The following is a 144,179-nucleotide window of genomic DNA, read 5'->3' on the forward strand; positions in this document are numbered from 1 at the left end:
TATAATTTTCTGTTTTATTTTGGTGTGTGCAACATTCCCAGCTGATGTGTGCTTGTGCTATTTAACTCATGTCATGCATCCTACACGACAGTAGAAAGATACAATAAGAACACTAAAATAAAGTGTATATTTTTATATGTTTCTAACCCCTGCCAGTTATTTTCAGTTTCAGCAACAGATCACACCACACTCCCCCCTCCCTCTCCCCAACAGTGCTTTCAATAAACGGACATTTGATTTGATTGGAATTCACGTGTCTGCCTTTTTGTATTTGAACCTGTGCATATTGATGACTAAACTGGGTTCAGGATACCTGGTGTATTGTTCTAGAGTCCCTGGGCATTAGGTCCAGGGTGGCGTAGTCGACACAAACAATCTCCACTATTGATCCGGTCACATTTGGCGTAGATTCGGCAGGATTACATGATCAAGGTTTAGACGTGAATTCCATTCTGTTTGTCCTTTGTATTGTTTTTTTATTTTTTTTATTGTTGTAGGACATTGCAATTTGTGAATGTTTTGTGAGTGTTGTACAATAGACTAGAAAAAGCGGACAAGACAGCAGCTGACCTGAAGACCTCAGACCAGGATCCTCCTGATCTTCTGGACTTGTAGGGGTGCCTTTTCGTCAGCTGAACGAACTACTTTATTCAGCATTTCAACAACATTGCGTAATTGCTCAAATATGGAGGAGGAAATGCAACAACTGAGAGAACTGATTAATCAGCTTAAGACTGAGAATACACAGCTCCGCCAAGAGCGGGCTGCAGCAAATGCTAATATCTCTGTTTCTCCTTCTAGACAACCTGAGCAGGACGACTCTGATCCATCACAAGCGCCTACAGATCCCACACCAGCAGCTCGGGGTTCATCCATCGAAAGGCTGGTATTTGTTCCCCGTGATCGTAAATGTCCATCATTTAGGGGTGGGTCCGGTATGCTAATTGATGAGTGGGAAGAAGAAGTACGTGCATGTATGAGGGCCCGTCATCTTTCCGTAGCAGACCAAGCCTTCTTTATTTATGATCATTTGGAGGGGGAAGCACGGGAAGAGATTAAATATCGCCCTGTGGCAGAGCAGGAAGACCCAGAAAAGATTTTGAAAATATTGCATGAACTGTATGGGTGTTCCAAATCCTATGTGTCCCTACAGGAAGCGTTTTTCTCAAGAAAACAGCAAGAGGGAGAGAGTCTACTCGAGTTTTCCCTAGCATTGATGCACCTTATGGGGAAGGTCAAACAAGCTGCACCACGTGAGGTTCTTAATGTTGAGGTAATGTTGCGCGATCAGTTCATTGAACATGTATGTGATGGTTCCCTCCGTAGAGAGCTAAAGCAACTAGCACGGCGGCAACCCGCAGCAACTCTACTAGAAGTCCATAGTGAGGCTTTACGGTGGGAGCAGGAGGGCATGCCAGGGGGTACCCGGGGACGTAGCCACTGTCATCAGCTCATGGTTATCAGTGTAAGGTGTCTGGCGAATCCCACTATGCGGGTGGGCCCCAGGTATCTGAAATGGCTGAGCTTAAAGAGATTTTGAAGCGGCAGCAAGAGCAACTTAACCAGTTAACAGAGAGCATGGCTGTTCTTCAGGCAGGCCAGAGGCAGGCTAGACCCCCTCGAGACAACACGTTAATATGCAATAGGTGCCTGAAGCCTGGTCACTTTGCAAGGGAATGTGATTATGAACGAGTCCCTTCCCGCCCTCGATCCATGTCTTTAGCTTCTGTACGGAAGCCCTCCAATCCCAACCAAGAGTCGGGAAACTAATGCCCACTGAATTGCAGAGCCACAGTTCAGGTGGGGCAGCTCTTGGCTCTAATGTTAATCTGAGAGGGATGGGTGCTGTGGCTAAGCTCATGTCATCATGCCCACACTTAGAGGTTAATATTGGGGGGGTTAATGTTGCTTGTTTGATGGATACTGGGTCAATGGTGTCCACTTTAGTTGAGAGTTTTTTTCTTGGAGCATTTTAAACCTTGGGGCCAGGACCGATTACAGTCCTGTCATTGGCTGCAACTCAGGGCGGCAAATGGATTAGCGATCCCTTATGTCGGTTACCTTGAACTTGAGGTCTCCCTATGCGGAAAGGCGTTCCCTGGATGTGGTATTTTGGTTGTCCAAGACCCTCCTGGGGGCTCTAGGGTTCCCGGTGTACTGGGAATGAACGTTATCAGCAAGTGCTATGAGGTCCTTTTTGTGCAACACGGAGCATCCTTGTTTGATCTACCTCCTGTCTCCCAGGCCCCGAGCACCCTTGTCCATGCCCTGCAGCAGTGCCACCAGTCTGCTCTGGTTTCTCCTAGCCTAGTGGGTAAAGCGAAGTTGCGTGGACGACAGTCTGCCCGCATTCCAGGGGGGGCAACTAAATTCGTCGCTGCTACCTGCTCTGATAGGTTGGCTGGAGTCCCTGTCCTGTTCGAACCCCCTGATTCCGGTTTGCCTGATGGATTGCTGTCCTCTCCGGCACTAGTACAAGTCTCTAGGGGGACGGTTTACGTACCTATTGTAAATGTTGGGACTACTGATATGTTGTACCCACACACGGTACTAGGGACCTTGAGTTGTGTGGATGTTACTAGTCTCCCCAAGGATATTGCTGAAGTCCAGTCAGTAGGAGCCATCATGGTAGCGCAGCCCCAATCTAGTCCTATGCAGACTCAGATCGAATCACTTGATCTATCCTCCCTTGATGACTCCGATCAGACATTGGTTAGGTCTCTGCTGCTTAAATACCATGATGTGTTTTCAACCCACGATGGGGATTTAGGCTGCACTAATTTGATCGAGCACGAGATTCCGGTGCTGGATGAGATTCCTGTTCGGCAGCGCTATAGGCAGTTGCCACCCTCCGAGTATGATGTCGTAAAGGCACATATTAACCAGTTGCTTGAGGCACAGGTCATTAGAGAAAGTTGTAGCCCCTATGCCTCCCCTATTGTCCTTGTTCGCAAGAAAGATGGGACTCCACGGCTGTGTGTAGACTATCGACAACTAAACACCAAGACCCGCAAGGACGCCTTTCCCCTCCCTCGTATTGAGGAGACGCTGGATGCGCTTTCTGGGGCTTGCCTCTTTTCGACCATGGACTTGGCTAGTGGTTATAACCAGGTTCCTGTGTTGGAGAGGGATAAACCAAAAACTGCATTTTGCACACCCTTTGGCCTTTTCGAATACAACAGAATGCCCTTTGGGTTGTGCAACGCCCCTAGCACTTTCCAGCGCCTCATGCAGCAGATCTTTGGCGACCAGAATTTCCAGTCATTGCTGTTATACCTGGATGATGTGGTGATCTTTTCATCTACAGTCTCACAGCACGTGGAACGACTCGAGGTGGTCCTGCAGCGGCTGCAGAAGGAAGGACTGAAGGCTAAGCTTGGAAAGTGTGCCTTTTGCAGACCAGAAGTGGCGTACTTGGGTCATGTTATCTCCGGGGCTGGCGTTTCCACTGACCCGAAAAAGATTGAAGCCGTAGCCAATTGGTGTCGTCCACGCCAGGTGTCGGAGCTTCGTTCATTCTTGGGCTTCGCCAGCTACTACCGGCGTTTCGTGGAGGGCTTTGCAAAATTGGCGGCACCCCTGCACAGGCTGGTGGCAGAGCTGGTTGGGACCAAGAAGAGGAGGGGCACCGGACGAGACTTTATTGAGGCATGGACAGAAGACTGTGAGCATAGTTTTGAGAGTTTGAAGACCAAACTTACCACTGCCCCGGTGCTGGCCTATGCCAATTTCACTTTACCATTCATCCTGGAGATTGACGCCAGCTATGGGGGTTTGGGGGCAGTCCTCTCTCAGGAGCAGGAAGGCAAAGTTAGGCCCATTGCTTTTGCTAGCCGGGGTTTGCGGCCTCCTGAACGAAACAAGAGCAATTATAGTTCCATGAAGCTTGAGTTTTTAGCCCTGAAATGGGCAGTCACAGAAAAATTCCGTGAATACTTACTGGGACACAAATGTATTATCTACACGGATAATAATCCCTTTGCGCCACCTTGGAACTGCAAAGCTGGGTGCAACAGAGCAGCGGTGGCAGGCTCAACTTGCCCTGTTTGATTACGAGCTCAGATATCGGCCTGGCAAAAGCAATGGCAATGCGGATGCCTTGTCACGACAACATCTGGACTCTGATTCTGGCCTTCAAATTGCTGAAGTCCTTGGGACCCCTCTCCCCATACACTTACAGCAGGTAGTAGCTCCATCACAATCCGTTCAGTGTAGCCAAACTGGCACCCCTGTCTTTCCCTCTCCGGCTGCCTTTGATCTGCGTGCTTTGCAGGCAGAAGATCCTGATATAAGGGTTGTCCTGAACTTGTGGAGGCAGGACAAACGACCGACCTTCAGGGAACGCCAACATCTATCTGCCTCTTCCATAGCACTACTCCGGCAGTGGCAGAGGTTGACTGACCTGGGGGGTGTGCTGCATCGGCGGACCTACCGCTCTAATGGTGGGGAGGAGGTTCTCCAATTTGTCTTGCCGGCTGCTATGAAGTCAACAGTGCTCACCCAGCTTCACCAAGACCATGGCCACCAGGGGGCAGAGAGAACTTTGGAGTTGGTCCGTCGACGTTGCTTTTGGCCCGGCATGGCGGCAGAGGTAAAGCAGTGGTGTATGGAGTGTGAAAGGTGTCAGGTGTCCAAGGATTCTACTGTGGGGCCCCAGAGTTACATGGGCCACCTTTTAGCTTCGCGGCCAAATGAGATTCTGGCAGTGGATTTCATGGTTCTAGAGCCATGCCGTAGTGGGGTGGAAAATGTTTTGGTCCTTACAGATGTGTTTACCAAATACACTCTGGCCATCCCCACTCGTGATCAGCGTGCAACCACTGTGGCACAAGTCCTGGCAAACGAGTGGTTTTTCAAATTCGTAATACCAGCTCGTCTCCATTCTGACCAGGGACGTTGTTTTGAAGGATCAGTCATTCAACAACTCGTTGAGTGACTGATCCTTCACTGAACAATGGCGTCACAAAGTCCCGGACCACGCCCTACCATCCAGCTGGCAACGGACAATGCGAGCGGTTCAATAGAACTATGCATAATCTGCTGCGCACATTGCCTAACACAAGGAAAAGGGAGTGGGCCACTTACCTTCCGCAACTCGTCTTCTGCTACAACAGCACTCCGCATCAGTCAACGGGTGAGTCCCCCTACCTTATGTTTGGGCAGGAGCCCCGACTGCCAACCGACTTCTTGTTGGGTAGAGTTCAAGAGCCAGACATGGGCACAGTACATGACTGGGTCCATGAACACCGTGCTCGTCTCCAGGTGGCGTTCACAAGGGCCCAGGAGCGTCTGAATGCTGCCGCCGTGTGTCGCAAGGAACATCATGATCGTGGCGTGAAAGAGGCCAGATTGATCGTGGGCCAACAAGTTTTTCTGAGAGAGCACGGAATAAGAGGGCGCCAGAAGATCCAAGACCTTTGGAGCCCCACGGTCTACCAAGTTCTGAGGGCCCCAGTAGGAGAAGGAGCAGTTTACACAATTGCACCTGTGGACGACTTGACCAAGAGTAAAACGGTGCATCGCACCATGATCAAAGCTAGACTAGGAACCTCGGTCCAAGCCACACCTGTACCCTCATTCCCTCAAGCTTCACAGGTGCCCTCACTCCTACCAGATGAGGACCCTGAACCAGATTTATGGATACAGGTGACCAACCCAGACCTTGTCTCCAGGGAGCCTCTACCTACAGTGGAAGCCGCTGAACTTTCCCCAACGAATCTGCTGGCCCAGACCACTGAGTGCGCTGTGCCCACACCTGCATCCGCATCCCCCATCGTGCAAGAGGACTCTCCATGCAGTGCTGCTGATCGTCCCCTTCGACGAACATCCCGGGCCACAGCTGGGCACCACTCCAATGTGCATCACCTGCCCCAGACTGCATGTCCATCTAGTAGTGGGGGTGCAACTTCTGCTGTTGTAGCTTTTGGTGTGGCATTTGAGACACTGATACACTCTAAGTGTTGACTATTTATGTTACAGGTAGCATGGCTTCGTCAAGTTTGCTTGTTTAGTGTGGTCACGCTGCTGTCTTGTCCATAGCATTAGTTTTCATTTATTTTTATGTTTACGTCATCACAGCTCCTCCGTGTCGCGGTAGCTGACCTGTTTGTGTTGCTCTTTGCTTGATTGGGATTTCCCAGGTGGGTTTGTTTGTTTTTGTTTGCTGGTCTGTTGTGCTTTTGCCTTAGTGTGTGTGTAATCGTGTTTTCTGAGTTTGTAGTGTGTCTGCATGCCTAGCTTTTATCCCAGCGAGGATTATTTCCCTGGCTCAAGCTTTACATCTCTAATTGGTATAACCTACATGCTGGTGTTTGTGGTTGCTGTGCTCCTTTTTTTTGATCAGTTTATGTGTTGGCAGGCCTGTGGGTTATCTTTGGCGGGGGGTAGCTAGTCACCTGGTGGCGGGCTTGTGAACTTCACTTTGGAGTGTACTATGGAATATCGGTTGTGGCTTGCTGTGACAATGGTGTAACACTTTTCTGCAGTGAGAGTGCACGTGTGGACGTTTGATTTGATTGGAATTCACGTGTCTGCCTTTTTGTATTTGAACCTGTGCATATTGATGACTAAACTGGGTTCAGGCCCTGGCTTCTTTTAAGGCTTCTGTTACAGACAACAGAGCCGTTTCGGTAGAGTGGCCGCTTTTGAACCCAGACTGACTTGGATCCAGAAGGTTGTTCTGTGAAAGGAAGTCAGAGACCTGTTTGGAGACTGCTCGTTCAATGCCTTTGGATAGGAAAGGCAGGAGTGAGACAGGGCGGTAGTTTTCGACTTGAGCAGGGTTGAGAGAAGCTTTCTTAAGTAGCATCAACTTCTAACTATACATTGATGCAAACAGCATACCTTATTCAGAGTGTCTATTAGGCCTACACAGCTGAGCTATTCACACCCTGTTACTTAACAACAAAAAAACATGTTGCTTGTTTTTTTTTTTAGTATTATTACATTGTGTGATCAATATGCCAGAATAAATCACAGGGGTGCAAATAGCATACACTGATATTTGTACCAGACGGGGTATTACTAGAACACATTGCTGTGTGCACCGGGGTACGAATAGCATACATTGATATTTGTACCAGACTGGGTACTAATAGGACACATTACTGTGTGCACCGGGGTACGAATAGCATACATTGATATTTGTACCAGACCGGGTACTAATAGGACACATTGCTGTGTGCACCAGGGTACGAATAGAATTCACTTCTAATTGCACCAGGGTATGAATAGCATACACTGCTAATTGTACCAGCGGTGCAAATAGCCTTACCCAATATTTTTTCATATTGAGGTGTGTCTCATAAGTACCCCATAGCAGAACAGTTTTGTATTGATTTGTGTTTTCTAGGACCCCTTATATGGCAGCTATTGAGCAAAAAGCTGTTTTCCATAGGAAATGAATGTGATTCTTTAAAAAAAAATGAAATACAGTAGTTCATGCAAAATATTATTTCACATTGACGTGTGTCTGATTAGTATCACAAAGCAGAACAGTTCTATGTTGATCTGTGATGTCTAGGACCCAGTATATTGAAGGTATTGAGCACAAAGCAGCTTCCATAGGAAACAAATTGGTTTTCTTTAAGAAATTAATATAAAATAGTATGTGCCAAAATCATATTAATTTGAGGTGTGTCTGATTAGTCCCATATAGGATAACTATTCTGCATTGGTTTGGAATCATAGGATAACTATTCTATATTCGTTTGGAGTCCCTATAAGAAGAGGTGTGTCTGAGTCCCATATAGGGTAACTATTCTTCTTTGGTTTGGAGTCACTAGGTCTCATGGCTTGGGAGGTATTAAAAAAAGGAGACCGTTTCTTATAGGAAATCATGTATTTTCTTAATATTTATATAAAATACAGTGTGCACACAGTGGTTATAAGAAGAGGTGTGTCTTATTAGTCCCATATAGGATAACTATTCTGCATTGGTTTGGAGTCCCTAGGTCACATGGCTTGGGAGGTATTGAAAAAAAGGAGACAGTTTTTTTATAGGAAATAATGTATTTTCTTTAAAATATTAGTATAAAATACAGTGTGCATACAGTGACTATAAGAAGAGGTGTGTCTCATTAGTCCCATATAGGCAGGCGCGCGGGAACCTATTTTTGACCAGGGGTGTTGAATAACAAAAATAATGGATGTCCGACGATGGAATCATATCAACAAATCAGGATATAGGCTATGAATCTGATTGAATTTAGTATTGGCCATCCCCAAAATGCACCAGAATACTAGCCTAGAAATCTAGACGCGGCCCTAGCGGCAGTAAATTAGATTTGCTGCCAGGGCTAGTCTAGCAACTCTCCATTGGCTTGTGAGCTCCAGAAATCGAAACTTAATCAGGCCAATGAAATCGTGTATAGAGTGTATAGAGGTGGGCTTAACATAATGATTGATGGATTGATGGGAGTTGCAACGGTTTGGCTTGAATTCCCTGCTACTTGAAAACAAATAAGATGGATGTTGCTGTTGGCGAACAGTGTGACATGAGTTAAGCTTTTATTAAGTTGACAAACGTTTGAACTAGCCAACTAGCTACGCTGGTGGAAAACACATGGGACTCATAGCGCTGCCGCTGTCCTATTGCGTGCAGAGGGAATTTAAAAGACAACTGATTATCCCGCCCCTCGGACTGAGCACTGCTAACGGTGAGTGCCCAGACCCTACATTTTAATGTGGGTCTGTCTCGTCAGGCTACCAGAATACAGGAAATCACATCAAACGAATAAAAAAAATTCTGGGGGAGGACCCCCAAACCCCCCCTCCCACATATGCGACAATTAGTGGGGGGCCCTTAATACATCTGGGCCCAGGGGCCTGAAAGTTCATAATCCGCCCATGGCAAGTATGTGTCCTAATAATTTCTATCTTAGCGACTAGGATAGTGAAATAATTTCACTAGCTATGCATTTATTATTTTTGCAAAACTGTAAAACACAATTAAAGTTTCTTTCAGCTTATCCATGGTTTTTTTGAATCGCATAGAATATGTAGGCCTATATCAACCGTAGGCCTACACACTTGATCGCTATCACATAGCTGAAACCACGCTACGGTTCTTACAGTAACTGACTGACGTTCACGTTGATCTCTATAACTGTTAATTTTTAGTAGCCTATATTCGAACCTATCCATAACCCTTTTTTGCTATTTGACTCATCATTTCACATACAAAAATATAAATAATGTCAGACAGCGAATTAGTAATTATTTAAAAATATATATAATATTTTTTAAAAATCTATCTCCTGCCAGCAGGGGGTGCAGCACCCTCAGCACCCCCTTCCTGCGCCCTTGTCATTGGGTGACATACACCAGTATACCCGTAGGTCTAATTTTTGCAAATGTGATATCTCCAACATATCTCAGGGCTAGAAACAGTCACTTGGACTCAAATAATAACTTGTAAGATTTTGATAGTCAAAGGTCAAGGTCACTGTGACCTTATGTACATCTGATTGTGGTGAATAAACCTCTAAAAATCCCTGACATATTTGCAAATGTGATACAAACATTCACACTGGCCCTTTCTGAAACCAATCCCTACCAACTCCCCTAAGTTACGATGTGCACTCAGGTGGGAATCACCCTTACAGCTAAATCAAGTTCTCCATGTAAATGGGAAAATGTTGGAGTTCTTTTATCACTTTTGGGTGCTATAGGCTAGTTGGAACTGCTCACCTCAATGAACTATGATAAGCTATGCTAACAGTGGGTGCTTCAGACTGAGGTACTGCACACACACAGATGAGAAGGGTATGTATCATCTTATCTAACTCTGGCAGAGTGTAGCTAGTTTCGGAAAGGGCCTTTCACTCACAGATAACAAATTAGCAAAATTTGAATTTGATGGTCAAAGGTCATAGGTCAGGGTCATTGTGACCTCACATTCTTGTGAGGAATGCCTATAGGAAGTTTTTTTTTTCTTTCAAATTCGGCACACACAGTCACTTACACTCAAAGATGAACTGATTAGATTTGAGTGGTCAATGTTACTGTGACCTCTCAAAAAAACAACATGGGCCTACTGTATTTTTACACCTTGGACACAATATCCTGGAAACACCTTGAGGGCGTTATTTCAAATTTAGCACAACTTAGGTCCTGTACACACATAACCAGATATTTTATGTTTGGGTCTTTCATCTACACATAAACAGTGTTTTAGCCCACACAGATATTTTTTTTAAAACCTTCTAAAGAGAATGCTGGTTTACTTGGATCTGTGGACATCCAAAATGGAGATTTTTTCAAACAAGTATATAAGTATATATACTCTTTTGATCCCGTGAGGGAAATTTGCATTTATCCCAATCCGTGAATTAGTGAAACGCACACACTAATCCTGGTGCAGTGAGCTACCTGCTACAGCGGCGCTCGGGGAGCAGTGAGGGGTTAGGTGTCTTGCTCAAGGGCACTTCAGCCGTTCCTACTGGTCGGGGTTCGAACCGGCAACCCTTCGGTTACAAGGCCGAAGCACTAACCAGTAGGCCACGGCTGCCCCCGTTGACAAGGACATGATGGTTACTCCGTGGACAAGGACATGATGATTACTATGGATGGGTATTGGGTGTTCGTATATAGCAAGTCAGTCAGTACTCTCCTGGGCTTTACTTGTTTTGTAGCCTACTGTACCTCGATGTCCATCCATCGTAAAAACATGTCTGTAGACCCTGCTTATTAGTATAAGTTGTTTTAAAGCAGAGACTCTGATATGGTATAACCACCTAGCTTCATGTTAGGGTCCCACAAGGAAATCTGTCTGAAACATTGAAAACATGATAATGTACATTACTTGTGTACGCATGCCACATGACCAGTGGTTAAAGTGGGATTTGGCAGGTGGGGGAACCCTAAAATCCAGTGTCGGTGCAACTGGGGAAAAATGACTCACCGTTCGACAACATATTTAGTATCGTGGTGTAGCAATACTTTTTGGACAAGAATTGATAGCTTCTTGGTCACCTCTGTACACACGAAAATTAACTCCCCAATTATTTTAACAATATAATCACGCTGTATCGTTGGTATGAAAGAATATATTTATTATTAAATTATCTGAGGTGGCGGAACTGCGTTCCTCCCACTTTAATTCCTGCAAATGACTGCTGTGTTGGGCTAATGGAATAGTGCTAATGGAGTAATACCAAGCTAGATTAACATTTTCCAATGTTAAAACCATTTATCACATAAAAATAACAATGTTATTATCATGTAATAATAACAATACTCTGTGTTTCCAGGATATCATGTTCAAGTTGTAAAAATATTTTTTAGTGAATAGTGAAATAGTTCACAAATATAATCAGCCACAAAACTTCTGTTAGACTTTTTTTGAGGACGATCACTGAAAGGAGCTGTAACAAATATCGGAGGCTGCTGAAAAGGCAAGCCAATGGCTATGGCACTCAAATGCTATTTGGGGTCATGTTGTAACCTGAATTGACTCTGAGACGCTGCTGTGTTTCTGGTGGTAGTTGTTGGTGCCTACATCAAGGGCTTGAGTGTCGGCTGTGTATGTTGTTGATCAGATCATAAGTGCCCACAGTAATGAAGAGGAATGACTGGAGAATTTATGATATTGCTTGGTATGTTGCTGATCGGATCATAAATGGCCATAGCAACAAACAGGAATGACTGAAGAATTTGTGACAATGGTTGGTAGTTGGTATCTAAATATTTTTTGGTATTTGTTGGTGTCTGCATCAAACTGGGTATGTTAATGATCAGATAATAAACCACCAAAGCAATGAAGAGGATTGACTGAAGAATGTGTAGGTATTCGTGGGTGCCCACATCAAGGGCTTACAGTTGGTCTGGTTATGTTGCTGATTGGATCAGAAACTGTGGGAGCAAAGAAGAGGAATTACCAAAGACTTTAGTGCTACTTCTTGGTGCCCTCATCAAGGGTTGGTGTTTTGTTTGTTGTATAGTTGCTGATGGGATCATAAATGGCCACAGCAAAAAAGATGATTAACTGAAGAATTTGTTGGTATTTGTGGGTGCCCACATCAAGGGACTGCAGTTTGCTTGGCTGTGTTGCTGATCGGATCATAAACGGCCACAGCAAAGAAGACAAATTACCAAAAAATGTGTCGGTATTGGTTGGTAGAAACCACCAGATTCAAAACTTTGTTATCTGTGAGTCAAAGTGAATATTTGTATCACATATGAAATTATGTCAGGGATTTTTTGAGATTTATCCACCACAAAGGGATATACATAAGGTCACAGTGACCTTGACCTTTGGCTACCAAAATGTTACAAGTTATTATTTGAATCCAAGTGACTGTTTCCAGCCCTGAGATATGTTGGAAATATCACATTTGCAAATATTGGACCTACGGGTATACTGGTGTATGTCACCCAATGATGTAATTTTGAGCTACCTTAAGGAATATATTGCACTTAGGACATTAAATCTAGCTTGGATTTGATCATGACATGATTGATGATAATATATCTCCATTTATCCACCATAAATGACCTAAACATTATGTTTCAACCATGTATTTGAAATCACTGGCTGGATCACACTATTTAGGCGGTTACAGCGACAAAAATAATAAAAAGGCTGAGCATTTTTCTTTTGAAAATGGCCCTTTCATGTGCAGAAAGAATTTTGAAAAAAGGAGGTTGCTCATCGGAGATATTCAGGTCTGAATATTGCTATTTTTTGGGTATTCGCCAAAAGGCATGTGACATAGTGGATACGTGCAGTCCTGGACTGACACCAGAAACACCTTACGCCTTGTAACTCCAGTTTTAAACTAATCTTGGATGGACCTTTGATGGCATTGATTGTTACTTTGCTGTGTTTAAATCTGGCAATTTTGGGCCTTTTTTTGAGGTTTTTTGGCCTAAAACAAGGACGGGGGCCTAACTCCCCCTGGGTTGTTTCAAATGTTGTACTATTTTGGCTTTTTGAGTTTTTAGGTGGACCCTTCAAACTGTCCAAGTTTCATCAAAATCGGTGACGTAGCATGTGTCCTCTCATGAACACACTCTTAAATTTTATTATTCCCGTCTCCCTAATTTTTTGTCAGCTCTAGCGCCTAGGCCCTTTGAGACACAGACACCGTTCCAACTTTAAAACGTCCGGTCAGTACCGGTGTAAGTTGCTCGCGAAGATGACGTCAGGTGGGTGTGTCGTTCGTCCACCATATTGGATTGAACAGAAAGCGAAGCTAAATTTTCACAGGTCACACATTTGGTCCGAACGCCACGAAACTTGACATACATTATCCTTGGACCAAGCCTCACAAAAGTTACTAGAAGGATTTTTGATTTTCAGAAGCGTTTGCCCGTCACAGCCAAACGAAATAGGCGGCAAAGCTCCGAAACAGGAACACTGTTACATATCGATACCAAATTTTGTATATGAACTTGGGACTCCAATGTGAGGGTGCATAAGCTAAAAAAAAAGAAAGCGAAGCACTTTAGCCCTTAGCACCTAAGTCTGTGACCGCTTAAAAGAAGTCGCAAGGACTCCTAACGCTATGTTTTGAAATGCGTCTACTATGGTCTACAGGAGCTTCCAATCGCAAGGGAACAATTTTGCATTGTAGGCATAACTAAGGGATGCAATAACACCACCAACAACCAAAACTAGCCTACTCATTGTCAACATGAACATTAAATGTAACGTTATTGTGAATCAAATTAAAATGTTTTCTTTGCAAACGTAGGCATAGGCATATGGTGACAGATTCATTTAATAATGTTGCTGTGTGAATCACGGTAAGCGCGAATGAAGTGGCCACTTCTTAATGCGACCCACTGTATGGAAGTGGGCTAAGTAAAATAGATGTGTTTCAAATAAGATAAGGTTAATCGGAATTCTACGATATGCCCGCTTGACAACGGCAGAGATAGAACTGACCTTTGGCCATAGCAACCATCCATTTAGAACGACTGGCCTTCATAGCAACCAAAGATCTGAGCTGTGTTGCATACATGCAATACAAGGATACAAGGATACAAGGAAGTTTATTGTCACATGCATATAGTTACTGGAAGTAAGAAATGCAGTGAAATTATGTCTGGTGTCAGCCTATTTGTGCATTTATGGGGGGGGACAGAGACAGGTCAAGAAATATAGTGCAATGTAGACAGTAGTATACAGTTGATTTACAGACGGTGGTTTAGAGTAATATGAAGTATTCCTTTATTCTGAGATACATCTGAGATAGGCTACATCAATAGGCTCTCAAAACAACCCCAGGCTTACAAAACAATCCCAAACAGACATAAGGTCTTTATAGAGCAAATCCATATAGATTATTTGTCAAACAAACCAGTAAAACATAATTTGTGGGATGGAATATATAACATTCACACTCAGCTCATATTTTTTTAAATCAATGAGAAAGTATCCTGACAAACAAGCAGCTTTTTAATGCCTTGGTCATATTTCATAATTTCAATTCCTCTGTAGGTTACCTGATAGCCCAGTTTAAGAGGCGCAAGACGCGTGACATTATTTATTTTTGCAGCCAATCACTGCTGTCATTTTATTTTATTGATTTGATCTCAGTCATAGAAGCTAAATTCGAAGGCAGGCCACAGGTAAAATCCAACGAACCGCATTCAACCCGCAAGCTAATAGTTGAATAGCCCTCTCCTAGAGCTTTTGAGATATTGCCACTGCTCCAACACTGAAAGGCACTGTTACAATGCCTGGATCAAGCCAGGTTCAGCATAGCGTATGCCACTGTGTGCTCACGTTGGTGACCAGACCAGGGCAAGCACACCTTCGCAGTTCCCGCCGGAAATGCAGTCTAGTCTTATCTTGTAGACTACTTTTTTGGATTATTCTACATTCAACTGCTGCCATTAGAGCTGCAACCAGCCAGAACCAGATTGGCTCCACCTATTAAGTCAGGTTCTGCTCAAGGTTTCTTCCTGGAATATGGGAGTTTTCACTTGCCACTGTTGCCATATGGCGTGCTTTTAGGGGGTTAAAGGGTTAAGGCCGCCAGTCTCCCAGACATTGTGTTCCTTAAACGTCTCTATATAGAGTCATATAATCACAACACATACTAAGAACATACTAAAGCTAACCGCTTATATATATATACAGTATATACTAAGTATTTCTGATATGTTGCTGATTGGATCATAAACGGCCACAGCAACGAAGAGGAATGACTGATTCTTTTCTATAATTGTGTTACATGTTCTTTTCTATATTTCTGATATGTTGCAGCAACGAAGAGGAATGACTGATTCTTCTTTATTATTACAGTGCATGAAAATGCACTGTTCTGTTATCCGAAGTCTTCTTCTTATTACAGTGCATGAAAATGCACTGTTCTGTTATCCAAAGTCTTCTTCTTATGCACTGTTCTGTTATCCAAAGTCTTATTATTATTATTATTACAGTGCATTCTGTTATCACTGGGCTTCTTATTATAGTGCATGAAAATGCACTATACTGTTCTTCCGAGGCTTCTTATTACAGTGCATGAAAATGCACTGTACTGTTCTTCCTAGGCTTCTTATTCTTCTTCTTCCGCTGACTGCTTTTTCTGTGCGCAATTTCCCTTGAACCGTTTAACTTAGAGGGCTCTATTTTAATGGTCTAAAACGGATGTGTCTTTGCGCAAAACGCAAGTCGCTTTGTGGGCGGATCTTGGGCGCTGTTGCTATTTTACCGGCGGGATATATGACTGTTGCGCCCAATGCAAATCTAAAATGGGGTGGTCTGAAGTAGCTACATTAATCATGGGTGTGGTTTGAGCGTAACGTGCAATAAACCAATCAGAGCGTCATCTCACATTCCCTTTAACAACAGGCACGCTTGTTCCGTAGCTGATTGCTATTATGGTGGCATATTTGCCAGGAGCAGCCAGGAGCGTTCACAGCACTATAAGCACTGTTCAGTTGGGAACAGCTATTGATTTTTCCTCTTGACAAAATGTAATACAGAATTGTCACAAAGACATACTTTCCGATGTTTTTGGATCACTCTCACTGAATCACAAGTTTATGAATGCATGGTGATATTTTTACAATGTACAATGTAATCTAACATTACCTCTCTATAGACAATGCATATCTTCTGTCAGATAACCTCTTCTCTCCCGTGCTGCCGCTGGGGCATTTGGGTTAAATGGCATCGGCGTGCAGTTCAACATCACGTCCTCTAATATTTCCTAATTTATGTCATCAACACATCCGTGATTTGTGGAAATGTGTACAGATTTATGCCTATTTTTTCACATCTTAATGGACACCACACTGATTTCCCTCGTGTGGTAATATTTTTCCTTGTAATTTGTATGGTTTGCAGAAATGGGAACTGCGTTGTATAGATGAGAGGAGCGTGTGTGCGTTGCGCAGCACAGGCGGCCAAGCAAGGGCTCCTTACCATCAGGCAACTCAACAATGAGAAACAGTTTCCAAGTTGACCAAATTTTCCAACTTTTCACAGTATCCCATTAACTGCATGACAGTAGGCTATTTACAATATTTTCTGTAGAGTTTGTAAACACGTTATCATCAACTTAATGCACACACAACATTTGTTTGAGCAGGAGAGAGAATAACAATGAATGGATGCAGCAACTACAGAAATTGTAGCCATACTTGCTGCTTTCTTTTACTATCTATGGTTGTTGGTTAACAGCACATGATAAGCTAATTCACTGACTCAAGACTTCAAGGCCATCATGGATATAAAATGTTTTTTTGACAACAACGAAAGGATGGAGGGAACATAGCAAAGCTTGGAGTTATTTCAGATGGGCTACAACAAGGTAGGCAAAATTGTGGTGCTTGTCAAAACCTTAGCGCAGCTGGAATAATGCTTAGGCTGATGTTAAAGCGTACGTGATGTTTAAAGCCATACACAACGGTAAATTGGAACAAAACTAAAGGTAACTTTAGCCTTTATAGGGCTGTATAAAGTTTTCCAAATTAATAGGTCGTAATTAGGCATTGTTGTTGTATTGCATGTAGATGTTGTACTATATAGGCTACTAAATTTTTAGGTGACCGATGCACCGGGAAATGGACAAATATTATCAAGGCTTTGAATGTTTCTGTGGGGGTGTCTGTAGATTGGTGTGCAACGCATTCATTCATGCAGGCCTGTGGCCATGCATGCGCCCTTAAAATAGCATCTGATTTTGCGCCACAGACTTTCCTGGTCTGTGGCGGAATTGTTTTCTGAAACTGCAAAATATCAAAAGGGGGCGTTTGCGCCGGAACACTTTTTGCTGAAACGCCCCCGTGGGCGCAATCGGATTCCCTAATTTACAGACATGTACCTGTGGAGGGAAAATTCCAATGCACTGACTGCAAAATAGGAAAGACAAAAGCGTGAGTATACAAAGTCAATTGCGCTGGAGTGCAAGACAATTTTGCCTCAGGCTTTAAGCATACCTAGAGTGAATAATCTGAATATTCAAAACATATCTTGTTCCATATCCTGTTCAGCTGTTTCCTCTGCCCAAATGTAACCCACAGTTCAAATAGAACCGTAAATAACATTAGTGATATAAATAATATAAATATTTATACAAATAAATAGCAATACATACTCAAATAGAACCATAAATAAACTTAGTGATATAAATATAATATAAATATTTATATGAATAAAGAGCAATAAATATATGAATAAGACATTAAGTTATTTATGTATACATTTATTAGAACCCACACTATGTGTTAAAGTATTGTTTTTGTAAAAGTTTCAATGCTTTCAATGATGTTTGAACCATCCCTTTAATTTAGTATCACTGCCCCTTTAAGACACTGTCCCAGCTAGACTATGCACGAGCTAGTTTTGAACACAAACGGCCGACGCTAACGGAAAATTAATATGATAGACACGAAATCCAGACACCTTGAATTAAGCTCCAAATAAATCTCTAATAAATCTCTAATATTGTTCATCAAGAATCAACTCAGTAACATCTTAGCGGTGGTTTTGATGAAGGTGTTTTGAAGACGGTTTTGGCCAGGTTTTTTTTTTTTGCTTGACGAGCTTGACGACGGATCGAACCCTTGATGATTCAGCGTATTGCGAGACAGCATACGAACTGAGAGATATTTGAAGTGGACACTAGATGGCGAGCCTACTCGAGGAAATCTAACGGCAAGGACTGAAACACCGCATTCGGAAACGGTTTGACCTGAACAAATTGTGAACAACTGAGCTATTCTTTGAATCACATTGGATATTGACTGAACTTTTGAACAAATCAAATTGGACGGATCCTCTGAACTGAAATTATTTAAAGTGTCAACACAGTTATTTAACAGTTATTGAATAGAGAAACTTGTGAATGGGTGAATGTATAAATGTGAATTGGTTAATGTGTTGTATTTTTTTCTTTTATGTTTTCCTGTTAAAGTGAGACTGAAAAGTAAAGCGATTGCACAAACAAAAGAAACATTTAAAATATTTCCATTATACCTGTAAAGAAAGAGTTAGATTCTGTAAAGTGAAACAATCACACTAATTTAAGGACACTAAAAAAACTTGCCTGTTACCCTAAAGAAAGAAGAGTTATAACTCGAAAGAAAACTAGAAATAAATAGAAACAAATAGCTCAAAAATAGCTAAAGCAACTAAAAAGCTATTTAGAATTGAAAAGACCGGTCTAAAAAGAAAAACTAACCAGAATAAACCCATATTTAAACCCATTTAAACTTATTTAAACAAGAAAAGATTAAACTTAAAGGATTTGAAAGTATTTATTACACATCTTGTACTGTAAATATGTATTGATCTATTTGTTGACCTACATCTCGTGCTGTAAATATTTATTGATCTAAGCTTATTTATTGACCTACTGTACATCTCGTAGTGTAAATATTGATTGATCTATTTATTGACCTACATCTTGTACTGTAATTATTTATTGATCTATTTATTGACCTACATCTTGTACTGTAAATATTTATTGATATATTCATTGATAAGCTGATATTCATTGAACCATTTATATTGATATTATTGAATTCTATCTAATCTACTAACTGACCTATTTAATTTTATTCTTGTTCAGTAAACTGCAGACTTATTTATATAAACGTTCATGTCTCATGTCTCTTCTCTATAATATACACCACTCAACGAACCTAGAACTGGTCCAGTAGCAATAATTATTATGGTCACAGTGACACAAGTGCTACACAAAACTGTTTCAAAATAAAAGTCCTCACTACATAATTCCCTGTTAAATAATTTAACCATTTAAAATATCAACCTATTTAACTATTCAGCCATTCCAACTATATTTAAACCACCAACTAGCAACCAACATAGCAACCATCTCAAGTACCCTAGCAACAGCCTAGCAACCATGTCAAATACCCTAGCAACAGCCTAGCAACCACTTCCACAGTTACAACCTAGCAACCAATATAGCAAACAATGAGATTAACCTAGCAACCAGCATAGCAACGGCCACAACTAAGTTAGCAACAGCCTAGCAACCACCTCAAATACCCTAGCAACAGCCTAGCAACCATGTCAAATACCCTAGCAACAGCCTAGCAACCACTTCCACAGTTACAACCTAGTAACCAATAAGGCAACCAATGAGTTTAACCTAGCAACCAGCATAGCAACTACCACAACTAGCCTAGCAAAAGCCTAGCAACCACCTAAAGTACCCTAGCAACAGCATAGTTACAATGTTAAATATCATAGCAACAGCCTAGCAACCACTTTTACCATGACAACTTAGCAACCAACATGATTACCCTAGCAACCAGCATAGTAACGACCATAACTACCCTAGCAACAGCCTAGCAACCAGCATAGCAACCACCCTAGCAACAGCCTAGCAACCATGTCATATACCCTAGCAACAGCCTAGCAACAGCCTAGCAACCACCTCAAGTACCCTAGCAACAGCATAGCAACCATGTTAAATACCCTAGCAACAGCCTAGCAACCACTCCCACAATTACAACCTAGCAGCCAATATGGCAACCAATGAGATTTACCTAGCAACCAGCATAGCAACCACCACAACTAACCTAGCAACAGCCTAGCAACCACCTCAAGTACCTAGCAACAGCATAGCAACTATGATATATACCCAAGCAACAGCCTAGCAACCACTTTTACGATGACAACCTAGCAACCAACATGATCACCCTAGCAACCAGCATAGCAACCAGCATTACTACCCTAGCAACCATATGATTTACCTATGGAGGTATTATATATAACTGGAGAGAGTGACTAAGTCCCGCCCCCATTCATTTCAATGGCCCATGCTAGGCTAGCTACTTCAGCCAAAAAAGTTTGAAATTGACCACAACCATCTTTAAGAAAATGGCGTTTCATGGGTATTCGTTTTCGGCACCAGCTAGAATTAGCCTATTAGATTCCACGTTACAGACAGAGACAACGTAAGGTACAACGGTATGTCGTTGGTGAAGATTGGACATTCCCTCAGAGGAAAAGAAGTTGTTCGGGAATGCGCTTCACCTCGTTATAAGCGCAAATTTATTTAATTGGTTGGGATAACTTTTTGGGAATGGTGGTAGAAGTTTGCCCTGTTTCTGAAGTCCTAATGTGATGTTCATATGTGATAATAAACAATGCGAATCAATATTGAGTCATTTTAGGCTACACAAATAATGATCCCTAAATGCTATATTTGGACAGGTTGTATCGCAATAGGCTATCCAACGAAAATGACTATTAATTAAGTAGACATGGGATGTAAGAAACTTGTGGATAGCTGAGATTTTTGCTGCACCCAGTGTGAATTTTCAGCTTGTTAAACCTAGGCTACATTTGCAGGCAGACGAAATGAAGCCAACGCATGCTAAACTTACCGATAGAAGAAGCGCACATCCCTCGGGTATTGTGGTTCGAGCAGGCATAGAGTCTGCAACTGTTGTTGGATATTTGGCTTTTGCCTCGACTGGCAGCCTGGCCATTCAAATCAAATGCATAGCCTAATCATGTCAATGTTGCAAGAAAGCAACCTAAATAAGTCATTGACATTTGTTTTCAGTGCATCTTTTAATGCTGTTCTTCCTAGGCTTCTTCTTATTATTATTACAGTGCATGGAAATGCACTGTACTGTTCTTCCTAGGCTTCTTATCATTACAGTGCATGAAAATGCACTGTACTGTTCTTCCTATGCTTTTTATTACAGTGCATAAAAATACATTGTACTGTTCTTCCTAGGCCTCTTATTATTCTTCCGCTGACTGCTTTTTCTGCGCGCAATTCAGCTTGAATTGAACCATTTAACTTAGAAACTTCATTCGAACTTTGTAACGTAGGTCTTTTAAAGGACACAGCTGCTATGTACTTTTCATCTTTGTAACTTTTATACTTTTTATACTATTAAATAAAAACTATTAAAAATATCCCCATAGACTTAACATTGGTGATTATGACATCACAATAGGGCAATTTGAATCCTATACCAGGTGTTCCGGCCACCTGTAGCAACTGTCTGTCTCAGGCTTTAAGCATACAATCTGTCTCTCTGTCCCATCCTGTTCAACTGTTTCCTCTGCCCACAACTGTTTCAAAATAAAAGTCCCCACTATAATAATTCCCTATTAAATAATTTAACCATTTAAACGGTCCAACTATTTAACTGTCAGTTATCATCAACTATGCCTCCAGACTACTATATTTAACCACCACCTACCTAGCAACCAGCATAGCAACCATTGAAATTAAGCATCTATGTCAGTTTCCGTAGCAACCAACATGATTATACCAGCAAACCACTGTAGTCACTCCTTTATTTCTGACAGCAGCCACCATGTAGCCTGACGAGCCAGACCCACATTAAAATGTAGGGTCTGGGCACTCACCGTTCGCAGTGCTCAGTCTGAGGGGCGGGATAATCGGTTGTCTTTCAAATTCCCTCTGCACGCAATAGGACAGCGCTGTGAGTCCCATGCGTTTTCCCACCAGCGGAGCTAGTTGGCTAGTTCAAACTTTTGCCAACTTAAAAAAAGCTTAACTCGTGTCACACTGTTCGCCAACAGCAACATCCATCTTCTTTGTTTTCAAGTAGCAGGGAATTCAAGCCAAAACGTTGCAACTCTGCCATCAATCATTATGTTAAGCCCACCTAATGACTCTATACACGATTTGATTGACCTGGTAGAAGTTTAATTTTTTCGAGCTCACCAGCCAACGGAGAGTTGCTAGACTAGCCCTGGCAGCAAATATAATTTGCTGCCGCTAGGGTGCGTCCAGATTTCTAGGCTAGCCACCATGGACACCCAAGAAACAACCTAGCAACGACCTCAAGTACCCTAGCAACAGCCTAGCAGCCACATTCACAGTTAAAACCTAGCAACCAACATAGCAACTAACATCATTAACCTAGCAACCAACATAGCAACCACCATATCTACTCTAGCAACAGTCAGTTGTCATCAACTTTGACTCCCGCCAACTGTTTCCTCTGCCCACAACTGTTTCAAAATAAAAGTCCTCGCTACAATAATTCTATATTAAATAATGTAACCATTTTAACTATCCAACTACTTAACTGTTCAGCCATTCCAACTGTCAGTGGTCATCAACTATGACTCCCGCCAACTGTTTCCTCTGCCCACAACCGTTTTAAAATAAAAGTTCTCACTACAATAATTTACTATTAACTAATTTAACTATTTAAACTATCCAACTATTTAACTGTTCAGCCATTCCAACTGTCAGTTGTCATCAACTATGACTCCTGCCAACAGTTTCCTCTTCCCACAACTGTTTCAAAATAAAAATCCTCACTACAATAATTCACTATTAAATAATTTAACTATTTAAATTACTCAACTATTTAACTGTTCCGCTATTCCAACTGTCAGTTACCACCCGCTATGCCTCCAGCCAACTATATTAAACCACCACCTACCTAGCAACCATTGAAATAAAGCATCTATGTCCGTTTCCATTGCAACCAACATGATTACCCTAGCAACCGTCAAAGAAACAGCTTTATTTAGCATTGCAACAACCATGTCTACCTAAGCAAAACCATTGTAACTATCTCTACATAATCTGTTTTAACATCGTATATTTTACATCATAGTGCTGGGCGGTATGACCAAAAATGTATATCACGGTATTTTTCAAAATTCTTACGGTTTCACGGTATATGACGGTATTTTTTCCCCCATGCATAATCAGATGTTCACAGCATTTTCTACAGGTTGAGAGAGGAATTGCTGCAGTAGCCTACATTGACTAAGGATGGTCTATTTTACTGTCATGATGTAGAATAACTCCACACTAGTGGTAATGCAGTTTTGCATGGCCCCAGAAAATGATGCTGTTTACAAAGAGCCACTCATGATTGTAATGAAGAATCTAATCAGAATGCAAAGACAATTGCAGTCAAAATACAGAACTTTTACTGTGCAAATTTCACAAACATCTTGTATAAAACCAATACAAAAAGTAGTGCAACTTGCAATAATTATACTTTTTTGAAAATTATACAATTTAAAATAAAACCTCTCTGCTAATACTTACTCTGTCAAATAGGCCTATCAGAAACATGCCTTATTGTTATTGTGTGGTTTACATGACGTTAGTGGTAGGCTAACGTTAACTTCATATGGATGTGGATGTCTTGTTAGCCTGCCATGAGCTTCGGTTCGGTTCGCTAGGCAAAACATTAACAAAAAAGTTTGTTTTGGTGCACTGATGACAGTCTGGATCATTTCTAACTAGCCAGCTAGTATTGCTCAGTGCATGTCTATAACCATAGACAACATGCTTTACTTGCTACCTGGATAATTTCAGTGAATATTCTTAAGGTGAGATGAACATTAAACGTCACTGTGTTCGGTGGGTTGCTAACTAACGACATCACTTACTGGCCAGCTAGTTACAGCTGTTGAACAATCTCAATAGAATTTTCGTGACGGTAATCCTTTTCAATGGAGTATCCCTTAACGTTTTTCCTTAACTAAAGAAACAATTTAAGGTATTCTGTGCAACACCCTTAAATAAACCCCTTAAGGAGAAATTAAGCCTTAAGGGTCATACTTCATGAGGAAAACTTATGGTGTTTTGTGTTTACCCTCACTATGCCTCGCAGTGGCACCATGCGTGCGTGTGAAAAAAGTCCCGTCTGAAACACTGTCGCGCGGCGCAGCGTTCCAAACGTTGTGTAATCAAATACACCGGTATGGCGGTATATAAAAAAATCATATCATAACGAAAATATACACCGGTATACGGTGTGAACCGGTATACCGCCCAGCACTATTACATCATATGTTCTGCATTTTTATGCACTGGTAATTTCCTCGAAATTACATTTTCTAGTTGTGTCACATGTTACAAATAGGGCTGGGATAAACGATTATTTTTTAAACGATTAATCTAGCGATTATTTTTTCAATGCATCGATTAATCTAACGATTCATTTTTTCAGTCCGATTCGATTTCCATTCGATTATCTCCCCATTAATTGACTAATAGCAACTTATACATGTTGATTTACATATCTGAATGAAAAAAACATGAATTCCTTAACATTGGAATATATATTTATTGCTCTTAAGATTCCAAAATAAAAGAATATACAAGTGCAAAGTAATGCATTCTTAGTCAGAGGTAGCATTCAGTTCAGTTCAGTAGTGTATACACGGGTTTCCCGTTTACCAACAAAACTAGATGCGCGCGCAGCCGTGAGGCAGAAGACGCTTGGTGGCCGTCCACAACGTTATAAACTTAACCTAAATAGTCGGCTGCTGTAAGCTACAATCGGATTTTTTGTATACCCCTGTTGTCTCAATGATATTAACATCTCATTTCAGACTATATTTCAAAGTTTGACGTTCATTTGGATTATTAATATAACATCGTATTTTGTCATTTTTGGCAAAGACATGCATTCCGTTCCAGGATATTGAACATATTTAACATTCTCTAACCATCGTGATTTCGAATTGGTGCAGTTTTCAGCACAAAAACTAATTTTATTCTTTTGGTCTTTTGCAAAAACATCACTTAGAAATCACCATTCCACTCTATTATATAATACCAGCTCTATGCTGTTCTATAGTGCTTTCTGCCTCTTGGTTGCGCACGCATGTTTTCGTGACGTTCCATAGAAATCCATGTATAGGTCTAATTGAGTGCCTGTCACCAGAGCCCGTCTACGGCATTCTGCGGCAAGTGACATTCTCTGCTGTCACTTTAAGACGACGTTCGTGAGGGAATCCCTGCAATTAATGTGTGGATGCAATTCAAAACGTAGTTAGTTCAAATAACGGTTCGTAGCCTACTTCTCCTTGGGACAAGCACTTTTGAGTCTTGGAAAACACTTTTCCATTTACATTGGGATTTTGCAAACATTCAGAGTGAAAAGCACAGCTCAATGATTTCGTGGCCCCCAGCCACAGATTAGTCAACGTATGGGAAACACTGAAGGTGTAAAATTCAAAATATTTAGCGGCACACATTATGCTTAATGAATCGACGCGCATATTTTGCGTTGACGTATTTTTTGCGTCGACGTCATCGATTACGTCGACGCGTTGTCCCAGCCCTAGTTACAAATGTAAAGCACTTTAAGCTGCATTCTGTGTATGAAAGGTGCTATAAAAATAAAGCTTATTATTAGGGGTCCGAGCAGCGTAGCTGCAGGACCCCTATTGTTTCTGTACCGTTCATTTTTGGCCAAAATTCTGTAAAAGTCATACTGCTGCCTAAACCGTAACTCCAAAACTCTTCAAATTTTCAGGTATGGTTACCAGTACCCCCCTCTGCCCATAACCCACAATTTGGGGTACTGCACCCAAAGGTGGCGCTGTTGGGAAAAAAAGTTAATTATGCTAATTTCTCCTTACCAGATTGACCTAGACTCAAAATTCTTTCATAATATTAATCTCTAAACTCAGATGCATCTTTTTGGCCCTGGTCTTATGGTCTAAAAATGTTTATTTTTGACACAATTTCATGGAAAAGCCAAACATTATAAAAAGTTTCACACTCTTCAAAAATAATCAAATCTTCACCAAAATTCTCACAGACAATGTTTAGACCAAGCCTCACAAAAGTTATGGATCAGAATTTTGATATTTTGTTCCATTTCAGAGATATAGGCTAATAAAGTTAGACCACTTAGGCCATTTTTCCTAGATCACCTATATTCCTATAAACCGTAAGTCCTAGAAACTAAACATTTTCAAGTATTGTTACCAGTACCCCCCACTACCCATAACCCAAAATTTGGGGTACTGCACCCAAAGGTGGCGCTCTTGTCAAAAATGCTTATTTCTCCTTACCAGATTGACCTAGACTCAAAATTCTTTCATGATATTAATCTCTACATTCAGATGCATCTTTTTCACCCTGGTCTTATGCTCTAAAAATTTTTACTTTTGCCACAATTTCAGAGAAAAGCCAAACATCATAAAAAGTTTCACATACTTCAAAAATTATCAAATCTTCACCAAAATTCTCACAGACAATGTTTAGACAAAGCCTCACAAAAGTTATCAAAAGAATTTGGATATGTTTTTCCATTTCAGAGATATAGACCAATAAAGTTCGACCACTCAGCCCATTTCTCCTATATCACCTATATTCCTATATGAGTATTTTTTTTCCCTTGGTGAACAACCATACAACCATCATTATGTGGATACCATTAACAGTGCACATTTTCAGATCTGTACTCTTTTTTATAAAGCCCTTAATTCTATTGTCAAATGTATGCTAGGAATTTTCTTGATGTTGTGTGTTTGCCAACACACCTTTTCACCATGTGAATGTGACTGCCAAATATGTAGGATTGTCAGTGGCTCAGTGGGATAATGCCTAGTGCTGATGTTTGTTAGGTTGAGAGTTCGAATCCCTGGTAGTGCTTTAGGCTCTAGCTCGAATACTATTGGTTATTGAAGATTCACACCATTGAACAGCACCTGAATGACATCAGGCAATCAACATACACAGTCATTAGTTGCCAAGAATCAGAATGCCGAGACACTCTGACATTTAGGGGAACTTCTTTGTTCACTATTTTTCCTTCATCATTAAGTCTATCATATTTATATTTCATCCATTAGTGTTCTTCTCTACAAATGTCTAATTGCCCCAGAATTTCAAAAAGATTTCAGGTGTACTGTTTTAGGAAAGCCCTTCATTTTATTGTCAAATGTATGCTTGGAGTTTTTCTTGTGTTTACCAACACACATTTTCACATGTGAATGTGACTGCCCAATGTGTATGATTGTTAGTGGCTCAGTGGGATAATGCCTTGTACTGGTGTTTCTTAGGTTGAGTGTTCGAATCCCCATTAGAACTTCAGGATCAAGCTGCACATGATATTGGTTACTGAAGATTCACACCATTGAACAGCACCTGAATGACATCAGGCAATCAACATACACAGTCATTAGTTGCCGAGACACTCTGACATTTAGGGGAACTTCTTTGTTCATTATTTTTCCTTCATCATTAAGTCTATCATATTTATATTTCATCCATTAGTGTTCTTCTCTACAAATGTCTAATTGCCCCAGAATTTCAAAAAGATTTCAGGTGTACTCTTTTAGGAAAGCCCTTCATTTTATTGTCAAATGTATGCTTGGAGTTTTTCTTGTGTGTTTACCAACACACATTTTCACATGTGAATGTGACTGCCCAATGTGTATGATTGTTAGTGGCTCAGTGCGATAATGCCTTGTACTGGTGTTTCTTAGGTTGAGTGTTCGAATCCCCATTAGAACTTCAGGATCAAGCTGCACATGCTATTGGTTACTGAAGATTCACACCATTGAACAGCACCTGAATTACATCAGGCAATCAACATACACAGTCATTAGTTGCCAAGAATCAGAACGCCGAGACACTCTGACATTTAGGGGAACTTCTTTGTTCATTATTTTTCCTTCATCATTAAGTCTATCATATTTATATTTCATCCATTAGTGTTCTTCTCTACAAATGTCTAATTGCCCCAGAATTTCAAAAAGATTTCAGGTGTACTCTTTTAGGAAAGCCCTTCATTTTATTGTCAAATGTATGCTTGGAGTTTTTCTTGTGTGTTTACCAACACACATTTTCACCATTTGAATGTGACTGCCCAATGTGTATGATTGTTAGTGGCTCAGTGGGATAATGCCTTGTACTGGTGTTTCTTAGGTTGAGTGTTCGAATCCCCATTAGAACTTCAGGATCAAGCTGCACATGCTATTGGTTATTGAAGATTCACACCATTGAACAGCACCTGAATGACATCAGCCAATCAACATTCACACTCATCAGTTGTCAAGAATCACAATGCCGAGACACTCTATGACATTCAGGGGAACTTCTTTGTTTACTATTTTTCCTTCATCATAAAGTCTATCATATTTATATTTCATCCATTAGTATTCTTCTCTACAAATGTCTTATTGCCCCAGAATTTCAAAAAGTTTTCAGGTGTACTCTTTTAGGAAAGCCCTTCATTTTATTGTCAAATGTATGCTTAGAGTTTTTCTTGTTGTGTGTTTACCAATACACATTTTCACCATGTGAATGTGACTGGCCAACATGTAGGATTGACAGTGGCTCAGTGAGATAATACCTTGTACTGGTGATCCTTAGGTTGAGAGTTCAAATCCCGCTTGAAGCATTAATGTTAGAATACTGTTGGGTTGTGGATGTTAGCATACTACAATAGAATGCTGTTGGGTTGTGGAGGTTAACACACTATTACATTACAGCTACTTGTCAATATGGACTTGTAGTGTAACTGTATAATTATAGGCTGTTTTTCTTATTGACTCCGACACAGCTGTAGCCTATAATTATTTGTTATTCTTATAATATTTGTCATTTCTTATACATATTTAGTCGGCTCTTCCACTTGACAGAACAACTCTGTATCGGTTAAGGATGTCACGCATGAAACAATGCTGCAGAAACACGAAAATACGACTTTGAGTTTAGTAGGCTATAATTTTTCAGTTCCTGTTTATCTATTGCACGATGGGTAATAATTTAAAGGAATCGTGTTGCAGTCTTGTAAATAGTGACCCTGCAAGATCCCTAGTCATTGCAAAATCATAGTCTGTGACTTAAAACTCTACTACTTGTCTTTAGATGTGAGAGGGTCTGAGACTGTAGTCTTTCAAAAATCTTTTCCAAATCTTTGCAAATCTTTCCAAAGTCTGTCAGTGTAAGGAGGTGCTGTGGAGAAATTGCTGGATTGTTTGGCTCTGTCACCAAACCACACCCAGTTTACCTGCTGGGAAACCCTGTAGCTCCGGAGCAGGGGCTCAGACCAGGATAAATTGTTTGCTCGCCCTCAGTTCACTCTTTTGTTCATCTCAACCCAGCACTCCAGTGTGTCCTGCTTTGTGTGCGTCTTTGAGTTAACGTAAGTCATCACTTTAATGACCCTCACTATGACTTTTGTTATGTTTATCAGTTTGTAGAGTAGCTCTGCCATCATGTGTATAGTTAAGGTCTTTGTTTGTTGGTTTGGTGTGTTGGAGTCCCATGTGAGAGATGATTAGGTGATGTTGGTTGACTTGGGATGTCAAGTATTGTTTAGTTGTACCTTATATAGCCATATGATTTCAGTTTATTGTTCAAATGTCAATTGGTTTGTTTGTGAGTTGGAATCTGTACTGATTTACCCCATTTCACTGATTACTCCATTTTCTGTTTGTTTCCTCTTTGATGCAGCACACATACAAGTAAAGAACAAAAGAACAGATGAATTGAAACTCAAATAAAGTTCACTTGTGTTGCACCGAAACCTGCCATCTCCGTGTCATCACTTCATACCATTGAGCCTTCTGACCGAGGCTCTGCCTGCTCGCCACACACTCACTCTACCTCGACCCACATCGCCCCCTACAGTTCCTTCAGCTGGGTTGTGGAGGTTAGCATACTAGAATAGAATACTGTTAAGAATACTGTTGGGTTGTGGAGGTTAGCACACTATAATGTTACAGCTACTTGTCAGGACTTGTCGTGCAAGGCAAGTATAACTGCATAATTATAGGCTGTTCATCTTATTGACTCCAACACAGAACCCACCCCCACCCCCCTTCACCTACCACCACAAATACAATTCCATTCTGTGGGAAACACTGCCTTCCATTAACAGATAGCATAGTCCTGTAGAATAGAGTATTGTTAGAATACTATTGAGTTGTGGAGATTAGCGCACTAGAATACTACTGTTAGAATACTGTTGGGTTGTGGAGGTTAGCACACTAGAATAGGGTATTGTTAGAATACTATTAGGTTGTGGAGGTTAGCACACTATAACGTTACAGCACAGGGTAATCCTAATTTTATGCATCAAATTTATTCCAATCCAACTCAAAAGTTTTGAACAACACAAAGTGAAGGTTTTATCCAGATCAAAATCAAGAATAGATTATGTGATCTAATCCAATTTCAGGATCCTTGTTTCCCTTTGAACAAGCCATTTTCAAGATTTGATCCAATCCGATAGCCGAAATCCGGTAACTGAAATCCGATAACCGAAATCCAATCGCGTTTCTCTTGAACAATTGGGCCCAAACAATCAAAGCATATGTAAAACTAAAAAGCTATGCTACCTCATGTTCGTTTTGCTCGGACCCCGTAAATCACCGCTTGCGGTTATATTTATTATTATTATTATTATTTAATTGAACATTCATTCAGTAATCTTCATAATGCAGAAAAACACTATTAGATTTATTGTCACCTTTTATTTAGCCAAACAAAGCTAAACATTAATAGCATTCTCTAGTTGGTTAATATTCATATTTATCTTCTGTATCTCATCAAATTGTTTGTTTGCCCTCTAGACCTCTAGTTCCACCAGAAAGGGTAAACAGTGTTCCCTCTAAGTCAAATGTAAAATTCCATGACTTTTCCCTGACTATTTTTGTCATTTTCATGACCTACTGCTAATGGTATATTGAAATTACTTCACCGACCAAAGATTTCAGAGCAGCTGTGTAGCGTTCTATAATCTTTGACTTTTTTTAGAGCGGGAAATTAATAACTGGGCATCGAAAAAACAGAGTAGGGCAACAACAACCACTCAAGCAGGCAGTAACCCAAGGCTATATAACCCAATAAACACAAATGCTGCCTTGAGATATATTTGTGTTAATATATACTGCTCACCTTAATACACTGGATTGGTACTCTGACACTGTTTGGTTCTGAGCACAAGTAAAACCTTTGAGGCAAGTGTTTTATTTTGCAAGAATTGTCAGACATTCTGTGAATGTAATTTGAGAATGGATAAAATTATGGAAAACTGTAAGTGTTCCCTTAATTTTTTGAGCAGTGTATTTTGGCAAGTAGACGTTAAACTGCTACAACAGAATTTCCTGATATGGGAGAACCTTTTACTCCCATTTCTAATGTTCTTAAAATCCAGGCAACAATCACAACCATTGAGAAGGGCTGATGACATCGAAGCAGTTTTTGCTTGTTTGTTGATTTTTTTTCCATTGCTCTGCATGTCATCTCCTTCATTGCACTGATTGGTTTAGGTCTATCCAATTGTGTTTTGATCGGAGTCCATAACACCCCTAGGAAATGAGAGGTGAATGAACCAGACCTAGTCTCAATTTCAATTCTCAATTTCTGGTGCTAACTATGACTTTCCATGTCTGGATGATATTCCAGAAATTCCATGACCCGTGGGAACTCTGGGTAAAGGTTGAGGTAGTATAATAAACCTAATTTCCTCCACTCTGACCCTGAACACTGCTGCACCACATGGCTGTGTGCTCAGCCCATTCCTCTATATTTAAAGTAGGCAAACTGGTTTCATTATGTCATATGAGTTTATCTTACCCAATTATAAAGAATTTTATATCAAATTATAAACATACCAGTAAATGTTCTCAGAATGAATCAGAATCTTCAACTCAACATAAAAGTTACAGGGTTTCATTTCTATGCTGAATGTACACCTTAGTCCTTGATATTGCTTGATAGAGTTTCCATTTTAGATTTAATTATACCAGTTTCAGATAAGGCCCTTGTTGTAGTTAGACTGGAACTACTTGTTGAAAGAGAAACTGTGAATGTTAATGTTATAAAGTTGCTCAAACAGGGCAATATGCAATACATTGACAATACTACTGCATTAGACATAGTCATCAGACTTATCAACATAATTGTTTAAATGAAATTATTGATTGAATTGCAAAGAACAAAACCTTGTTTCTTATAACTGTTGTTATAGGAGAATTAGGACAAAGTTCCTCCTTTGTGGAAATAATTATCGCAAGTCTCTGTAATGGCTCTGGTCAACCATTGAAGGTCAGAGTGGAGAATAAAACCTTGGAAGATATCTCTGTGATAAACATCAGACAGTTGCACATTCTCATCTGCAGTAATTTAGACTAGTCCTCACAAAGTGTACGGTCCCAGCATCAATATATGGTGATAACTAATGCGTAAGATGCCCACAGAATACTTTTTGGAAATAGAGTATCAGGAAAATATGTGCAGTTTAGATACATATCATTATATTTAAAGGATTTAACTCATTTTATGGAATGGCTTCATCAGGACTTCATGACCTCTGCAAGAAATTGCATGTCTGAGTAAAAGACATTTGATCGTAATCTGAGTGAACAAAAGAGATGTTTTAAAGGAAAACAAAATGGGGTTGTCAGAAGCTTTTCTATTATTGTTATACTGAGTGCAGCATGATTCAAGTATAAATGATAACCTAATACCAAACATTCATTCATTCAAGTGTAGGCTAATGAGCACCAATATAAATAACAGATGATTGTGTAAGATAACGGCTAGGATACATACATAAATAAATAAATAAATAAATATATACTTCCTTTCATTTAAACACATTTACAGTGTCAATACCAGACAAAATGGCTCACTTTGTTTATAAATAACAAGCAAGTATGCATACAAATACACAATGACTGTATACCTCAACCTCAAAACTGTTGGTCTTCATACACGTCTCACCTCTGGCACTTAATTTTGATCTAGCTAGTTAATTTTGATCTAACTAAAAGAAGAGTTTTAAAGAATATAAAAAGATAGTAATCAATACAAATAGGAATACATTTTATTTTCCATGTGTGTACATGCACAGCTCCCACAGTCCACTTGAGCTGTTTATTTATTGGCTACACACATTTGAGCTTAGCTGCAAAAGAGATAGTCAATGGTTCAGACAGAAGGTCAGTGAGTCAGACAGGACCAGTGTAAATAACCGAAAGTGACATTGCAACTATACAACTTCACTCTCTGAAAAGTTCACTGACATTTTCCATGGTGAAGCAGAGAGCTGGTGCTGGAGGTGGAGCTTTGGCCTGGAGGCCAAACATGAACTTAACACCTACCACTGACACACATACACACACACACCTACAAAATACCAATGGACAAAATGAGCCTTCTCACAAGGTGGTCACAATTGGCTACACTGAATATTTAGTTTACCTAGTATTTATAGATAAAAAATAAATGTTTTTAACAGACATATGACAAAAAGTCAAACTCTCCTAGACTCTGCCGGCTTATCCCTCCACATTGCCTAAAATGCTTGATTGCATTGCATTCTCCACATTTTTAGCTAAATTTGCATGTACCACATGAGCCCCCCACTCTTGAAACTTTTGCGTATGCTTGTATGCGCATGCCTGTGTGTGTGTGCGCACATGTGCCTGTGTGCATGCGTGCGTGCCTGTGTGCTTATTTGTGTATGTGTGTGTGTGTATGCAATTTGTCTCCATCTCCTTATAGAGCTTGACCAATGTGAGATTTTGAGGGCCGATACTGATTTCGACGTTTGACTTTTTTAAAAACTGGTCACTGATATATTGGCCGATAGTCATTTTTAACAAACACAATGTAAAATGTTTTCCCATAACAAGGTTCTAATCAAGATGGGGCATTATGTATTTCAATAGGCCTAACTATCGAGTTTAATGAAAGGCTCTTCATATACAGTAATTAGTTTTGTTGTATAGAATAGAAAGAATAGTAAGAATAAAAGAGGTCTTTATTCTGTGATAACTACATTGCCACAAACTACATTGCGAGCAGTTTATGCTTAACGACTCCCCCTTTATGCAAGCAAAACATTTTACAAATATGATCAGTTACTTTACTTTTAGCCTTTGAAGCCTAAATCATGCTCTTCCTTACTTAAAACACCTTTGTTGAAATGCAAGAAATGGAAGACTGAAACTAGGGTGTAGTGGGTGTCAGAGGCATATCAAAGTGGGGGGATAGGGAAGTATTTACTGAGAGGGAGTGCGGACGATATTGGTGGGTGTCTGGGATTTCTCCCCTGGGAACATTTTTAAATTCTGGTTGCTAAACACAAAATTTTAATGGTGTTTGGGAGGGACAGAACAGAGCAAGCAGCGCCCCTCTTATGTGTTGCTCATGTGACATAGGCCTACATTATCTACCTGCTATGACTTCACTACTGACACTAGTGATGGCAGTCTGACACTGAAGCTTCCATACGTGCTTCAAACCATTAACTACAATTCCATTTGAACCACTGCTCCGAAGGTTGCTTTGGTACGGAAAAATCATGTGACATATGACGTCCGAAGTAGAAACTGCTTCATTCTCTGAATGAATCACCTGAGTGGTTTGCAGCGCCACCACCTCGCGAACCTATATCGTGCTGCCACTGCAACTGGCACGGCCTTGTTTCTAGTCTGAATTGTAGTGTGCTCAAAGCATAAACACTTTATTTTACTACATTCGGATGGCTCCTGATCAATATTTGTAAAAAGAATGATATCCCATTCTTATTCATGTGCACTACGTATGTGTGGGGGTGGGGTGGTTATAGGTGCGTGCACTAGATTTATTTCACTGCTTCCTGTCCACTATAGCCGGGATAATTTAGATGCAGTCTTGGCTTTTCACCAGGAGAGGTCGCTGTTACTGAAGCTTCGAGTAATGAACCCATTTTCGAATCAACTGTTCAAAGTGGTGTGCTTCACCAAAGCTTCATTTGCCCATCACTACTTGACACTGCCCTACATGGAGACATACCTCATGTTATCAATAAAGAAAACATTTCAGAAATTATGTTTTGTGCAAATGGGTTAGCACAACCATAGCTTTAGGTGAATGGAGATGCAGATCATCTCACTAATTAATTTATTTGTGTAACAATAAGTTGCCTAACAGACAACAACTTAATTTCAAGGTATCACTGGGCTATTAGGCTAATGCATAGGCCTAACTATAATATCTATTAAGTAAATGTAAGACACGGAATAATGACAGAACTGTAAGATCAAATTCAAAAATGTTTGAAGTCTACCCAAAGCATGTTTTCAAACATACAGTAAAGGGAATATACATAAATTGTGTTGCATACCATCTTAATTAATGTCAATTCAAAGACTAAGATTAGGCTATGCAGTTTCTATACATGGATTTCTATGCAACGTCACGAAAACATGCGTGCGCAACCAAGAGGCATAAAGCACCATAGAACATCTTAGAACAATGCAAAAGAGCAAAAGAATAAAATGAGTTTTTGTGCTGAAAACTGCACCAATTTGAAATCAAGATGGTTAGAGAATGTTAAATATGTTCAATATCCCAAAAATGACAAAATACGATGTTATATTAATAATGCAAATGAACGGCAAACTTTGAAATATAGTCTGAAATGAGATGTTATTATCATTGAGACAGCAGGGGTATACAAAAAAATCAGATTGTAGCTTACAGCAGCCGACTATTTAGGTTAAGTTTATAACGTTGTGGACGGCCACCAAGCGTCTTCTGCCCCATGGCTGCGTGCACATCTAGTTTTGTTGGTAAACGGGAAACCCGTGTATGCTGTTTCCATGGATAATTGCCATAGACAGTAAAAGATAGATAAATATAGCTGCAAGCAGCAATGTGGGGCCTAGCAGTGTGCTATGGCAGGAATGGTGTAGCCATGGCATGAGCAAGCACTCACAGCAAGTTTGATTGCAATTGGATAAAGAATGGTGAGAAATAAGCTCATTTACTTTGTTACAGTGCCCCTATGAAGGCCAAATTACACCAATGTCCTTATGCATTCTCACAATCAGCTACCATGTCCCTGGACTTCATACACCAAAGAGTTGCTGAGATGTGAGCTCACTTTCTTTATTACAGCACCCCTAGAGGCCAAATGAGACCACTTTCCTTGCATGTCCTCACAATCAGCTACTTTGTCTCTGTAGTAAGTTCGGACGTCATACATCAAAGCGTTGCTGAGATACAAGTTCACTTCCCGTATTGCAGCGCCCCCTATAGAGGCCAAATGATGCCAATTTCGTATTGCGTCATCACAATCAGATACCAAGTCCCTGTACCAAGTTTGGACTTCATACATCAAAGCATTGCTGAGAGACAAGCTCACTTCCTGTATTGCAGCGCCCCCTGTAGAGGCCAAATAATGCCAATTTCCTAGTGCGTCATCATAATCAGGTAACAGGTCCTTATACCAAGTTTGGACTTTGTACATCAAAGCGTTGCTGAGATACAAGCTCACTTCCTGTATTGCAGCGCCCCCTATAGAGGCCAAATGATGCCAATTTCCTAGTGCGTCCTCACAATCAGAAACCAAGTCCCTGTACCAATTTTTGGACTTCATACATTAAAGCGTAGCCGAGATGTTAGCCCACTTCCTGTTAGGCGGCATCGTCGCCATGTGTGATTGGCTGTCATGGGCAAACAAACTTGAAAATAAAAAATCTGACAAGTATCGTTTGTGCGGCTCGGTCTGAAGATCATCTCCGCCAAGTTCTGTGAAAATCAGATGAAATTTATAACCGCTGAATTTTTTTCTTTGGACTAAATCCAATATGGCGGAGGTCCAATATGGCGGAAAGTGACGGGATAGGGGTCGATGAACTCGAGATTGTTCAAGGATTCAGACGCTACCTCAATTGTGAAAATCAGACAAAAGAGTCAAGGATCACGCACCTGATCACATGTCCAGCGTTGAACTGGTGGTGGCGCTAGAGTGTTCGATGTATATGCATAAAAATTGCTGTGAGTGATTGGGACAGTGTCCTGACTAATGGTATCGAGTTTTGTTATGTTAACTCAAAGCGTCACCTAGATGTTTGTCCACTTCCTGTTTGGCGGCTTCATCGCCATATTTGATTGGCTGTCACGGGCAAACAAAAATGAAATTGAAAAATCTGACAAATCTGTTCAACATGCGTGAATGCAATCCAGGTTCGACCCATTGGTGGCGCTAGAGTGTTGGGCATAGAGTTCTGGAAATTGGTGAGAGTGATCATGGGACAGTGCTGAATCAGTGTGCCAAATTTCATAACTTTAGACCCAGCGGTCAATTTTCGGCCAGATTTGGACCTGTTGGTGGCGCTAGATTCTGTAACCCTTCCTGTGTAGTTTTTTCAGAGAGGGAGGAATTTACAGGGTCTTTCAATTTAATTGAATTATAAACAAATAAATTGGATAGTATATCGGGTTTCAAGGTGTAAAAAAATATAGAATTTATTAAGAAAAGAGAGAGAGAGAGAGAGAGAGAGAGAGAGATGTATATAGGTAATATTAAAATATAATTTATCCAGGTAGATAAGGAAAATAATGAATAGATTAATAAGAATAAATAAAAGAACATATAAATATGGCCATTAAAATAAATAAACAAATTATATAAAACAAAACATATACAGCTTATTTAAACTACATGTGAATATAATTAAATTAAATCAGTGTATGTGAGAATGGAATTATTTCGTCCAGCTGACCAGCTGGAATTTCAACAGCGATCTGCCACTGAGTAGATCCGTCTTTCAACAAAGTTCTGGGCGAACAGTTATAGTGGATTTTGGAGCCTTCCAGGACAAGCGGTTGAGAGGCAGATGCTCGAGTCGCAGCCACAGACTCAAACCGTTGGCGATGTCCAGGACAAGCGGTTGAGAGGTAGAAGCTCGAGCTGCTGACACAAGCTGTTGGTGATATCTGACGTTCCAGTACAGGCGGTTGAGAGGTAGACGCTTGAGCCGCAGACACAAGCCGTTGGATTCCCCACAGGCACAGGTGTAAAAACAGGACGGTCGTATAGGCTAATTTCACTGCATCTCTTACTTCCAGTAACTATATGCATGTGACAATAAACTTCCTTGTATCCTTGTATCCTTGTAGATGGCTGGGTTTAGAGATCTGTAAATGAGTGTGAGTGGTCAGTGGAGTGTCCCGAAACGTTCTGCCAAAAAAACTGCACTTTCCAGCTAGGCGTTCTATGGGCTGCCATAGACTCCAATGACGGAAGTATAATAATAATAGGAAAAGCTAGTAACTCAATAGGTGCCTTCGCAGCTTCGCAGCTTTCCCCAATTACAGGTATCCGATATTCTCCGCTAAATGAAGTGCATACACATTTTACCCAGGACCTCTACTAGCACCCCTGTTCTTGAGCCAACGTGGTACAAGCCTACTTGATCAGATGACGTTCGTGGTAGAAGACTGGGCGGGGAGAAGTCATAGGGAGAAGTACATTTTCAGAGAGCGAATCAGGATGAAGATAAATAGACACTAAAGATGGCGACGAAGGGAGGTTTAACAGAGAAAATCAAGTCAGAAACCACATAGAAGCGAATGCGGCTAACATATATTTTTTAGAGTTATTATCTGAAATGCTGCTTCGTTTTTCACCGAGGCTAAAACTAGCTAGGGCTAGCTAGTGCTGGCTCGCTAACGTTTGTTTTTAAGTGCAGCTTGTGGGACTTAGCGTTTAAGTTAGCTGTAAGCACTGCTATCCCACAATCTATAGATGCTAGTTGTAAATTAACATCGCTGCCGAGGTTCTGTGGATTAACGTCAAACTAAAAAAGTTACAAGATATCAATGCGTAACGTTTTTGAGTTCAGTTTCAGTTCATGTCCCTGAATATTGTATCTAAAGTTAACTTGACTGCATAACGTTAGCCTCCACGGGACGCTGAAGAGTGTGTTAACGTTAGCTGAAATAGATACCGTCATGTATTTTTTAACTGGTTGGCCTCGAAGGCTTCTGTGCCCTCTCAAAAGTGCGGAGGAACCGTTTCACATTCAGCCCAGCAACCAGAGGCTTTTATTCGCGGTTTTGTCTGAAACTCAGCTGAGTATTTGGTTCAGCCGGGTGAGTGTCTTTGTGAAAATAATGATGCACTGCATATGCTCACATTCTAGTAACCTCCAGTGAACCATAACACAATGAATTCATGTCGATGGTGTGTGTGTATGTTATGTCCCAGTGCCGCGTCACCGAGAATACTCGTCAAGTACTACATGTACGAGTGAGCTAGCGAAGTTAACGTCACACTTGGTGGCTTTTTTGTAGGCTACTCTTCGGAAGGTCCGTATTTCGATGTGTTTCTTAGAGCGTTTTAACAATACGGCCATTGCTATTTCTAGTGTCTACGAGACGATGAAGAGCAAATTAAATAAATCAAATGAACCATGGCTATTTAAAACACAACCTAGGCCTATGTTACATTATTTCTCATAAATAACAGCCTATTTGAAAAAAAAAAACAAAAAAAAAAACCGTTGTCTATGGACGGGATGTGGATTAGCAGCTTGCAAGTGACAACATAATTGCGGAGTTAACATTAAAAACACAAAATTCCATTTGAACTACAAAGTGACATCAAAGCCCCCAAATCGGAACTCGGAGAAATGCTGCGTTCCAGTTGTCTCAGTAAACAACTAGTAATTTGATGGTAAGCGAACTTGTAATAGGGGAATCATTCACATAGCAAAGCCATAATGCAGGGCTGTTCAACTTCAGTACCAAGTGGACCAGACATGAAAACCACTGGGTCTTTGAGGGCCTCCCAAAATATGGTGTTGCTAAAATGATTATTGTGGCTATAAGAGACATGCGTTCATATCCAGCTATCCAGAGTATCCAGCTACATTAAAGTTAATAAGTTAAGTTAAATATATTCAAACACTGGATGTGGTGGACCTTCCTTTATTCTGAGATCAGTAGGCTCTCAAAACAATTCCAAACAGACAAGGTGCTAATAGAGCAGGTCCATATAGATTATTTGTCAAACAAACCAGTAAAACAGTATCACGGGATGGAATATATAACATTCCTACCCAACTTCTGTCATAGCTTGTATTTTTAAAAGAAACCATGGAAACAGTAGGCTATCCTGACAAACAATAAGCAGCATTTAATGGCTCAATCAAGTCATAGTATTTTTTTACATTGCCGTCAACATCAAATACTTGTCAGTCCATTCTGAGTGGAACTGCCTGTTTTCATCATCAATTTTGCTTTTCTTTTTGGACAGAAACATGGTTAATATTAGGCTACTGCTGCCAATGTGTGAATTCCTGTGTTATAGGTGCTTTCGTAAATTGCTGTTCCGAGCACAGTCTGAAACTTTGCTATTTTCAGAGTGTCAGATTGAATTTACGAATGCACCCATCTGACAGCCCAGTGTGACAGACGAGAGCTGTGCGACATTGTTGACTTTTGCAGCCAATCACTGCTGTCGTAATCATGAAAGCCAGATTTGAAGGCCGTTTGCGGGTGGGCCGCAGCTACAATCCAACGGGCTGCATCTGGCCCACAGACTGCTAGTTGAATAGCCCTGCCGTAGCGGGTCCATACCAAGAGAACCAGGAATACAACTTCAAAAATTGCCGACCCGAAGACATTTCGTGAGAATCGCGAAACATTACCTTGTCAGTAGATAGCTCGTTGGAGGTGGTTTTTGCCTGTTAATCCTTTGCCCTCACAACAAAATCATATCCATTGTGTACAGCGGGAACAAGCCATGAGCAGTAGGCAATTTTCTGCAGTAAAATATAATGTTTAATGAATGAATGATTTCCCTTTGGGCATCAATAAAGTATCTATCTATCTCTATCTATCTATCTACTCTATGGAGAGCTCTAGAGTTGCCAAAAATACCCAAGACTGGATAATATACCTTTAAGAAGTTGCAACAAGTCAGGATGCGGTATCAGGGGGCATTTGGGTCATTCCGTGTCAAATCAGATAAGGGTCATTCCATGTGAAAACAGCCAATGTCGGGGTATCATGTACATGGTACCTCTCAGGTTTTGCTGAAAAGCTGTGAAAATAAGCCTTATCTTACCAAACGAGGGAATCTGAAGTTTGAGGTCAATATCTCAAACGGTTTGCCCGTGGCGTCCATTTGAATTTCGGGTGCCACGGCCCTAATTGACACATTGGAATTTCATTTTTTGGGATTTTTGGAAGCCCATAACTTCTGTTCTAATAGTGGTAGAAGGCTGTAAACTGGTGTGGTAGTTCATTCTGGAGGCAGAATCAACATTCCTTACTGCCCGTCATCAAACTTTTAAAGAACTAAATAACAAGAATGTTACATAGTGTAAGAACACTACAAATAGAAGGGAGTTTTTCCTTGCCCCTGTCACTCTAAATAAAATTTAATTGAAAATTAAATTGAATAGTGTCTAACTATTATCCAAGAAATTGTGGAAGCAGTGACATCATTTTGTCATGGTCCTTTTGGTCAAGTTTGTATTGGCGGGCACTGCGTCCATAGATGTCTGGAACACTGACACAACAAATGATATATTGGAATGGCACCCAACAGGGGATCTGTCTTTGGTCCGATGGCCATGTGAGGAAGTAACGTCGACGCAGTGGTAGATCGTAGCAGAGAGTAGAATCCATCAGGCAAGTGTTAAACTCCTGGTGTACTTACAAACTTTTCAATGCCTCGTTTTATGAGTAAAGAACATAGTTGTACTACTGTAGAAGTTTCGTACCATTCAGGGCATTATTAGTGGGGTAATTTGCGAGATACTCTATAGGTTCCATAAGCGCCTGCAGAAAGTCATTAGTTTCTGACAGCGCTACTCGACCAGGGTTTGACCAAGGGAAAACAGGTTCTGGGAGGGTGTTTGGCTCGGGGTCATGGTGCAAAGGACCCTAGGGTGAAATTACTCCGAACCATCGCTTTAAATTTCAAAGATATTGGCCATGGTAGCCTAAGTTCGTTGATGGGGATGGAGTTGGCTAAATAATTTCGAAAGCATACGCGTCCCAGCCGTGGCGCGGTTGGCTGGGGCACCTGCACTGTACACCGGCGACCCGGGTTCGATTCCCGCCCTGTGGTCCTTTCCGGATCCCACCCCGACTCTCTCTCCCACTCGCTTCCTGTCATTCTCTACTGTCCTGTAAATTAAAGGCATAAAAGGCCAAAAAATATATTTAAAAAAAAAAAAAAGAAAGCATACGCGTAGCCACGGGCGGGCCTGGCCGTCATTTTTTATTTGTCAGTCTTGCCCGTCCGATTAGAGGGCTTTCCTTCGTTTACGCTCACCATCTTAAAAAGACGCGTAAGTCAACACTGCGCTTTGCTCAAGTGGCTGTTTAGGCTACTCGGCCGCTTCTCCACTCAAATTCGCGTCAGGCCGCTCCACTCAATTTCGCTCCCTGCCACACTTAAAAATCATCCCATTGCAGTGAAATCACTCCATGCTCGCTCCAATTTAAAAGAGGGAGAGATAATCTACAAGCCGAATTGTCACCTTAAACAGAAAACTTAAATCCCAAAGAACTAAGAGCAACGGCAATATATTTCACTCAGAACATTTATTTTAATAGATAGTGCAACACTGATAGTGCAACAACAAACACGCTTGGCAACGTTAATAGGCTACACATAAGCCTAAAACTAAAGGAATCCGTGGGATTAATTGCCTAAAGAATACAGGCTTAGCATCCAAGTTTTACTTTAGCCTTTTACTTGATATGAAGCGAATTCAAATTGCTCACATTTTTCTTTGCTCTCCGTAGCACACTCTGTTTTGTTTCCGCGAAATGTGTCCTCTTAGATTCCAAAATGAATCTTTACTCACTGAAACTGTCACCACATGGTTATTCTTGCTCTACCTTGTTAGTATCTAGTTGATTTGTAGGAATAGTACACTTGTATGACTTTATCAGTTTCCTTTCTAAGAGTAGTGTAGCCAGAAATGTTCAAATGGGTGGACACAGAAAAAACGGGTGGGCAAAGCTAATTTGATTTAACATAAGAGAGGCCAAGATTAGATGGCCTACACCATACAAGCATTAGCATAGGCATGTTATTATGACATCAAATGCGCTCAATAAATTCCTATTTTATCACAGCTGACAAATTACGCAGAAACATTTTCAACTGGAGCAACAGAATGCATGAATGTAGCTTTTGCGCGTCACATGAAACACAATTGAGACACTAGATTGACCATATTGGACAGTTGCAAAGCCTTATCATAGGCATGTTACATTCATGACATGAGAAGTGGAACTTATAAAACGAAAATGACAAATTACGCAGTCGGCTAAACATTTTAAACTTGCGCAAAACTGATGAACCCAGTATCGGTGCTCGCGATTTGACTGATTCTTGAGAGCGAGGAGCGGGATATTTGCACCGCTCAGCTCCGTTCACTAGCTCTGATTCGGAGGCATATCACATAGGCTATGTAAAGATTATAAAAACTGATTATTTTTCGATTCATGGCACGTTTCTTATTCTTTTTTTTAATGCGTTCTGCGGAGAAGGGAGAGTGGCGTTGGTCACGGTTTGGAATGAAAGGGAGAAAACAGGACAGAGTGGACTAGGCTACTTTTTTTTGACGATGTATGTTAAGGCGGCAGGCGTGTTTTTCCAAGGTGGCCGCCTTGACTGCAAAGTGCTGCGGGAAACCCTGAATGTGAGGAGGTTGCTATTAACTTTAAAAAGTGCATCTACAATTGAAACAGCCTATCTATCTACAGCCTATGACGGAAGTTTTAAACTGACAAGCAACTGTTAAAAACAGCACTCACCGACGCACTTATTCTTACTGTACTCTAATGTTTTTTTAAACTGTCCTAAAATTGTGAGAATTGTTCTAAAACTTACTGTTTACCATGTTGTTAGTCGCTTTGGTTAAAAAAGCGTCAGCCAAATGTAATGTAATGTAAATTGAATAGCCATGTCCGGTATACGGATGTCTGCTTTCGTCGGCTAGATTTTAATCAGTCAAGTTGAAGAGCTGATGTCCATTAATGTTTGTGTAAAAAGGCTGATTCATGAGGTCCATGGCAGACGCCCCGCAGAAAAGTTTTCATTTTGCGAGTGAGATGTCCAGGCTGTCCCCTGTGCGACGTGTTCGCCCCCAAGTTTCAGAGCTATTCTAAATGCAAAATTGCACAGATGGCCGTGACTGTGGTAAACAAACTATATCCTAATAGAAAACTGATAGCTTTCCTGGCTAAATTGTATAAGTTAGGCCTATTAGACAACATAAATTGTGCTGATGACCCAAATAAAATCTCCTGCGACAGTGTTGGGAAACACTGAGCTACAGTACTAATCTCTGGGGGAATGAATATGAGTGCTCATGAACATGCCCTCAGAGTGTAGCACCTTAGCTGCCTGGAAGGTCTTAGTGTTGGCTGTAGCAACTCGAGTTAGGTAAGCCGATTGTTTTCGTGTTTTTTTACCAACAGTACTCTGTGACCTCGAGAAATGGAGATCTACTGTGTGTGAAATCACCGGATTTCTCTTTTAAATCAATCCAGGAGTCCATGTACTGATGCATTCGCATCTTGAAAGTTCAAAATAATTACTGATTGGTGAATCTTTACACCCCTAACATGTCAGTATTGCACCTTTTTACTGTATGATGGTTTTTCTATACTTTTTCTTAACTTTTATTAGTAGGCGATGTAGGTACCTCAGTTAACCCATGCACACCAGTTGATCCAAACATTCTCTTCATATTGTTACACACACTTCAGATAACCCATTTCCCAACTTCCACAGTAGTGGAGGTTATATGATGACCATGTGTTTGGTCGTCATAGCGACTACTTTGTCATGTTCTCAACCAGGATATTCTATAATTCCTTACGCATGGAATGACCCTGCTATGGCCTATATCTTTCATCATTAAAACAGCTGAATGCCTCCCTTTTAAAGATTTGTATTGATTTAGGATGATTCAAAAAGTCACTCGCTGTCTTCCACCCTCACTGTCTTCCACAGCCTAGTGTCCTAATAGTGAGCTACATTGAGTCAGTGAAGGCAGCCACCCGGTTTGGATTTTATCAGCAGTCTGAATGGAAGCCAGACGATTCCATGATAGCTGTAGTGGTGAGTAAAGTTGAGACCTTTTTCTCTGGCCTTTTTGTCCGTCTTACTGTTGCTCTCTGGATCTGTGTGTGTGTGTGTATATATATATATATATATATATATATATATATATATATATATATATATATGAATGATAGTACTTTGGATTTTTGGTATATCAAACTATGGAGAAGAACAAAGCGGTAGGCTATGCAAACTGCAATCGAGTTCTACGTAGGCGAAATTTGTTTGACATTTCTAATCGTAAACACAGACACGGCTACGTTGAAGCCTGCAGTCATGTTTGTCACTGATGTAATGGCAGTCCACTCGGCTTATTGTTTTTCGAGAATTTTGCACTCCTGTTTGTCATTGTGCACGAAACTTCACGCCAATAAATCATCAGAAATATTGCTGGCTTGCGTCTATAAGCGCCCTCTACGTTTGTCCTAATGCCTAAACGCAATGTTAGTTGTTTGTGGATTGGCCTATATTTGCCGTTGAAAATGGAAACGTCTTTAGACATAAAAAATCTATATTACAATCGATTCAATGAACACTTATGTCTCAAAAATCAATTTAATTCAAGTTCAAGTTAATTCATAATAACTGACATGAGCCCTTCATGAAACATCACCGTCTACAGCTGCCGGCCGGCCAATTTCCCAACCCAATGTGGCCCTTGAGCCAAAAAGTTTGCCCACCCCTGGTTTATGAACTAGTATATTATGGTCAACAGTGTGAAATGCTTTGGACAGATCAATGAATAGAGACACATGTGGCCCTTGAGTCAAAAAGTTGCCCCTGTTCTATATTCATGTCACCCTCTTTGTGTGACAACATATAGCGAAGTTTGGAATATTGAACTGAAGCTTTCCAAAATTATATTGCAATTTTTCTGACTGGTATCGCGGTTGTGATTTGATTTGCGATAAGATGTTTTCCCCCCATTTGTGCAGCCCTGAAACACACACATTATTTCACTTTAATAACAAATAATAATACATTTATTATAAAGCGCCAAGGTTGTTTCACAAATGATATTTGAAATTAAAGAATTCACAAAATAATTCACAAAACACAAAAAAAATCATGGGCATTGGTGACTCCTGGCAATTTTTGTTGGGCAGAGTAGACACCGGTGTGCCAGTTTGGCTGGTGATCATGTTTGATCAACTGGTGATATTTGCATAACATTAGTGAATATTCTACAAGGCCCTGCCTACTTCTTAAGAGCGCTCTGCTCTGCCACTGCCCCTGGAGTGCCGGAGGTTCACATTTTCATGACAGTGAGTGAAAGAATATGAAGAAAGATCTTCCGGAAAACACATGGACATCACTGGTTCATGTCTAATGCATGTCCACTTAAGCATTATCCACACAAAATACTGTGTGAACAGGAAAGTCTCAAAGTAAAACAACAAAGGTTTTGCCGGGTTTCGAACATGAGTCTCGCAGAAATAACAAAATATTCTACTTAATCAGCACTGGAAAGCCAGCCAGCAGATCATCAGTTTGGTGAACCTTGAAAAGTGAGACATCCTTCGTTGCTAGTGTGACCTTCCTACACACAAGTCAAACGCTTGTTAAGGCAGCTAGCATGACAGTTCAGCAACGGCTCGGTAGACATCAGTAACAAGTTCCCACAGAGTCAAAACATCACCCGTGTCTCCAAATTCTGAGCGATCTCACTGACCAGACGCTGGTAGGGTAGTTCTAATTCAGCAGCAGTCAGACTTCAGGAAGGCAGAGACGGTTCACACCAAGGATCTTCGAGCGGAGACTCATCACTCCAATGAACGTTGTTAAGGTAATGTTAGCTTGATGCAGACCAATACTACGATAGGCTTATACATGGTTTCCATGGGGTCATAAAAAGTCTTAAATTTAATAATTAGAATTGTAGGCCTTTCAAAAAGTCATAAAAACATCCGGATTTTCGATATGCTATTTCATTAGGCTATTGATTGAATTGACATTGTTGTTTATTAAGTGTGCTTGCAAAACATTTACTTTAACTTTAAAACATCCGGTCAGTACTGGTGTAAGTTGCTCGCGAAGATGACGTCAGGTGGGCGTGTCGTTCGTCCGCCATATTGGATTGAACAGAAAGCGAAACTAAATTTTCACAGGTCACAAATTTGGTCTGAACGCCACGAAACTTGACATACATTATCCTTGGACCAAGCCTCACAAAAGTTACCAGAAGAATTTTTGATTTTCGAAAGCGTTTGCCCGTCACAGCCAAACGAATTCGGTGGCGAACTTCTGAAACAGGAAGTCGTCCATATCTCAGGAACACTGTCACATATCGATATCAAATTTTGTATTTGAACTTGGGACTCCAATGTGAGGGTGCATAAGCTAAAAAAAAAAAAGAAAACATTCCAAAAGTTTGGCAAACCAAACTTCTGATTTGACAAACCACCCGTATTTGGTAACTATCACCTTTCACATTTGCAGTTGTACATCTAACACAATGCCTTCCAAGTATGCACAATGCCTCTGGGCAGCCTTGCCCAATCATAAAATCCTTGCTCAACCATGGGATAGTATGGACTTACGAACTGAAATGGCAAGGAGAACATTAGCTTTTTTACAGTTATTTTCACATTGACGGTATTCAAATTAAATTTTTCATTATTGTTAAATATCATGATGGGAGAGTATTATTAAAAATGTTACAAGTATGCAAATTCATATGTTTACAGGCATTTAGGTTTTACTGTGTTGTTTTGTTGTAAAGACATGCAAGGCATTCTGGGCCATGTAATGAACAGTGGTCGGCAGCACTCCATACGTACAGTGGGTCCCAGTTAAGTTTGGACGGGTTCCTTCATGAATCACGCACCCCATTTTCTAAGCAGAAATGGCACAAACTGCAGTTGACACAAACAACCACAAGGTGTCACTTGGGAGTTCTGCCACTACTATTTTTGATGCGACTTGACTTAACTGCTTCCGTGACTCAGTGAGCCATTACCAAACATATGATGATACAATAGCGTGAGTTTATATATCTTATACCCTATTTGTCACGGTTACTTATAGATGTGATAGTGTAACGATAAGCGCATGAGACTTTCAGCGGGGGCACGGGAACTTAAATTGATCACGGTAGTTTAAGCTTACACTAAACAGACAAAACATTCTAATTATGAAAATGTAGATGCAATTGTTGTAAAATGGTGCAGCTCATTTAAGAGAGCCCCGTGCGCAGGGATGGAAAGAGAGAAAGTGAGAGGGGATGTGTGTAGAACTTAGATGCGTGTGGAAAAAGTAGACGTGCTGTTGAGACTGGAGCGAGTCATATTCAAAATAATGCAAAAAATAAATCCGCAGATAAAACCAATTATCCTCATTCATTGCAACCGCAGCATGCCTGCTTGCCGACGTTCAAACGAAAAAGATATCAAAGGACCTTTTGCGTTTGAATGTAGCACGATTTTTTTTTTAAACAGCTGGACAAATGATTTAGCTAATTGATTATAGCCTGCGCACCAGCAATTGTTGAACATTTACCTGTACAAGACAGTAGCCCAGCCTAACAAGAATGTTGCATGTTGTAGGCCTACTGTAGTAATTTCACTTAAATTGCAACCGCAACATGCCTGCTTGCCGACGTTCAAACGACAACGAAAAAGATATCAAAGCAACAAGAGGGTTGAGTCTGAATGACACGGAGTTCAGACTCATATTGCTCCTCATAACCATCTATAAAAAAAGTGTTTTTTCTTTTCTTTTTGAGCACGTCCGAATCCCAGGACATAATGAACGGGACCTTATAATAGGCTTGAGATATAATTCCAAAGGGGGCAGATAGGGGCCTACTGCACTTAAAACTTAAAAAGATTGAACGAAGCTTCCCGAAATTTGAAATTGCGATCAGTGACTAGCATCGGGTGAAGCTTTTCGAAGTTGAACAGGCTATTAAAAACTATTTGCGCACCTCAATGTCACAGGAGAGACTGGGCTCTCCCTTCTATGAATTGAAAAAGACGTTATGCTACCTGCAAACTGGCCTATAATTTCATTGCCGAGTTTGCGGCAAAGCAGGACAGTGTTTTTTCAGAGTCAGGATATGGCGAGTCAGTGTCATTTATTTGTCCAATGTTAGCCTACCGACCAGTTTCCATAGTGCGCATCTTATCAACAGTTTGAATGTCGTGTGTGTTTCTGCTCATTGACAAATACCGTTCAGCACAATGATTCATGCCCAATTAATTTCCCCTGTTAAAGTGTTCGCCTTTGTTACACTATTTGGTTTCGTGATGTAGCCTATGATAAACACCATATGGCCAAATATGTGACTCAGCTAATGTTATAGGCTATACAATTTCCCCTCTTAAAGACAAGCTGGTGTAGCTTATTAGACTATACTAAAATGACGACGGTAGCTAGGCTATGTGTAAAGTAAGCTATCGCATGATTTCATGCACGTAAGTTCATGCATCTGTCAAGTTCGCACAGGGCCTCGCACCCCCTTCGCACGGCCCTGCAGCTCCTCCTAAGACAGCGAGGAAAAAGTTAAAATACGTGATCAACCCGGGAAAAGTTGACAGGTTAGTTTCGGTCCCGGTGATTATTTGTGAAATTGTGCAAACGACAGCCTTTTCAAGGCATTTCAAGGAGGGTGTCGTATGCAATCTCCCAAATTGACCCAGTAGCCTACAGAAGGCATCAATAAATTGTTGGGACTGGGGAGGGTCATGCGTTTTTTCTCAATCACTTTGGAGGGTCATAGAAAAATTTCTTGCTGGCGAGGGAGGGTCACGTCTTTTTTGACTAACGCTCCCAAAACTCCTCCGGTAGCCCCTTAAATAAATAACGAACAGTCCCTAATTGATTATAGCCTGTAGGACTACACCTGCAATTGTTGAACATTTACCTGTACAGGACATTGACAGTAGCCCAGCCTAACAAGCAGATGTTGCAAAAGACGCAATTAATCAGAAATAAATAATGTAATCTGCATCGCTTTATTTAACAAACTGCAAGCAACAAGAGGGTTGAGTTCGCTTTGAGGCCAAACCCAAGAGCAGAGCCTGTTGAGGCACTCGATAGGCTATATGGTAACGAGCTGTGTGCGCCTGGAAAGACAGTAGAAGATGCTTTCTGAATAGCACAGCGAAGATGGCTCTGGTCATCCCATACCCTCCCCCCACTTCCTGTAGCCTACCATTATGACTTGTTGCCGTTTTGGGACATTAAGCTTTTTCACGTTAAGCCCCCCTCCCCCACCCCCTTCTTTCACAAGCAGTGGGGGAGCGCGGGGCACAAAGTAACACTTTTTGGTAGACAAAGGAGGGTTCTCCGCGCTTCTGTCGTTTGGCGACAATCTGGTGCAACCAGGCCAGGACCCCCAGATATTTTAGAGAGAAGGAGAGACGCCAGTGCAGCTCAGATGTTTTTGACTAACGAGCATCGAAACGTTAGTCAAAGTTTAATAATGTTCTGCACCTTTTACTAAAGAATAAAGAACTTTTAAGAAGACATCTGAGCTGCACCGGCGTCTCTCCTTCTCTCTAACGCTTTTTGGCTTTGGCTAAATATTTCTAAAATCATTTGAGTTTCACAAGTCACATGTTTTAACAAGCAACACTTGTTATTGAACTAATAACAGACGTGTGTCGAAAATTGACTTTATTTTCCATACGGAGAAATAACATATGCAGAGTCTAACCAAGGTCAATCTTGCCAAAAAAAGCCCTCAAACCTGAAAACACATGAGGCAAAAGTGCAAAACATCACAAAACTAACTAAACTAACACACACATATTTTTGTATTGCAATCATTGTAGCCTACAGTTGTAACAGCGCGTAACAGTCGTTTTACTCCCCGTATGCGCTCATTATAAAGAACGTTTAACGTGTCCCAAAAACAGCTATCAATTAATCACCAAACGTCTTATAAACAAGTATTGCCAGGAGCAACACCTTGCAAAAAATTATAACAATAGGCCTAGGCCTTTATATGGCTCTGCTCCTGCCTAGATTCGAACTCCAAACTACCTGAAAGTTGCAGACCTGATGAAGCTCTCATTTTAAAACATTACTGAGAGACAGGCACTGTACAATCAAAACATCTTGCCACTGAATCCAAAACATCTTGCCACTGAATCCAAAACTATGTTTAACATTATGTACAAAGCTTATAGGCTACAGTGGACTAGCATGTTGCAGGGGCTGCTAAAAACAGAGAAACGCACTGAAAACTCGGCCAATCGCAGCCCTTGCTTTCGAATGCTCCGTCCGGTTCGACTGTGGAACGCCACAGCGGACTATGCTGCGCCCAAGCCGCTGCAGTTGTACTTACATTTCACCCAGCTGCGTGAATCACCTTGATGGTCAATGAAGTGTCAATTCTTAACTGGGACACTCTGTATTAAAGCAACACCAAACAACTTTCCCTCTGTCGCACGCACGCTATTTGTTTATCCAGCACCGGCTTTGCAAATAATGATGTCCACAGACAAGGTAGAATATTTTGCATGACTTACGAAGTACGATGTATTGCGACATCAGATGCTAATCAGTCAAATTTGTAGTTTCTTGTCTCATTCCATCGAACTACAGATCCGCTACCCGATCTGGCAAACTTACATAGTGCGGTTATAGACGATAGAGGGCCGCGAAGCGAATGCAGAATTGCCGTTCACCCTGTTACAAGTTGATGAACCATTGAAACGATTTTGGAAACATTATTTTAAGGTATAAAAAACTGTTTGGTGTTGCTTTAATATGAATAGGTGTTTGTGTAAACCTAGGGACAATAAACAGCTATCTCTGTTACAAAAACGAGCTGGTAATCGCTAATTGAAGCGATTACCAGCTCGATAACTATGATAAAACTATGATAAAAATATTGTTTTCCTAAAAGCATGGCGTTGACGAAAGAATAAGCAGGAAATGTCACGTTAATGTTAAATAGCCTACATCTGAACGCTAGGTGGCAACGTTGTATTACATTTTACTAAATACAGTGTGAGCTTCACAAGTAAGGAAGGTGCAAATATTATGTAAGGTAAATACATAAGGTCTTTATAGAGCAAATCCATATTATTTGTCAAATAAACCAGTAAAACATAATTTGTGGGATGGAATATATAACATTCACACTCATAGCTCATATTTTTTTAAATAAATCAGTGAAAAAGTATCCTGACAAACAAGCAGCTTTTTAATACCTTGGTCATATTTCCAGTGGTGGAATGTAACGAACTTCGTTACATTCCACCACTGGAAATATGACCAAGGCATTAAAAATACTGTACTTAAGTACATTTTCCACGTATTTTTACATTCCACCACTGGAAATATGACCAAGGCATTAAAAATACTGTACTTAAGTACATTTTCCACGTATTTTTACTTTACTTAAGTAGAATTTATAGTGCATACTTTTGACTTTTACTTCGTTACATTTTACAGCAATTATCTGTACTTTTACTCCGCTACATTTCTATAACACCATTGTTCCTTTTGTGATACATTTTATGATCAGTTTTTTTTTTCTCTCTGACAAACACGTTTGTTTTACCAGTGGGCGGGGTTGCTACCAAAGATTCTGGAGCGCTACGTGCCCAGCTACCAAAGATTCTGGAGCGCTACGTGCCCAGCTTCTAAATCTTTAAAACTTAAGCTTCTAGTCTAGACCAGGCAAAGTGTGAGCTTGTAGCCATCTGCATTCGGTAGGCTATATTCACCAGACCCATGGCTACACTGAACATGCAACTGTGTTCTGTGCCTTTCTCTGTCTGTTATCTGCAGCGTTAGGGCCTCCTCTCCGATGAGATTGCTATCCGCGGATCAGCTAAGTTACAGGTTATGCCCATGCTTCTGTCACACGTCTGATCATTTGCGGCACAAATGAATGATAGACTATTAATGAACCACTGGCCGAAAAAAAACGTAACATTTTCCAGATTAGGCAATATTTCTTAATTGTGTGTGATCAAATAAAGATGCATAGCCTGCAATTGGGGGGTAATGTGAGCGCTTATTCAATATGTGCGTCTGCGCAAGTGAAACTGAACCTAATCATAAAGGTACTTTTCTCATCAACTTTTCTGTTCAATCAGCAGAATTGGCATTACGATCCACCCGACGTTTCCCTTGTCTACCCCGTTAAACTTCAGGCTCTCGTGTTTTGCTGAATGATATTTTACTTAGCAGATCACCCTAGATATCCAGAATTACAGTCTCTAGAATTGTAGTTCAGAATGTAAACTAGGCCACAGATGGTAAGCACAATTGCATTAGCTTAAAACTATCTAGTCGAGTAGGCCTATAACCTAAAACTATAAAATGCCACAGCCCATACTGATTTTTCCTTTTAGAATATAGATATTAAGATAATAAATCATTATGCAAATACTTTTACTTTTCATACTTAAAGTACATTTAAAAGCAGGTACTTTTTACTTTTACTTAAGTAGGGTTGTCATTGTGGTACTTTTACTTTTACTAAAGTAAATATTTCTCTGTGTATTTGTACTTTTACTTAAGTACTGAGTTTCAGTACTTTCTCCATCACTGCATATTTCATAATTTCAATTCCTCTGTAGGTTACCTGACAGCCCAGTTTGAGAGGCGCAAGACGTGTGACATTATTTATTTTTGCAGCCAATCACTGTTGTCATTTTATTTTATTGATTTGATCTCAGTCATATAAGCTAAATTCGAAGGCAGGCCAAAGGTAAAATCCAACGAACCGCATTCAACCCGCAAGCCAATAGTTGAATAGCCCTCTCTTAGAGCTTTTGAGATATTGCCACTGCTCCAACACTGAAAGGCACTGTTACAATGCCTGGATCAAGCCAGGTTCAGCATAGCGTATGCCACTGTCTGCTCACGTTGGTGACCGGACCAGGGCAAGCACACTTTCGCAGTTCCTGCCGGAAATGCAGTCTAGTTATTGCTATTTTCCTTAAAGTAGTCTGACCAACATTTTTAAATTGTTCCCTGTTAAATTTAAGTATTATATTGTTTTGTATTTGTATGTCGCTTTGGACAAAAGCGTCTGCCATAACCATATACTTTTTTTAGGCTGCCCATTTCTTAAGTAACCTGCAAAATAAAGGACATCATGTAATGGCCTCCTTACACCAAACAACTTTGACAAGATTTGGGAAAGATTCTTGAAAGATTGGAGTCTTTTGAGTAAAGCTTGAATGGGGGGGATTAGTTAAAAGACTACAATATTTCAAGAATCTTTGCCAAATTTTGTCAAAATTGTTTGGTGCAAGGTGGCCATAAGTAGGCCTAAATATTGAGAGAAAACTCTTAACTTATAGGGTTGTCCTTTCACAAAAGCTGGAATTGTCCTTCCAATTGCTTTATTACATGCACTGTGTGCATATGCTATAACTAAAGTTGATTTAATTCCTCAGACAAGAGAAAAACCAGCCTTGACTGTCTCTTCATTGAAAGATGATCTCAGAAATTGTATGTGTGGGGATAGAATCAGTTTTTTTTTTCTGTCCATATTTCAACACTCAGCCACCACAGGGGCTTTACTTGAGTGAATTAATATGACCATCATACTCAACAGTTATTTCTTTCTGTAGGCTTCAAAGGGATACATCCTTTTGTTTGATGTGGTTGGAGGCGGTGATGATAAATACCTCTATGAACCTGTCTACCCCAAGTAAGTTGAACTTTTATTGATATAGATAATGTTTATTGATATAGTATCAATACATATTGTCCGAAAGTGCTATTGAAGTGATAACTGTTTTATGATAAAACGACAATTAATCCCTCACTACCAACAAGGAAACAGTTGACTTGAATCAGACAAGCTAATAATTATTAAGCAAATCCAAGCATGCCCCATTCTAAAGTCACGTATCAAGTGACATGCAAACTGGATGTCACTTATCAGCTGTATTCCTCAGTTGCAGTTGCAAATGAAAGAAAAACTAAGCAAAATAAATAACGTTAGATAAATCAATAGTTCAGATCAGTTTTGTAGTGTTCAGAAGTCTGATTGCTGAAGGTGAGAAGTGTCTGTAGTGTCTTCCAGAGGTGAGAAGCTGGAACAAGCTGGGTCTCTTTATATTGGTAGCTTGGTATGGTGTAGCCCAGAGCTAGGAGGTGAGGCCACAGCATCTAGGATGCTCTCATCCAGCCAGGTCATGCAGATGAACAATGAACAATTCCTACTGTTGTGTAGCTTAACTGTCAGTCCCCATCGTCAAGATACAACTATGATACAACTAAGATACAACTAAAAATTACCCAGCTAAATGGACGAATATTAAGCGTCATTTTTTAATTCACTTCAGTTGTCCATACCTTTGTTCTCACCGAGTTATCCCAAACCAGATGTGGCCGCAATGTCGAGAATATGTTCAGAAAATCTGCCAAGAAGTTTGGAAATTTGAGCATGGAAAAAGTATGGAATTTTGAAATGGAAAATGTGTAGGAACCCTGTTTAAATCAGAAGTAAAAGCTTGTCCATTTTACTCTGGAGTTGTTGTACATTGGAGAGACAATGGACGATTGGGCTGTTTTCTTCACTTGGCGAGGTAGTGATTGTTGCCGCCCCGTGTAGCCTACCAGTCTGTCATCCAAGTATGGACACCTATGTTTGAATGTCACACCAGCTGTGGTTACTTGTCTATGTCTCAGTAGCTTCGGAGGTATATTTGATGGGGACCACTCGCATGACCCTTGTATTTCACGAGCGTCTTTCTTGTATAGGAGAGCAGCATTATTTAAATAGATTGTTACTCTATGAAAATGCAAAACTAATATAAACTATCTAAACAGACTAAAACTAACTAAAAACTAAACTAAAAGAGACAGAGGGACAGCCTAGCATGACAAAAGAGTAGCTGAAAAAAGGAAGACGAAGGAAAAGAAAGTAGCTGAAAAAAGAGCAGAAATAGTTGATAGCTGCTGTAACAGGCTGCCATACATCCTGCCATCACCATAACAACATGCCATCATCTCCAAGTCCGAACACCGCACACAGGCGAAGTGAATGGATTGGATCTCTGTGGGGACTGTTGTGAGTCATGGAGGAGAGAATGCTCAGATGCGGAATTGCAGACCATAGATTGTACTGTGTCTGAGGTTCCATAGCTAGGTCATGGGCATGAAGTATGCCAGAGCAGACGTCATTCTGATAAGTCAGTTCAGATAGCCCACATTAGTACATAGGTAAAGACAACTGTTTCCATGCAGTCAAAAACTTTCAAACTGTCCTGATTTGCAACCATGTACATGACCGAAATACTAGAGGACCACAGAAGCTCAATTGTTTCAAAACCATAGTCTTACAAGCTGTGCAGCCTAGCCTACAGTATACGGAGCAATGGTTCACCGGCAACATGTCAAGAGATATCTAAACATTTTAAGCTTAATTCATGCGATAATACCAAATAATTTAAATAAAAATAAAATTACTCAAAATATCTATTGATTAGGAGATATTGTGACTGCCGTGCAGATTTTGTGTCAGCGATTTCCGGGACGCTGAAAGACTGAGCTGCACGAAACCTGTTGGGCATGTAGCCCACAAGTATGACGCATAACCATTGTTTTTCTGTTTTTCCATTGTTGATATGTCGCCCCCCTGCCGGACTGGGTCCCCGAAAGGAGGGTAGGGCGGACACAGTTTTCTGTGAATATCTCGAGAACCATAGGGCCTGTATGTTGGTCTCAAGGGGCCATGTCAACCCATCCCATAACCACTCATTTGATAGTTCCACCTAGTTAACTCATTGAATGCCAAGCTGTTTTCGGAAGCTTTGTCCTAGAATGCCAGCAATCTAGACCATTGTTGATGATTTTTGTACAGCCACAGCATATTCTGTGTTATAGTTATGAACACATACAATGGCTCGTTTGAAAGGTGAGACTTTAAGCTCTCAGTGGGCGCAAACCCTGTATTTCTACACGCCTCTGTTCCTGAGAAATCCCAAGCTAAACAGTGGCTAGTTTTCATCAAAATTGCTGTTTTTTTTCTAGAAATGGAGATATAACGTCTTTCATGAAATATGAAGTGCTACCTGTAAAGATTCCGGGAAGTGACCTAGCGAGATCTGGCGAGACTGCCACCTAGTGATAGACCCACGAAAATGGCCTGGTTTTGAGCTGACGTGCATGTGTCACTGATTCGACCCAAAGCGGCAACCGATAAAATGTCCAGATAAAATGTCCAGATTGTGCGTTTTCATGAGTTTTCGATTGTCATATATTTCATTTCCATTCATCACAGAGTTCCCAAAATCACATATAAGGTGTGTTAGAGTGTCTTGTTTCGTAATTTAAAAAAAAAAAAAAAAGCTAAAAACGTAATATTACGTTTTTGGCACTCAACGCATGGGAAGGAAAAACGTAATATTACGTTTTTGCCACTCAAGGAGTTAAAGGGACACTTCACCGATTAGCATTAAGCTTTGTATCAGTAGAAACCTGATCGTTTTTTGAATGGGTGTGTGAGATCTGTATTTTTTGTCTGGATAAAAATCCTCTGATGCAAAAATTTTCATTTTGCATCATCGTAGGATTTTTTTGCCAGAGGCAGGATACTACATCGCCAATTCCACATGTTTTCAACCCGCCCATAAGGGGTGGTCTTTCTTTTACTGTCTTTGGGGATATGACCTCCATAGTAATAGTGAATTTAGTAATTGTGTCCGCCATCTTTCTTTTAAGCTAAGCTAACAGGCTAGTCTCTTGCTGGCCTGCTGGCCTTACTGGTCGGGGTTCGAACCGGCAACCCTCCGGTTACAAGTCCGAAGCGCTAACCAGTAGGCCACGGCTGTCCCAAGATGGTGGATGGTAGTGTTGAAACTGATATTAGTAGGGGAGATTATGTGAAAAATCGTTACGCGGTGGATAGCAGCATGAAATTTGGTAGACATGTTCCTTGGGTGATCCTAAGACATCCTAGAAGGGGTGCCCAAAAATATCTCAAACAGGAAGTGAGATTTTGAAGAAATTCAAAATGGTCGCCCATACAAATGACAGCTGATTCAAAAGCCACCTTCACAACCTCCTAAAAGCTTGAAATTTGGTATACATGTTCCTTGGATGATCCTAAGACATCCTAGAAGGGGTGCCCAAAAATATCTCAAACAGGAAGTGAGTTTTTAAAGAAATTGAAAAATGCCGCACTCCCCGCCACAAAATTGGCAGCTGATTCAAACACTACCTAAACAACCTCTAAAAAGCTTGAAATTTGGTATGTATGTTCATTGGGTGATCCTAGGACATCCTAGAAGGGGTGCCCAAAAATATCTCAAACAGAAAGTGAGTTTTTAAAGAAATTGAAAAATGGCATGCTCCCTGCCACAAAATTGGTAGCTGATTCATACACTACCTAAACAACCTCTTAAAAGCTTGAAATTTGGTATGTTTGTTCCTTGGATGATCCTAAGACATCCTAGAAGGGGTGCCCAAAAATATCTCAAACAGGAAGTGAGTTTTTAAAGAAATTGAAAAATGCTGCACTCCCCGCCACAAAATTGGCTACTGATTCATACACTACCTAAACAACCTCTTAAAAGCTTGAAATTTGGTATGTATGTTCCTTGGGTGATCATAAGTCATCCTAGAAGGGGTGCCCAAAAAAATCGGCAGCTGATTCAAACACCACCTAAACAACCTCTTAAAAGCTTATATATTCCTTGGGTGACCCTAAGACATCATAGAAGGGGTGATCAAACAGGAAGTGAGATTTTGAAGAAATTCAAAATGGCCACCCATATAATTGACAACTGATTCAGAGGCCACTTAAACAACCTCCTAAAAGCTTGAAATTTGATATATGTCCCTTGGGTGATCCTACGTTATCCTGGAAGATTACTCCAAGAAATCTCAAACGGGAAGTGAATTTTTAAAGAAATTGAAAAAAGGCTGCACTGCCTATCCACATAATTGGCAGCTATTTCAAAGGCCACCTAAACAACCTCCTAAAATCATGAAATTAGGTATATGTGTCATAGATATGTCTCTGTTTTAAGCAGACAATACGGCTACACTATGGCTATATCCACCTATTGTCTCAAGGATACTATAAACACAGACAGTCAAGCACCTCAGGCAGACCTCATAAAAAACATACAATTAAGCACACATGTCCCCTACAACTTCTTAAGACACAGTAAAACACCACACTAGATTACATTAGTCCTACTCTACATACTGCATATTTGCATCTGTTCACATGCTCTGGCACATTGGCATAATACTGTGCAAGGCAACCCAGCATCCTGGCATCGGCACTTTCGAGAGCAGAGAGGCTCACCTTTGCTGCCACATTTAAGAGGTTCTCTACATACTTTGGCTGCCTCTGGTAAAAGTGTCCATAAAGGTGTCCAAAAATCATCTAATTTGGTCCATCCATATTTTTCAGGAGAAGGCACTGACTGCGTAGCCTGCAGACCTTTGGACCAAATGCTAGCTTGGTACACTGCTCTATTTGAATGCTGTATCAGTGCAGCCTGTGTGGGAGGAATATTTTCCATTGAGAGACATATTTGAGAAAACAAGTCCTTCCTGAGATCATTGACTTTCATGATCCGTTTTTTTATCGTAAAGAACACAAGTGTACTTCTCCAGCATGCTAACATGTTTGATTCCTGGCTAAGCAGTTGAAAAGGATTTGCCGTCATAGCAATGAAGGCATCCTTTACTTCTGGAAATGGTTTCCATGCTGCCCACCCTTTAGAAGGAGTCTGCTGTTCCAGAGGTAGCCACCCCATTATCACATAGTACAGTTGTTCAACTACTTCCATCTAAAAGTTATCCGATTGTGTTCCATAGAGCCATCTCTATGTGTAACCCACCAAGCATCACAAACATCTCTCCATAACAGTCTGGATCTCTGAATCACTCCACTGAACCATTTTTGTAAATGTATATAGTGGTTGGTCAAATTGGCCGGAATTTAGGTGCTCTGTCAATTGTTTTACAACATTCATGCCATGTCTGACCATAGCAAAGCTGGCAGCTTTTTCATGAAAGAGAGGAAGGAGTGAGTTTATAGCAGGTGGGTCAGACAGTTCTGGCTAAAGTGAAGCATCAGTTTGATTCCATGCTCACCCCACTTTTCCTCCTCTGTTATTGCCCATGCTAAGTTCGGTTTGGTTAACTTTTGGCACTAAGATGGCCTTTGGTTGACAATTAACAGCTGGAATTGTAGTATATACTTCTCTGGAAGACAGAGCATATATTTTTGCACTTTTTGAGCTGGCTGAATGTATATTTGCTCTCTAGCACCTCGGATCGGGAGGCGAGCGTGCTAGTAATTGAGCTAAAAGCCCAGGCTGCTAGTTCTCTCACTAGCACGTCAAGGTATCATGAGGTTTACTCAATGTACATACTGCACAGCTAAATACTAGCTGGCTACCGTTACTGTAGTACAGAGGTTCCCAAACTGTGAGGCGCGCCCTCCACTGGGGGGCGCCAAATAATTTGAGGGGAGGCGCGGAAGGTTGATTCAAAAAAGAAGGAAAAACGTTTATTTCATGTTAGAACTATCAAATCCAATGATTATGTAATTGACAACATTATGAAATCGAAATAAATCATAGAAGAGATGTATACTAAATCTTTGGGATAGTGGAAAGTATTATTGATCCCTATCCTGAGTGAGAATGTATATGTGCCAAACCTCATAACGTAATTTAGCAACAGTGCCGCCAGCCGAGCTAGCTGCAAGTTACCAGTGCGGATTTGTACACGCAGCCTTACAACACTGTTTACAGCTCTTCGAGTCACGGTAAAATGTATTTTTTGGTACATAGCTAATTTAGATAAACTTATGGTGTGGGTGCTTGCGTTCATTTAGGAATCCGCTGCCTTGGTTTGTATAGAAGTGAATATTAAGTGGCAGATACACGTAAGAGGTTGGACATACGTGACGGTAATATGTGACGTTCCGATAGCTAACTTACTGTAAAATGGACAGATTTGTCACATTTTATTGCTGCACAGCCCGAGCCTGATATGGGCAACAAAGCCAAACGTCAAAAATATGATGACTCATTTCATTGCATAGCATAGTATAGCACCGATTTAAGTGGCTTAACTGAAGTGAATATCATTATTTGAAAGTGATTGTTGTGGGGGGGGGGGGGGGGGGGGGGGGGGGAGCAGAGGTGTCACTGTTTTCAGAGGGGAGGCCCACATTAATGGAGTTTGGGAACCCATGCTGTAACAAATCAAAATTTCATAGCTTCTAATGTTGTTCCCGAAATAACGGTACAGTACCCCCACGGTACAGGAAGCCCCACAGATTCACAAATACGCACCCCAGGTGATCATGGGGACACAATTAGCCTAGGGATGCCTTTGTTTGCCTAGATTTAGCTTGATAATTAGAACCCAGCTAGTGGTTCTACATTGGCTAATGCTAACACTAACACTGGCACAACATTTGGTCAATGAGTTGTGTCGCTATTTAGGGCTTGATCTCTGATCATGTGGAAATTTTAGCAATAAACTTATTAAGTGATTCTTCCAAAAGTTTTTAAAAATATATATGTTATGCATACATAAATAATTAACTTCTCAGATGAGGATTCATTTGGGGAGTCATGTCATTCTGACCATTTTAAGCCTGTTTTCCCCCCTTTAAAGCTGTATAAAAGGCATGTAAGATTATTTTCAGGGGTTATCTTGCACATATTATTTGTTAACCATCTATATATATATCAAATGTAAAATAATAAAGTAGCAGAATAAACCATGATGCCCAACTATGTAATGTTTTATTATCCTTGGGTCGTTTTAGGCGGCCATCTTGGATTTTCCCTTAAAAAATTACCTAAATGAACCAGAAATTTTAGGCACCCCTTCTCAAATGATGAGATGAATCATAAAGAGTGTTTGTACCAATTTTGGTGCTTCTATCCACCGCGTAACAATTAGGCCCTTTTTTGTTGATAATCCCCCCTACTATATGGCAAAAGGAGTTTTTGAAGATATGGTGCACAGATCCTATGCTCATGGCTGCTGTACGAGCCGCAATACACCAAGGAACAGTTGAGGATGATTGAGGAACAGGAGGCCTGCAGCAAGACCTGTCGATTAGTAGGAAGAGCCCGGGCTGACTCGAGCAGGGGCAGACTGGTCAGTGCTCTCACGTAATTGGCTGAGGAAAACGGCAGTATGTTGAGCACCATAGCTTCGCGCCACACATGGACAGGGGGGTCAATCGTCTTGTTTTGCTAGGCTGAGTCTGGAATAGGCAGGCAGGATTTATGGCTCCCAACGGACAGTAACGTTGGCTATGAAGTATTTTTTTGAATTTCCCCTTGGGGATTAATAAAGTATCTATCTATCTATCTATCTGTCTATCTGTCTATCTATCTATCTATCTAAGTAGGCTAACTGCAGCTATCAAGAAACTTAACTGTTAATGCTCAGGATGACGTATATCTTTTTAATTAAAAGTTCAAATTCATGTTGGATGTGGCTTATTTTCTTGTCCTTAGTGTTGCTTAGAGTATAGCCTATTTGAAAAATGGTTATTTCAATTGGAGGAAATGGTTGATGACATAGCTAATGTTTAATTTCTCCCTCCTGGTCCGGATGAATGAAAGGCATGGGGGACAAAATAAGCATAGGCCTACATTACAGTTTAAGCTATGTAAACGTCCTACAACTTCGATGTTTTACAACATATCCTAAATGGTTGTTACTTGGCATGAGAAGTCATTGCTACCTGTAGCAGTTTGAGTGCATCACAATCAACGAGATGCAGTCATGTCAGATGAACCGCGATAAAGTTGGTTTCACATTGGATACAAATTCGTCCCTCTTAGACAATGCTAAATGGATTTTTTTCGAATGAGTCATATCCAACGTCCAATATGAAGCTATCTTTACCGTTGTATCAGACAAGTGGTAAAAAAGTTCAGCAAATTTCTCTGCTGCTGGAAATTAGTTAAATGTTGTTAGCCTATGCTGTCAATTTGTGGAGCATCTGACCAACACGTTGATCTGACATGGAAATATGTAAAATGTGACTTTTGGGCTAATGGGTAATAATGATGTGCTGTTAACGTTCATAAAATAGCAATTTTTAAAAAGTGGATTTTGTGGAGTACAGCTCCATAGACCTCCATTCATTCTGCACTCGTGGACGAGCACCCTCATGTGGAACCAGAGAAGCAACTGCAATCAGTTCAGAAACCGGAAGTTTTCCGAGAATGGAAGTTCTCCCCTTATTAGACATTCTCTGGAGTGGCCATGCATGGCAGTGAATTCTGGGAGCTGTTGGCTTTCATCACATTCACATACATCCAATACATTTTTGGCTTTTTCTCGGTCAAAAAGGCACTGACTTCAAAAATGATCTACTACATAAATGACCCAATATGAATACACTTTCATTTTTCCTGTGATGAAATGCTCCTTTAAAAATGTAAAAGCAGAAATGAGGTGTTGTAATCACAGGTATATCTGGCTGACAGGGTCAAAACTGCACAAATTTGGAGGTGTAGTATCATTCTGACACCCTCTGAATGCATGGCAAGTTTTGTGGAATACCGTTCATGGAGGGGGGGGGGGCATACAATAAATTAATTTGTGTACATTTAGTGACTACACCAACTGGCCTGTAGATGGGCGAACACAGTTTTCTGTTAATATCCTGAGAACCGTAGGGCCTAGGATGACCAATATTTTTTTTGTTTGCCTCCATGTGCCATGTCAACCCATCCCATATCCATTTGATGTATAGCACCACCTAGCTTAAAATGAAAAAGCAAAAACGAGGCATTATAATTGCAGGTATCTTTGGTTCAAAACTGCACAGAATTTGAATCATTATCCTAGGACCCTTTGAATCCATGCAAGTTTCATGGAATTCCATTCATGGGGCACCATACAATAAATTAATATATGTACATTTAGTGACTCTACACTACGCAGGCACACATGCATGCACACACACACTCATGAACACACACGTGCACACACATGCAGGCGCACACACACACACACACAGGGGCATTGTACTCTGCTGCAATCTCTCAAGAGCCAAGAACATCATCAAGGACAATACTCATCCTGGCCATCACCTGTTTCAATTGTTACCCTCTGGTAAAATCCAGCACCACCAGATTTAAAAATAGCTTCTTCCCAAACACAATAGCTTACCTAAACAAATGTACAAACCCAGTCACTCACTGTCATCTATTGCACTTAATCTGATCCTTGCTCCTTTACTGCTTTTATTCTGTTTTATATTCCCTGTAATGATTATTTATTGTATTTATTGTATGCACCCAGTGGAGTAGCACTACTGATTTTGCTGTATTGTAAAGTACAATGATAATAAAGGCATTCAATTAAATTCAATGTTTAACATTGCATACCTTCCCACCAACATAATAAAAAATCTACTCAAAATCTGCACGTTTTGATAACATGATTATCTTGCCAACAGAATAATTTCCCACCAACTTAGTAACTGTTGCCTACTGCCAACGTAATAACCCACTTTCCCACCAACGTAATAATTATTACATTTGCAGGAAGTTTATAGTACACAAAGGAAACAAGCAGTTCAGTTTAAAAATAAGCTGACTTATTCAGTTTGTTGTAGGCCTATTACTTTCTTTGACAGTGATAGCAGTGGGTAGCTTGTTTAGGGTTGATTTCCATTGTTGCGAAGCCTCCAGGTTAAACCTTTGTTTACTGTCGTTGTTATATAGTAACCATTTAAAACAGTATTGATATGGAATGGTGATTAACTTTTTTACCAGATCTACTTCATAGCCATCCTACCATCCAATCAGAAAATATTATTTCTTCTCTCTGGGTGATAAATCATATATCACTATAATGACATTTTCTATCAATATAATCACTTTCTTACATGCTTTACTTGAGTGCTAAACTTCTCAAAGATATCAAGAATCAGCCATTTTCAGAATTGTTTGTATGAGCACAAGTAAGCAATTATGTACAGGTTGAACTTAGGGGTGCACCGATCCGATTTTCAGATCGGATATCGGCCCCGATATTCACAAAATAGCTGGATCGGGGATCGGAAAATTGAGCAGAACCATGGGCCGATCCATTTACGTACTTTCATTTCTTGGACTGAGCCGTATTGCACAGAGCAACTTTGCTGCCACTATTGCTTTTGTGTTTGTCATTAGGCTGCTACATCATTGTCATTATTGTTTGCCAGGCTTTATTTTTCTGGTTTACTATTCATGATGTTATTACCACCATTTGCCATAGATTAATTACGATCTTTATGCGTTTTTGATGCATTTTAGGCAACACATGAAATGCTTATCAGTATAAACTTTGCCTGGTATCAAGAAATGCAAACGTTCACACTGCCAGTTAAAAACTTCTCATTTATTATTTAAAACCTACAACTTTGTTTACCGTTTGATTCACCACCATTCAAACTCGTTCAAACTCTGTGTGAACTTCCTAGGTTCACGTGGGGAAACCGGACTGCACCACTATGGGTAAATAAAGGGGTTTCGCGGGTGATTAATGGTGTGAACAGTACATCACTAGCATGGGATTTTTTATCTGCACAAAGCTGTGTTTTGGTGGGAGAAAAATGTTGTATGTATAAGTGTGTTTCATGTTTACTTGTTTTGATTTGTTACTTGGTAATAACTGTGAACTTTGAATGCTGCTCGAAGTCGCTGCTGGTGCACAATTGTTTATTTTACAACAACAACAACAACTCATTTGTTACATTCTCTCTTAGGAAATGTTTAGTTAGGAAAAGTAATGTTTAAGTCAAGCCTGATGCCTTTAATCTTTCCTCATGGTGAGGTATACAGATTATTAATTCAAAAATGGTATCGGATATCGACCGATACACAAAGCCCAGGCATCGGTATCGGTATCGAGACTGAAAAAGTTGGATTGGTGCATCCCTAGTTGAATTCAAGTTAAAGTTTTAGTAGAAAAATGTGTGCAAAAAACTCAAGGTGAAAACATTGATATGTCATTAAGGCGAGACACTACAGGTGAATAGGGTAAAAATTTTAACAAGCAGATATCACTATGAAACTTCCCCAGTTGATTACTTACATTAATATGAGAAAAAAAATGTATTACAAGTTTTCTGTAATTTAATGTTTACATATGCGAATTATGCATTATCTAATTAAAAATGTGCTAATTTGCATACATTTTAAGGCACGAAACCTGAGCATTGGATACAGCCAGGTTCAAAATTATGTTTTCATTGTGTTCAGATATTAGATGGGGAAACATGTACAGAGGGATTTATGAATATCTACTTTTGTTATCATGTAAATCAGAAAATGATGTCAATAGCCCTAAAAAAATCGATTTTTGCCATGTTTTTAGGCATAAAATGTCATGCAAGTCAGGCTAGAAATAATATATCACAAACCCCTCTATAGAAATCTTCTACATATAGTTAGGCATAAGTCTAGAAAGTTTGGTGTATGTACGTGCTTCTGAAGTGGAGTTTTCGTGCTCAGAGTGGGAGAGGAAACTCATTTCGAGAAAACAGCCTTGAAAGACAGCCAATGAGATTCCGTTCTCAGCCTAGACTCGCCTTTGAACTTTCGTGATTGGTTGCTGATACAAAGGAAGTGTCCATATATGGATCACATAGCGTGATACAGGAAAAACAGAGCTTTCCAAGGTTTTGGACCACAGTCGCGGGAGTGCATACAAGGTTAGAATGCTAACTTTTGCCGAATTTAGGAGAAATATACAGGCGCGAGTAGACACAATATAATGAAAAAACTCCTAAATATGTAAATCGGACTTTTTTGTTGTAGTAGTGTGATAGAATACATGCTAAGGTAACATACTAGCTCAAAATCTCGAAATTGACCAGTGCATGAAAAAAACGATGTTTTCACCTGCCGTGTCTCGCCTTAAAGCAAAACCTGAAAAGCACTTATCTGTCAAAACCAAGAAAATCTGGCTAATGGAGATTCTAAGATTTAACAGAGACAATCATTCTAGAAAGACCACACAAAGACTTCAGCACTGGGAATACCAGGATTGTAATAAAATATCAGTTTAAAAATAATGTCACTCACGTAAAACATTATGGGCAGATTATTATTATTATTATTATTTGTCATTTTGACATGTCATTTCAGCACAAAACACACAAACTCAATAATTAATATTGTTGAACTTGCCATGTTAAACTCTGAACATGTGAAGTGTACCAAGTTCAAATTCAATTGAAATCAATTTCACTCAACTCAAAACAACTACAACTAGTGGGAGTAGTGTTCTGCGAGAGAAGAGAGGGAGGTACTTAAATCTATGCCAGACTCATTAATACAAATGTTACATTGTTTTAGCTCTAATGTGGGAGCCTTTTTGAAATAATCAGAGCTCTCGGGAACACTTGGAGAAAAGTAATTATATCGACAGAAAATTATATTGGATAATTATATAATATGGTATAATACCCAAACTCAATTAATTAACAAAACATAAGTTAGAAGGGTAGAAACACAACGCAGCTTTACTGCTTGGCCTCCAGTAAGAGAAGGTAGTAACACTATGGGTGCATTCACAACTGTGTGGCCCCTAGTAAAAAGGTCATGAAAATAACAAGAGGTAGAAAACAATTATTGCCTATGCAGTAATCTGCTTGGCTAAAGGATGCCAAAGCAGCTTTGCATAAAGAGTCGGGGACCTGTCCCTATACTACATTTAAAAACTATTTACTATACGGTTCTAAGGGCTGCCACAGACTGTGATTATGGCATTCATTTAAGTGAAATAATAACAAAATAACACAAGGGGTGTCCATGTAGCTTTGCTTGGTTCCTAGTAAAGGTGATGAATAATAAGTAGAGGCATAAGTAAAGGCGGGGGGGTGGGGGGTGGGGGGGGGGGGGGGTTATAGATCAGGAATGGGCAACTGGCGGCCCTCCTCACTCAGTGGTGTTTAATGAGTTATTAGCTTTTTCCATACAGTACTTGCTTGAGTGGTTGTAGTTAGCCCTACCTGTTTTTTCAATGCCCATTTTTTATTTTCCTGATTGGTCATGGAAATTCAGGATTTTTGTCAGGGAAAAGTCATGGAACTTTACATTTGACTTAGAGTGGGAACCCTGGTAAAGATACACTAACAATATAGCCTTTTTACCCATTACAGTGGTTCATTGGTGAATAGAAGCAATGTTAAAAATGCATTTGAGTATAGAAAATATTAAATGAATACATGTTGGTTTAATAAACCGTGCAGACATAGGCTGCTGTATACATTTAATACTCCTGATTGCTGATAGCCCAGTGGTGGACGTGCACGGTCACATCTGGCCCTCTGACAGAGACAAGAAAATTTTGTGGCCCTCTCCATCATCAAAGTTGCCCATCCTTGGTTTAGATAATTTTTGACAACTATACCCTTACAACTTAAAACTTCTATAATATCACTAAATCAGTGATTATTATATTGGTGGGAAGTTAATGTAATAACATGTTTTAACCTTCCCACCAACATAAGAACTTCCTCCAAATGTTATGTTGGTGGGTGTTACAATGCTACAGCTGACGACTGAATCATGATGCGATAACCAGTACTAGGGATAGGGGAATACTAAACATTAACTTTAACATTGGTAGTGGGATGTTGAAGTGGTGATCAGTTTATGATAGCTTATGGTGGCTGTAAGTGGCATTCATCAGATTCTGAAATAGGTCCCCTTAAACGGACATTATAAAAAAAGGTAATTCACAGTGATTGAGTTTTACTGGACCATCTGTAAAGCAGTTTATGAGGTGAGGTTTGAAAATGGTAGTACAAAATACTGAATCTAACTAGCTGTGTTGCTTTATGTATGAGCAGGGGCAGTCTGCGAGTTAAGGTAACTCCAGGGTATAAGGATGAACAGTGTGCTCCTGCTCTCAGCCTAGAGATGAAGAAACCGGTTGACCTCGAGGCCCCCATCACCAGGTAAAAATTAACATGTTTTGAAGTACGATCTCTTATATCAACATTTCACTCAAGATCAACTTTTACCATTGGTGCATTTCACTTTTGTGTAAGTGTACCCAAAATATGAAATTTTTGGCACTGCAGTAACAATTTGAAGCAGTACACAAGTACCAGTACCAATACACGATTGGGGTGTGTGTGTGTTTATCTTTCTGTGTGTGTGTGTGTGTGTGTGTGTGTGTGTGTGTGTGTGTGTGTGTTTATGTGCCAGGACTAGATCCATGAGCGGGCGGATTTTAAAAAGGGGATTGTAGCCTGGTTGACCCCTCTCTATCCTCAGAGTTGTTACTGATATGCGTATCATAACACAAGAGAAATTTGGTGTCCAGCCCAATGAACTCTGGCGGGTGCTCCAGTAATCGTAATTTGAGGCTTTCTAGTCTGACCCATGCAGTATATAAAGTATAAGTATACTTTTTGATCCCGGAAATTTGGTCTCTGCATTTATCCCAATCCGTGAATTAGTGAAACACACACAGCACACAGTGAACACACAGGGCCAGATGTACTAACGCTTTTGCGCCCACTTCAGGCGTATTTGTTTCACAACGTGCGTGTAAAATCATTGCGAGGTATGTACAAACAGGCCGCAAAGATGTTAAAGCACAAACTGCCTGTCGCGGGAGCTGAAAAGGGCACATTGGGTTTTTCATGTCATGCATATGCATTCATGGGAGGATCCAGAGGAAAGTGGGAGTTTAGCGTAAAGAGATGGGAGGGGAAGCGTAAATAGCTCCTAATTATATATTCCACGGTATGTACAAAGACTGCTTGTGAAAGCGCACGTCTATTCTGCGCCTAAATACTTCTGCCTTGTAAAAGCAGGTGATAATCCAGTTGCAGTTCAATGCCTCAATAAGAGAACCTTTCAAAGATAACAGAATCACTATGTAGAACAGGAGTTTTGTAAGTAGTAGGCTACTATCAAAAGCAACCTTAACTTTCGTTGGCCTTTTGAATGTCTTACTTTTCACTTTCATGTCATTCACTTAAACTTTCCTACTTGCTAGATTAGACCAATTTTCCATAGCCTACGTGCACAAGTAGTTTGAGTAAAACTACTGATCTTGATTATCTCCCTGCTTGTTGACATCTTCTCATTTATGGTATTATTTCATGATCGCTAAACGTTTGATTCTTTTTAATGTTGTCATCAGTTAACTTCATTCAACTGAGCTTGTATGTAGGCTCTGCCGTTCAGTTGTGGACGTTCGTAAATTGTGTTTATGGGCGGAGAAAGGCGCAGTTTACACTAGTTTTATAAATATGATGGAAACTTGGGTCTGACAGCATTCGCAATCTGCGGTTTGTCCATGACGCTGATAACGCTACGTTCTCAAATGTATGTACATCTGGCCCACAGTAAGGTGAAGCACATGCTAACTCGGAGCAGTGACCTGCCTGCTACAGCGGCGCTCGGGGAGCAGTTAGGGCAAGGATTAAAGTTCTCCGTCATAGGACGGATTTCCGTCAGTTTGATTTTAGAAATGTCATATTTGAGATCGATGCAGATCCGATGAGAAAAAAAATAGGAGGGGGGCTATCACCTTTGCTTTTCCAAAGAACACATATGGAGGACTATAACGGTCTAAAAGTTGGATTAGTGACACATTAGAGACAGCTGATGAGGTTGGCCAATCCGTTTAACTTTTTTGGATATGATATTGTGAGCTCTATGTGCGAATTCGGAGAAGAAGCGTAGGCTGTGTTCTTTCCGTGCATCAATGTAGACAATTTCTTACTATCGCGAACTCTTGTCAGGGGAGGTCATTCATTTTGGGTGTCACCTATGACTTGAACAGATAGCCTTCTATGCCACCCGATGTAGGCTACTATTATTGTTACAGTTTTTAATCAATGCAACTAACATTATGTGTAAAGCGACGCAATATAAACCGTAGCCTATGCAATTTATTATCCCGTCTGTTATGACATGTACAACAATGTTTTTCACAATTTGCGACGGAAGGTTTTGACTGAGCGTGTTAGCATAAAATAAATAATAATATCACTGTCATCATCGCGAACTGTTGAGTAAGGGGGTCAGTCTGTTTGTGACGCACAGACAGCCTTGTAGCCTATTTTGCTTAGGCCTCACTTTTAACGACAGTAGGTTGTGAGTGTATGTTGACAAAAAATAACCATACAATTAAAATAGTCAACTTAAAACTTTGCTATAAAATATTATTCATTTATAGCACAAAACCATAACCAGTAGGCCTACCAGAACCTCGCATATTAGCGTCATGATTTGTGTGCGTCTATTTGGCAAGGCCACTAGCTGTCATGGATGCATTATTGCTAAAGGAAGGCTGGTGTCAAAAGTTAAAAAATAAATGGAGATGGGCAGCTGTTGGAAACGGGAGAGAACTAACAAGCCATGGTGTAAAGAAATTAAAGCGCCGGGGGTTTGCTTTTGCGTGGTTCGCTGCAAGAAAATTGTTTATGGATGCAATAGGAAAACGTTTTAGCACGCCACCAATCAGAAGACCGCCATAAGGTTAACGTTCGTGCACTTCAGGACATCTTCCCTACCTGGTGCAACTAGCCACCACGACAGAGGTAGGCTACGTTTATCTATGGCTGACCGTTTTTACGTTTAGAAAGTAGGATACGCATGTTCTTTCATAGCGCAACACGACCTGTCCCTCACCATATCGCAACCCTTTTGTCAACCTTATACAATCTGTTGCTGAAGACAAAAGCACCGTCTCCAGATTGTCGTTATCAAATGCGCAGACCTCCTGCATGAGCACACACAGTATTGCTGCTCATTGGAAAACTGAGTTGTCTGTAAAACTCAAAATTACCATGTTTTCATGAAATGCGGATGAGGCAACAAATGGAAATATGAACAATATCTAGAATGTTCTGATTCGTTACTTTGATGAGGAAATGGGAAGTCTTGCAAAGTTGATTTTATAGATTTTACTTGGTGTAGAATTGCATATTAACAAGAAAAAAATCTCCCCTTTAAACACTTTTGGCCTGAAGTAATTAAATAAGAGTGTGTTAAAGCCTTTCTATAATATTGCTGCAGTAGAAAAGAACAGCAATGGCTAATCAGCAATGGTCAGGGATGGTACTAAAATATATTTTTGTTCATCAGGAAAACTCAATCTCAATCAAGAACACTCTCAATTCACATGGTGGCCATTGGCGGCTAAAACGAGGCTACAGGGTACACAAACCATAGGATTGTTATGTTCTATGCATTCACCTGTAGGTGGCATTAATTTTATAGTAAGTGTACCCTGTAGCCTCGTTTTGGTTTAAACAATGGCCGCCCCGTGAATAAGGCGAATACTCCCTTTACTTTGCTGTTTGCATCTTTTTGTACATTAAAAACCAATAGGTCGTGACCGCAAAAGGGGTGCTATCTCTATAGGTAGATATGAACAACGTATGACTTATGGCCTGAAAAAAGTTCAGTCAAATGATTTTTTTTCACTTTAATCCCTGAGTTAGGGGTTAGGTGCCTTGCTCAAGGGCACTTCAGCCGTGGATGTGGGCATAGGAGAGCAGTGCTCAACCACTTTCCCCACCCACATTTTTCCTACTGGACAGGGATCGAACTGGCAACCCTTTCGTTACAAGCCCGAAGCCCTAACCATCTAACGCCCATGCTAACGCCCATGTCTAACGCCCATGCTAACTTGAATGGCCAAAAACGCGTCAATCTCAGACCGATCAGTAAGTTTAGTCCCGTAACTGATAGTGACTTGCTAGCTCGGTGGAAGCTAACGCCTTAACATAGCTGTTTGTCTCAGCCACTATGGGATCGCACACACCATCACTAAAAAAGGATCACTACAATCCCAAACTCTCTGGGGACCAAGCCGTAGGTTGGTCTGTACAAAAGGGATCTCCCCATCAGATCGCTTCTTCTCCCCCTCATTGGCCACCATCTTGCTTGTCACATCTTAAGTAAGTATAAGTATATATACTTTTTTGATCCCGTGAGGGAAATTTGGTCTCTGCATTTAACCCAATCGGTGAATTAGTGAAACACAAACAGCACACAGTGAGGTGAAGCACACACTAATCCCGGCGCAGTGAGCTGCCTGCTACAACGGCAGCGCTCGGGGAGCAGTGGGGGGTTAGGTGCTTTGCTCAAGGGCACTTCAGCCGCAGCCCACCCTCCGGTTACAAGTCCAGAGTGCTAACCAGTGGGCCACGGCTGCTCATAATTATCTTGCCACTCCTGTGTTGCGTCTCCCTCACCAAAGCCAGTGAAGTCATTGTCAATGTCCACCAGTTAAATAGTGATATCAATTTTGACCTTACTAGCTCACTAGTGAAGTGCACAAAGGATCACTAAATCACTAGTGTGGGCCAACATGTCTAACAGTTAAGTAGTAACCCATCTAGTGAGGGCAATTTAAACCCTACTAGTTAGCTAGTGAGGTGCCAAAATATCCACTAGTTATAGTGAATGAGTTTTGGACCATACTAGTTAACTAGCTACATGTTGTGCTTACTAGTTAACTAGTGACATCTAAAAACACACACTAGTTGACTACTCAGGCACATTAGTTAACTAGTAAGGCGATAAAGGTTTCAGTAGTTAACATGTGGGACAGTAAACATTTAACTAGTTAACTAGTGCAAATGATGCTCACTAGTGCCTCTTTTTGGACCTTACTAGTTCACAAGGTGAAAATACACTCTTACTAACTAACTAGTGAACATTTTTGCATGTTTTGCCTCACTAGTTCAGTAGTAAAGGCAAAATATATTTCAACTAATTATGAGGTTAATGGGTGGGGAGTTGGGCACAGGAGATACCCACAGGAGGGTAGGGAGGAATATTTCTGTGAATATCTCAAGAACCGTAGGGCCTAGGAGGACCACATTTTTTTAAGCGATTTATTTTTGCAGAGAGAATGTGCAGGACTGTGCGGCAGTAATATTTTGTACCGCTTTGCAGTACATCTAGATTTACCTAAGAGTATTTCACGAAGCATTTTAGCCCTAAAAGTAGCACCTAAGTCTGGGACAGCTTAGACATAGTCGAAAGGACTCCAAACTCACTTAGACCTATTCACAAACAATCGCAAGCATTTCATGTTGGAATGTTTTGAAATGCACATGCAGAATCACTTACAGGAGTGTTCAATTGCGAGGGAATAATTGTGCATCGTAAGGGATGCAATAACGCCACCAACAACAACCAAAATCATTCATTGTCAACATTTAAACTAAGTGTGAAGTTTCATTGTAAACCAAATTAAATTGCTTCTCGTTGCAAACATGTGTTCATGTAAAAAATGTATTTCTTTATTTATTCATCTCCCGTCCTTCGCTGTACCTGTGTAGCGCACAAATTCTCACCAGCAAAGACTCACTCATCATCGCAGGGGAAGTTTTTGGCATCATTCCCGTGTTATAGTCATCAGCCAATCACAGTCACTCCAGTCAAGCTTGTGCATGAGTAATGACGTCAACCATAGCAATAAAGCTCTTATCCTATCTTAGGAGATTTTTCCTAACTAAAAGTTGGTCTGCTTTGTGAATAGGTTTTAAGAGAAAACGCTCTAAAAACTTTTAGTGCGATTTAGGACTACTCTTAGTGGTAAGATAATGCCTTGTGAATACAGGCCCAGGAGTGTCAATAAATGTGGAGGGCACCCCTGCCTCCAGCTTACCAGGATTGTCACATTCACACATGTCACAAAGCAGGACTTCATTCTTAAACCCTTAATGTAACAAGGCCACCATTTACCATTGCATTGTGACTTTAAAGGTGCTCTAAGTGATGTTATGCGGTTTCTAAGCTAAAACATTTTTTGTCACATACTGCAAACATCCTCACCATACGCTAGCTGCCTGTGCCCTGAATACACTCTAAAAATCACGTCTCTGGACAGCCCAGGATCCTAAAACGGCAACAAAAACAACTTGGTCCAGCCTGGACCACAAAAACATAACAAACTGTTCCAGCCAACCACCGACGAGATGTGCGTATAGAAGAGTTTCAATTGCACGGGAGGGAGTAGCGAGCTAGCTCTCGGTTTTATTTGAACCTCAACATAAGTGCCGTTGCCCAACGTCGCGTAGAGCACCTTTAAATGAGCAGTTCCTTTGAACTCTGCTTTCACAGACTATTGGGTTGATTTTGAGATTTTTGTTTAACTCCCTTACGTTTCGAGTAATTCTCATTTACATGTAAGCCAAATTCAGCTACACTTGTCTCATTATGTATGATTCTCTTACCCTTTTCCTTTCTCTGTCTCCATCTCTTTGCTTTCTTGATCTGAAGTCTACAGAGTCTGCCAGACGACCTAGTGGTAGCCACAGCTGATGGTTATTTGCATATCCTGCACTGGGATGGTGTGAGCAATGGCCACAAGGCCATCAGCCTCTGCACGGTCCCATTCAGTTTGGATTTGCAGTCGTCCAGAGGTTAGACTCCTCCTTCTAGCTCAAACATTTGTATTGCCTTTTCTCCCCTGGCTTCAATGTAGTGTACAGTATTTTTTTATTTGTGTTTTGCACTGTTGGACATCCTTATTTGCACCATCACCATGACACTCACTCTCATAGAGCAATAGATCTATTCCACCATAAGTGTTCATCTCGGGAACAAAGTTGCATTCAACAAATCTATGGATTTTATTTGGGGTTACAGGGTATCTCAAATATCTTCTCTGCAGCGGTTATCATGTCTGAGCATTAGTTTCACAAATGGTCACCTCATCACCCAAGTATTTCTGTAACAAACTCAAGCCTAGTTGTCACCATGTCTTATGGTTCATTGAAACACACATTCATGGATAGGATGTAATGCATAGATTTATCTTTGAAGTTGGTGAAAAAAGTTGAAAGACTATCCTGTAGTGCAGAGTCTCTGTGAGTCCAAGCACTGCAAAATGTAGTGTAACAAAAATGTGCACCGGCTGTGTAATTTAATTCAACAGTCGTATTTATGTGGCTGATGCTACAATTCATAGATCTTTGTTGGTCTGCTTCAACTGTCTGATCACACTCTGATCAAGCTCGAAGGCATAGACTGGGACTAAAGTCAGCTTTGTGGGCCAGATGATGTTAAAGGGCAAAGCTGTAATCCATGAACCTGAGCACCAATTCATGACCACATACACATGCTTTTTTAATGGGTTGGTTTTGCTGGGGGCTCTGCATTTCAGGTGACCTTTTAGATGGAGAACATATTTTTGTGACACTCTTTATGCTTGTATATCTATCACACCATGTATTTCTGGGAATTTGTGGATGTGTGTTTTCATTTTATCATGTACTGTATATGTGTGCCTGGGATAGGGTGTTGTAAGTATTTGTGTGTCTGCATGGTCTTCTGCTTTTCACATATACATTTCTTTTTCACTTGTAATGGATGTAATTTTTTTTTTCTTCCAGCTTGAGAGTTGTACATATTTGTTAGTGAGGTCTCTGTGTGTGCCAACAGGTGGACCATGTTTAGACCTTGATGGGGTCCATATCCGAGACATGGAGTACTGTGTTACTCTGGATGGCTTTGCTGTTGTTTTTGATGATGGAAGACTGGGCTTCATCACGCCAACAGCCAACAGATTTACTTCTGATGTATGTGATGTTTCTCTGTTTTCAGTGTGTGTGTAGAGCTAAACTTGAAATTATTCAATCCCCCTTAGTCCTCAAGACATTTTTGTGATTTGCGGACAAACTAAAGAATGTGTATTAACTAAGGCCCTAGCAAACAGTTGAGAACAAAACAAAATTGACTAGAATGGCACTCAGTAGAGTGCAGTCCTGCCCAAAGTGCCTTAAATCTCTAACAGATCCTCCGCTAAGAAGGTAGTGTTTTACCACAGACTGTTTGTTGCTGGTTGGTTTGTTACACAACCAACAAAAACTCAAGCCCTTGATGCGAGCACCAACAAATACCAACAAATTCTTCAGATATTCTTCTTTGTTGCTGTGGCTCGTTATGATCTGATCAGCAACATAATCAGACTCGATGCGGGCACCTACAAACCAATTATTATTAACATTCTTCAGTTAATCCTGTTTGTTGCTGTGGCCGTTCATGCAACATATCTAGACAAAGCCCTTGTTGAGGGCACCAACAAGTACCAACAAATTCTTCAGCCAGCCAGTCATTGATGTTGGGTGGCCGGTTATGATCTAATCAGCAACATAGCCAGCCAAAGCAAAAGCCCAATTCAGGTTATAACATGACTCTTGAGTAGCCTTTGATCACCTTAGCTATACAGTAGCCATTGGCTTGCCTTTTCAGCAGCATCAGATAACTCTTCTACAGGTCCTTTCAGTGACCTCAAAAATCAAATTCCAACAATAGTGTTGTGCTGGACTTTACAAAGCCTCTAACACCTATCTCTTCTGGTCTTGTATGTGCGTGCCAGCCACGTTCCCTTCTGCCACCAATTCTGCATAGGGCAAAGGGGTTTAAGATATAGAATTCCATGAAACAAACTAAAAACACTTGTCCCCACATAAATAATGATAGTGTTTTGTGCTATGATTACAGTGTGTGCGTGCGTGCGTGTGTGTGTGTCTACTTTCAGCAGCTACAGGGAGTCTGGGCAGCTGATGTGACTGATGGCACATGTGTAGCAGTCAATAACAAATACAGACTGATGGCATTTGGCTGTGCAAGGTATGTTTGCTCAATGAGACCAGAGGAGTATTTCACAAAACCTAGATAGCGAATTAAGCTGCAATTTTTTGGTTATCCTGGCTGAATTTAGCATTTTTCACAAAAGAGAGGGCAAATATGTTACCATGTGGATTTATTCTGTACAGCTAGATTGGTCCCAACTTATGTTGTCTTATTGGTTCAGCCAGCTGTGACCGGATTCACAAACATATTCTTAAGATAAATCTTAAGTAGATTCCTAAGAAAAAAAATGACAAGGTCCTAAGAATCTTCTTAAATGATATTCACCAATATTTTCTTAAGAACTGTCGTGTTAAGAATTTCTTTGTTTTCTCACTCAAGATGAATGTCATTGAAATGTGTTTTTCATCGTTTCATCAGACACACACCATTCAGTGCCATTCGAAACTGACTAGCGAGTTATCTGCTACTAATATAGCTTTGTAAGCTTTCTATGGTGTTACGTTAGTTTTGTTTACAAGTGGCAACCGTTGCTAAGGAAAAGTCATGCCTTCAAAAACACTCACGGTTAGCTTATGTTTGAAACGGTAGGCTATTACTTTCTAGGCTGAAATGTGCAGTTTTTAATAGAAAATACTGCCATTTTCTTGAGCTTTGTGTTCAAGAAATGAAACATGTTCTAAACTCTGACGTCGATGTGCGTCACATGCTGCCTATATCTATGAGTCTACATCGGGTTTTCAAACAGTGGTCCGCGGCCCACTGGTCTGTGATGACATTGCTGGTGGTCCCTGACCATGGACTCAGTAATGTAGTTGCAATGTGGGAATCAATATTTTTATTCAGTGGTGGTCCTGGGGTTGCGTAATTAGTCAGAATGGTGGTCCCTGGTTCACAATCAGTTGAAAACCCCTGGTCTACATAATATCATAGGGTTGTCATTTTAATTGTGATAACCTAGCTATTTTATCATCAACAGAGTTGTTGCCTCTTTTGTTGTTGAGCATTTTGATGAATAGTCTACTGCAGTAGTTGATGTTAGCGGTTACACTTTCAGAGGTGTTTTCAATTAATTTGGTGATGAATGTATAATTGTGCATTCAGTTGGTCCATCACGCCTACTTTTCCCCTTACAAAAAAGAAAAAAATGCATTGCAAATAATCTCTATGAAAAGCTGTTGCTTACTTGGTGTGAATGACTCTATTTACTGCGTCTTTTTTTTTTTCTTGTTATTTTGAGGAAAGACGAAAATGCACATGTATCATGAGCTAGGATGACCAGACAACGCTAGGTCAAGCCTCGCTTGATCACTTATCTTAGATTTCTTAACTCTGCTTTTGTGAAATACCCCTCGGAATAGTAATTATTTTCATACCAGAAATATTTCAAATTTTTAATGGTTGTGTGTTTGTTCTGTAGTGGTTCAGTGTTAGTCTACATGATTGAGACTACAACAGGATCGATGCAGCTGTCCCACAAACTGGAGTTGACCCCAAAACACTATCCAGGTAACTTACTGTATTTGACATTTAACTCGAGCAAACATTTGGGTAGAATTCACGTGTGCCTATTTGTTGACTTTTCATCTTTATTTTAAGGGAATATGGTTATTTAAAAAACAAATAAAATATACTCCGAAAGCCAAAACATTACACGTCTCATAGCACTTTACAGAGTGTTAGACAATCAGAGAAAAGAAAAGAAGGTCCATGGGTAACAGGGGCGAGGAAAAACTCCCTAGAATTGGAGATGCATAAAGGAAGAAACCTCGAGCAGATCCACGACTCAAGGGCCTGACCCATCTGCCTAGGGTCAGTTACAGAACAGTAAGATCTGTATACATGATAAATGCGTAAGTTAGTCAGGTGTACAGAATAGAACATGGTGTTTAAAGCCACCTGAGGTGTATGTTGGGATGGTTACATATCCGGTATGACAATGCATGAATTCTATTTAGTGACAGAAAGTTCAAATAGTCCAGTGTAGGAAATGGAATTGTCCAGGGGGAATTAGGAGTTGTCATAGGGCAGGTGGTGGGTCGAAAGGCCTGGTCAGTGACCACCATGGCTCCTGGTCAATTATAAGTCGATAAATAAGATTAGTGTGTGCTTCACCTCACTATGTGTTCACCGTGTGAACTTCTAGTTTATTGTGGGGAAACCGAGGGAGCGTACCACTATGGCTAAATAGAGGGGTTTCGTGGGTGAAACCATTTTGGCTGTTTTAATGTGTATTACTAATATGGGATTTTCATCTGCACAAAACTGGTTTTGGTGGGAGAAAGTTGTTATATTTGTGTATTATGTTTGCTTGTTAGATTTATTATTTAGCAATAACTGTGAACTTGAATTTGAATGCGGTTCCAAGTTGCTGCTGGTGCACAATTGTTTATTTTTTAAATACTAATAGTAGCAAGGTATAACCAGATGGGCCTTACATAGATGGGAAAGTAGGGCTTCAAAAATATTGGCACAAATTATCGGCCGGAATTCCATCATAGGACCAATATTATTTTAATTTTTTTTCACTTATCGGCCAATAATATATCATCCAGTCAATCAATATTGGCCAATAATATATCATCCAGTCAATATCGGCCAATATATTGTGCATCCCTAAATGAAACTATCATAGGCATGTATTTACAAGAAATAGTTATATATAGTATTACTATATATAGTACTACTATCTGTGGATTCAGCTCTCAACGGCAGGCCTAATCATATTTAAAAATACTTTTATATGAATATTTGTGTCGTATTGTTTTAGATGTATGGAATAAGACGGGCCCGGTCAAGCTGATCCGTTGGTCGCCAGACTACAGTGTTGCCATGGTGACATGGGAATGTGGTGGCTTTTCTCTTTGGAGTGTGTTCGGAGCTCAGCTTATATGTACTTTGGGAGAGGATTTTGCGTGAGTTCCAACCCAACCCCACCCCACCCCCAATGCGTGCACACACACACACACACACACAGTAAATTAATCTTACATTTATGTTCCGTCAAAACACAGCCATTATTAAGGCTGCAAGGTCTCTACATGTTCTATTCCATCTTATTCTCCCTGCAGTTATCGGTCTGATGGCACCAAAAAGGAAACATTAAAGATCAACTCCATGGTAAGTATCTTAATGGTAACTGATATTTTGGGCCGAGGTTCATTTCTTTGGCTGTTTGGTTATTTGGCTGGGAATAAACAAATTTATAAAGGAATCATGTTTCCACAGTATACTGTATAATAGTATACTGTATAATAAGTATCCACAGTTTACTGTATAATAACTATAAGCCTGGAAGCCAGCCCGAATTTACCACACCCACAAAATTTAAGTTCGGTATATTTGGTCTGGAGTCACTCCATTGAGAAGTCTGTGCCCAAACCAGAGGTGTTTGGGCCAATCAAATTGTTTGGATTAGCTTTATACGTGGGTGGACCATGGAGGTATTATAACTGGAGAGAGTGAAGTCCCTCCCCCATTCATTTCAATGGCCCATGCTAGGTTATCTACTTCAGCCAAAAAAGCTTTAAATTGACCGTAGCTTTATGAAAATGGCGTTTCATGGGCACTCATTTCCTGCACCAGCTATAATTAGCCAATTAGGTTCTACGTTATAGACGGAGACAACGACCATTCATTTTTTGAGGGTAGGGACACAGTTTTCTCTGAATATCTCGAGAACCGTAGGGCCTAGGAGTAGGGCTGAACGATTAATTGCATTTGCGATAATATTGCGATATGATGAAATGCGATTTTTAAAACAGCAAAGGCTGCGATTACACTTCATATAATGTTATGTCACCAAAGTGCATTCATACTTGCCCTTGCCACTGACTCTGCACACCATTGAAGAAGCAAAAAACTTAAACAAGAGGACCAGCTTACAGTGTCAAGAAAGGTCTGATCAGTAGAGCTACTTTGGTTAAATAAACCTCTTCATTACCTTTTGCTGGAACCTGCCATGTCCCTGGTTCTAGTTCCTAATTCCCCTGTACTGCAACTCTCGCTGGTATCTTCGTTAACTTCTCCAGCTGACTATTAAAACTTCACACTGTTTAGGCTGCACAGCAGCCATTCACCTGTGCTGGTAACTTTGGTACTAGAGTACAATGACAGAGGGGGCATTTGCGATATCCAAGGGGGTTGACGCCGCAAATATTTGATGTCACGGATAATGAATTAATGTCTAACGTTATCTGCAATGTTAACCACCAAAAACCCAGCTGTTCTAACATTAGCTTACCAGCTGAAGGTCTTAGGCTACTACTGTACATACATGCTAACTGCTGATAACTTTGCCTGTTTAAAGAGTTTTGTCTCCGTGATTGGCTTTGTTGTGATAAGAACAAACTAGTGCTGCAACAATCTAGTTTGTTCCGATTTACGTGCAAGAACAGAGGAGAGGAGCATGTCTGTCCGTGCGTGCGTGCGCAAACGAGAGAGAGAGAACGGAACAAGGAGAAGCCGTGTTAGTGCCACTGCATTTAACTGTTAACTAATGAAAGATCATATCTACATGAAACAGAAACAAAATTCTAACGTATAAGAATTGGTGCATGTTTACAAGGCTGGAAGTTCAACAAATATAGGCCTACTAATGTGACTGAAGTAGTCAAATATAAAATATTTAATTCATATCAATTCATGCATTACCTAATGCTATCATAACATAGGCCTGGGCTCCAGGAAAGAAAAAAATATTTTTATTGTATATAATATTGTGTTAGTCATACTATAGAATGATATATTGCGTGTCTTTGTTGAATAATACAGAAGATAAATAGCTTAAAAAAAATTGCATATTAAATCGCAATCACAATATTTTTGGGGAAAACTGCAATTCCAAAATCGTTCAGCCCTACCAATTGCATGCAGAGGCATTTTTTCCCTGAATTGGTGAAACACGCCTCATCAAATCCAAATGGCCTGTTACCAGAGTCTTGAGTAGTTAATCATATTTAAACTTAAAAGTAGAAAAACCTGTTCATGTGATCATCTGATCATGACTCGCTTTTAGTATCTTGGCAGAAGCAGCCAGATAGTTCCGTACTACTTAAAAGACTACTTTAGCATTACTTTGGAGTCTACAGAAATACTACAGCAGTGTTTGTGGTAACATAGTGTACACTGTTAGCAGTCACAGGATTTTGTCAGTGTAATACTGGGATGCTAGCTAATCTTGGTGTAAATGGAACAGGCTGTGGCTAAACCCCTTTTTCTCTCACCTGCAGTGCTGGGGTGCAGAGGGCTACCACCTGTGGGTGATTGGCAGGAGTGAAGGAGGCATGGACAGCCCAACCACACTCCAGCAGTCTGGCATCCTACAGTTTCAGTTCATCAAGAGTGCACTCACGGTCAACCCATGCACGGTAGGGACCTAAACAAACATGCTGTACTGCTTGATTCACACCTAGGAGAGAAAGACAAAACACATTACATCTGAGTGATTGTGATGTAACTGAAGGTAGTTCTGGCAGAGTCTCAGTTACAGGATGTAGCCTTAATGAACTGAACAGCACATGTTGTATCACACATAGAAATTGACAATTCCTTTATACCACATGTAGCTATAAGATAACTTAAGAGGTTAAAAATGGGTCTTTTACGGGCACGTCAAGGGAGGAAACAGTCCCATGAACCTTACCCTTCTTGGAGTCACAGGAACATTTAAGTTGAAATGGTCTTCATCTTTAATATTATTAATTATAATTATCTCCTCTCTCCTTTGCTTTCTTTGTAGTTTGGCATCATTGTGTACACCACACTGGACAAGGACCAGGGTGTCTAATTAAAGGAGAATTCTGGTGATTTCTAGATCTGTTTCTCGAGGTCACCGAGTACGGTTGATACGAAAAGAACGAAAACAATCAGTTCTACCTAGCTCAAGTTGCTGCAACCAATGGTTCATGATTCCCCATGTTCATGCCCCCAGAGTGTAGCACTAGCAGCTGTTGACTGCAACAAGTAAAGCTAGGAGAGAAACAGAAATCTATGTGAAAAATCGCCAAAATTCTCATTTAAGCTGTAACAGCTAGGCACACAAGGTTTTTTTTTTTTTTTTTTTTTTTTAGAAGAAAAGTTTGCCAAAGCAGTTTTATTGCCATAATGGCATGTGCTAATCACACGTTAATGTTAGCTAGCATGCTACTGTACTGTAGTACTGTTGTTTTTTGAGCGACTGCAATACACATTGACCAGAACATTTGGGACACCTTTACTCCACAAATTAATTTGGCGATACAGTTTAACTTTCACATCATATAGCTCATTGTGCTCAAAGTCGATCGTAATAAGTTTCTTCACTGCTACTATACCATCTAGGGGTTTTGGAAAATAAACCACGGCAACAGTAGGACCACACATTAGTAGTACCACGAGTTCTCGTGAGCCACCATTGGCATTGCATTTGATACAGCTCCACTCAAGTTGTAAAGTGATACAATAGGTGGCACGGCACTGGCTGGTTGGCATGATAACTTAGCTATTGGATATCATGCTGATTTTTCAATATTTTAAACAAATGCAAGATACATATAGCTCCTTTAAAATGTATGCTTGCAATAATGGATCTAAGAGTCAGAATCAACACTAGGAAAGTATCTTTACATAGAAATAATATTGTGTTTAATAGCATCTTTTAACTTTAAATACAGATTATCTTCTGTGAACTGCACATTTCTCAAAGCCATGTAAATGTCTGTCCGCTTGAAAAGTGTGCAGCGTGTAGATATTAGGGATGCTCTGATACCGTTATCAGGTATTGCTGTGCTCATATGGATCTGCGTTGAATCTATGCAGCCTTATATCCTTGCACAAATGGTTCTCCCATTGAAACTACACCTAACCTATGCAAGTGGCATACACTTTGTTGAGTCGATGTATGGCTGCTTGCATGGTGTGTTGTGTAGCTCTGCACTTCACTACTCTAGTTGGGGAAAAGTAAACAAACTATTATTTTTTGATTAGATGCCACATGTGTATCATATGCTTACGTCCACATTTCAAATGCACTTGGCCATCTATACATGAAAGAAGCCAATGTCTATAAATTATTATAATTTTGCTTATTCAATAAATGTATGTGCATCTTCTGGCAGAGTAACCAGGAGCAAGTGCTCCTACATGGTGAGGACCGGCTTTACCTGACATGTGGAGACTCCACTCAGGCCCAAAGCATCCCTGATCCACACCTGCCTAAGGAGAACAGCCCACATCATGGGCCCACTTCACTTCCTGCCACCTCCCCTAGCATTGCTCAGGGACTCAGCACTTTACTTGGCCATAAACACTGGCATGTGGTCCAGGTAAGTCTATTCACATCTGTGATGTGTTTGAGTGCAGCACATCAGATTAGACTTGATGAATGTGGGATCAGCTGGATGTTGTTTAATGAATGTGCTTACTACCCACACCATGCATGTTGGGCACTGAACTAAAATGTGTCTTCCTGCCTTGTTCTCTGTCAGGTGAGTTGCCTGCCATATGTGATGAGAAATGAGTAAAAATGACATCTATTGTGGTGTTTAATGTTAGTGAATGTTTCTCTTTTACAGATTCATAGCACATATCTAGAGAGTAACTGGCCCATACGGGTAAGCATGTTCAAATGAATCAATCCGTTTGTTTGTGTGTGTGTGTAGCAAAGATTGCATAGCAGCAGTTGCAAGGATTACACAGCAAGAATATGGCTGTGAATTTAATACAGTATATAGTGTGAAAGCAATCTGCAGAGAAAAGGGAGACACTGCACAGACCACCAGCAGGGGTAGCCAAAAAGAATGTACCTGTGACCCCTTAAGGGGTAGCGGAAGAGATCAATAAAAAATACTCTGTCAAAAACATCAGAGCATGTCCAAGTCACCTGGGGCCTGAATTTGCCCCCAGACTCTATTATAGATTGAATTCAATATCATGTATGTCTCAGGGTTTCCCGCAGGAAATGTGTTAGTCAAGGTGGTAGGTCGTAGGTCCCGAGGGGGGGGGGGGGGGGGGTCTTGTATCGGTTGCCGTCAGTGGGGGGGTGTGGGTGTTGGCGTCTTGTAAGACTCTGTATATTTAACAATTATTTATTAAACACTACATTATAAATAAATAACCAGCTTCTCAAAATAACAGTTAACAAAGAACAAAGTAACAACACCAAACAAACTATACAACAGTATGCAAATATTTCTAAATATTTGTGTAATTTGTGCAATTTTAACAAAGACTATTACAAACTATAGAACAAGTGCAAAAGAAAGTGCAAAACAACAAAATGTGCAAATGTGATCAGTCACTACTTATGGCAGAGCTGACAACTAGCATTGTTACAAGCCATCCTCCTTGGCTTTAAAAAGATCATTTCAAGGGCCCTTTGGTAATTGCACTGTTTTACTATTGGACCATTAATGCTTATCTTCATGCAGGCTGTCGGACTGTTGACCTGCAGCCTGTTCCGAAAGTCTGTCCTGATCTATACACCGAGAATATGTATGGAATTTTGAATTTTTGATTTTTTGAATTTGAATTTGAATCTTTTTTATTTAGAGGCCCGAGTGGCCTCTCTGTTCCGCTCCCATACCGCTCACACCACGACAGAGGTGCCTGCAGGAATTAATGCTATGGTACGCACACCCAAAAAAATAATTCACTCGTGAACAATATTTGTCCGTTTTAGGTCAGTCAGCAAAAAAGTAGCCTACATACATAACAACATCCACATGCAATAATACAACGACAACGTCTACAATGACCTATTCATTTGGACAACTTGATACAGCCCTACAGTGGGTCCCCGTTAAGTTTGGACGGGTTCCTTCATGAATCACGCACCCCATTTTCTCAGCAGAAATGGCACAAGCTGCAGTTGACACAAACAACCGCAAGGTGTCACTTGGGTGCCACTACTATTTTTGATGCGACTGACTTACTGCTTCCATGACGCAGCGGGGGCACGGGAACTTAAATTGATCACGGTAGTTTAAGCTTACACTTGACAAAACATTCTAATATGAAAATGTAGATGCAATTGTTGTAAAATGGTGCAGCTCCTTTAAGAAAGCACCGTGTGCAGGGATGGAGAGAGAGAAAGCGAGAGGGGATAGGCATACAGTATGTGTGTTAGAACTTAGCGTGTGGAAAAAGTACGTGCTGTTGAGACTGGAGCGAGTCATATTCAAAATAATGCAAAAAAAAGCAATTATCCTCATTCATTGCAACCAAAGCATGCCTGCTTGCCGACGTTCAAACGAAAAATATATCAAAGCACCTTTTGCGTTTGAATGTAGCATGAAAAAATGTTTAAACAGCTGGACAAATGATTTAGCTAATTGATTATATAACCTGTACACCAGCAATTGTTGAACATTTACCTGTACAAGTACATTGACAGTAGCCCAGCCTAACAGCATGTTGTAGGCCTACTGTAGAAATTTCACTTAAATTGCAACCGCAACATGCCTGCTTGCCAACGTTCAAACGACAACGAAAAAGATAATAAAACAACAAGAGGGTTGAGTCTGAATGACACTGAGTTTTTAGACACTGAGTTTTTGTAGTTAAGAAATATTTTCGTATAAAAAAATGGTCATTCTTCAATCTCCTTCACTGACGCCTATGGAAAATGCTTAACGTCCCAAAACAACGATCAATGATCATCAAATTTCTCTCTCACATTGCTCCTCATAACCATCTATAAAAAAGTGTTTTTTCTTTTCTTTTTGAGCACATCCGAATCCCAGGACATAACGCATTGGACCTTATCTTGAGATATAATTCCAAAGGGGGCAGATAGGGGCCACTGCACTTAAAACTTAAAAAGATGAAGCTTTCCGAACTTTGAAATTGCGATCAGTGACTGGCATCGGGTGAACGAAGCTTTTCGAAGTTGAACAGGCTATTAAAAACTATTTGCGCACCTCCATGTCACAGGAGAGACTGGGCTCTCCCTTCTATGAAAAAGACGTTAGGCTACCTGCAAACTGGCCTATGATTTCATTGCTGAGTTTGCGGCAAAGCAAAAAAATGTTTTTTTTCCTGAGTCAGGATATGGCGAGTCAGTGTCATTTATTTGTCCAATGTTAGCCTATAGATACAGACCAGTACATCTTATCAATAGTTTGAATGTCGTGTGTGTTTCTGCTCATTGACAAATACCGTTCAGCACAATGATTCATGCCCAATTAATTCCCCCTGTTAAAGTGTTCGCCTTTGTTCTATTTGGTTTTGTGATGTAGCCTATGATAAACACCATATGGCAAAATATGTGACTCAGCTAATGTTACAGGCTATACAATTGAATTTCCCCTCTTAAAGGCAAGCTGGTGTAGCTTATTAGACTAGGCTACTATTAAAATACACCGACGGTAGCCTTGGCTATGTGTAAAGTAAGCGATCGCATGATTTCATGAACGTAAGTGAAAAGGGCCTTGCATCTGTCAAGTTCGCACAGGGCCTCGCATCCCCTTGCGACGGCCCTGCAGCTCCTCCTAAAACAGCGAGGAAAAAGTTAAAATACGTGATAAACCCGGTAAAAGTTGACAGGTTTGTTTCGGTCCCGGTGATTATTTGTGAAGTTGTGCAAACGACAGCCTTTTCAAGGCATTTCAAGGAAGGAGTCGTAGCATGCAAGCTCCCAAATTGACCCAGTAGCCTAAGGCATCAATAAATTGTTGGGACTGGGGAGGGTCATGCGTTTTTTCTCAATCACTTTGGAGGGTCATAGAAAAAATTCTTGCTGGCGAGGGAGGGTCACGTCTTTTTTGACTAACGCTCCCAAAACTCCTCCGGTAGCCCCTTAATTAAATAAATAACGAACAGTCCCTAATTGATTAATAGCCTAGGCCTACACCAGCAATTGTTGAACATTGACCTGTACAGGACATTGACAGTAGCCCAGCCTAACAAGCAAATGTTGCAAAATACATCAAAAGACGCAATTAATCAGAAATAAATAATGTAATCGGCATCGCTTTATTTAACAAACTGCAAGCAACAAGAGCATTGAGTTCGCTGTAAGGCCAAACCCAAGAGCAAAGCCTATCTGTTAAGGCAGTCGATAGGCTATATAACGAGCTGTGTGCCTGGAAAGACGATAGATGACGGCTCTGGTCATCCCATACCCTCCCCCCACTTCCTGTAGCCTACCATTATGAAGGCCTGTAGCCTAAACCGACTCGTTGCCGTTTTGTGACATTAAAGGAGAATTCCGGTGTGATATTGTCCTAAAGTGTATTGAAACATGATACCGAGTGTGAACGTATGTCTCATAGCCCATCTCGACTTGTCCCCTGCACTCCAAAATCTGGCGCTAGTTAGCCGATGCTACCAACAACTTTTTCAGTAGTGGTGCTTCGGCATCGGGCTAGCCATGCAAATAAATCACTGTTTTACACCCATTTACGAGGCTCAATGTATCTCCACACTTCATTGGTAGACTTCCTAGGGCCCTGACATTTAAAACGAGACATTGAGAACTTTGAAAAAGCACTGGTAGTTTACTTACAAGACGATTTATACAGACAGTATCTTCACGAAGTTTAACGTTTGCAGCCATCTTGAATTTAGTCACGATAAGTCGAGCAACGAGTAAGAATGAACAGGTATGATAAGGGATCAGATTCCAAAAATAATTCAGTGGAAATGCATGGATTCCAGTTTCTTCCAGTAGCAGCAACTGGAATCCATGCATTTCCACTGAATTATTTTTGGAAACTTTATTTTCCATACGGAGAAATAACATATGCAGAGTCTAACCAAGGTCAATCTTGCCAAAAAAGCCCTCAAACCTGAAAACACATGAGGCAAAAGTGCAAAACATCACAAAACTAACTAAACTAACACGCGCATATTTTTGTATTGCAATCATTGTAGCCTACAGTTGTAACAGCGCGTAACAGTCGTTTTACTCCCCGGATGCGCTCATTATAAAGAACGTTTAACGTGTCCCAAAAACAGCTATCAATTAATCACCAAACGTCTTATAAACAAGTATTGCCAGGAGCAACACCTTGCAAAAAATGATAACAATAGGCCTAGGCCTTTATATGGCTCTGCTCCTGCCTAGATTCAAACTCAGAACTACCTGAAAGTTGCAGACCTGTTCTGGAAATACGTGCATTAACCCACTCGACCGTCAGACAACGCTATCTGCTTCGAGTAGGCCTATTGGGTAGGACTGTAGCCTACACTGGTTGCTGTGGCACAGTCTTGAGTGACCGAATTCGTTTTTCTTTGTCATATGAATGCTGTCATTTTGTTAACATTACTGTCAAGGAGATGCTGTAGACAAAGTCTATATTTCAACCTCGTTAGTGTAGTAAAAAAAATCAGAACTATTCACAAGGTTTCTGGGCAGCATATTTATGTTCTGTTAGCAAGCGAACTTCTCATGACTACCGACAAAGTAGCCTACTGCCAGCTGACGAAGCTCTCATTTTAAAACATTACTGAGAGACACTGTACAATCAAGAAATCTTGCCACTGAATCCAAAACTATGTTTAACATTATGTACAAGGCTTAGGCTACAGTGGACTAGCATGTTGCAGGGGCTGCTAAAAACACAGAGAAACGCACTGAAAACTCGGCCAATCACAGCCCTTGCTGTCGAATGCGCCGTCTGGTTCGACCGTGGAACTCCACAGCGGACTATGCTGCCCCCAAGCGGCTGCAGTTGTACTTACATTTCACCATTCACCATGATCGTGAATGAAGTGTCAATTTTTAACTGGGACCCACTGTATACAGGCTAAAGTTACCTTTAGTTTTAGCGTAACGTGACGTCTGGCTTTAGTGCAGTCTAACGTTCTGACAAGCACACCAATTGCCTACCTTGTTCTTGTCCATCTGGAATAACTCCTAGCTTTGCTGCCTCCATCCTTTCTGTTTTCGTTGTTTAAAACTTGTGATATCCATGATGAGTATTGAGTTAGTGAATTAGCTCAACATTGTGTGCTGATAACCATATATACAGTGGGCAGTGCTTCGACTTGGCCAGCTTCACTCGCGGTCCGCGCGTCGGATTTTCCAGTGAGACGCTGCAACAACCCAAACAACCGGTAGATGGCTCAAGTGAGCAGGGTGTCTCGTAAAAAGAAATGGAGCCTGGAAAACCCTACACAGACTTCACTACAGACTTTAGCAGACTGGTTTAGAAATAATTTAATAGCCAGAAATATGCCTGCCCTGCCCTAATAAAGAAATATTTGGTTAACTGCGAGTGAATCCCGTTTGCAGCCGTAGAAGAAACGCAGGACAAATTAAACATTCTGGTTTTCTCCGAGTGCAACGATGATAGACAGACATAATTTGGACAAAATATATAGCATATTAACCTCCGTTGCTCAGCCAAATGCCTTCCTGTTACGTCCTGTTATCACGGAGTTAGCCTACAGGCGATGAACGATTTTTGATAATGCAAGTTTACTTCATTAGCGGTTTATTTTTTTTTTGATTATTAAAGAGTGTTTTTCATTTTAAGGTTTGACTTTGTGCTTATTCAGTAGAGCATTTAGTGCTCTCCCCAATCCCAGACGTTCACATTGCATGTTTGTTTGTAATGGATGCAACCGCAAGATAGGCTGTGCGTTTGATGGCAATGAGTTGTTAACAGACATGAACCAAGACATATAGCCCAGCAGCAATCTAGGGACTGTTCGTTATTTATTGAAGGGGCCACCGGAGGAATTTTGAGTGCTTAAGTTGCAAGTTGCATGACCCTCTCTTGCCTGCTAGAAATTGTTCAATGACCCTCCGACAGAATTGTTAAAAAAGACATGACCCTCCCCTGCCAATTGTCGCTGTCTTCCGCCCGTGCCACAGCCACACACTGTGATAACGTTCTTAAATCAATCTTTCCCGTGAGCTTGCATGCTACCAGTCCTTCCTTTTCAAATGTGTTGCGCCTGTTTGCACAATTTCAGAAATAATCATATGTGATTAATAATGTGACAAATAATCCCTGTGCGCGGGGACCGAAACAATGCATTCCAACTTTTTCCGTGTTTATCACGTATTTTAACTTCCCCCCGCTGTCTTGCCGTTTTAATGTTTTCCCGTAGAATATCCCATATTTTAATACTCTCATAACAGCCCTGCCATCGGGCCTGTCTCTGTGTTGCCCTGTTGCTACCCCTTGCCCTTCCAACGAAACAGATGTCTTCAAATCATCGTTTTCCTTGCTTGAAGGCGAACTTAGAGTGATGTTAACCTATTTAAGTTTAACAGCGTGATTGTCTTGAGAGCACGATTCTATGGCGCTTGCATGTTCTTATGTCTACGTGCGCACCTGAGGCTACTCAGCTACAAGAGAAAGAATTTCCCCTGTTTGTATGTTCACTGCAAGTTGGCAAAATATTAACTTTCAGTGTTTTACGATGTCTTTGTCATGGGGAAGTGTTTTTCCCCATGCATTTATTCTAGGTTACTGTCAGTGACTGCCGTGAGAGAAGCGGGTTCTGTGTTTCGTTCATGTCAGTGACTGACGCGAGAGAAGCGGGATCTGTGTTGTGTTGCGTTGCGTTAATTTATTTTCATTGGGCATACCGCGCCGTGCCGTCCACAGCTCTTCAGTTCTGACAAAGCCAAAATTACTCCTTTTGAAACAATGAGTGCAGGAAGCGCGTTTGTATGGTTATATTGCTTGACGGGGGGGGGGATCCCAAGCAGCTTTCAGCCATAAGTCTACTTTGAGAACATTTCAATTCATCCGACACTAATATTCAAATGTTGAAAACTATTTCGGCATAGCCTATAAAGCAGTTTAATTAAATGGAATGTTAGTTGTAAACAAACGAGCTACTGAGGCTTGACCTCACAGATGCGCTCGTGCCTTAGATGGCAGGAAAAATCTTCACGATAGGCCTATTAACTAACCACCTGATTCACGTTGGCTGGGGGGAAGGGGGGCCATCAGACATTTGTGCCCAGTTAATCGGCCCTGCCCCCCATCAAATCACACCTTCCCACCTCTGACAGCTTAAAAGAAGTCAAGAGGACTCCTTACTCACAGACCTATTCACAAACCTGCGGCATTTTGCCGTGTTTTGAAATCCTATGCAGCTAGGAGCTTCCAATCGTGAGGAAGCAATTTTGCATTGTAGGCATAACTAACATGCAATAACGCCGCCAACAACAACCAAAACTAGGCTAATCATTGTCAACATGTAAATTAATTGTAACATTATTGTGAATCAAATTAAAATGTTCTCTTTTGCAAACGTAGGCATAGTAACAGAATAATTTAATAATGTTAATAATAACAAAGATACTACATCAATCTGTATGTTTCATTAGGCTACTAGGCTATTTGTTTTGCCTTTGCCTTTTATTCAGGGGCCGTATTCACAAAGAATTTTAAGGCTAAAAGTAGCTCCTAACTGGCGAATTTAGGAGCAACTCCTAAAAAAAAATTATGGGCGTGTCACTCCTAACTTTAGGACTCCTAATTTTTTCACAAAAAGTAATTCACGAAGCATTTTAGACCTAAAAGTAGCACCTAAGTCTGGAACAGCTTAAGTCGAGAGGACTCCTAACTCACTAAGACCTATTCATAAACAGCTTTTTTGTGGCATTTTACGTTGCGATGTTTTGAAATGCGTAGCCTATGCGCAACAGGAGCTTCCAATTGCGAGGGAACAATTTTGCATTCATAAAAGGGATGCAATAACGCCACCAACAACAACCAAAACTACTCATTGTTAACATGTAAATGAAATGTAACGTTTCATTGTGAATCAAATTAAAATGTTCTCCTCTTTGCAAACGTAGCCTAGGCATATGGTGACAGATTAATTTAATAATGTTGGTAGGTAGGCTACTGCATCAATCCATAGGCCTATGTTTCATTAGGCTACTAGGCTATTTGTTTTGCCTTACTCTTTATTCATTTAGGCTAGGCCTTTTTATTCAGTTATTAATCATCTTCCGTCCTTCGCACTACTTGTGTAGCGCACACATTCTCTGACCTGTCACCTGTCACTCATCATCGGAAGAGAGGTGTTTGGAATTCCCGCGTTACAATTGTCAGCCAATCAAGGTGGTCACTTCAGTCAAGCTCGTGCATGAGTAATGACGTCATCCATAGCCACGAAGACTCACTCCTAGTTTAGGAGTTGTCTGAAAGGCTTTGTGAATAACTTTTAAGAGAAAACTCCAAGCTAAAATCTTTAAGTGCGATTTAGGAGTAGCCTACTCCTAGTAGTAAGATAAAAGCCTTTGTGAATAGCCTACGGCCCCAGTTATTCATCATCTTCCGTCCTTGTGTAGCGCACGCATTCTGAGACCTGTCACCTGTCACTCATCATCGTAAGGGAGGTGTTTGGAATCATGCCCGCGTTACAATCATCAGCCAATCAAGGTGGTCACGCTGGCCCATTTACCCAAATTAATGGTCGAATATTACTGATGATCATTGTTATTTAAGAACATGCAGTGTGCATAGGGTACCAAAAACATCTTGCTCGTAAAAAAGCATCATAACGCACATTCTGGCGGGTCTGTTATTTAGCCTACTGTAGGCTGTGCAAACCACAGGCCTTTATTTTGGGCATTCATTCATTCATTCATTCATTCAACCATTCATTCAACCTTTATTTATTCTCGGAGGGTCATTGAGGGAAGCCCTCATTTTCAATGAAGCCGAGATTACAGAAGCGAAGCAAAGCGCTCCACAAACAAGACAACATTCGAGGCCTTCTGTTGAAGAATTTTATATAAAGTCTGTGGATAGTGTGGAATGTTCAAGTAATAACACAATCCAATGTGTGTCTCAATTGTCCCCCGCTGACCACCTCACACAATTCTCTAGATTTTGCAACGAACTTACATGACACAATGCCATAAAATATGCCAGTTTTAGGACACAGAATAATGTTTGTAATGATACCAGGTAGGCCTACGTTTAACAGTACCTAACAAGTGTAATGAGCTATTCATTGTCGAAGGTGCATGGTGAAGTGAAATTCTTTGGAAAACAAACATTTGCCAATATCATCGCCGATCATCAGAATATAACAGATTCTGTGTTCTGGACTGCAGGTAACTTGTTAAGCCAGTGGTTCTCAAACTTTTATTTCATTCCCCACTTTGATCAAGGGGCATGACTGATGATAGTGGAGATAACGTGTTATCCCGAGGCTTTTGCAAGTCAGCATCTTCGACGGTAGTCAATTAAAAATATAAAGTTTTCGATTTCCCAAACGGAGACCCATACTTTATTGTTTTTAACGATCTCTATGCTACTCACAAAAATGTAGGCATGGGGACATGATGTATCCAACTGTCGTGTGTTAAATTATTGTGATTACGAGCCAGTGGTTTTCAAACATTATGCGTGACTCGGACATCTAACTAAATGCAACAGGCTCATATCGTCCTCGCATTCGCAAAATGAGGACCAGTGTTTTGTCAAATTGCAAATAGCTATTCGTTTTAACTATTTTTTTATGATCGTATGAAGTGCTTTTTGTATAGGCTACTATCTTAATCTTGGAATATGGGGAGGGAAGTGGCGCGTCTGCAGTCAGTCAAATATGAATGTAATTCTGCTGCATAAAGCAGATGTATTTGTTTATTGTACAGAAAAATAAAAATGACATGTCAAGCGGTCAATTGACTACATTGCAGTCAAGAAGTAGGGCAAATTAAGACACGTTTTGATTTGCGTAGTTGCGTCACCCCCAACACTGACAATAACATAGACAGCAAATTCAGATATTTTTTCGTTTTGTGGAGCGGCATCAGTAGGCTATCAAAAGCAGATTTCGATTTTCGCTACCACCGTGTAGTCAAGCCTTAAGCCATACCCAAGTAGCCTTAATCGAGGTAATGTTTAATTACGATTTATTTTGTTATTGAATTCGTAGGCTGGGATTCCTCTCGGTAACAATTACGTTTAAAGGTAGCCTAGCCTCCTGCTTTTTCAGAATGGGCGGCAGTCAGGCTACTGACAGAGCGATGTACAGTGGCAGAGCGACGTACAGTGGCTGAAAGTGGTACTAAAGCTTCACGCAGCTTCACGCCTCGTAATGCGCGACTGAAGTGGCCATTTGAAAGCGATGCCCACTGTAGATAGGATTGCGTGCCTGCGTGCGTATTCTCTCTCCTGCTCAAACAAAATGTGTGCACGTTAATTTTGATAACGTGTTCACTAACTTTACGTAATAGAAAATGGTAAATAGCCTGATGGCATGCAGCTAATGGGATACTGTGCATAGTTGGGAAGGTATGGTAGGCCAATTTGGTATGAATACACACACACACAAGGGAAATTTTCTCTCGCTGTTGAGTAGCCTGATGGTACGCACAGTGCGTACGGACGTACACCTGCAGGTGCGCCTGCACCACGAGTCTGAGGCATGCCAACTAATAAAACCAAGACCGTTACATTTCAAAGATATTGGCCATATAGCCTAAGTTCGTTGATGGGGATGGAGTTAATTCTAAATAATTTAGAAAGCATACGCGTAGGCACGGATGGGCCTGGTCTATTGTCAGTCTTGCGCGTCAACAGCAGGTGGCTGTTTACTCGGCCGCTTCTCCGGTCAAATTCACGTCAGGTCAATTTAGCTCCCCGGTCCCAAAGAACTAAGAGCAACGGCAATATATTTCACTCAGAACATTTATTTTAAAAGACTGCAACACTGATAGTGCAACAGCAAACAAGCTTGGCAACTTTAACTAAAGGGATCAGTCGGTATTGATTGCCAAAAGAACGAAAATGACAAATCACGCAGTCGGCTAAATATTTTAAACTTGCGCCAAATGGATGAACCCAGCATCGGTGCGTCGCATAAATTAAAACACAAATTGAAGCAACAACTTGATCATTGGACAACCCTACCACTAAACCTTTCCATAGGACTGCAACGTTTATGACATAAAAAGTGGAATATGAACGCATTTCATTGTGGCTGTTCGCGATTTGACTGATTCTTGAGAACGAGGAGCGATATATTTGCACCGCTCAGCTCCGCTTACTAACTCTGATTCGGAGGCACAGGGTGCGATTTGTAGGGGGGGATGGTTAGGATTTCCCCCCCTCTGGTTTTCCTATCCCTACCTCTGCTAAATTATTTTTATCGTCGGGGGGGGACAACATTTATCCCCCTCTGCCCCTCATATTGATTAATGCTACTTCATATAAGTAAAGCGCTGCAACGTGAGAACAGTCTAGTAGGCTAGCCTACATAATAATCTGACATCAGAAACGCACTGTCACCGTCAGCACTAATGCTGCTGACACAGTGGCTGCGTGATAACTTAATTTGGCCTTGATCGTGCAGGACATTTCAGAATGTCGAGTGTGTAATCCATCATAAATGGCTAGGTTCAATGGAAAAGTTAGCTGGACAAATGAAAGAAAACGAGAAGGATTCAGTGAAGCATAATAATGTTTTAGAACCTTCAAAATTAGAAAACTGATGCAACTGAGATGGAGGACAACTGCACGTAGAGTAGAACGTAGGCCTATTGTCCGAAGGAACTTACATTAAATGAGGAGATATTTGCTGAATGTCACAAAGTGTTACAGAAATTGCTTGGCATCGCTTATTCAATGGCTCTCTACAGAAACACCTGTAGTTTGCAGAGGACGAACGAGAAAGCACTCGTTTGATAAATCAGCCAGTAGTAGACAAATAACTTTTAGAAATAATCTGTACTGCAAAAACGAATGTTGGTGGGTATTTAAACTATCTAGCGGGTGTTTTAACAGCTGCAAGAAATAGAAGCTTCATGGTCTTTATGTTCTGGTTCGTAAATTATTTTCATAAAACTTCAAGTTGCCCTATAACTTTACTCTCCAAACTCTTCACTGCACTGTAGGCAATTAACTGACAGTATGATAGGCTATTTTCGGTAGGCTACAATAAACACATTTATTTTTTCAACTTTTGCAATATTAAGCACTTGGCTACTGAACGCAAATCAGCAGGAGAGAGAATGCACGTAGCCTACGCAGCGTGTAGCGCAATGTGTAGGCTATTCGGTTACCAACTAACACTGTTAGCCAATTCACTAACTTAAGACTTCAGTGCCATCATATACAACGTTTTTTTACACAACAAATACAGAAAGGATGGAGGCAGCAAAAGTAGAGAAGTCATTTCAGATGGGGCAAGAACAAGGTGAATTTGTATTCTTGTCAAAACGTAGTCCTACCCTGCATTAGAGGAGCTGATCATCATACCAAGCACACTCGCTGTTTAAAGTCATACACCACGGTAAACTAAAACTAAAATGTTACAAAGGTGGCAAAAACAATATAGGGTATTATTAGCCATGACATTACTAGGCTATGAATTGTTCGTTCATTTTTTTTTTTTTTTTGGGTGGGGGGGGTTTACAAACTTATTCAAAATCATCCCCCCCTCTGGTTTTTACACAAATCGCACCCTGCGGAGGTATATCACATATGTAAAGATTATAAAATCTGATTATTTTTCGATTCATGACACGTTTCTTCTTATTTTTTAATGCGTTCTGCGGAGAAGGGAGATCGGCGTTGGTCACGGTTTGGAGAAAACAGGACAAAGTAACAGGTTTTTTGTTTTTTTTTTGACGACGTAGTTAAGGCGGCAGGCTTGTTTTGCCAAGGCGGCCGCCTTGACTGCAAAGTGCTGCGGGAAACCCTGATGTCTGAACCTGTGGTTCCTCTCGTACTGAGCAGGATTGCCATTGCAACAACACATCAGCAGGGTGAAACTAACCTGTCTCACAACAGTCTAATTCCAGTTTTTTGTATTTTTAGAGAAATGCAATCTACTGTATCTTGTATGTATGCATCTTTTAGACATTGAAATGAGAAATGATTGTGAGAGAGGGACACAGTGAAATTCCATACGGTCATTGAGCCTTACCACAAGGCCATGAGGTCTACCTTCGACAGGGAGGAGGAGTAACCTGTTTCCAACACCTATCTCATCGATAAGCATGATAAAGGCCACTGACTTTCAAAAGACTTTCATAGGAAACACACTGCCGTATCCTTCCAAATATGGTTAAGCAACTATGTGATCGCTTTAGGTTAAGCGACCAGATTGATTTTTTTTTTTTTTTTTGCTGTTCCAGTAATTTTGCCCAGTATTGGACCATTCAATCCTGAATATTGGATTGCCACATTCCTAATTAATTACTTGAATCACTATGCAAATATGAATGTAGTTGAAGTACTGCACAACATGGCTTAAAACACCAAAGAAACTTTGCTCAAAGTATATCTATCTTTGGCCACATAATTTGTTTATTTTGAGCATAGGTATTTTTCATGACCTCAGAACACATTTCAACCACAGATATTTTCTTTGCTTTAACCTGTGTATGTGTGTGTGAATCTTAGTGTGAACTTCCTTTCAGTAAACTAAACAGACCTATTTGCGTCCACACTAGTTTTCAGCCATAGACTCTGCTGGCCAGTGTATGGCTGTAGCTGGGAGACGTGGATTTGCACACTACTCGTTATACACCAGGAAATGGAAACTCTTTGGGAATATCACCCAGGTAGCTGTCAGTTTTGTTTTTTTTCTCTTTTCTTGTAACAATGTTATCCATGTTTCTATTGCTTCAGCCTGATGGACAGCACCGATGCACTGTGTAGTTCACAACAGATTTTCTATGATAACAATGTTACCAATTATGGGGAGAATTCAACGATTTGGTGGATGCTTATGTATATTTTAGGAGCAGAACTTGACCGTGACGGGAGGCCTGGCCTGGTGGAATGACTTTGTTGTTATTGCCTGTTATAATTTCATTGATCAGCAGGAGGAGGTAAAAGGGTTTGACTTTCTGTGCCCTATATGCACTTTTCATGACCTTTGCCCATCACATACCTGTTTAATTGATTAACTAAACTACTTCTGGTTGTTTTGAAGATGATAACATGTCTTAAACTTGTGCTAAATTTACAAAACACTATTTTGAAGCCTGCAAAACTGTTTACCAGTATTTGCACTGCAACAGAGGTTATATACAGCCCTAATTGAAACATTTTATGTCTTATGAGTGATTGAGATTCAGGCAGTGTGTCCACAGAGAAAGGTTCAATGTCCCTAACTTATGTGCTGTCCCACTGTGAACTTGTAAAGTGCAATATGTTTCCATTTTCTGGCAGTTGTCAATTTTACAACATGTCACAGGTGCTGTCCCAGTAGTGGAAAATCATTACATGTACGGTCGATAACCATAACCGATATTTATTGGTTTGTTGTGGCCGATACCGATACAATAATATTACTCTTGGGAAAAAAATTGTGAAAACTGAGTTGGGGACAGCATTTAATAAGAATCAATTAATTGCAGTCATTTTACCTACAACCAATGATGGACAGAACTCATAATAGTCCTCAATGGTACAGCAGTCAACAAATTAGCCTAGGCCTATGCGTGGCTCCTTTTAGTGAACCTGACGTCAGTGAATTGCAAGTGATTGACCAGCGACAGGCTCAATGCAGATAAATGGCTAAGCTGGGAAAAAGCTATAGCGACCAAATCAGAGTTCGAGAGGGAATGTTATGTTTAGTTTCAACTGTGCGTAACTTAATAAAGCTGCAACTCCTCGGACTGTATTGTGTGTCCGTCTACTCTGTTGCGCACAACCTGCGGCAGCAGAAATGAAAGGGGTTAGCCCCGAAGGTTTTAATAACTTATAATGATGACCTGTCTGGAACTGAAGCAGGAATGGTCAGCATTATTCTTGTAATAATACAAAACCCAAGCGAAGAAAATGCAAATATAATACTAAAATACAACTTATCTATTCGTCCCACCTTAGAGTTTGTTTGTTTATTTGTTTCCCCGACTGTGCAAACACACCAGCACAAGATGGCTCTAGATAGGCTGAGGTCCGCTCTGCTTAGTGTTAAACAGAGGATCATTCACGAGAGGATTTTGGACTGCACAGGTTCAATGCTGATACACAGAACTTGTTAGAATGGTGAAATACATACAAGCTCGAGTAGGTCAGTGTAGCCAGGCGGGCTTTACATACGCTTACTTGGGAAATTAAGGCTTTAAAAAAATCGGCTAAAATTATCGGCCAGAATTCTGTTATCCGAATAATAATATTTTCATTTTTTCACTTATTGGCCAATAATATATCGGCCACGATTGTGCTACATACACTATCCTATGTCTTTTGATGCCATTTAATAGTAGTTACAACTGCACAGCATATTTTCAGTCATTTAATAAAGAATCCTTGAGGTCTTATGCATATGGTTTTATCTGGTTTTATCTTTTCTGATGGACATTACATGATACTTGGTAAATTATAAATATCTCTTAAAATATACATGGTAATTTTTAAGAGATATTTAGCTTGACACGTTGTTGAGCGTTATCTGTCATGGGTAGTTGTGTTCTGGCCTGCATTTTGTCGCTCACCTCATTTGTGTCTCTTCTCCGTCCAGCTGCGGCTGTACCCACGTTCCTCAAATCTGGACAATGCCTTTGCTAGCACAACCAAGCTGCACTCAGACACTCTGCTGCTTAATGTGTTCCGCGACATGGTGGTCCTCTTTAGAGCAGACTGCTCAATCTGTCTCTACAGCATTAGCAGGAAGCAAGACAGGTCAGTCTGACTCACAAATCTGTCAGCTATTTGCAGATGTGAAGTAGCCCAGAATTCATAGAATACAGTACAACTCTCATACCACCGTTGTTAAAGCAGTTGTAGAATTTGCACCTGAGATTTTATACAATAGTCTTTACATAAGTGTGTGACACTTGAATTTATTGAAGTTTTTCCATTGCTGAACTCATTGTCAACTCAATTCTCCAGTTTTCCTATCTCAAACCCATTTTCTAATCACTCAACTCTACAGTTCAACCCCCTCAACATGTGTAGAGTTGCTGCAGGAAGTGTCCATGTCGCGTTACATCCCTCACCCTGGTCTGGTGGTGTCTGTCACACTTACCTCAGTACGTACAGAGACGGGCATATCCCTCAAAGCCCCTCAGCAGGTAAGTCAGTTAGTCAGACGCTTATTATTTTATTTACCGTCAGTCCATTCATACGTGTGATTTACTCCCATTCTCCCATTTTTGCTTGCCTTTCAGGCCTGCTTAGCAGAGAGCATCATGTTAAATCTTGCAGGACAACTTATTATGCTGCAGAGAGACCGTTCAGGCCCACAGGTACGGGAGAAAGACTCAACGCTCAGTCAAAAGAAGTTGGTAAGTATAGTGTCACTGGGCCAGTGTCCTTTACAGCATCAACCTATTCTGTTTTGCAAGACAGCTATTTTTAATGCCACCTTGCTCTTTCTACACTTCAACCTGACCAGTCTCAACCAAGTAGTGTTCTCCCTCTCTGAGCAAGGTTCTGCTTAAAGTTTCTACAGGGTTCTGTAAAATGCTTTTTGAGTCACTGCATCAAGTGTTTAATGGCTCTTTGTTACACAACTCTTCATAATGCTACTGAATGCTCCATTCACTTGAATGGGCCTTCCCAACGTTCAGTGGTCTGATATTTCTCAACAGACCGTTGTAGTAGTGATAAGAAGTCCGGTCACTACAATGGAACGTCATTCAAAAGTAAAAGCAGACGGTTGATCAGCTGTGTTATAAAGAATGTTTGATTCAAGTTCAGCGTGTGTTGCGAACTATTTGTTTCTCAGCAATAGCCACGATGAAACGGTAACAAATACATGTAAAGAGTCATGTCATGTTGAGTTTATTTTTTCGTCTGAAGTATATAACTTTTATCCTCTTTTCCAGCTACCGTTCTGTCCCCCAGTAGTACTGGCCCAGTGTGTGGAGAACGTGTGGACGACGTGCCGCAGCAGCCGAAAGAAACGCCACCTGTTGGAGGCTCTGTGGTTGTGGTGTGGGGATGCAGGGATGAAGGTGTGGCTACCACTCTTCCCACGGGACCACCGCAAGCCTCACTCATTCTTATCACGCCGCATCATGTTGCCTTTCCACATTAATATCTATCCACTAGCTGTGCTTTTTGAAGACGCACTGGTGCTGGGCGCCATAAATGAGACTGTGCTGTATGACGGTGTAGGAGGAGGGGCATGTGCAGCCACTGAACCACTTGAGGCCATATTCCCCTTCTGCACAGTGGAGCGTACCTCTCACATATACTTGCACCACATCCTTAGGCAACTGCTTGTGCGCAACTTAGGTGAGCAGGCGCTAATGCTAGCTCAGTCTTGTGCCAGTCTGCCCTACTTCCCTCATGTTCTGGAGCTGATGGTGCATGTGGTGCTGGAAGAGGAGGCCACTTCCCGAGAGCCCATCCCAGATCCACTGCTGCCTACGGTTGCCAAGTTCATCACAGAGTTCCCCTTTTTTCTGCAGACCATTGTGCACTGTGCACGCAAGACTGAGTATGCACTCTGGAATTACCTTTTTGCTGCTGTAGGTAACCCCAAAGACCTCTTTGAGGAGTGCCTCATGGCCCAGGATCTGGACACAGCAGCGTCCTACCTTATAATCCTTCAAGTAAGCTAAACATTTGAGAAAGATGTAGCAACTGATGTGTCAGTCTGAGTGATTGTAATTCTGTCTTCTAGATAGCGTTGTCATAACTATTATCTGGCAGCGAAGATGAATGTATTACTGGTTTGCCTGTAGAACATGGAAGTACCAGCAGTGAGCCGCCAGCATGCAACATTGCTCTTCAACACTGCTCTGGAGCAGGGTAAATGGGACCTTTGCCGTCACATGATTCGCTTCCTCAAGGCTATTGGCTCAGGAGAGGCTGAGACTCCACCCACTACACCAACCACCCAGGTATGTCATCTTTGCTCTATTTCTGCCACCTGTCTCTGCTACCGAGTGTTCTGTCAACCTCGGTGTTACGCTCAGTTGTCTTGTTAGTTTAGTCAGATCAGCAACTACTAAAACAGCAATCTGATCTTTTGACCCACATTGTGTCTGTGTCTACTCAGGAGCCCTGCTCATCAGGAGGCTTTGAGTTTTTCAGGAACCGAAGCATTAGCCTCTCCCAGTCAGCAGACAGCATTGCAGCAGGGAAATTCAGCCTACAGAAGACCTTTAGCATGCCCTCTGGTCCTTCAACTAAAGGGTAAGTCAGTGATTTCTGACAAGTATCAGTGTTTCCCACAGAATTGGATTCAATTTGTGGCGGTAGCTGACTTGGACAACGGGCGGGGGTGGGGGGGGGGGGGGGGGGGGGTAGTGTATAGTCGTCTTGGTAGTGTATAGGTCTAATTGAGTGCCTGTCACTTTAAGACGTTTGAGGGAACCCTTGCAATTGTAACACAGTTGAAAGGCTGCTGATGTGTGGATGCAATTCATAACATTTTCTACATAGTTAAAATAAAGGTTCACATACTTCTCCTTTCCACTTTTGAATTTTGGAAAACACTTTTCCATTTACATCGGGATTTTGCAAACATTCAGTGTCAGAGTCAATAAAATGAGCCCTTCAATGAAAATGACAAGCAGCTGTAAGTAGGCTAAGCATGCTAAATTCGACATCCAAACAGTATTCTAATGTTAGCTTTGAGATACTGCTTGATTTCATAACTTAACCTAGTTTGGTCTCTTCAATGTAGCCTACTATGTTGTGATAAGACCTTAGCAGAGTTCACTTCAATGCAGCAGTTTTGAACAAATTTGTGCAGCATGGTCACGATGCTAAGCGGATTTAATAGCAATTTAGCCAGATCTTCTATGCAATGCTTCTATGTGGCAACAACAATACTTCAACAATCGTGAATATTTTGTTAAATGCACATGCAGAGGAGGGGCAGCGGGCTACGAGAGAGAGCGGGGCAGGGCAAGGAAAGGCTGCGTGCGTAAAAAGTGCAGCTCAATGGCAATGCAAGGATTTGACCTTATATTTAATTTAAATTAAATTAAACATAGAATATTAATCTATGGCGGCCGATTTTTATTTCGTGGCACCCCGCCACAGATTAGTCAATGTATGGCAAACACTGAGCATAATAACCTTCTCCCATGTTCCCCTTAACTGATTTAGCCTCTCATCCCCCAGCCCTTTACACAACAGTAAGCAGACGCAAATCATCAGTTTAGGCATGTCCATTTGTAGACAGTTAAAGCTAGTATACAAAAACATGATTTATATTCCCACCACTGCTACCCAGTTAATTTGATTTGATGTGAACAATGTATTTGTTTTTTTCTTAATTATGACGTTAACTGTGTTACCTATGTGCAGGGCAGATCGCTGGAACAAGGATGGTGACTGTGCAGAAAATATGTACATTGATATGATGCTGTGGCGCCATGCACGACACCTTCTAGAACAGGTTAGGCTGAAGGAGCTGGGCTGTTTCTCAACACAGCTGGGCTTTGAGCTGATTGGCTGGTTATGCAGGGAGCGTACACGAGTGGCACGCGTGGATGATTTTGTCATTGCACTCAAACGATTACACAGTGATTTTTTATGGCCCTTCCCGGTAATCCCTGCCTGTGCACTCAACTCTCCACTCAAGAATGGACGTCGTACAGGTGTGCATATTTGTGTAGAATTTATGGATTGCCATTTTTTTTTTTTTTTTTTCAATTGTTATGTTAAATTTGTAGTATTGTGTTTCCCTTAGTATTAAGCACACATCTGCTAAAGTCCCAGTCAGCTGACAGCCTGCTGAATAGCAACATGGAAACAGCTCTGCCTGCAGTTGTTCCCACCAACAACAGTTGGCTAGATGGATTGGGTGCAAGGTCTAAAGAGATGGACTTGGCCTCCTCCCATGGAGTCCCTGAAACACAGGAGGCTTTCTTGTCCCCACTCATCAACAAAGGTCAGAACAGTGACATTCATTTTCTCTTTCCATCCTTTGTCACCTCTGTCACTATGCATTCTATGTCTTTCCATGCTCACATAAGCCCTCTCGTTCTTTTCCACTTCAGTTGAGGAGTGCAGTATTGGTTCAGCCACTGATCTGACTGAGACCAGTTCCATGGTGGATGGTGATTGGACCATGGTTGATGAGAACTTCACCACCTTGTGTCTTAGCCAGTCAGAGCTGGAACATATATCCATGGAGCTTGCCAATAAGGGTCCTCATAAATCCCAGGTGCAGCTCAGGTGAGATTTTTTTACTTCCATTTTATATCCATCAGTCTGAGTCTTGAGAATGACTCTCACTTTGTACTCTCGCTGTTACTCTCGCTGTTATCATTAACATTTTCAAAGGTTTGGATTTACCAAATGACAATTGATTTTTATCCATAAATTAAGGTGCAAAATTGAAAGGACAATTTTATGCTTAAAGGTTTGCACCTTCAGTTATTTATATTGTGGCATGTACACTGCTCAAAAAAATAAGGGGAACACTGACGTTTTTTCACAATTGCTAAAACATCTTTTTTGACGCTTCTACCCTTTTCTCCTTTTTCAATCTACATTTACAGAACGTCAACATCAAAATCAAACAGTCGCCTAATAAGTTTCACCTCACCAAACAATGTCAGAGTACTGATCCAATGTGTGATTGAAGTGTTTTTTTTAACATGACAGTGTATATGACCGCTCATGTCTGTAATGATTTCTCCAGATACCTGCTTCATGTATTCATGGAGGCTGGCTGCCTGGAATGGTGTGTGATAATTGGACTGATCCTGAGGGACAACAACATAATCAAGCAAGTGGTCGGCTTCCTGGAGGGTCCTGATGTCCTGCCTGAGACTGTTATAAGCATTCGAAGTGGCCTCCTTGCAGTGGACGCTTGGGCCTCATCTGACTGGTCAGCTTTCACACACCTATCCATCATTTCAGTCATACTCAGTCATCCAAACGGATGGCAATTTCAATGCAGTCAAGTGCAGGCAGGAAAAAATAAACCACCACTAGTCAGTGTAAACTTCCAGCTTATTATTAATCCCAGGTCCCTAATTTTTGGTCAGCTCCTGCCCCTAGACCTTTTGAGATATCGCCACTGGTCCAACACTGGAAGGAGTTACTTACTCCGGTCAGTACCGTGTAAGTTGCTCAAGAAGATGGCATCACTGACCCTTGTCGTTCTTCCGCCTTATTGGATTTAAAGGAGAATTCCGGTGTGATGTTGACCTAAAGTGTATCGAAACATGATACCGAGTGTGAACGTATGTCTCATAGCCCATCTCGGCTTGTCCCCTGCACTCCAAAATCTGGCGCTAGTTAGCCGATGCTACCAACATCTTTTTCAATAGTGGTGCTTCGGCATCGGGCTAGCCATGCAAATAAATCACTGTTTTACACCCATTTACGAGGCTCAATGTATCTCCACACTTCATTGGTAGACTTCCGAGGGCCCTGACATTTAAAACGAGACATTGAGAACTTTGAAAAAGCACTGGTAGTTTACTTACAAGACGATTTATACAGACAGTATCTTCACGAAGTTTAGCGTTTGCAGCCATCTTGAATTTAGTCACGATAAGTCGAGCAACGAGTAAGAATGAACAGCTATGATAAGGGATCAGATTCCAAAAATAATTCAGTGGAAATGCATGGATTCCAGTTGCTGCTACTGGAAGAAACTGGAATCCATGCATTTCCACTGAATTATTTTTGGAATCTGATCCCTTATCATACCTGTTCATTCTTACTCGTTGCTCGACTTATCGTGACTAAATTCAAGATGGCTGCAAACGCTAAACTTCGTGAAGATACTGTCTGTATAAATCGTCTTGTAAGTAAACTACCAGTGCTTTTTCAAAGTTCTCAATGTCTCGTTTTAAATGTCAGGGCCCTAGGAAGTCTACCAATGAAGTGTGGAGATACATTGAGCCTCGTTAATGGGTGTAAAACAGTGATTTATTTGCATGGCTAGCCCGATGCCGAAGCACCACTACTGAAAAAGTTGTTGGTAGCATCGGCTAACTAGCGCCAGATTTTGGAGTGCAGGGGACAAGTCGAGATGGGCTATGAGACATACGTTCACACTCGGTATCATGTTTCAATACACTTTAGGTCAATATCACACCGGAATTCTCCTTTAATAGAAAGCGAAACTAAAACCAAACGAAACCAAACTTTGTACATGAACTCGAGACTCTAATATGAGGATGCACAAGATCTGGGGGGAAAAATGGAAACCTTCACATCATTTGACAAACCCACATAGCGTATAGATAAGTAGTTTTTGCAGTATATTAATGCCCAGTTGTTGATGGCTCTAAGTAGCCTAAGCTAAAGTCCACAACATCTTGAAACAACAACCTTCCTTTAATATTCTAAGCTACTGATTAAGCCCCATACAGCATACTGCAAGCATACTGCAATGCTAAATTCAGTAATATGGACACACATTCTTGCCTCTGGGATACCCTTTCCTTGGCACTAGATTGAACCGCTGTGCATAATAATTGTATGTTGCATATGCACAGTTTGTTGTTTAAGAAATTCACATTAAGAAGTTATACCATGACTGCTGCTCTGGCATATGTTTGACCAACCAGTTTGTTTTTGTCACTGCCAGTTCCTTCTCTACAAAACTAAAAATCCACTTGGAATTTACCTCCTGATACGTTGAAGAATCATAGAAAATGTTTCTGAATCAATCACTCTAGCCCCATCAACAATATATCTATCGATAGTGGACAATTGTACTTTGCAACTAGTAACGTTACGTTCAACAGCCGTAGTCATAACTAGCTTGCTAGTAATTTATGCCATTAGTCAGCAACCCACTAAACACAGTAGCCTAAAGCTTAATGATCTTGTAATCTTACCTTAATACTTTTTGGTGACATTTATCCGTTCACCAAGTAAAGCCTGATATAGACATGAACTGAACAATACTAGCTAGTTGGTTAAATATTATCCTAACGGTCATCAGTGCACCAAAACAAACTTTTTCCAGTTTGTCCAATGTGTCCTTGTCATTCTTCACAGCTTGGGATACAAGCCATTCTTGAAGCTGATTCAGCCACAGCTACAGAAACTACTAGAGAGTACAGTGGAGCCAGTTAACCCAGAGTCCTTTCAGCCTGCCAATGTTACCAAGCTGCTAGAGCCAGCCATCCCAAGGTTGGAAGAACGGGGTGGATCAGTGCCTCTTGGGCTTTCCTTATCCCTGGAGGCTCCTGGATCAGGTCCTCTAGAAGACCGACCAGAGGAGGAGGAGAAGGAACATAGCCCAGAAGAAGGCACATATGACTGTACTCTGTCTTGATCTCCAACATTTCTGCATTCTCTGAAACAACCAGGCAGTAGTGTGGTCCAGGGGATATGGATGGACAAGAAGACATCAGACCTAAAACTGGAGTCTTACACACCAGGACCCTCATCAATACTCTTTGCAATTTTGAAATGTTTTATTGTTTTCCTGCTTTAATGCTTTTCTATGTTGGGAGTGTGTCCATATGTTTGGACACAGAGGGATGTATGTATGATTTTTCCAGGTGTGGAATGAGTGTCTTTGTTGTCTCACTCAGTCACTCATATTAGATCTCCCCCCACAGTTTCAGTACATTTGTCACAGGCTTTTACCACCGAATACACACAGCTATAGAACCTGCGTACAGAAATTGACCAGCTGAATATCTGCTGGTTTTAAAAATCCTGTTTTGTACAGTGACCTTGTTTGAAATTGAGTTTTGAAGATCATTTATTGAAGGCACACCAAGCTTTCTACCAAAATAGAAATATCTGTTTGCTCTTAATGAAAACCCATTTCAGGGTCAACACACAGGCAAACCAACAGCTAGCATGCATGACTCGTAGCAGTTCCATTCAGTTTGTCTGAATGACTTCACAAAATGGTAAAGGTGTTGCATACTATATGTGTGGTGGGGTCGGAGAGGTGATTTTACACAAATAAAAGGAATTTATAGAGGGTTCTGGGGCCCAGTTTTCTTTCTCTGTGAGCTGATTGTAATTATGGTTAGCAGTTACATGTAGAGGCTCAGACAATGCAAGTGACCCAGTGGTTATTCCAGTTGAGCTTTCCTTTTCGAAGCAACTAAATATAATATATATCAAAGCCAAAGACACAGAATACATCACGACCACACCCACAACTATACTCACAAGCAATGTTAGTTGGCTTGAACATTGATAATTATTCATAGATGTATTTGAAAATGTCTACATGATCTTGACAAAGGATATTTGTCCTGGTAATGCAACATGTTGATCTTGGTTAGCAATTTACTGCCAGAAAGCTGTATGGTAGCTGTATAAAACATTCCATTATATTTTACACATCACCTTTGTGGTTTCAATCTGTTTGCTCAAACTCTCAACTTCATGTTTCTTCTACAATAAAATCAAGTAGCCACCCACAGGTTACCTCAAGCATATTGGCAACTTCAAAGCATTTTCCCCCTCACTACAGCCATGTATACAAACTGCTGGATGTTCCATGTAATTGAAGCACAAAACGCAGTGCCTGTGTTTTACATCATGCTTTTTGCTGTCCTTGATGTCTATAGGTAGTCTAATGTGCATCAACAGAATGGTGCATAAATCTTGACTGGCAGCTGGCTAGTGGTGTCCATCATTAGCCTATCATAATGACATGCTATTTTGGTTCTACAGGATTGTAGAATGAGAAAGTGAATGACTTAAGATCATCCAAGAATGGTCTGTAATACTTGCAAAATATTGGTTTAGGATCGACCAGTCGATTTATTTAGATGTTTATGTTAGATGATTCAGGTTGTGAACTTGAATGTATGACTTGGATGCAAATACAAAACAAGAAAGTGTACAGTATACATGTAAAACGAAGTGTGAGTGAGCAATGGAATGACCTCTATTCATTGATTTCATATAACTTCAACCTTCTGGCAGTAAAATCTTTCTGTACAACCTATGAGGGGAAATGAGAATATAGTCCTGATTTGTTTGATTTATGCCTATCCAGTGGGCCTCATGCAGCAACCTCATTAAGCACTGAAGAGCAAGAAACGGACAATTATTAGGACTATTTTATCACTGCATTTACCTGGACAACTTTTCAGCTTGTGTGGTGTTGCTATGCTGTGGTATTTATTTTTTTGGTTGTACAGAATATTGAATATATAAGACACATTTTGACCTCCTAAACATAATGTCTTACATTTTGTTCTAAAAGTATTCACTGTAATCTGACTTTGATGATTTATGATTAACACTTTTGTACGGTCTGTTTCTTGCAGGGAACTATGATCTAAAGTATATTAAATTGCTGTTTGTTGAATAGTAGGTTCATAATTATTCTTTAGGATAATTATGTCTTAGCACTGGCAGAAAAATTAAACTCTAAAAAATTGTAGCCCAAATCATTCTCAAACAGATGTAACGGCCCATTCTACTGCAGCAGTATTATTTATGTGCAATGTAATTATTTCTGTCAAGATTATTTACCCCCAGCCCCCCCCCCCCCACACACACCCCCCCACCCCGGCCGCTGATGGTGTGAGTCACTGAAACCAAAGAGTGTGCATACAGTAGTATTACAATTGTGTGTTGCCATTAAAAGCACACTAGAGTCCCTACCCTTCCTTCATGCATCTCTCTTACCTTTTTGTATTTATTCTATGTACACAAATAAATTAAATTGTGAAGACAGTTTTCTAAATAGTTTTCTGGAAACAAAAAGAGATAATGTGTACAAGATTTACTTCCTATTAGCTCTGTTTGAGAGTCCAAATTCCTATTAGCACTGTTTGAGAGTCCAAATTGTAAAGTGGGGTGTGATTGATGTGTTGTACTCTGTTCATGCTTAAAGATGTATGTAATAACGAGTGATAATATAGTGTTTCAAGGTGGGAGATAACCACTTTCTTCCTGTGGACGGTAAAGTATTGCTCTTTGGCACAGAGATGTTTTCTGATCTTACGACAGTATAAATGCAGGTCTCCTGTACAGTTTTTTATTATTATTATTCTCTCTAGTTTTCTATTTCCTGTATATAAAGAATAAATTATTTTTAAAAACAATTCTTGCCTCTTTGTTAAATGTATGTAAGAAAACTGAGGACAAAAATATAAGACCAACTGAGAATAACAGTTGATATGCATGACTAAGATTGTAAACAGTTTTTCAAACATCTGCCTACTGAAATACAGGAAATTGTCAATGTCTCATCTTTATTTCTCAAAGACATCTGTAAAACTTGCACATTTTGAGCTGTTTTATTAGCCAGCAGCAAAACGGAATCCTTCTGGCCATTAGTTTGTATTGATGTATGATATATGACCTCATTATGGTCAATGTGCATGTCCTCTATAAATAGCAAGAACCTAGAGAGCTCTCTTCAAAGCAGTTTCAGCTAGGCTAAAATGTTCATCAACCATTTTTTATTCAGTGAGAAATTGACTGAGCATCAAGCTCTTTTACAGCAATGCCCTGAGTTACAAAAAAAGAACAATAAAAAGATACAAAAGGCAAATAATAATAAAAGTAGTAATAATAATAATAAATAGAAAGAAATGAAGAAGGGGAATAAATAATATTAATAATGATATAAAAGGTCTAAATATTAGTCAAAGCAAGAACATTGAACAGCTATATCATCAATCATACCCTTGAATTGGTCTAGTGACAAACCTATCTAATTTTAATCATTCTTGCAATTTGTTCCACTTATTAGATGCAAAAAATGTAAAAGCTAATGTACCAAATTCAGATGTAATTTGAGGAGGTTCATTGAGGGTAGTCCTCATTTTCAGTGAAGTCGAGGTTACAGAGTAACAATCTTTCAACAAAACATCATCTTTCATTTTAGAATCCTCTCAAAATATCATTTAGAACATGTGCTTGATCTCACAAAAAAGGTAACAATTAAATTAGGTGCACTTTACAGGATTAGGTCTTGCTTTTCTTTAGAAAACAGATTTTTTTTATTCATTCATTCATTCAATCTTTATTTATTCTCGGACCACATGACTTTTCAAATTGAGTTTGAAGAGATATAAATCCCTGTGAACGTGTTTGTGGCAGATTGATTTCATGTTCAGAAGAGAATAAAGGTAAAAGTAACTTTCCCAGTAATGCCTTATAAACAAAAAGGAGGCAGTGTCTTTCCCTCCTATCATAGAGGGAAGACCATCCTACATTTTGAGATAATTTACAGTGATGAGTTTTAAACCCATCTCCAGTTATAAAACGTAGTGAACTGTGGTAAACTGCAGCAAGTGATTTTAGAGTGAAAGTAGGCTAGTGACAAATGGTCAGAAAGGGCTTTAGTTAGAGGTAGAACTAAACCCAACAATGTTTTTCCTCATCTCTAAGGTCTCCCATATCCCTTTGCAGACCGCGCCGAACATTCCAATTTTTTCATACTCGATGGCCTTATGGCACAAAAAGGCTTATTGTGTGGTTATGCTACATGACAGAGATATAATTTACCCACCATTATAATCAGGAGAAATAGCCCTTTCAAATGGTATAAAATATAATATATATTAATTATATAATATAATAATTTTGAGGAGAACACACATATTATTTTAAAAATATCTTTAAAATTCAACCCCAAAAAACTATCAGTTTGTCAAGATTAATCTCATTTTTCCTCCAATTTCTGTTGTAGGTAGATTCACAATGTTGTCCTCTACTCAGTGATAAAAACAGAATCAATGTATCACCTTTTGTTCAAAAGTTATGTTAAATTTATTAGACCTTTGCAGACGGCACGAAACATTCCGTTTTTAACACCATTGTAATCAGGAGAACTAGCCCTTTAAAATGGTACATATCATAGTTAATACGTTTGAGGGTAACACACATTGTTTTTAAACAATACCTTCAAAATTCAACATCAAAAAACACGAAAATATCAATTTGTCAAGATGAATCTTACTTTTCACCTAATGTCTATTGTAGATATAGTGTGTGAAAGATAGACAGTGTTGTGTTCTCTTCAGTGAAAAAAACAGAATCAATTTATCACCTTTGGTTCAGAAGTTATGATTAATTTACTCATAACTGCAAGTTGCAGTAACAAGTATAATTTTTAAAGAGTAGGATGTTTTCCTTTCCTGGTTTGACATCTGACCAAAAATACACAGATATAATGGTCATGTAACAAATATAAGATGTTTTACCATAAAAACAAGATGCATAGCTAAATATAGGATGTCTTACTGTACTCTGAGGAGGCAAAATCAATTGTGGGGAGGAAAGATAAAGGCTGAAATAAAGACTAGGCAGGTGGTAACTGCTTCTCCGTGTGCTTCATTTTACTATGAAAACAAGAATAAGAGACACTGGCACATGTGTTAGGTTTACAAAAGAGGAAATAAATAATTTTATTTAGATAAGTCTTTAACAATTTCATTAAATAATCAGGAACAACAACTTCAGGTAAATAACATAAACATATGTTTACAAACAAGCAGTAACTATTAGAACTACAAGAATGACAAGACAACAGTATAACAAAGATCAACAAAATACTTTAACATGATGAACAAAGCATCAATTCATATTATAGCATAACAAAGCATCAATTCACATTCACACATATAAACAATTAAAATATTAGAAGAAATTCAATACATTTAACAACCATACAGCATATATTTCGATACAATATATAATTATCGATATCATTTGCCCTACACATAAGGTGATACACTAATGCCGCATTCACACCAGATCTGTGGTGTGTGTGTTGTCACAGCTGTGGCGTGTGTGTGTGTGTGTGTGTCCATCTAAGCCTAGCAGACGATGAGGTGTAAATGCTACTGGAGTTGGTGTCCCTGTCTGTGTTAGAAGGATAGGCAAAGTGTATGCTTTCTACCTGACATGGGACTTGACCAAGCTCAAAATAAAGAAATTGTCAGATAAGAAAATTAGAAATTGAATTACAAATCTAAGCAAACTATTATCACTATAATCCCTGTCATTATTGTTATAAGCAACACTCTTATCACAACCAGAAATGTGCATACGCCCAGTTGGGCGAACACACACACACACACAAACATGCTTACCCATCTGAGGATGATGGGAGATTACTCTCCTCCTCTAGCACATCATTGTCTTCCTCTTCATCCAGAAACTACCCGTCCATGCCATCGTGCCATCGTGGTCCTTGGGGTCATGTTTGCCATCAGCAGTCGGCTGCTTTCACCTCAGTTGCACGTACTTCTCTCCCTCCATCTAAAATAACAAAAAATCACAGGTCTGATAGTGAATAGGTTGTTTAGTTTTATTTTACATTACTTCCACATAATCTTAATCACCACCAACCATGACTCTTTTCACTAAAAGTATTTTTGTCACTAAAGGACTCCAATATTGCTTGGAGAGGTAACATTAGTCTCAGAGCTCACTATAAGTGTTATTGCCTTGGCTAAACTATACATAGCATACCAGCTTACAAGCAAACATTGATTCATGAACATGAGTCAGGAGATATGACAGAAAACATCTAAACAGCGTATGCATACACACACACACCATACATAGGCTACTGCAGTTACGTAAAGACAAAACACCCCCTTAGAAAATGATATGTCGACGAGTAGGCTTGGGTGTATGAGCTCCCATCATAGTTAGCCAACCAAAAACCTCATAATCGTAGCAGCAAACCTTACAGCCTAAAAGTTAAACAATACTAAGACACATTTCTAACAAATCTTCAGTCATGTATTGATGAAAACAGCAGTCAATGAATAAAATCCTTACATTACACCATCGGTGATCAACATACTCACGTCGGTAACATAACATTAACGTTGTCATTCATGTCAGATGTTTCTCTAAGTAAGCTAAGCAACTTGGCTACAAACAACTGTAAATTGTGCTATACATATTACGAAGGAATGAAAGGTTTATTTGACAATAAAATACCGATTAGGTGTACTTGACATAAAGTTGCCAGTCATGAAGCAGGGGAGTGAACTTTATCGCGCGTCAAGGACATGTTGCAGCCTCTCCTGATGCTAACGTTACCTAACTTAGCTAGTTTTCTGTATCATCAGATGACAAGCAAGCAATCGTTCAAAATAGAACAAATCGTTAAAGTTTCAGTCCTAGTAGGTCTGTAATCTTGGTTGACATATAGTAACCCCCAAAAATGACTGAAAATAATGAGTTTACTAAAGATTACAGTGTGCTAAAATACAAGCTGTCATATCAGCTGAAGTGAACACACACACGCATTATGTTACGGCCATGCATACAAGGTGTAATTACCAGGAAAAATAACTTTTAAAAACGTCATACTATATTTACATATTTGATGATCCAGTAGTTTCTCCTTTGGACGACGTGAAGATCAACGATGCATAGTGCTTCCTTCTGTTTTTCCTCTAGTGGAGGGAGACGTCAACTCTTGATTTTTCCTTCACGTAGTAAAAGTAATTCGCGCCACAAATCCCTTAACTAATCATATCGCCAGAAAGCCTATGATGTGACGTTTTTGAGGAAGTTTTCATTGATAAAATTGTTTGGGGTATGGCGGAGTTATTAGACTGAACGTCATCGGTACTGGGGTACCGAAATTAGAACGTGCGGTCTGCAAAGGGATATATGAAATGGATTCTTGGCTAAAAATATTTTACTGCTAAGATTGTTAAATTAACAGTTATTGTTATACACCCCAAAACCAAAAAAGGTCTAAAATATAGCATGTCCGTATTGGAGTTAAGTCATATAAATTAGTGCAGATCAATCACACAAGCTCTGAGAACTTGGCATGTTTATAGTCAGGAAGTTGCTTCACCTACTAGAAAAGACTGGATGTGACTATCTTGATGTATGGAATGAATAGAGACATGTAAACATACACCTAAAATAAGCGGACATGCAAAAAATGAATATCTATGCAGAATGTTTTCATTTACTTTGTAGCTGCTTTACCAGGGATTATCATAGAAACACATATGATGTCTTGTTGGAAAGGTGGGCTTGTCCTGAGTCCAACAATACCAAATATGTAAATATAATATGACGAATCAGGGTGTTCTGTCACTCAATGTATGAGGTGTCCAAAATGAAAGAAAACGGAACACTGGCAAAATCCAAAGTCCAAATCATATTATCAGTGGTGAGAAGAATGTTGACAAATTCATTGTTACTGCAAGGTAAGTTACATAAGGCAGTGGTTCTCAAAGTGGGGTCCGGGAACCCCTTGGGGCCTGCGACCCATAGCCAAGGGGTCCGCAAAATAATTTGCTTGAAATTATAAAGTTGAGTTTTATCATTTTACAAATTTATATCTATGGATGATGCCCCTTTTCACCCATAAAACAAGCAAATTGTGTCTATTTGCTCCTACCCACATTTAACTTCACTTAGGTCATGAAGAACCATTCCTACTACTGCTTAGCTTGGCTTATTTGTTAGCCAGCTAGCTGATGAATGTGTAGGCCACAACTTCAGAGAATACAAATGACATGTAGCCTGGGTGTTCCCATGCTGCCTTGCGCGCGATTTGATTCACGCTGCTAAGGCAGCCTGGAGACCATGGAGCAAATTTTCGCCTGAGATAGGGGACCAATCACAGAACAAGGGGGAAAGCAAGACAATGATGAGCTATGCACAGATGCATTTGATAGACATCCGTGGCACCCAATAAACGGATCTGGGCATTTTTTTCAAATACGAGAAAATTAACGTTTGGTTCCCAGACCACGTCTCATTGAGAAGTGGTGGCGCTAGCCAGGCTAAATGACATGCTTAATTGTTACGGTTATGAGGGGGTCCTCGGAAAATGTTCTCCCCCTCCGAAACAAAAACATTGAGAACCCCTGACATAAGGTAAGTGCTGCTCTATATTTACATTTAATAATGATACATTTCATATGTCCCAGTATTAAACAATTCATATGAATCACAGATCCATTGGGATGGAACACCTTTATTAAAATATTTATATTCACTTGAATTTTGTTTTGGTCAAGTCATTACTGAATAATGGAAAATAATATAGCTTTTGTCTGTCCAGACCAGCAGTGGACAGTAGAGCCTGCCTACTTCACCCCTACTGTAAGTAGCTAAACAGTTAGTTGTAGAGACTATTTTCCCTAGCTAAGAAAGTAGTTAGCCCTCTGACCAATGTTGCATGTGTAATTCAACTTGATTTGCATTTCAATGAAATGGAGAATGTCTTACAGGCATTGGATCCAAAGCTTTGTATCATTTGTGGGAAACATTTTGATAAGGGCAAGAAAAAAGATCCCTATGTCCAAAACCCCACAGTAGAAGGCCTCCAACACATACTTACCTTTGCTCAGCAGAGAGAGAGATGGTGATGTCCATAAAACTCTGGCTCCATATGCAGATGATATTTCCTCCAAAATCAAAGTTTCATATCATGTATCATGTAGTTATACTGTAGTAACTGTAGTTATACTGTACAACTACTGTAGTAAGACAAAAATCAGTGAGCAGCAGCAAGTTGCAAATCTTTTATATATATACTTTATTGCAATTATTTATCTACATCCATGTAACATACCCACTTCACTTATTTCACGTTACATTGCAATTTTTGTTTTTTGTTATTTTATACGAAAATATATAAGAAAATACATGACAAAAAAAAACATGATAGAAAACTTATACAAAACAAAATACTCCATACAAAACAAAACATGACACACAGAAAAAAGGGGGGAGGGAGAGAAGGGGAGTGGTATTTGAGCCTACTTGTGTATTTTATTCTATAATTGTACTTGTTTTTAGATATTTATAGGTGCGTTTTTGGCCATTTTTTAGGGGGGTGTTTAAGCCTACATGTGTCTTTTGTCCTGTGTGGAGTTATATGTGTTGTTGACCGATGTGTGCATATGATTTCTATTATTGAAATAAATAATTATTTTATGTACTATTTTTTTGGGGTATAACTTATTCCATTTACTAAGTTGATTCCTAACTCTAAAAGTAAGTCTTTCTATATCCAAGATGTTTTCTATTGTGCTATGCCACTTACACAAATCTGGGGCTTTTTCTTGTTTCCATCCCCATGTTAGTTATTTTATTGCAGATATACGTACTATATTAAACAATTTTTGATATTTAGGTTCTATTTTGTTGGACAGGTTTATACCTAAAAGGTTTTCTAATGTTAAGGTCTGTCGCAACTCAAAAATATGCTTTATTGCTTTATCAAATTCCTTCCAGAATGTTTTTAGTACTGGGCATAAGAAAAAAATATGTCTATAATTTGCGTTTTGCTCTCCACAGCTTCTCCAACAACTAGTCCCTAACGGCTGAGATTTCCCGCATTTGTCAGGTGTAATAAAAATGTATGTTGTATTTTCCACGCAAATTCATTCCAATATTTTGATTGTGTTATTGCAATATTTCCTTTTAGTGACTCTGTTCAGTTTTCCATTGTAATATCAATTTTCCACTCTTTTTCCCATTTTCAACCTTTACCAAGGTGAGTTTTTGGAGTATTTTGTATATTCTTGAAAGATTCCCCTTACCTGTATTCCTATTCTTAATTAAATATTGTACTAAATCATTTTCTGTTTGTTCCGCTGTTTTCCTTAACATAACTTCTGACCTGTAGATACTTGAAGAAGTGTTTTTTTATCTAAGTCGTATCTTGAAGCTATATTTTCATATGTATCCACCATGTGTTTGTTCAAAACTTGTGAGAATGATATTAATCCTTTATTAGGCCAACCGTTCAAGATTTGATCCATTCTATTTGGTAGGAAGTCTGGGTCATGCGCCATCTCCCTGAGATATACATAATCAGTCTTTATTTTTAGTTTTTTACAAATTCGTTTCCAAGTTCTTATTGTGTTTAAAATGCTAAAATTTTGACCTGTGTGAAGATTTTGAGTCTTTTTCCCAAGGAAAGGTAAAGTCCCTAATGATACAGTTGCCAATTCTCTTTCTATTCTAATCCACTTAGTTTCTACTTCCTTGTTCCATCCATATCATTATTGTTTGAATTTGTGTTGCATAAAAGTAGTTTTGTAAGTTTGGCACACCTAACCCTCCTTCTTCCCTTTGTTGAGATAAAGATTTTAATTTAATTCTATGTCTTCTATTATTCCAAATGAAATTAGAAATCAGTTTGTTCCATACCTTAAACTGGGATTCTAAGAGTGCCAATGGTAATGCCTGAAACCAAAATAAATATAGCTGCAAGCAGCAATGCGGGGGCCTAGCGGAGCGCTATAGCAGCAATGTCGTTGCCATGGCATGAGCAAGCACTCATAGCAAGAGGCCAAATTCCACCAATGTCCTTGTGCGTTCTCACAATCAGCTACCATGTCCCTCTACCAAGTTTGGACTTCATACACCAAAGTGTTGCTGAGATGTGAGCTCACTTTCTTTATTACAGCACCCCTAGAGGCCAAATGAGACCACTTTCCTTCCATGTCCTCACAATCAGCTAATATGTCCCTGTACCAAGTTTGGACTTGAAGAGTTGCTGAGATACAAGCAATGTGGGGGCCAAGCAGAGCGCTATAGCAGGAATGGCATTGCCATGCCATGAGCAAGCACTCACAGCAAGTTTGATTGCAATTGGATAAAGAATGGCTGAGAAATAAGCTCATTTACTTTGTTACAGTGCCCCTAGAGGCCAAATTCCACCAATGTCCTTGTGCGTTCTCATAATCAGCTACCATGTCCCTCTACCAAGTTTGGACTTCATACACCAAAGTGTTGCTGAGATGTGAGCTCACTTTCTTTATTACAGCACCCCTAGAGGTCAAATGAGACCACTTTCCTTGCATGTCCTCACAATCAGCTAATATGTCCATGTATCAAGTTTGGACTTCATACAACGAAGCGTTGCTGAGATATGAGCCCACTTCTTGTATTACAGCGCCCCCTATAGAGGCCAAATGATGCCAATTTCCTAATGTGTCCTCACAATGAGGTACCAAGTCCCTGTACCAAGTTTGGACTTTATACATCAAAGCGTTGCTAAGATAGGAGCTCACTTCCTGTATTGCAGCGCCCCCTATAGAGGCCAAATGATTCCAATTTCCTAGTGCGTCATCATAATCAGGTAACAGGTCCTTATACCAAGTTTGGACTTTTTACACCGAAGCGTTGCTGAGATACAAGCTCACTTCCTGTATTACAGCGCCCCCTATAGAGGCCACATGATGCCAATTTCGTAGTGCGTCCTCACAATCAGATACCAAGTCCCTGTACCAAGTTTGGACTTCATACATTAAAGCATAGGCGAGATGTCAGCCCACTTTCTGTTAGGCGGCATCGTCGCCATGTGTGATTGGCTGTGAAGGGCAAATAAACTTGAAATTAAAAATTCTGACAAGTATTGTTTGTGCGGCTCGGTCTGAAGATCATCTCCGCCAAGTTCTGTGAAAATCGGATGAAATTTGTAACTGCTGAAACTTTTCGTAGTGTTTGGACCAAATCCAATATGGCGGAGGTCCAATATGGCGGAGAGTGACGGGATAGGAGTCGATGAACTCGGAATGGTCCAAGGACACAGACACTACCTCAATTGTGAAATCAGACAAAAGAGTCAAGGATCACGCGCACGAACGCATGTCCAGCATTGAACTGGTGGTGGTGGCGCTAGAGTGTTCAATGTATATGCATAAAAATTGCTGTGAGTGATTGGGACAGTGTCGTGACTAATGGTATCGAGTTTTGTTATGTGAACTCAAAGTGCCACGGAGATGTTAGTCCACTTCCTGTTTGGTGGCTTAATCGCCATATTTGATTGGCTGTCACGAGCAAACAAAAATGAAATTAAAAAATCTGACCAGTATCGTTTGTGAGGCTCGGTCTGAAGATCATCACCTCCAAGTTCTGTGAAAATCGGATGAAATTTGTAACCGCTGAAACTTTTCGTAGAGTTTGGACTAAATCCAATATGGCGGAGGTCCAATATGGCGGAAAGTGACGTAATAGAAGTCATTGAACTTAGGTCGGTCCAGGGATTCCAACAGTGCCTGATTTGTGAAAATCGGATGCACCGTTCAATCTTCACATGCGTTAATGCAATCCAGTTTTGACCCATTGGTGGCGCTAGAGTGTTGGACATAGAGTTCTGTAAATTGGTGAGAGTGATCATGGGACAGTGCTGAATCAGTGTACCAAATTTCATAACTTTAGACCCAGCGATTCAATTTTCGGCCAGATTTTGACCTGTTGGTGGCGCTAGATGGCTGGGTTTAGAGGTCCTTTTTAGCCAGGCGTTCTATTGGCTGCCATAGACTCCAATGGCAGATATATAATAATAATAATAATAGGAAAAGCTAGTAACTCAATGGGTGCCTTCGCAGCTTCGCTGCTTGGCCCCCAAATATAACCGCAAGCGGTGATTTACGGGGTCCGAACAAAACGAACATGAGGTAGCATAGCTTTTTAGTTTTACATATGCTTTGATTGTTTGGGCCCAATTGTTCAAAAGAAACGTGATCGGATTTTAGTTATCGGATTTCAGTTACCGGATTTCGGCTACCGGATTTCGGCTATCGGATTGGATCAAATCTTGAAAATGGGTTGTTCAAAGGGAAACAAGGATCCTGAAATTGGATTAGATCACATAATATATTCTTGGTTTTGATCTGGATAAAACCTTCACTTTGTGTTGTTCAAAACTTTTGAGTTGGATTGGAATAAATTTGATGCATAAAATTAGGATTACCCTGTGCTGTAACATTATAGTGTGCTAACGTCCACAACCTAATAGTACTCTAACAATACCCTATTCTAGTGTGCTAACCTCCACAACCCAACAGTATTCTAACAGTAGTATTCTAGTGCGCTAATCTCCACAACGCAATAGTATTCTAAAAATACTCTATTCTACAGGACTATGCATTTGTCATGGATAAGATGAAGGGTCTGATAATGGAAGGCAGTGTTTCCCACAGAATGGAATTGTATTTGTGGTGGTAGGTGAAGGGGGTGGGGGTGGGTTCTGTCTTGGAGTCAATAAGATGAACAGCCTATAATTATGCAGTTATACTTGCCTTGCACGACAAGTCCTGACAAGTAGCTGTAACGTTATAGTGTGCTAACCTCCACAACCCAACAGTATTCTTAACAGTATTCTAGTCTAGTATGCTAACCTCCACAACCCAACTGAAGGAACTGTAGGGGGCGATGTAGGTCGAGGTAGAGTGAGTGTGTGGCGAGCAGGCAGAGCCTCAGTCAGAAGGCTCAATGGTATGGAGTGATGACACGGAGATGGCAGGTTTCGGTGCAACACAAGTGAACTTTATTTGAGTTTCAATTCATCTGTTCTTTTGTTCTTTACTTGTATGTGTGCTGCATCAAAGAGGAAACAAACAGAAAATGGAGTAATCAGTGAAATGGGGTAAATCAGTACAGATCCCAACTCACAAACAAACCAATTGACATTTGAACAATAAACTGAAATCATATGGCTATATAAGGTACAACTAAACAATACTTGACATCCCAAGTCAACCAACATCACCTAATCATCTCTCACATGGGACTCCAACACACCAAACCAACAAACAAAGACCTTAACTTTACACATGTTGGCAGAGCTACTCTACAAACTGATAAACATCACAAAAGTCATAGTGAGGGTTATTAAAGTGATGATTTACGTTAACTCAAAAATGCACACAGAGTAGGACACACTGGAGTGCTGGGTTGAGATGAACAAAAGAGTGAACTGAGGGTGAGCAAACAATTTATCCTGGTCTGAGCCCCTGCGCCGGAGCTACAGGGTTTCCCAGCAGGTAAACTGGGTGTGGTTAGGTGGCAGAGCCAAACAATCCTGCAATTTCTCCACAGCACTTTCACCTCAAGCCCTTCTTACACTGACAGACTTTGGAAAGATTTGCAAAGATTTGGAAAAGATTTTTGAAAGACTACAGTCTCAGACCCTCTCACATCTAAAGACAAGTAGTAGAGTTTTAAGTCACAGACTATGATTTTGCAATGACTAGGGATCTTGCAGGGTCACTCTTTACAAGACTGCAACACGATTCCTTTAAATTATTACCCATCGTGCAATAGATAAACAGGAACTGAAAATTATAGCCTACTAAACTCAAAGTCGTATTTTTGTGTTTCTGCAGCATTGTTTCATGCGTGACATCCTTAACCGATACAGAGTTGTTCTGTCAAGTGGAAGAGCTGACTAAATATGTATAAGAAATGACAAATATTATAAGAATAACAAATAATTATAGGCTACAGCTGTGTCGGAGTCAATAAGATAAACAGCCTATAATTATACAGTTATACTTGCCTTGCACTACAAGTGCCATATTAACAAGTAGCTGTAATGTTATAGTGTGTTAACCTCCACAACCCAACAGCATTCTATTGTAGTATGCTAACATCCACAACCCAACAGTATTCTAACACTAATGATTCAAGTGGGATTTGAACTCTCAACCTAAGGATCACCAGTACAAGGCATTATCCCGCTGAGCCAGGGGCGCAGGAGGCACGGGGGACGTGGGGGATATGTCCCACGCAGTGCTGAAGAGACGGCCGTCGTCCCCCTCACTTTTGATAAGGAAAAAAAGCCTTATATAAGCTAAATAAATAATAACCTATAGGGTTTGCGCTAACTATGTAAAACTCTCCATTAACAGCATCACATCACTAACCACAGCCATCTACAGTACTGTAAGAGTGCACAATCTTATATTTACTCTGTTGGATATCTGAAGCCAGTTTGACTGCTAACAACCATTATTAGAGATGCTTTTCGTTTGGAGCGGCATACTGGTAGGCCATCAAAAGCATAACATTTTCAGTTTGGTTTGGGATCTAATTTACTTTTGGACTGTTTGATTATATTGCTAAATGTTGGGACTGATGGGCACTGAACTCTGGGAGATATTTGATGGTTCACTGTTATGTTTCATGCAGTTGAAAAAGTGTCGGGATTTCCACCGCTATTTATTGCGAGACAAGGCAGCCATTCATTGAATAGGGGTTGTGCTGTAATAGAAACCTTTTTGCGTAGCCAAGTAGCCTAAATTGAGTTATTGTTTAATTATGCCTTGAGTCACGCAACAATTGCGTTAAATGTAGCCTCAGCCTCTGGCAATTAGCTCGAAAGGGGCGGCAAGACAATGAGCTTGAGAACGTGTGTTGGAGACCCATGGTAGGAAAACGACTTTATTAATCCAACCAACAATATAATAAAATATTAAGAAGAGGTGTTATTTCATTGACTTAAATCGAAGCAATGTCTTCTAGTGCTGGTGGACTGATGGCAATTGTTGGTATGGTAAAGGCAAATATGGGAACCTGCCTTTATTTGTCCGGCTATAAATAGAATCAATCCTGGGCATAATTTGAGGATTTATGGTAGCCTCTCCTGCTCAACATGACATTAGCTGTTATGTTTATTGATAACAAACTCAACTAGCCTACTGATCAACTCGTTTTCACTAGCCTAACTATAAAATAGAAGTATATAGGCCTATCCAAAGTTTTTGTTCTAAGACATTTATTTCAAACATAATTTCAAGACACAAATTGGATACTTCAGTTACCTTGGTGCATAAATCCCAGAGAGTAGGCTACCACACCCCAGAGTGATAGGCCTTTCTTACGTGTTCAGTGTGGGGTATAAACAAGCTGAGAATTTAGCGGTGTCACGTCTGGCTGTCACAGACATGGGGAGCTCTTTGAAGCTTGTCATAATGTGGTACAGTTACTACAGTAACAGTATTTTATTTTACTTCTTATGTAATATATATTTTTTTCAATTTTATAAATGCTTTGTTTAAATGCTGTTGGAACAAATAGTAGTTGATTATAAAGGCAACTTTCTGTTGCAATTTTCTGTGTGTTCTGGACTGGTAACTTGTTAAGCCAACATGTTCTAACACTGCATAAATATTAACTGCAGACACATAGTGGAGAGTTGATTTGGTTTATACCAGACAATTTAGGTACTGTAGGCCTAACTAGGCTATTTGATCATGTAGTCTATGTTTGGATCATAGGCATGATGATTCATTCATGGCTTCATAAAATATCAACATCATGTTGCTTTTAGAGTATTCTACCATTGGCCCAAGTAGTGTAAAATAAATCTAAAAAAATTAAATAAAAGTAGAATTGCACATAGCAAGAAGCTGGTCTGAGGGCAGATCTGGCGTTGTGCTCATCTCACAGTTTTGACAATTTTAAATCAAAAAAATTTTTGAAAACAATCAATGGTATTATTTTAATATTCTGGCAAGTTTAAAATATGATGGTCGAAAGTGGGCCAGAGGTGGCGATCCGATATCGGGAAATCTGATCTCACTATGGTTTGTGTTCACAATTTGGTCCCCCTCACTTTCAAAATATCTCCTGCGCCCCTGCACTGAGCCACTGTCAATCCTACATGTTGGCCAGTCACATTCACATGGTGAAAATGTGTATTGGTGAACACACAACAAGAAAAACTCCAAGCATACATTTGACAATAAAATTAAGGGCTTTCCTAAAAGAGTACACCTGAAAACTTTTTGAAATTCTGGGGCAATTAGACATTTGTAGAGAAGAATACTAATGGATGAAATATAAATATGATAGACTTAATGATGAAGGAAAAATAGTAAACAAAGAAGTTCCCCTGAATGTCATAGAGTGTCTCGGCATTCTGATTCTTGGCAACTGATGAGTGTGAATGTTGATTGGCTGATGTCATTCAGGTGCTGTTCAATGGTGTGAATCTTCAATAACCAATAGTATTCGAGCTAGAGCCTAAAGCACTACTGGGGATTAGAACTCTCAACCTAACAAACACCAGCACTAGGCATTATCCCACTGAGCCACTGACAATCCTACATATTTGGCAGTCACATTCACATGGTGAAAATGTGTGTTGGCAAACACACAACATCAAGAAAATTCCTAGCATACATTTGACAATAGAATTAAGGGCTTTATAAAAAAAGAGTACAGATCTGAAAATGTGCACTGTTAATGGTATCCACATAATGATGGTGGTATGGTTGTTCTCCAAGGGAAAAAAAATACTCATATAGGAATATAGGTGATATAGGAGAAATGGGCTGAGTGGTCGAACTTTATTGGTCTATATCTCTGAAATGGAACAACATATCCAAATTCTTTTGATAACTTTTGTGAGGCTTTGTCTAAACATTGTCTGTGAGAATTTTGGTGAAGATTTGATTATTTTTGAAGAGTGTGAAACTTTTTATAATGTTTGGCTTTTCCATGAAATTGTGTCAAAAGTAAACATTTTTAGACCATAAGACCAGGACCAAAAAGATGCATCTAAGTTTAGAGATTAATATTATGAAAGAATTTTGAGTCTAGGTCAATCTGGTAAGGAGAAATTAGCAAAGCATTAACTTTTTTTTCCAATAGCGCCACCTTTGGGTGAAGTACCCCAAATTTTGGGTTATGGGTAGAGGGGGGTACTGGTAACCATACCTGAAAATTTGAAGAGTTTTGGAGTTACGGTTTAGGCTGCAGTATGACTTTTACAGAATTTTGGCCAAAAATGAACGGTATAGAAACAATAGGGGTCCTGCAGCTACGCTGCTCGAACCCCTAATAATAATAGGAAAAGCTAGTAACTCAATGGGTGCCTTTGCAGCTTCGCTGCTTGGCCCCCAATAATAATAGGAAAAACTAGTAACTCAATGGGTGCCTTCGCAGCTTCGCTGCTAGGCCCCCAAAAATCTTGGGAGGACCATCATTTTATTAGTTTTCACCCTTCCGAACATTCCTTCTGGTATTATTCTCCATCTATTCAAATCCTGCCTTACCTTATGCTCCAGCACACCATCGTTATTCTAATACAAATCATTCAGTTTCTTACTTATGTAGATACCCAGATATTTTATCTTCTGCACATATTTAAAGTTATAGCAGTCTTTGACCTCTTGTGTAATTTCTTTCCCAATTATTAAAAGGGACACCAGGCAATGTTTTCGTGTTAATTAATCATCTTCGTAAGTCGGTATGTGGTTAAATGACTCATTACGGGGCGAATGAAGGCTCTCTCGCCCGCCCCTACTGCCTGTAGGAAGAATATCCCACTTGCAAGTTCGGTGTATCCGACCTACCCGCCGACCGAAGCAGGATCAGTTTACAGCACAGAGGCAGGCAAACGAAACGAAACGCTAGAGATTGTTGCAAACGTGTGTATAATGGCAGAGCCGGCGAAGAAGCAGCGAAAACCCTTGACGGAAGACGCAAAGAAAAGAGCTTCAGACCGAGCGAGGGGGAGTTTCGTAGAGAAAAAGCATCAGGCTTGCCTGGTGTCCCTTTAAGGCTTCACATTTATGTTCATTTACCTTATATCCTGAAAGTGTACTATATTCTTGGATTGTTTTCTTTAACTCCGGCACTGATTCTTCTGGTTCTGCTAAATAAACTATAATATCGTCTGCATATACAGTAAGCTAATTTATGTACATCTTGTCCTATATGTATCCCTTTTATACCTGTGTTTTGTCATATTGTTGCTGCTAGCACCTCAATATATATTGCAAATAAAAGAGAGAGAGGGTCTCCTTGCCTAGTACCTCTTTGTATTTTAATAAAGTACCATTCGTTTTTATTCTAGAGGTTGGATTGCTATATATTGCTTTTAACCATAAACAGAATGTTTTATTTAAACCTATTTTATTAAGAACCTCAAACGTAAATGGCCAGCTAACTAACCAAATGCCTTTTCGGCATCTAATGTAATTAAACCAATAAGAGAATATAGTATAGGCCTAACCTCTTATTGTAATCAAATTAAAAAGTGACATGTGGGCGGGACTTCCGGTTGATTAAGGTGGGACATCCGGTAAGGTATTTGATTTCCGGTGAGGGCGGGACATCCGGGTTTTGAACTTGTCATCAATTGAGTCTGACAGGTTGTTTGAATGTGGCGGGGTGCTTTTTGTATGAGTCATGTGTCTGGGGGAGGGGGCTGTGTGTGTGTGTGTATGTGTGTGTGTGTGTGTGTGTGTGTGTGTGTGTGTGTGTGTGTGTGTGTGTGTGTGTGTGTGTCCAGGGGTGGTGGGGGTGGGGTTGGTACACGGATGTACTGGTAATGGGTGAGCGTGTGTCCAGGGGTGGGGGGTGTACACGGATGTATTGGTCATGGTCGGTGTCCTGTTGGGGGATGTCATGGGAGTGTCATGCGCCAGCAATTATGAACGGTGCTGTTAGGGAGAATAAAAGCGGTGTGAAAGTATGGATAAAGATAGCAAAGTAAGCATGGCTAGTTTAGCAACTCCTGAAAATGCGGGTCCTAGTAGCGAGCGGCTAAGTGGGGCCCCTAAGAGAAAAAGCTCTGAAAATATTCTTTCTCGCAAGCAGGAGCCACCCCCTGCACAGTTATGCGGTCGTGTGAGTTGGGAGGGTAAAGCTTTGTGTTACAAATTTCTGTTTCAGCTGGGCCAGCTGTGTCTCTACACGGAGGACGTGGAACTGGGTACTGAGCCTTTGGAGAGCAAGCTGCTGTTGAAATCATCGGATTGGAAAACGTGTCAAGAGATTGTGCGGTGTACATTGGCGGGTCGAGTAGGCCGCTCTGAGGCGGTGGGATCTGTGTGGCAAACTAGCCCCCAGGACCGTGAGAAAGTATATGTGCGCTGTTTCTGTACCGTGAGAGACGGAGAGGGTTCTTATGTGGTGGTCTCCAGGCAGGCGGGCAAGGAGACGGATAGGGCCCCATTCTCCGACAGCATTCGGGTGCCTCTGAGTGTTTGGCACAAAATGGTGGATCAACATAGTGACCATATTTCACAAAGCCTTATTTGTGAAAAGTCGCGTTCTACGCAGTGTGGTGAAAATCAGTCGGTGTATTCTGAAGGATGGTGAAGAAGACTTGTGATGCTATGAGCCCCTCCTTAACCCCTCCCACTACATGCGAGCTACCGTATATAAGAACTCAGGGCCTAAAGAAAAACCAACTCATTATCCATCAACGCCCACCTCTACAGAGAACTACCACCATGGCCGACCCTGAAGCGTATAGAAAGAACAAGCCTCACTATCTGCATATGGTGTGGCCTGTGAACCAACGGATGATTGATACCGTCAAAGCTTACGTCCTGCCAATTGCGGATGTGAGTGGCGCATGTAGATGCAGCGACTCCTTGCTTCTCCTGAACGTGCAGTGTTTTTTTGTTGTTAAAATGTGTTTTTCGGAATGTTTATCGCATGAAACTACGTCGGAACGCATGTACAGCCGACAGCAACTGTTGCAGATACGGGAGGAAAACAACAGTATCGATGTTTTGGACATAAAAACAGAGACGCCGGCTGAACTGGGAATACTTCGCCTGCCTACCACAACAACGGACCCGTCTGCTTCACCTGGCCGGCGTCACCGCAAGCGGTGTGCCAGGACAAGGAAGAGAGGCAAGCGAGCTGGCGTCGGAACAAGGCTAGCAGCCAACCCAACTCGCCCAGCAATACCATCCATATTCCTGGCAAACGTAAGATCACTGGACAATAATGGACGACATTCGGTTGCTAAGATCAGCAAACAAGACAGTGAGTAACTGCTGCGTGACTGTTATCACTGAATCATGGCTCAACGATAACATCCCCGACTCTGCTATACACCTGGAGCAGCTAACATGCTATCGAGCTGACCGAGCCCTAGCAGACAAAAGACGTGGTGGAGGAGTTTGTGTTTACACACATGATGCTTGGTGCCGAGACGCTACGGTAGTACACAGACACTGCTCTCCACTGGCGGAGTTTATGATAATTAAGTGCCGACCCTTCCCTTCGGGCCGTCAGTGAACAACAAAGTGAACACCCGGATGCCTTCACAATCATCGCTGGAGACTTCAATCACGCCAATCTCAAAACTGTACTACCAAAATTTCACCAACATGTAAACTTCCCAACAAGAGGACAAAACACCCTGGACCTTGTTTACACCCCACAGAAAGAAGCCTACAAAGCCAAACCCCTCCCCCACATCGGGCAATCAGACCACATTAGCATCCTGCTGCTGCCCCGATACAGACAAAGAGCAAAAGTCACCAAACCGGTTCTGAAGGAGGTGAGAATGTGGCCGGAGGGGGCCGTCTCACAACTTCAGGACTGCTTTGAAACAACAGACTGGGATATCTTCAAAACAGCTGCCACCCACAACAACCACATTGACATTGAGGAATACACAGACACTGTGACCTCCTACATCACCAAATGCATCGATGATGTTACAGAAATAAAACACATCACCACTCGGGCCAACCAGAAGCCATGGCTGACAGGAGACGTCCACAGACTGCTGAGGGCCAGAGACAAAGCCTTCAGAGCTGGAGATGTAGCTGGCCTAAGAACAGCGAGGGCTAACCTGTCCCAGGGCATCAGGAAGGCAAAAAAGGATTACACAGACAAAATAACAACACACTTCAAAGACAGCAGAGATGCACAGAGCCTATGGCAGGGCATACAGGCCATCACTGACTACAAGCCTGCGCCACGGAGCTGTGAGAACAACACCTCTCTGCTAAATGACCTGAACAGTTTTTTCGCCCGTTTTGAAGCACAAAATGACACTCACCCACAGAAAACCCCACCTCCCCCCCACGACCAACCCCTGTACCTGTCCTCTGCCAGCGTGAAGAGGACACTAGCCACCATAAACCCACGCAAAGCAGCAGGCCCAGACAACATACCAGGACGAGTGTTGAAGGACTGTGCAGAAGAGCTGAAGGATGTTTTTACAGACATTTTCAACACCTCTCTGGAGCAAGCAGTCATCCCATCACTTTTCAAAACTGCCACCATCATACCCGTGCCAAAGAAATCATCACCATCATGCTTCAATGACTACCGTCCTGTAGCACTCACGCCCATAATCATGAAGTGCTTCGAACGGCTAGTCATGTCACACATCAAAGCCACCCTACCCCCCACCCTGGACCCCTTCCAGTTTGCATACCGAGCCAAACGATCCACGGAGGATGCAATCTGCTCTGCCCTCCATCCAGCCCTCACCCACTTAGACAATAAAGACTCATATGTGAGAATGCTGTTCATAGACTTCAGTTCAGCATTCAATACCATAATACCACAACAACTCATCAGCAAACTGGACAAGCTAGGATTCAGTACCTCCCTCTGCAACTGGCTGCTGGATTTCCTGTTGCAGAGACCACAAGCAGTACGTGTCGGGGACAACACCTCAAGCACTCTGACCCTGAGCACGGGGGCCCCTCAAGGGTGTGTGCTCAGCCCCCTGCTCTTCACACTGCTAACACATGACTGTACAACCACTCACAGCTCCAACCATCTGGTGAAGTTTGCGGACGACACAACACTGGTGGGCCTCATCACTAAGGGCGATGAGGCTCACTACAGAGAAGAAGTAGACCTGCTGGCTAAATGGTGCAAAGACAACAACCTCCTGCTAAATGTCAGCAAGACCAAGGAGATTGTTGTCAACTTTCAGAGAGGCCACAAACAACTGCCACCACTGTCCATCGACGGAGATGCTGTGGAGAGAGTGAGCAGCACAAAATTTCTGGGGGTGCACATCAGCGACGACCTCTCCTGGACCACCAACACAGCATCACTGGCGAAGAAAGCCCAGCAGCGCCTCTACTTCTTGCGCAAATTGAAGAAGGCAAGTGCCACGCCTCCTGTCATGACTACATTCTACAGAGGGACCATCGAGAGCATCGTCTCCAGCAGCATCACAGTGTGGGGCGGAAGCTGCACAGATCAGAACAGGAAGACCCTCCAGCGCACTGTTAACACAGCTAAGAGGATCATTGGAGCACCACTCCCCTCCCTGCAGGACATTTACACCACCCGCCTCACCCGCAAAGCACTAATGATTGTCAAGGATACAACCCACCCTGCACACGAACTGTTCAGCCTCCTGCCCTCTGGAAAGCGGTACAGGAGCCTCCGCTCCCGCACCACCAGACTGGCAAGTAGCTTCATCCACCAAGCAATCAGGATGCTGAACACTCTACCCACTCTCCCATCACTGACAGCCCCCCCCACCCACCAGCCAACCAGGAACCTAGGAAACTAGGATCCTGTCTACCAAACCCCCCCAACACCGCCATGTGGAACTGCACTGTGACTGCGCAGCCAAACGTGTTGCTGCTTCACATCAAGCCTGATATACTTGAAATTACTGCATACTGCATATCAATGTAAATATACAGGTCACACAAGCACAAGTTTAAACTTCATGTAACTGTTAAGACTATATAAATATACAACACAACTACCTCTATTTTTTTTTTTATATATATGTCCTATATTTCTATTTTGATACATACATGTTCTATATTTCAGTCTTGCACTTTAATTTAATGTTTATTGTCTATGGCTATGTCTATAGTATGTCTATGTCTGTATTTAAAGCATGTCTATGTCTGCATGGGAAAGTAAGAAACGAAATTTCAATTCTTTGTATGACCAGTGCATGTAAAGAAATTGACAATAAAAGCCGACTTGACTTGACTTGACTTGACTTGACTTGATGTGGTGACGTGGCGACGTCTTAAAGATCACTGTCAGGGATGTGCCATACAACATCCTAGTCAGAGGCGTCATGAATGTCTGCAGGACCCCCCTCTTTATTACTTTTACAACAATTTCGAAGACCTGGTCATGAAGCTGTGGATCCCCTCCTTCCTGTCTAATCTGATGCGTCAACTAGGGAAGCGGGGCATGAAACCTCATGAGTCCAGAGTACGCGGTATGGCTGAATGTATTCTCAATGAGCTAAAGGAGGCGCCGCTTATTGCTGAAAGGATCTTTGAGGATCTGGAGACTCTGGGTAAAACCGTTTCTGACATCGAAGAGCTAGGCTGCACCGCTGTGCGTATGTGGACTGTGGCCAGAGAAAGGGTTCTGAAGCACGACGAAAACGTCGCTCAGTATTGCAAACTTCACAGTTCCTGCTGCCTTATACAGAGCAAGGACATCGCGAAGGACAGTGCAGAGGTCTCGGATAAAGAAAATTCACCGCCTGTTCTGGAAATTGTGCATGAGGAGGAGGTGGTGACGGAGGAGGGGGAGATCTCCAGCCAGGACATTGTTGGTACCCTGGAGTATTAAACATGTGTTGCCTACTGTCTTCCATTTTCCACTTGGCTTTTAGCCGGCTCGTTGTGGGACGTTTAATTCACCTATTGAAAATGTTTTTAGCCCAGGAAACGAATGACAGCGCAGTGTACTCTGCCGGTGACTGTTCTGCAGTGGTGGAGGAAGTACTGAATCTCAGTACTTAAGTAAAAGTACAAATACACAGAGAAATATTTACTTTAGTAAAAGTAAAAGTACCACAATGACAACCCTACTTAAGTAAAAGTAAAAAGTACCTGCTTTTAAATGTACTTTAAGTATTAAAAGTAAAAGTATTTGCATAATGATTTATTCTCTTAATATCTATATTCTAAAAAAAAAAATAGTATGGGCTGTGGCATTTTAATTAATCTAGTTTTAGGTTAGGCTATATTCGACTAGATAGTTTTAAGCTAATGCAATTGTGCTTACCATCTGTGGCCCAGTTTACATTCTGACCTACAATTCTAGAGACTGTAATTCTGGTTATCTACTAGGGTGATCTGCTGAGTATATCATTCAGCAAAACACGAGAGCCTGAAGTTTAACGGGGTAGACCAGGGAAACGTCGGGTGGAAAAGTTGCTGAGAAAGGTGTCTTTATGATTAGGTTCAGTTTCACTTGCGCAGATGCACATAGACATTGAATGAGCGCTCACATTTCTACCCCCCCCCCCCCCCCAATTGTAGGCTATGCATCTTTATTTGATCACACACAATTAAGAAATATTTTCTAATCTGGAAAATGCTACGTTTTTTCCGGCCAGCGGTTCTATAATAGTCCACCATTCATTTGTGCCGCAAATGATCAGACGTGTGACAGAAGCATGGGCATAGCCTGTAACTTCGCTGATCCGCGGAGAGCAATTTCATCGGAGAGGAGGCCCTAACGCTGCAGATAACAGACAGAGAAAGGCACAGAACACAGTTGCATGTCCAGTGTAGCCATGGGTCTGGTGAATATAGCCTACCGAATGCAGATGGCTACAAGCTCACGCTTTGCCTGGTCTAGACTAGAAGCTTATGTTTCAAAGATTTAGAGGCACGTAGCGCTCCAGAATCTGTGGTAGCAACCCCGCCCCCTGTTAAAACAAACGTGTTTGTCAGAGAGAAAAAAAATCTGATCATAAAATGTATCGTAAAAAGGAACGATGGTGTTGTAAAAATGTAGCGGAGTAAAAGTACAGATAATTGCTGTAAAATGTAACGAAGTAAAAGTCAAAAGTATGCACTATAAATTCTACTTAAGTAAAGTACAAATACGTGGAATATTTACTTAAGTACAGTAACGAAGTATTTGTACTTCGTTACATTCCACCACTGCTGTTCTGAGTCAGACTCGGCGGAGAGGCGGGGTGTTGTTTTGGAGAGAGCCTTTGATGAATTACTGGACCATTTAACCAATTTCAACCAAGGGCATCTGTTGTGTTAATTGTAGATGTCACCAGGGCCCAATTAAAATCAGGGGGTGCTACCTCTGATGATGTGGATAAACTGTTTGAGCATATTCATGCCTATCTGATTGAGAACCATGGTGCCGAAGGTGTATTTATACAATTAGCTGGTTCTGTAATGTTTTGGTTCTAGCTGCTGCTTTTTAAAATGATTACGTTTTCAGTTTTTACTCTTTAACTAATATCAAATGACTATGTTTGTATCTATACTTAAATGTTTTAATATTCTGGCTTATAGCCTATTGTAAATATTGTATATGCAACGTGTATATAACCCTGTATCTTTTTTTACTAACACCAAAATATATATATATATATATATATATATATATATGTTAAACTAATGACACACCTCCTTACATTCATGTGTATCAGCGTTGCAATAAAATCATTACACATCGGGCCATGGACGGGGGAGGTGGTAAGGGAAAAAAGCCCCAGCGGCTAACCCCCAGATTAATGAGTCAAACATATTACACGCCGGGCGACAGCGGTGCCTACGGTGGTAAAGAGGGCCTGCAAAATGCCTTGGAAGCAAAACTCGGGCGTAAAGTGGATGGGCAGCGAGTGGCCCACTGGCTAGCTGAACAAGATGCTTATACATTAGTTCCAGGCAGATCTCTGCGATATGCAAATGTTAAAAGCTGAAAACGACGGCGTTTATGCTGACCGTGATTGACGTGTTTTCCAAACGAGCCTACGCGCGCACTTTAAAAAATAAAACAGGGGCTGAAGTGACAGCCGCCTTTGATGATGTTTTACAGCAGTCTGGGATACCTGCTAAATTACAAACTGATGATGGTAAAGAGTTTTTTAATAAGGATTTCCAAAAACTGACTGCCCGTTACAATATCAAACATTTCAGCACCTCCAGCGATCTGAAAGCTTCAGTAGTGGAAAGGTTTAACCTGACTCTCAAAAGTCGCATGTGGCGATATTTCACAGCGAAAAACACCCGCCGCTACATCGACATTCTACCTGACCTTCTCCATAGCTATAATCACAGTTTTCACTCCAGTATAGGTATGAGACACGTTGACGTGAAGCCTGAAAACACTCTCGAGGTATTTCAAACGCTGTATGGCGTGGACAGGGAGCCTGCTAAAAAAACAAAGTTTAAATTCCTCCGAGGTGACACAGTGCGTCTGTCTAAATTAAGGGGTGTGTTTGATAAACGCTACGAACAGACGTTCACCTCCGAGCTATTTACTGTCAAGGAGAGACACAAGCGCCAGCCTCCGGTGTATAAAATCCAGGATTTTGAAGAGATCAAAGGTCCTTTTTACGAGCCAGAGCTGCAGAAAGTCACGGTGGGGACCAACAAAGTGTTTTACGTGGATAAAGTTTTACAGACCACCACCAGGGCTGGAAAACGTTATTGCTTTGTAAAATGGCAAAACTAGCCTGACAAATTCAATTCGTGGATTCTAGCCAAAGAGCTCAAGGACGTAGGGTAAAATACATTTTGAAGGGCGAGTTATGGGTGAAGAATATGATGGTTTTTATTTAACATTACCCTTCAACAGTAGCCAGGGCACTTACCCGAACAATACGAGCTCCAACTATGCGGTGCACCTCGCTCAGCCTATTGACCTGGCCTCTGGACGCTGGGATGCGGCTTTGTGCAAGTTGAGTTATCCGCGAACTTGGAGATTAATTGAAAATGATGATCGATGGATAAACGTCACGTTTATTCCCAACCCTAAAATACCTAATGTGGAGCATGTAACAAAAAGGATTACCTCCGGTCATTACAGAGACATCCCTAGCTTAGTGCGAGAAATGAACTCTACCTTTGAGAAGCAGACGTTGAATATTAGACTCGTGTACTGCCCGATAAAAAATAAAATTCATTTCAGAGGCAATGACGACCTATTCCTGCAACTTTCCACCACCTTGAGGCATATTCTCGGGTTGCAAGACATGGTACTTATCAGCACAGGCGGGGTCGATGCACCCTATCCCGCGGATATACGAGGCGGAATGTACAACTTGTATGTGTACAGCGACGTTGTACATAGCCATAGAGTCGGTGACACTTTTGCCCCTCTCCTCAGAACAGTAGAAATTAAAGGTCAGCAGCATGATATCGTCAACATTCAATACGATCGCCCTCACTACATGCCCGTCAGCCAGTCACATATAGAGAACATCAAAATTGAGTTGAAAAACGATCAGAATAAATTCATCAACTTTAGTTATAGTAAGGTCATAGTTAAATTACACTTCAGACCGGCCAAGACATCTCTACGCCTGCCAACGCTTTGAAGCAGAACATCATCCAGCTCCGGTTGCTTGCCTCAATCTCCCCTTTACAACATTGAGTATGATCTGAAACGATTGATTCCTTATTACGTGTCACAAGCAGGAGGTGATCTGCCCGGATTCTCAGGGTCTAGTGTACAGTATGGCTACGGTTTGGGGTCCACCTTAGCTAGAATGTTTAGTTTTTTTGTACCTCTGGCTAAAAAGGGGTTTGTGATGGCGCGCCCTCATTTAAAACAGGCTGCTACAAGCATTGCCTAAGATCTGACATCTGCGGCCATAAAACGTATGACAGCCGGGCCGCAACCTGAGACTCAAGAGGGGCGTGGACTGCTGGCCCTCGCACGCTCTAGACGCCCAGGTACACGTCAGCCCGCTGCTCGTAAAACTCGAGGGAGGAAAAAAGATAGATATCTTCTAAAAGATGGCTTTCAGCGTGGGTCATGAATGCACCAGGTCTGATCTTGATCTATTTGCGCCCCCTCTCACACAGCTGTCTGTGGAAGCCACGAGTTATGTAGAAATAGCCCCTCTCGCCGCCCTCACCCTTTTGCCAGGACACGGTTCTAATTATGTTGATCTTAATAACATGCTTATACACCTACGTATGAAAATTACAGTACAGGATGATACGCCAATGGATAATACGGACCAAGTGGGTTTAATCAACTATCCCCTCAACACCATATTTACACAATGCGACGTGACTTTGGGAGATCGTCTCATTAGCCACACCAGTGCAACTTACCCCTACCGTTGTATTTTGGACTGCTTGCTTAATTATGCACCGTCCTCTTTGCAAGGACAGTTTACAGCCGGTATGTTTTACAAAGATACAGCCGGCGAAATGGATGCCACTCGCTCCCCTGCCGGGGCTAATTTGGGGCTCAATGCGCGTGCGCAAATCAGTCACGACAGCCAGGAGTTTGAGCTGATGGGACCCTTGCATTGTGATATGTTCTTTAGCGACAAACTTTTGTTGAATGCGGTAGATTTGAGAATCAAATTGACTAGGGCCAAAGATGAGTTTTGCCTTATGGCGCCTGCCCAGTCTACCTACAAACTGCACATCCTGGCAGCCAGCATTTTTGTCAAAAAAAAAGTCACCGTCTCCCCGGCCGTACGTCTGGGTCACGAGGCGGCATTGTTAAAGGCGAATGCTCTTTACCCCTTTACACGCACCGTGGTGAAAAGTTACTCACTACCCCAGGGGAGTCGTGTTTGCAATCAAGAGAACCTATTTTTAGGTACATTGCCCCGGCGTTTAGTCTTATGTCTAACCGATAATCGAGGATTCACAGGGAGTTACACGCATAATGCATTTAATTTTATACATGCGAATTGTGAATACCTGGCTTTAAGCTTGGATGGACGTCAGATACCTGCAAAGCCCTTCCAACCCAACTTTGACCAGAACATTTGCACTCGTGAATTCTATAATCTCATTCTGTCTACGGGTCGCCATCTGAAAGACCACAGCATCAGCATTAATCGTGCAGAATTCCTGCATGGATATACTTTATTTTCGTTTAATTTAGATTCAGACGACGACAATAATGGTGCAGTTCTTTCACCGGCCACTAAGGGGAGCCTAAGACTAGAAATGAGATTCCGACAACCCCTTGCAGATACTCTGACCCTGATTGCTTACGCCTGTTTTGATTCAGTGTTGGAAATTAACGCCAGGAGGCAAGTGCTGGGGCCTGTACTACAAAGGGAGCTTAACCTACCCAGATGTAACCCAGGGTTACTTTGTTAAACCAGGGTTGACAAAACCTGGTTATCTTAAGTGGTGTTAATCGGTACTACGACGCTGATTATGAAGTTGATTTGTTGAGCCGGGGTTAACCTGTGCGCGTTCACATAAAAGGGGCGGGTTGCAGCGCAAGTCACCACTTTCAATGATGACGTGATCACCTCATTTTACGGATGAGGAATGCACAATTATTATGACAAGTTATGAGGAATTAAAACCCACTCTACGACAAAAATCAAATACGTCGGCAGTGATCAAAGCAAGGCTGTTGGCAACGTATTACAGATCGGGTAGCCTAAATGCCTAAAAGTAAAGTTTTATTCCCACATGTTCTTCAAATATGTGTTACGGAGGATTAATAGCCTAATTTGAGTTCATAGAAAGGCCTACAGATGCAACCCAATTCAGAAGTGGGCATATAGATTACAGTAATAAGGATAATTGAATGTTTAAGTAGCCCCCATTGACTGATTTAGTGTATGCCTAATCCTGTGAACATTTCAGATGCAACACCATTGCCAAATGCACATGGCAGCAGGTGAAAATGAAACACAAAAACATTATTCAGAATAGTAGGTTTATATAGTTATAGCTTGCATTAATATTTCTTAATTATGAAATCATGTAGGCCTAGCCTTCACTTGGCCTCTGTTTTACAGCTAACAAGAAACAGGTGTCTTCGAAAACTACTGTAGGAGGAAAGGCACCAGAGTGTTTTACAATAGCAGAGGAGTTGGCCATCGCAAATAATAGTGGAAGGCCGATTATGGAGGGGGTTGAGGGAGGCATTCGGTCGGATTCTGGTGCTGTGGAAATGTGTAGCCTTTATGTGCAGGGTACAGTAATATGACATTCAATTCAACAAGTTTGTTAAAATGGTGATTTTTATTTATTAGGCCTACTGTAGCCTATGTCCGATTTATTTTAGGCCATACAGTATTCTTGCATCACCGATTGAATACATGAATGTCCACGTACGGGCATTGCTATGAGACGTCTTCCTAGATCATCTGACAAAGATAACGAATTCCCTCAGCTGACAATCTATATCTTCATAGAGAATATCGTCCGGGTAGGCTATATATATTTTCTGGCGGTCTCTAAAACCCCTCGCCCTGCGAAGAGAGTCCCTCACGATTTGCGCTCCAATGTCGTATGGATCATCCAGGTACGCCGACATGTCTCGGGAGAAATTGTTAGTGGAGGGGTGGTAACCTACTTATAAAGGGTGTGGTTAACGGAAACCTCGTGTAACCGGCAGACTAACTGCTGTACCAAGTTTGTCCTCCTGTTCTCACCTTAGCTCCTCTCCTATCGGTCACGCCCTCCAGTTAGCTTGCAGGTGGCTATGTACTCATTAGCGTCAATGGCACTTTCTATAAGACCGGCACCGGAGGTGGGCTAGTAAGTGATCCCTAGGCTCCGTACGTCCTCCCTACACTGTGCTCGCTGTGCTCGCTGTGCTGTCACCTATGAAAGGTATGTGCCAATGCTCCTTTTTCACTGCAAACATGTTATTTTAGCCAGCTGTTTTTAAAGTGCAACTGTTTGACAACAGGTATTTGGCTGTGTACCAGACGCTTCCGGGTAGTGTTTTGTTGATCTACCGAAGGTATTTACAAGCACTACACCGTAGATGATTGAACTGTATGGTCCTTTTGTAAATGCCTTCACGCACATTCACAGCATTGTCTTTAACGTAGGTCTTGACTGAAAAGACGCCGTGTACACGCAGGTTGCACTTTCTATTGGGAGATGCGTTAAGGTAACATTGGCTGTATATCTCAGTAAGGTTTGCCATGTAATATGTGTGTGTGCATGTGTACATATGTATGTTTATATGCATGTTTACAGTAACTGGATCTACTATAATGTGTCATGTTTCGCTGTAAGTCCTTGTGATTTAACTAGCCAATAACCTTTTATGTTGTATGTGAGCTATGCTTGTGTGTGATTTTATGTAGGTTTGCGTACTGGAGAGATACCAGGGAGTCCCATTTCCATTCATGTTGAGTGGTGTATTCCTAGAGGTAAAAGGAAACCTTGTTGTATTGTATCTGTATTGGTTTAGGCTGTATTTACCATAAACAATGGATTTTAACTGTGTTTGTTTACTCCTAGAGAAAGATTGCCACTGCTGCTTTGCCTCCTGTAGATTTAAGTAATTGTAGCTCTTGCCTCATTTTGTTTTCTTTATTTTGTTTTGTTTGTCCGATTGATTTGGCCTAAACATAGGCGTGGCTGGTTTCATTTATTTGCCCTCCGTCGTGGTGTGTCGGCAACAGGTGTGGTATTGGCTGCCCCAGTATTTTGCTGTGGTAATGTGGGATGGTAGTAATGCTAACATCTAGCTTTCTTGACCCAGCCAGTTATTGCCAATAGCAACCATATCTTCCCTTCTCCCCTCCAGAGAAACAGAGTGTTGCAGCTGTTCCGCGGGGCAGGTCGCCGGATCTGAGTCCTCCTCTTCGTGTACTTCACACAGTATTTGTAGTGGTAACGTGCACCTCACTATTTGCAGTGATCACTCTTTGTAGTGCCTATGCGAGCGTGTGTGTGTGTGTGTGTGTGTGTGTCTGTGAATAGGCAACAGAATCCGCAGCACGGGTGGTGTGTCGGTCTCACTCCTCTTCCAGGACAGGTAACCGCTCCCGAACAGCTGATCAAATTAACCCTACTTGATTACATGTAATATTCCTGGTGGCAGCCACTACCTTCCTCTTGCTGGCCTATTGGGCCTAATATGTACTGCACTCCATCCTGAGAATCAAACCCAAGACTGACTTTTTTTTACTGACTTGCTTGTGAATAAATATTGTTTATTTTTTCATTGAAATACCACGTCTCTGTCATTACTGGCTTATCTGTGTGCGAGAGCCCTCTTGTCTAAATCAAGGTGTTGGAGGTCTAGCTAAAATACATCTTGGTGTGAAAGGCCCCAAGTGGCGTAGTCGAGCACTCTAGAGTCAAGACTCTTGTCATCTGACTCCCGTGGTCACACTCGGGTTAACCAAGAACATAACCTGGTCGGAGCAGGTTTGAGATGCAGTGTAAATTGCCATGGCAGCATACCTCGGTTAAAACCTATCCACCTTTCGTAGTACGGGTTAATCGGGAAGTTACGCCACACGTGATCAAGTTACTCTCAAAGTTACCCAGATAAGCCAGAAACCCCGCTTTGTAGTACAGGCCCCAGGTGGACTTTAATTAGCTTAAAAAAAGTATATAAAAACAGAACGATTGAACATGAACACCCATGAAATAGAAGCTTTATTGAGACCTCTCTTAGGATCTAATTTTCTCTGTGTCTTCGCCTGTGACATGTTACCTGACCAGCATCGACGGTCAGGACCCCGTTGTTTGGTGGTAAATACCCACCCGAGCTCTCTAAGGGGTGAACACTGGTTGGCTCTGATCATCCCGGGAGAAGGCTGAATTTTATGATAGCTTCGGATATCCCCCCCCACTATGTTCACTATCCCGAGACCATTACCCACTTTTTATTGAAACATGCTTGAGAAATCCACTACAACACGCGTCAAGTTCAAGACATAGGGTCCCAAGCTTGTGGCCAACATTGTGTATTTTACTTATCTCAAAGAATGAGAGGTGTGCCTATGGCCGATGTACTGGACATGTATTCTGCAGACCCGCTTAAAGGTCTCATCTCATCGTTTTTTCATTAATTTTGCAGTGGTCTGTAGTGTTGATGAATGCCCTGTGAGCCGGTTTTAGTGAAAAAAATGCTGTCCTGCGTCTGTTTCATGCTGTTCTAGTTTGGTGGGGAAGGTGGGCGGGGAGGAACGACTGGATTTCGCCTCTAGTCATGAATATTAATGACATGCTAATGAATTCACCTCTGATTGGCTAACAGTACTGTGACGCTTCCTCCAGTGCGTCCTCATCCGATTCTGCCTGTGCTATGCTCCATATTCAACTTTACAGTGCTAAAACCTGGCTAAAACTCGAGTCAAAACTGTTGCACAAAATGTCTTCGGAGATACAACTTCATGTGTTTGATCCTAGTGTTCGAGTAGGAAGAAGAACCGCTTCCTGATCGTTTGTCGGTGAACGTTGGTTTAATAGAATGGTAACAATTGCCTGTCAGCTTAAAATTTCTCCTAAAAGAGGTAAACGTTTGTGACAATCGTCTTCTTGCTTTCAAGTAATAAACAGTTGGAAACGTTTTAAAATAAAGACCTATTTCTTTACACAGTCAAAAGTCTTTGCAATCTTCCTAGTAGATATTTTACTTCACAACACAGGTAAGCACCCTAAATGCAGTTCAGCCACTGACCTAGCCTGCTAATGCTATCAGAATAGCTGGATAGTTATGGTTTGAATTCCATGATACTATCATTGAAAGACCACTTGGTCATAGCCCAATATATATATAGATCTAAATGCAAACACGCCTACCTAGCTATATTTTGCTGGAATTGTACCAGAATGCCTACAGAAGCAGAGAATGTGTGCTGCAAGACTTCTCCGGTAATGAGAACTATGATAGCCTGACATTGGCAGAGGTTAGCCTACTCAAGTTGTTTTCTGTCACGTATGACAGAAAAAGTAGCCTACTATAGGAATCTTATAGTATTTTGGGACTAAATATTACAGTAATCTTATAGGAATACTATAGTATTTGGACATACTATAGGTACTATAAGACTACTATAGAAAAACTATAGCGGTTACAGGATATTATAGTTATTAGTAGTACTACTACAGTATGTCCCAATTATTCCTATAAGATTACTATAATATTTTGCCCCAAATACTATAAGATTCCTATACTACTTTTTCGTAAGGGGATTGCTCATGTGGTTAGAAAAATGGGCAACACCAGTACCCCTGTTGTCTGTATGACCCTGTACCCAGGATTAGAACCAGTCTGCCTTAGCATAATGTACTCCCTTCAAAATGCACTAAACATTCGACTATGGCCCTCTGTGAGACAGAAGATATGAAAGGTAAGATAAACCTTTAGCTTAAAAGGGACAAAAACTGATGAAACTTCTAAAACAAATATACAAAACAGGTCAATTTTCTATAAAGAACTTTATTATATTTACATACAGCAGTGGTACTCAAAGTGTGGTCCACAAGCTAGCTCAAGTGTTCCACAAGTAGATGTGGTAAAATATAATAGACGAGTTGTTTGCAATATTGAACCAACAGTTCTGCAACACTGATGTAACCTATGCCAGTTTAAATCATATGAATCCTCTGACACCATAAGCAAGGTGCAAAGACAATAAGCAAGGTGGTTCAGTAAGAAGGCCTATTGTGTAATATACTGT

At 40.8% G+C, this 144,179-nt stretch overlaps 2 protein-coding genes and 2 long non-coding RNA genes across 8 annotated transcripts in view; all 4 read left to right on the forward strand.

The window, feature by feature from the left end:
- The window catches only part of LOC121680999, a 2,483-nt gene extending 1,110 nt beyond the window's left edge, over positions 1 to 1,373 (forward strand). The window contains exons 2-3 of one of the 2 annotated variants that reach the window (XR_006021907.1): positions 1 to 886; positions 1,154 to 1,373. The exon at positions 1 to 886 is cut by the window's left edge and continues 739 nt beyond it. This is a non-coding gene — a long non-coding RNA (uncharacterized LOC121680999). Of the gene's footprint in view, positions 887 to 1,153 lie in introns of those variants that run through there. The other variant, XR_006021908.1, reaches the window with a different exon arrangement.
- Positions 1,374 to 5,179: 3,806 nt separating this feature from the next.
- LOC121680987 lies at positions 5,180 to 6,399 on the forward strand. The gene is made up of 2 exons (XM_042060592.1): positions 5,180 to 6,140; positions 6,359 to 6,399. Exon 1 carries the CDS (start codon positions 5,215 to 5,217, stop codon positions 5,962 to 5,964), a length of 750 nt encoding a protein of 249 aa, XP_041916526.1. The 5' UTR covers positions 5,180 to 5,214; the 3' UTR covers positions 5,965 to 6,140; positions 6,359 to 6,399.
- Positions 6,400 to 38,417: 32,018 nt separating this feature from the next.
- On the forward strand, positions 38,418 to 111,423 carry ric1 (RIC1 homolog, RAB6A GEF complex partner 1). 4 transcript variants are annotated; one of them, XM_042060569.1, is made up of 26 exons: positions 38,418 to 39,080; positions 44,977 to 45,084; positions 54,633 to 54,712; positions 68,861 to 68,971; positions 75,276 to 75,418; positions 76,440 to 76,576; positions 77,542 to 77,630; positions 79,012 to 79,100; positions 80,362 to 80,506; positions 80,663 to 80,711; positions 82,823 to 82,960; positions 84,689 to 84,895; positions 85,145 to 85,183; positions 98,959 to 99,069; positions 99,250 to 99,339; positions 100,980 to 101,140; positions 101,394 to 101,532; positions 101,629 to 101,745; positions 102,289 to 103,020; positions 103,153 to 103,311; positions 103,470 to 103,606; positions 104,729 to 105,021; positions 105,114 to 105,314; positions 105,424 to 105,601; positions 106,071 to 106,259; positions 108,392 to 111,423. In XM_042060569.1, the coding sequence occupies exons 1-26, from the start codon at positions 38,940 to 38,942 to the stop codon at positions 108,669 to 108,671; spliced, it is 4,263 nt and encodes a 1,420-aa protein (XP_041916503.1). In that variant the 5' UTR covers positions 38,418 to 38,939; the 3' UTR covers positions 108,672 to 111,423. The 4 variants fall into 4 exon arrangements, with proteins under 4 accessions (XP_041916503.1, XP_041916501.1, XP_041916502.1 ...); XM_042060567.1 differs by having other exon boundaries at positions 38,419 to 39,080; positions 77,539 to 77,630; XM_042060568.1 differs by having other exon boundaries at positions 38,419 to 39,080; positions 68,864 to 68,971; positions 77,539 to 77,630.
- A 28,762-nt stretch (positions 111,424 to 140,185) lies between these two features.
- LOC121680994 lies at positions 140,186 to 141,422 on the forward strand. The gene is made up of 3 exons (XR_006021900.1): positions 140,186 to 140,644; positions 140,844 to 140,909; positions 141,003 to 141,422. It is a non-coding gene; the product is annotated as an uncharacterized LOC121680994 (long non-coding RNA).
- The last annotated feature ends 2,757 nt before the right edge of the window (positions 141,423 to 144,179 follow it).

This window comes from Alosa sapidissima, chromosome 13 (genome assembly GCF_018492685.1).
Source record: "Alosa sapidissima isolate fAloSap1 chromosome 13, fAloSap1.pri, whole genome shotgun sequence".
NCBI classification, from domain to species: Eukaryota; Metazoa; Chordata; class Actinopteri; order Clupeiformes; family Clupeidae; genus Alosa; species Alosa sapidissima.

Excerpts from the sequence above, each read along its gene's own strand:
- LOC121680987 (XM_042060592.1), top strand. The coding sequence starts at position 5,215 with ATGGGCACAGTACATGACTGGGTCCATGAACACCGTGCTCGTCTCCAG.
- ric1 (XM_042060567.1), top strand. The coding sequence starts at position 38,940 with ATGTATTTTTTAACTGGTTGGCCTCGAAGGCTTCTGTGCCCTCTCAAA. Across the intron at positions 45,085-54,632 it reads ATTCCATGATAGCTGTAGTG|GCTTCAAAGGGATACATCCT; the intron begins GTGAGTAAAGTT and ends TTCTTTCTGTAG. Across the intron at positions 103,607-104,728 it reads TCTGGTCCTTCAACTAAAGG|GGCAGATCGCTGGAACAAGG; the intron begins GTAAGTCAGTGA and ends ACCTATGTGCAG.